The sequence below is a fragment of the Sceloporus occidentalis genome, unplaced genomic scaffold (assembly GCF_023333645.1).
Source record: "Sceloporus occidentalis isolate IW3139 unplaced genomic scaffold, rSceOcc1.0.p SCAF_60, whole genome shotgun sequence".
NCBI lineage: Eukaryota > Metazoa > Chordata > Lepidosauria > Squamata > Phrynosomatidae > Sceloporus > Sceloporus occidentalis.
Genome location: NW_028317040.1, coordinates 1,168,358 through 1,312,536, shown reverse-complemented (window position 1 = coordinate 1,312,536; position 144,179 = coordinate 1,168,358). Strand labels below are relative to the sequence as shown.

The following is a 144,179-nucleotide window of genomic DNA, read 5'->3' as shown; positions in this document are numbered from 1 at the left end:
AAACTTCTACATCCTGTAGTCACACGTGTATAATACCATATAGCTCATTGGCCCGGCTATTTGTGCTTGGCTGAGTATCATGGGAACCGCGGTCCACAGCTGGTGTGCCATAGGTTATTAATTACCAGCAACAGGAGATGATGATAATCACACCCTAACCCTGCATCACACCATACTTTAGTATACAAAAAAGGTGAATGTTGATTTATTATTCATTTTTATGATAGTAGGACTGTATCTTTCTTCTGCTGATGTCTGGCAGAAAATCAGAAGATGTGTTGATATGTTGAGGACATCGTTCTTGTTCATCTTTGTGTGTTTCTATACTGTTGACTAAAACTGTTTTTAACTCTCCCCTAATATTAATCTAAACTCATGTTTTCCTTATACATTGTAGGATCTCTTTAACTAAGATCTAATTTTGGGCTATTCTGTAATGAGCATGCAGTGAACACAAGGAAGCCAGGAGCTGCTCAGAAAATTTTGAAGTTTTTGGAGAGCTTCCTCCCTCTGCATTCACGAGTTTATAATGAAATTTGCAATTATTCCGGCAATGTGTCTTACATAAGCTACTGATCAATGGTTAATTATGCTGGGTCTGTTCCTCCAGAAAGTTGTAATAATTTCATACGCATTATTAAATGGCCCATCTAGCTTCCAAATCATACCACAGCGAAAACAGCTTGAGTGTCATTAGTTTATGTTAAGCAGAAACAATTTTCAATTTTGCACAAAGATCTTAGAAGTATCAATGCCGTTCCATGTCATTTTATCATAGCTGCCTCACAGTGACCTGCTATAAAATGAATATATTAAATTTGGAATTAAGTAAATTGCGACAAATAATATTTAATATTTAAAAAATTTCAGGTAATGATTGCACAAACTAATGATAGACTAGAGGATAGATTAAGAGTATTGAATAATACGTGATTTCAAGAAATATTGTTTTGACTTTTGTAAGTTGCAAACTATATTTTAGATATATCTCACTCTCAGGGGAAAGAGTTAACAGGATGATGTATCAGAGATTGGGGTCTTCGGCCTCAGTGACCCCACTTTAGAGCCGCCTCTGTAAGGAATGTTTTTGGGGCTTTTCTGCACAGGGTTGTATCTGTGCAGGGGTTAATTACATGCTTTTGATGACATATTCAGGAGCAGAGGCGGGCACATATTTGGAAAGAGTAGAAAGGACCCTGTATGTGTTCAGTGTGTGGGATCACATCCCACCCCAGGCAGCGTCTGTGCCCCTAGGGATGAACAGGGAGTGTCGTGGAAATAACAAGGCGATTGTGTGGCAATAAATCGCATCACAACATCATGGGTTCATTTTGAGACTAAACACTTCCCAGGCATTAACCCTTTGATTATTGGCAAATCAATGACTGCTTCATTGTAATGTAACCTTTTGAGCGGTATTGAGACCATACTGGAGGGTGAGGCCTCTTTTAACTGGGAAGATTTATATTAAAAAAATGGCGTTAAAATCATCGATACCTTGCGTTTTTCAAATGTCTCAGTTAAAGGAAGCCTCTGCTTAAGATGTATGTCAATTATGACCTGCATGATGCATCTTTGCCATATGATAACGCAAACATCTCACTAACTACATTATACCAAGCCATTATAGACCACAGGGTCTTTCCATATACTTCTGGATTAGAGCACTATTGACTGAGTTTCTAATTGATCAATATGTAATATTTGGATTAAAATAAGACATTCTATTTTGGCAGTTAGGGAGTTTGTAAAATTATTTTTTTTACTATATAACAAGCTTACTACTCCAGCAGTTGTGTAATAGCGATATAAGAAAGCATGTGTTTCAACTATTCGACTGCACAACTCTTTTTGAGGAGAAAAGAGGTTTGCGGTATGGGTGAGACACCAGTCTGCTTTTTTAAAATTATTGTATCAGTTTAACCCCTTTGTGACACTTTTAAAATATTTTTCTTTTTAAATATTTTTCATGAATGCCAAACACTGTTTCTCCCTCTCACTATAGTGTTACCCACTGGGCACATTAGACATTTCAGAAGGCTGAAATTTACGTGCAATTATGTTTCCGGCGGTGTCTAGACTTCTCTTCAGGCATTCTCTGTTAGTAACTGGAACACGTGCCAAGCTCACAGATCTGCGTTACAGCGGGTCAGTCCTCAGGAAGCTCGCAATGACCCCATAGGATGTACTATTACGTCCTCTGTCTTCTAGGGCATGTTTTATAAGATGTAATAGTATGTCCTGTGTCATGAAGGGGTTAAAGTATCATCGCAAATGAGACAAAAGTACATACAACTAAATGAGACAAAAGTACATATCTTTAAATCTCGCAGCTACTTGCTTATTCAATACACTGCTAAGCCTACTGACTCACATCATCTCAATAACCGATTACTTCAGTAAGTAGTTTATAAAATAAGCAGTCACTGGCTCTGTTTTGCCCCTTGCTGCAGCTAACAGACATACAGCCTTTTTACCATTAAGTGGACTTCAGCTACATATAGACTAGTTTTAAAAGACAAAATTAATTGTAGGCTTATCCTATAGCATTGTTGAATCCTAGCCATTACAGGATCATTTTGGTTCTTATAACTATTTTTAATTTAACTTCCTGTGCTGATATTGACCCCTAGAGACTTTGTATAATAGCAGCTGATTTATGACACTTGACTTGTTACCTTAAATAGCCAGTTTTAGTGTGTGAACTATTAGGCTTTTAGTGAAATTTAACTCTGTAGGACTCTTCAGGACGACTTTGTATACGTAAAGGCATTCTCAACATGTCCAGGCTCTAGGAACGTTATGACTGCCACCTGTTCTTTCAAGTTAAGTTAAAGTATATACCGTATTTGCTCGATTATAAGACGAGGTTTTTTTCAGAGCAAATGCTCTGAAAAATACCCCTCGTCTTCTAATCGGGGTCGTCTTCTAATCAGACCTCAAATAGAGTCTGATTAGGAGACTAAGATCCAGATCCCCCGCACCGCTGCAGGGGACCTGGATCCTCCTGGATCCTCCTGTCTCACCCCCCCCCCCATCATACACACTTACCGGTGCTTCCTGCTGTATTGCCGGGGCAGCGGGTTGACGTCTACGCGATCCGCGTAGACAACGTCCGCTGCAGCCGGAAGGAGGTGTGGCTAGCAGCGGGGGTTGTCTGCGTCCGTCGCGTAGACCTTCCCCGACTGTCAGAGATCTCTGATCTCTGACAGCCGGGGAAAGTATACGCGACGGACGCATACAAACCCCCGCTGCCAACTCCACCTCCTTCCGGCTGCAGCAGAAGGCGACGTCAACCCGCTGCCCCGGCTGGAAGCACCGGTAAGAGAGGGGAGAGGAGAGGAGAGGGGAGGAGAGGGGAGGGGAGGGGAGGGGGGGGGAGAGAGTGTGTGTGTGTGTGTGTTAGTTAAATGGGGGCATAGGGCATTTCTGGAGTGGCGTTAAGGGGGCATTTAATAGAGCACTCTGCCTCCTGAAATGCCTTATACCTCCCTATATGCCACTCTGCCCCATAATATGCCTTTTAACCCCCTAAATGCCAGAGTGGCATATAGGGGTATAAGGCATTTCTGGAGGCAGAGTGCTCTATACAATGCCTTTTAACTCCCTTAATGCCACTCTGCCTCCTGAAATGCCTTATACCTCCCTATATGCCACTCTGCCCCATAATATGCATTTTAACCCCCTAAATGCCAGAATGGGATATAGGGGTATAAGGCATTTCTGGAGGCAGAGTGGCATATAGGGGGTCAAAAGGCATACCATGGGGCACAGTGGCATATAGAGGGTTAAAAGGCATATCATGGGCCACAGTGCCATATTGGTGTGGCAAGCCTGGGGGCAGATGTGCGTAACTGGGGGACAGGCTGGAAAATACAAGAAATAAAAACAAAAAAAATATTTTTCTCAATCATAGCTTTTATTAAAAAAAATAGTTTACATGAATTAACATTTACTGGTAAAACTTTTTTCCTTTAGGGTCGTCTTATATTCAGGCTTTTTCTTTTTTCCTAAGTTAATATTCAGATTTTGGGGGGTCGTCTTATAATCAGGGTCGTCTTATAATCGAGCAAATACGGTATTTACACCAATATATTGGGGAGCACTGTTACAGTGGTTTATACCGACAAAATTCTGGCTTTCCTTAGCTAGCTTTGCAATGTCTGGCATCCATGTTTATTCTTCTATATGTCTAAGTAAGCACAAATCTGCCAGTATTTTGCAAATACTCAAGTTGCCTATAAGGGTAGAACATTCTTCTGAACATTGCAGGTATGTCTGGCAATACGTATGATGGTTGCTGGAAGCTGTGCCAGCATTCTGGCATCCTCCTTTGAGGACCAACGCCTTGGGTGTGTAGGTACCATTCGATAACCCATGCTAAATGGGAAAAAATGTTCTAGGAGTATTTGCACGTTCGTTTAAAATTGTTGAATAAAGTGTTATTTATATACGTTTAGCAGGTTAAAGTTTGCACAACACTCTTTTAATTTTCAGGCTATAATGAGCTGTCTGTGGCTTAAAGACAATAATGCTAGTTTCCGTTTCCTCCTATTCTGCTAGTACCTCCTGGGGGAGTATGTTCTGAGTACAGGGTGGTGAGCAGTCCTGGGAAATCGAGGAGTCACATTTACAGAAGAGGTGTATAAATGGCACTGAATTGAATTTAGCGTATGCCTCCCATTGTGATCTCTGATGTATTTGTTATATATCAAGAAAGTTGAAAGCTTCCAATTGCTTGATGGTATCCCTTAGTAGGCCTTTTCCAAAAAAAATTTAAAAAAAAAAATCTCTTTGAATTAATCTTGTTAAAAAACAACTTGTGAATCCCTCTACCATTTATAAAATATTGCGAGACATGTTGGGAGGTTCTGATGAATCTCTCGTCTCTTGCGTTTGCAAGGACACAAAACCACACTCTCTAACTTAACAAGGGCACTCCGCTACCATATGCATATTCTTCTGCTTTGCTGCAACAGATCAGCTCTCCCAGGTGTAGGAGTGTGAAGAAGAGAGGTGAGTCCCAACTGTATCCAAAACTATTACAGTGATAACATCCGGATTGTGCTTTTTTATTTCTTTAAACAGGTTTCTGGATACAAAATCTGTGTAGAAAAAGTCAGCTTTAAATTGGCCATCATGCCTAGATATTGTTTTGTGGGAAAAAATAAGCAGTGCTGGGTCGTCTTCTTATGCTTGCTTTTAGTCGCAGATGACAATGGTTTGCATATTCATGCACTCGCCCCCTAGTGATTTGGTTCAGAATATTAGCCTTGCTGTGACCTTGGCACACCAGCCTGCTAGGCAATCTAGTGCCATCAAAGAATGGGCATGTCATGCAGTATTTCACATAGACTCTCTTTGGTGCAAGAATGGCTGGATGACCTCATTGTGACAGCTTCAGAATTAATTAAAAAGACATGTTAATGGCCACTTCATCTTAATGTTACTTTAAGCTCTATATTATGTCACAGTAGTTAAGCATATAAATGTCACAGTAGTACTTTCATCAAAAGGATTGAAAATGTAATACATGTTACACAGAACTATGGGGTAGAACTATGGGGTGGATCAACAGTTGATGCACAGAATGGCTGACACCAAGTGGAATTATTTGGCTATCGCTCGGATCAGGGCAGATGCACTCGTGTAAAAGCTAAAATACTGGCTTGCGATCCTGTGCACTAAAGTCTAAAGCAACATTTTCTTCTTAGGAGCAGCAGTAGAGGGCCTCAAACATGATGGGTAAATCAGCACCTCCGTTCAGAATGAAAATTAAAACGAGACAAGAAGTTCTCGTTGATGTGGGACACTGATGGTGGACACGGCCAAACATATTAGCTGGTAGTGGAATAGATCAGCTGTTGCCTGCTTTATGAATGTGCTTCACCCTCTTGTTCCTTTTCTTTTGATCTAAAAACAACATTATGAATGTTCTCTGGTGTCTTGTTCCCTTGTTCTTTTCCAGGTGCTGATTTCTGACTGTTATCACATAAATTAGGTGTCCTTCACTATTCCCACAGCTGTATGCTTCCCACGCTACTCTGCAATGCTGTTTTTGTCATTAGTTCATATCTTGCAAATCCTTATTTCCTTCCAGTTACAAAATAATCTAAGCTAGGTTTAATAAACTAGGTTTTACAAATTTACACATTTTTCACATAAAAAGCAAAAAGATTATGCTTTGACTAGTACATATTTCTACAAGACATGACACCTTTCTGTTAAAACACTACAGGGGACGGTTGTTCTAGAAAAGAAATGGCTATGATTTTCAATACAGCCAAGAGATGTCCTGAACAGGAAGTTAATAGAATTGTAGATTAGTGAAGAGCAAAAATATTCTATACATTAATCTGCATATGTCAAGATTTAAAGAGCAGTGAGAAACCAAAGGTAGTTTTTCATTTCCTTTTGGAATTTTCAGGAAACCAGTTATATAGTTCTCTTGACATACACTCCGCTTTCTCGGCGACTGACAGCTGAAGGGATGCAGGCACCCTTGCTGATGATGTCAGTTAAGACCAGATGCCAACCAAATTATGTTCTCTCACTACTCCTGCAGTAAAAGATGCTCATTTTGACTCCCTAATGCAGATGTTGAACATTGTGTCACCCGCTGCAGGGACAGTTACTGGCTGTCGGTCAAGGCAGCTTGTAACGTCTAAGCTTTTCCTGCCCAACACTCCTAATATTTTCTACTCCGCGTTGTAGGTTTTCTTAGTGGCCGTGTCATCCTGTTGGTCTCATAGATGTGGAAAATATAGCCTAACTCAGTAGCAAATGTATTGCCATGATGCATACTGTTTATACACAAAGTGGCTGGCCTGTGGATCATCAGCTCATCAGGACGTGCTATTCCAATCTCTGATAATCGTACAATAACATCATCCCACCCCTTTTCCATTAACAGTTAAGCAGCCGTCACATTGATGTTTAATACAATTTCTCGCTGATAAGGTACAGAGGTACCTGGTACTATCACAGAGACCGACAGTACCCTGGAAGTGACAATGACTGGATCAGATGTAACAGAGGTTTCACTGAAGCTAAACCTTTCTTTCTAGAAAGTATTTTCTTCAGTTATATCTGAAATACAATTTGTCATCCTTCATAAGCTTTTGCCCAACAAAACACTTTCTGTGGATTGTCACTTGGATCTAACTGGTTAAGGTATCATCTGCCCTCTTTAGGGCCCTCATCAGGAAGAATACATCATCTAAATGATCCAAGTACCGATCATGCCAAACGCTCCCATATACATTTTTATTCTTGCTTAATTCTTCCATTGAGCTGGTCCATATGGGTTGTGAGAAGAAAATGTACCCAGCAACACCCACAGCTAGCCAATAGGCCATGTTACTGCATATTCCATACCTATGCCTGGCAAAGAGGGATGGTGCTGGCAAAAAAATTATTTGTATAGGGTCCTTTTTGCCAAGGAAGCCCTGCTGAGGATAATGGGTATTTTTTATTTATTTTTATTTTTTTACTAGCGAGCACTATAAAATAGAGCTAGTCTATTTAACCAGAGCAGCTTAGATTTCTTTGACAAAGAGCTTGGACCTTGGCATTTAATTTAAATAACATTTACAAACAATTGAGTTGGAATCTTGAGAGCAGGGCCCTCTTTGCCTAATGTATCAGTTTGTCAACCGTAGTTTTGTCATATGTATGTATTTATAATATGGACTTCATAGACAGTTTAACTACAAATTGTCACCTCCAAATAAATGCCTAGATTAGGTACATGAGAAGATGTATTATGAATATAGTAAATTATATAAAAGCCATCAAATTGCGTGTTTATGTCTTCGGTGCCATTGTTCCAATTACATGATTTATGCTACACTAGGTTGGCATCATCTCTTCTCTAGATCTTCCAAGGCTGATACTTTTAAAGAATTTAAAAGAAACCCTCCCTTTTTATGATGTGGTTTCTCTTCCTTACCCTAATTGTGGACTGGGGGATTTTTCTTCAGGGGATGTTCCCTTAAGTCAGACAGAGCTGGAAGGGAACGGGAAGGCGGGGGAGGGATGGCTGGATTTAGAAACTTCACATTCTTTATTTAACCCCCAAGAAAGTGGAACATGACTTTATTTTCCCTGAAATTAACCTTAGGCCCCATTCTAACTGGATGTCATCAGCAGACTTTTCCATTGTTAATGGTTACATTCATAATAAATTGTATTTGTTAGCATAGCACCACAATAATGTAAATTTCTAAGAACTGGAAACTGTTCCAATAGGTAATTGGTGGTGTAGTCACATAGATTATGTCAATGTATAGATATATATTTTTTTATAGTAATAAAGAGAGTGAGCTGGCCTTGCATTATGTATATGTAAATGAGTGAGATCATGGTTAAGGAAACCACATTATAAAAGGTCTGCTCAGTACTCTTAGTGATGGAAGCACACTGGGCTTGGCTCTTCATAGCCCATAGTGAATGAGTTTAAAGTTCCAGCGATGCCCGTATGGGTTAGCTGGATGGCATTGATGGTTGGGTGGAACGTTACAAGAATCCTTTTATGAGAAATGTGTGGACAAAAAAGCAAAACAGATTAATGGAATGATGTCCCGTTTTTTCTGTCTTTGTGTACGTGTTCATATCCGCAGCAATGCTTTCTAATACATTGATCACTATATAGTTTTATATGGATATCAGCACTTTTCCTGGTAGAGAACTATATGTGGCAGATTTTAGGAAGTGAAAAATCGATTTGATTTGTGTGGTTTTATTTTGTAGGTTAAGGGATTGTTTAAGGAAGAACATGTACATAATATGTGTATAATTTTTTAATCGCTGGGTAGGGTAAATAGCATGATGTTTCTGTATCTTATGCTCTCCTTATTTATGATCACATTCCAAGCCACTTGTTGCTCTGAATGACTAGCATGACATATAGCTCCACTCAGACCTGAAAAGGTATATTCAATGGCATATTGGGCAATTTTTTTAAAAACATGAGGCAGACTAAGGTTATCTTTAGTGTTTACATATTCTCTGGCATACTTTTTGGCATGTTTTGTCCAGAAGTGGCCTTTATGTTATAGTAGAAATGGCTGCCCTCTTAGAATCCTCCAAGGTGAGACCTATCTCCCTGTTGTAAATGCGAATTTGAGCTCTGTAATTACTCAGTTTGTGACTTACTAGGACTACAATCTAATCTGTGGTTCACAAGTACTTGGACATTTATTGGGTCAGGTAGGGTCTAGACATTATCCTAACTTGAGGTAAATCACTGTCAGTAGCACATTTCAGACTTTACTTTGTCTTGGGTGATTGATTGCAGTCTGTGAGCTGGGTGCAACCACACGTTGTGGAAATAGAGGACTTTGGCATTCCGTGGCCCAACGTGTTAAGCGTTATCTGTTAAGGATTTTAAAATGTGTGTTGCTTTTCGTGGCTGTTCATAGTCGGTGAAGCCATTTATAATTTGTTTGATTGCCATTGTGAACCTGTATGCTTGTCTAATACAAACAATGACGGAGCTTTTCAAATGCTGATAATGCTGATTCTTGAGTTTACTTCTAGATTGTGATCTTGTGAGCAGGGCCCTCATTACCTAATGTATGGTTTAACCTTAGTCTGCCAGTTCTAGTTGTTTCATACCCTTTGAATGTGTGAATTGTAAGAAGCACTGTATATACATGGCAGTATATAAATTGATCCCCGTAATGTCTTCATCTAATTGCCTTGGTGGCAAATACTTGAAAAAACTGCAAGGTTTCATTTCTGAGGGTGAGTGCAAGCTGCTCCTTCATCACAGTCGTACATGAGTAGAGGTGGAGGTCTGTCAGGCTACCAGCATAGACCTCTCCTCTACCGCTTCCTCTATAGACTGCATGCCACCTGCTGTTTGATAGCAGTGGGATATGATGATATGATGTCGACTAGATTGTAAGCTCGCAAGAGCAGGGCCCTCTTCTCCTTTGCACCAGTTTGTTATTATATGTGTTTCTAAATTGTTCTACTGACTGTAACAGCACTGCGGAATCTGCCGGCGCTTTATAAATAAATGTAATGTGTAATATTATACTCCTTGGCATACTGGAATCAGCACCAATGAGTAGACTGTAAAAGTCTCCATATATAACCATAATGTATATTTGGGAATTCTGGAATGCAGTGCATACTAATGTGCACCATTCATTGTGGGAAGACTTCTTTGGATTGGGTAGAACGTATGTGTGTGGGTAATCTCTGTAAAGTACCATTACAAAGAAGGGCAGTCTTCACAGTGGAAGAATTGCTGTAAAAGTCTCAAGTAGTCCCTGGAAAATATTTAGCAGTGGAAACTATTTGCCATTGTATGGAGGGGAGGGAGCGATAAACGTTCAATAAAAAGAGGGTCGCAACAGTTTTTTCTTCATAATGATAAGCAAGTGAACTGCCTGAGGACCTAATTTTCCTTTCCTGAGATGTGTATCTTAAAGTAGTTGCATTTTATAGTTTTCCATACCTATTTATTTTTTTTGGAAATAGATAATACTGTGGGCCCCAGGTATAAAATACACCTTTATTTTATCTTTGCAGACACAATTGTGAAATTATACAGTATTTTCACAAAGGGCTTTGTTCACCACAAAAATCATCCATAAACTTTTTGTACAGAAAAGAGTGCCTTTATATTAGTCATTGGAGGGTACGGAATTAATATGAACCATTTTTTTTATTCTTTAGTTTCTTTTTGTTTTTTAAATCTTTTGATTAAAAAAACGCACACACATTATCATATACCGTATTGGCTCGGATATAGGCTTCACCCTAAAAGGTGCTTTTTTAAAGAAAAAAAAATTCTTAGTAAAAAAAAAAAACCACTTAGTGGAACAGATATGCTGCCACTCTGCCCCCCGCGAGATATGCTGCCACTCTGCCCTCCCCAGACATGCTGCCACTCTGCCCCCCCGAGATATGTTGCCACTCTATCCCCCCTGAGATATGCACTCTGCCCCCGAGATATGCTGCCACTCTCCCCCCCTGAAATATGCTGCCACTCTGCCCCCAAGAGGTCCCCCCCCCTAGACTTACCGGTGCAGACTCCCCGGGGTCTTGCAGGGCCGGCGGGGGACAGCTACGCAGTATGCGTATTCCACTTCCGGTGCTGGCACTTCCGCCGTGGGAAGTGCCGGCAAGGAAGATTGTTAGCGTACATCGCGCAGACGTTCACCGGCAGCGGCGATGTGCGTAAACAGCCCCGCTGCCGGCACATCTGCACGATGTGCTTTAACAATCTCCCTTGCCGCGATTCGCTTAGACAACCTCCCATACCGGCACTCCCCCATTGAAAGTGCTGGCAGGGGAGGCTGTCTGAGCGCATCGGAGAGTAGGATGCAGGTCCCCTTCACCGCTGCGGGGGATCTGTATCCTAACCCTGCTGCCTGCCCGGCGCCCGGAACTGCATGTCCCGGGCGTCGGGCGCTAGACCCCGAATATAGGCTGCACCCCCACTTTAAAGACGTAAAGTGGGGGGGGAAGTGCAGCCTATATTCGAGCCAATACGGTGTATATTTTTTTAACGCAGGCATAATAATTTGATTTGAAACTTTTATATTAGTGTGTATATATATGTATATATAAAATCTCATGTTTATTTTGAAACTGAAGATGCATTTTGTTTCTGTTGCAGACGTCGAGGCTAAGAAAGCGTGTGATTGGCTGCGGGCGGCAGGATTTCCGCAGTATGCACAGCTGTATGAAGGTAACATTCTCTACCATTACTTTAACTTGAACTACCAAACTACCAAAGCAAGTTCCTAAGGATAAGCATGTGAAATGTGTATGTTTCCTGGAAAGAAATAGCACCTTAGGAGCAACTAAACCCTGAACATCTGTGAGTTAAAATTTCTGGTCGCTACTACTGTGCTGCCTGGAATAATGTAAAAATCTTACAAGGAGTAAGTACAATAGCCTCCAATGCCCAAATTATAATATGTTGTACATTCATTTAAGAGCTATGAATCCCTGAAATCATATTACCTAAGTGTAAAAAAGAAAATTATTGGTATAGCCAGGGCTCTTCATTCTGTGATTCTTAATTTTCAAAGACCCGGATAAATAGTGAAAAAATAAACCGTGTTCCTTTGGCATGTGCCACTGCTTATTTTTGCACTCATGCCACAGAATCCTTGCCCTGTTCTTCTCCTTTTCATTTAGAGGGTAAGAGTCTTGCCATTTCCTTTCTCAGATGTCTCTGCTGCCTGGTACTCGGAGAACCGAGCTTGTCTTGCTTAGTCTCAATATCCTTCAATCCAACAAACTCAGGAATCAAGGCTCCAAAACTCACACGGGGCTGAGAGGATGGGACTGTGCTCTAGAACAATAGCTGGAAGCATGGCATCATGGTGAAGTGTCAAGCCAACCATTGTCTGACCAAGTGACTTCCACTTCTTCCCCTCCCTAAAACGGCACGCAGTTAAACAAAGACGACAGCAACTGCTAACACTCAGTGCTCATAATCTTCTGAGGGGCAGTACCTTCCTCCCATCTATCCACAGAAAGATGAACAAACTGGGGCAGCTGCTGCAGTCGTCTTCCTGTTTACTAGTAACAGTCTTGTCTCTAGGCATGTTAAATTTATGGAATGCAGTGCTCAGGTGTGTTTTTCACCTGATGCAAACCTGTGACAATTCAAGCAGATGGTTTTATTTGTTTAAATAAGAGCTTACTTAACCTGCTTCTCTAATACCAGCAATTTGGATGATTGATACATAGTTACATAGTACATAAGCTTGAAAAAAGACCTAAGTCCATCAAGTTCAACCCTTCTACCTAACCTTCCTACTTCTGATCCAATTGATACAGTTTTGTTAACAGGGGTGAGCCTAGGGTTAGTGGCACCTGGATGCAGCATTTCTTTGGTGCCTTCTCCTCCCATAAATAAGTACTAAATACACGCACACTTGCTCTAATACTCTGTACAATTATACATACGATCTCCTTCTCACCATTAACCTTAGGCTCACCACTGACACATGCACACTAAACACCTTTACCTTCTTAAACGCCATACACTCACACACTCTTTCACTCACTCCAACACCATGCACTTACACATACATACAGACACACACACGCACACTCTCTTTTTCTGTCCCATCATCAGTGCAGTTTGCACAGCATCTTCCCCTTACCTCGAGTGGAGCCCTGTCATTACTGCAGCTAGCACTGCTGCAACCCTACTATGATGGGGTCATGTAATGTGTCACATGAGCACCTTGGTTACCCACAGCACCCACCTTAGTGTGCCCCTGAAGTGTTATAAAGTAAATTGCCACTTTTTTTTTTACTAAAATGGCTGCCCTAAACAGCCTTACCGATTACAGTAAGCGTGATGCTGGGCAGAAAATACGTTCAATAGAACGCCCTTCCTGCAAGGCAAATAAACGAGAGCGAGGGGCAGAGGTATAGAGAGGATTTTTATGAATCCTTCGATGCATTTGCATGCACAAAAAGGTGAACTATTCAGCTATCATGCATTGAAGTGCATATGCTGACATGTACTTTTACATTTGTCTCTAAAGAAGAGTTTGTATTTGTAAGATTACATACATTGTTTAAGCTCTCATGCAAGCAGGTGATTTAAATGTGCATTTACCTTAATTCATATAAAGGTTCATTAATCAGTCTTAATCCTCCCATTGCTATTTTCTTGCAGATTCACAATTTCCTGTGGACATTTCATGTGTGAAGCGAGATCACAGCTTCTTAGACCAGGATTCCCTCAAATCGCTGTGCAGGTACTGAAGGAGCCTCATGGTTCACATAGCACATTGCTTATGTCTGTAGAAAATGTTTTTTTTTACTGAATTGTACGTGTTTTTCCATCCTGCCAAGAACCACGCTACTTTTATGAAGATAAAATGCCATACTGCAGAGCCATCAGCTGTGCACATCATGAGTTTGATATTTTCTGTGAAATGTAGTAATAGCGGACACTATGTGCGGGGGTAGCTGGTGTGACAGATTCCTCTTTAGGCTGGAAAATTAGTGGGAGGTTTTCACAATTCTGCATGCGGTTATGGGAAGAAAAGCCACTTTGTGCCACTTGAGTATGAAAAGAAGTTTGTAAGGAGAAGGTAAAATTACCCTTTTTTAACCCCTTTTCTGTCTCTGAAGGCATGCATTAGTAAACTGATTCCTGAGTTTGAGGGGGTTAGTAGCTGGAGGCCATTGGCGACCGGTGTCTGCTGCTGGGAACTGCACAATATGTTCCATACAAGTCATTTATTGCCAGATTGTGAGCTGAGTGCACCCATTTGGCTCTAAGCGGCAGAAATCCAGCGTGTGCTCTTCAGTGGAAATAAAATGTCACTCCCAGGCACCATCAATGACTCATTCCAATGTTTTCCCCAGCTTTCGTCCCTCCAGATATTAATCCTGCCCCCCCCCCTTTGTCATATGTGTCTAAAATTAAAGCTTTTTAAAGGAAACCTTCAACATTGAAAACAAACTTGCAGTGATAGACTTGAATTCACACTAGACTAAAGATCTTACAGAAGCTTCAACAGAATGAGATCTGGAGTCCATTAACTCTTGTTCTCTTTTGTTCTTGCACCCATTGTTTTAATTGTTTAACTTCTATCACTTTATGGTTCTTTGGTCTTCTGCAGAATGTAGCAGTGGGTCTTTCAGTCCATCCGGTAACTGTGCCGCTCACGCTCTACTTGAATGTGAGTGGGGGACTGCTTGGGTGAGGATGACTTGGTTGTGGAAAAGTCAGTAGATGTTTGAGGGAGTGATCCAGTGAATGTTTGTTTTTTCTCTATGTAACACGATTGCAATATAAGTGTATTCAATAATTGTCTTCTGACCGCAATGATGGAATCATGACCTTTGTCATCTACTTCCAGTTCCTTTTCTGAATTTGGGCAGTTTAAATGGTGTTTACTTACTTTTGTTGAGCTTGTCATGCACTACGTTGCTGTCATATGGTAAGAAGCTGCTTATGTACTGAATCTGCCCGCACCCCTATATACCCAACACAGAAGGTACCCCATGCCCCGCCAATTCTTCCAGCACCGTTTCCAAGGGAGACAAAAGGTGTGATGGCTGCTCCCGCACAGAACAGCGTATTTTATTTGAAGGAAGTCACCATGGCGTGGGGCTGTCTGAGGAAAGCTGTTTAAATTCAGTCTGCTTTGAGATGTAGGGTGAAACTGGCTGTAATGATTACCTCTATATAGTTATTTACAAAATTCCCTCAATCTTCCTTATCTCGGGCTTTAACGATTCATCTCTTTCTCTCTCATCATAATTGTGGGTTTGTCTTTTGGGTGAACTCCAGGAAGTCAGTGTGTCTGAATAAGATGATATAGCTAGTGAGGGCCAGTGAAGTGTATATGCATAGTTTTATTACATAAATAATGTATAGATGAACCTTAGGGTAGGAGGTTCCTGCCATACAGAGCTTTTAGTCTAATATGTGCAGTCCACTGATCCCCCCCAGGGAGCATGAAAAGTAAACGCACTTATTCTTTTATTTAGTTTTCATCGTGCATTTACTTTATGCGTTATATAGCGTCCTCATATTCCGCAGCGCTGTATACTGGATTAACATGACAAAACAAGTAGTAAATGATTTTACAGGGGCGCCCTGCTCAAACGTAGTCTTTTGTTTAAGCAGATCATTTTTTATTTAGTAGATTTGCAAATATGTCCTTTTGATGCTGGATTTCCGACTTCAATGAAAAAGCTCATTCATTCATATTTGATGAGGATAAAATAAATCCAATGCAGCAACAGAATATGGTGACATTTAATGCAAATCCTCTTTGATTTCGGAACTAGGATTTCCTGCCTGCGATGAATGCTTGTTTAACCCATTCAATGCCTTATGAAAATTCATAAAAGCATAGCTACTTAATTGAAAGACTGCTGCCAAGTTATACTAAACGTTAAACGTCTCTATGGTTTTACTAATCCTAAAACCGGCTGAATGTCGGGACAGGTTGTTCTTGTAGATTTAACCCCCCGTTGCTGGTTAATACCTTGCATTTCTTCTATTAGCGAGAAGGGTAGCACATTACAGTGCCATGTTTTTCCATTGATTTTGGCAATACACTAGTTAATGCAGTTCCTTACTTTGTGCTCAGTCCCGATCAGACAGATAAAGAGAGGCGTGGAGCCAGCGCTATTAACGCAGAGTTGGTATCCAGGAAAATGTACAACTTGACCTCTGTTTCCCCTTGAATGACAGAAATACTTTTTTATGTGTATTTTAATATAATCTGTTTCCAACTTTTGTTTGCAGGCGGCTAATGACACTTAATTCATGTGCTCCTATGAAGCTGGATGTTCATTTTCAGAGAAAACGGGTGAGTGTTTGGGGAGAGATGTTAATTGTTTTTTTCTTTTCCATGAAATCATTTGTTCTTAAAAAAGAAAGTGCTCTTAGCATCGGCAAGCTGTTGCTTCTGAGGCGGCTATGTGTGTTTTCCACTGTATGGGTTAATCCTCTGGGTTAATCACTTACAGCATTTCCAATAAACTGCTGAATATGTAACATAGTAACCTACTCACATTTCTCAAAAGAATGTTTTCAACTTATGTTTTCAGCAACATTTACTAGCTTGTTCTTTTCTCTAAAAGGACCACATATTTAAAACAATGTGTATGGGCCGTTCTGGTTAGGTATAAAAGCCCAAGAAAAAATATCTAATTTCCAATTTACATAAGTTAATAAATACAAAATTAAATTATAGCTAAAATGTTTTCCCAGTTCTTCTGCATTGTGCGTGCACGGTGTATTCCACACCTTAAGGATGATCTTACACATTGTTGATACCTACTTTGGAGTCATGGACCATGTTTTGGCAACCACTTCCATACAGTTTCAATTTGCATGTCTTTTGTAGATATTTTGGGGTTTTTACCACCTGGCCCCAATTTAGATTCCAACGCAAGCAGTAGAAGTTGCGTTCTCTTCTTTCCTGTTTGTGTAGGGAGCGTGAGCTGGGAAATCTTCATAGGAGCAGCGATTGTGTTTAATGTCTTTTTTAAATACATACACCTTTTTGTTTTTATTGTGCTAAAATTTACTGGTGATAATATATATATATAGACCCCTTACTGTTTTGGAGGCAATATAACACCCTCCCATTAATTATTCTGTGTTGTTATTATTCACATTGTAGAATGAAGACTCTGATGAAGATGACCAGTGTGCAATTAGTGACCGCTGGGCATTCCAGAGAGACCAAGGCCGCTGGTCTCGTCTGGACTCTGTGGAACTCCTTTCTCCAACATTTGCAGGCCCACCTACCATAAAAAGCACATCTAGTCGTGACAGCATCTTGACAGACCTTAGCACTGAACTGGAGGCCACCTCCCTGCAGAGTGTTGAAGGTAGCAGGGGGCTCTTGGACATAGCTAGTACCCCACCCCAAGGAATGTCTTCATTGTCCAGTTCACCAGCTCCCACCAAGCCATGCAGGAGCCTCAGCGACCAATCACTTGCATTTTACAACCGGGGACAGAAAGAAAAGACCAAGAAAAAGAAAACCAAAGGCTTTCTGAAAAGGATGGAGTCACTCCGCAAGAGAGAGAAGGACAAAAAGAAAGTGGAATTGCCACTGCTTGTTACTAACAACACAGAAGTAGATGATTCAGGAAAGAACAATATAAGCTTTCCAAATGAGTGTGATGATGGTGACATTCCAGTATTCGAGAAGGACTTCCTTCACCCTGGGTATAGGACTAAATGTGCTTCTAGTGGTAGTCTTAGAAAGTCACATCCTAATAGCCCATGTAATGAGGTATACATGGAAGACTTTGAAGTGGGTGGAAAAAACAGCTTACGCCACAGATCCAGAAAAACATCAGATCACCTTGTTTGCATACCAGTTGACCACAAGCCTGGTACTTTCCCCAGGTCTCTTTCCATTGAAAGTTTATGTCCTGGAACCCGGGTTCCCCTGGAAAACTGGAAGATGGGGAGCAAATCCCTGGGACAGTCGGTGTGTAGTAGCATGGATTCCCACTGCCTGGAAGGAAGGCCAAGAAGAGGGTCTTTCAGTTCTTTGGGTAGCCGTTCCAGTATTTATGACAATGTTCCTTCTTCACTGGCAGGCAGTGGGGACCTACTAGAATTGGGAGGCCATGGGGACCTTTTTGAGCACTTGGATGATGTTCTTAATCATGTTCGGGGTCTCCAGAGGATGGTAGAGATGTGGTCACGAACTGTATGCCCAGAGCTCGACGAGGGCACAGACTCTGGGGGTGAACACATTGGCCATCTTAACTATGAAGAGAGATCTATGTCTGATGTGGGCACTTCTGCAAGTGACTTTGACAGCACTGGGAATTCGCTCAATGACACAGAGGAAACCGAGATGAGGGAGAGGAGGGATTCCGGGGTTGGGGCATCGCTAACAAGGCCGTGCAGGTTTGTTAGGAAATGTTGGTAATAAATGAATGCTTATTAAAGAAATGTATTAGTTGTCACATATTATACCAGTACATAAAGTACTTAATTGGAATCAAGTGGAATTTATTTAACACACTGTGCATCTTGTCTTTTTGGGTTAAATATACCCTATAGTGTAGTGGGACACACTAAACATGGAATTCAATAGGTCATAGCTGATAAAATGGAGCCAATGGTATAAAATGAACTACAACTGTACTACTAAATACATATGGAATAGAGAGAGAGAGAATATAATAGAAATGTTTTGTTTGCTTAAGGAATTGGCTGTAATGCAGAGAACCGCCTACATTTATTGGCTCCTCTAGGATGGTAGATTGAGGCAAGTTTTTGCAGACCCGAGTACAGCAAGCCATTGAAAATGACTTCTGTGGATAATCAAACTAATTGTGGTATCTAAAGTGAATGGCACCTCCTGTATTTCCACAGGCTTCGTTACATAAGATGAACATACATTCCTACTGACTAGAACAGGTCTATAGATCTAAAGAGTAGTTACATTGAAAAGCTTGTCCTTTTTTTACTCATTGCAATTGCTGGTGGTTTTATTAGGAATATGTTTTTATGCATTATATACTTTCAAATACTGTGAAATACACTTTTTGGTAGAAAATTAACACATTTAGTATTGGTATTTTGCATGCAAAGTGATTGAGCACCGCTTCACATTTAAAGGGTCCTCTGGGAATCTTCTCTTGCAGCAGTAGTGTGGTTATCTTATTGTTCTGAATATATTGATCTGTGAGCTAATAGGTTAATTAGGCTTTCTCGGGCACTGACACTCTCCCCCGCAGGAAGTTGCGCTGGCACAGCTTCCAGAACTCACACCGGCCAAGCCTTAGCTCTGCATCCCTGGAGATTAACAGACAGTCAGCGGCGCAGCTCAACCTCCTGCAGAAGCTGTCCCTGCTCCGACTCACAGCCATTATGGAGAAACACTCTGTGCCCAGCAAGCAAGGGTGGGCATGGTGAGTAGAAATGACTGCTCTATACCCAACCACAACTCATTGACAAGTCTCGTGAAAGTCATAGGATATGTCTGGCTTTTTGATTCCCATGTGCAGTGGAAATTCTCCTTTTGACCATTTCAGTTTCAGACTTCCCTTTGTGGGATTAATTTTTATATGCTGATTTGTATTATTATTATTATTATCATCTTTTTACTTATATAGCGCCAACAATTTACGCAGCGCTTCTTACAATACATATATTCACAGGGCATGACAAGACTAGAATTGACAGACTAAGACAAACCAAGGTCCTCTGTAAGTGATCTAAAATTGAAGACTCTCCTGAGTAGTTATTCACTGTCATTATGTGCGGTTTCCCGGCCGAGCTGGCGTCACCTTTTTGTTTTCTGTACCCCATACAGTGTCAGACCAGCACAGTCCTGCATTGCACATTAGGCAACACATCCCAAACAGCTGTGTGTATTTATGGTCTTGTTGGATTTAAGGACAAAAACTAAGCAAACAAAGTGAAATGCATAACAATGGACATATAAAACTTGAGAAAATAACATCATGCTTATCTTCTAATATGAAGAACTGTTAAAACCAAATAAGTAGTAGGTGTACAGGCTGTAAATATTCACTTTTACTTCTGTCACGGGCATGCTAGTCATTGAAGCCTAAATATCATATATTACCTGCTTTCCTGTTGTGTTCTTCAATCTCTGGTAGTGTAAACTATGGTATGTTTTTATAGCATCATATGTTGTGTTCCAACTTAGGAAAACAATTCAAAACAAAGCCCACTATAGTGTTGATTGCTATAAAAGTGGTAAACTAATGTAGCCATGTTATATTGAATGATTGAGTGCAGTTCATAAAGTTAAAAATGTTTAAAAAGATGCTTATTTAAGATTTTTTTTTTAAACTATAATTTAATATTTGAAGAAACAGTGACCTCTTGTGGCCAGATGTGCAAAAAGAACAACACATGGTTTTGGTACTTTCTAAAAAAAAAAATTAAACATCTATTTTTATTAACGTTCATGCACTTTTATTTTAACTTTCATTTCACTTCTGTGTTAAATGTTGCTCTTCTCCTTTGTGTTCTGGAACCCTTACAGGACGGTTCCTAAATTCATGAAGAGAAGTAAAGTTCCTGATTACAAAGGAAGAGCGGTGTTTGGGGTTCCCCCAATAATCAACGTGCAGAGGACTGGGCAGCCATTGCCGCAGAGCATCCAGCAGGCCATGCGCTATATTAGGAGCCAGTGTCTGGACCAGGTAATTGCAGTTTGGTCCGTATTTGTAACATTATTTCTCCAAACACAAAAGCCATAGCCAAAGTTGCTGGTTCATCATCTAGAACTGCTTGGAATGAGACAAATGTTACCAAGATTACCATACTAACTATTATTGAACTGTCACTTTTTGTTAGAGTTACAAGTTTGAAGAAGATCATTGAATATTTTAATTGAATAATAGTTGGTATGAACTTTTCAAATTCTTTTGTTTCCATTTATAATAACTTTGAAGTTACATAAAATATAAATTGATAATTCTACTGGTTCTAGAAAAAAAACTCTTAAGTGGGCAGAGATAGCCAGAAAGCAGCTAAGAGTTGGAGAAGGAGGTAGAATGTCTTGTTGTTCATGTCTACGTTCTTTCTTTTACTTACAGGTGGGAATCTTCAGGAAGTCCGGTGTGAAGTCTCGTATTCAGGTGCTGCGGCAGATGAATGAATCCTCTCCTGATCACGTCAGCTACACGGGACAGTCGGCGTATGACGTGGCAGATCTGTTGAAGCAGTATTTCAGAGACTTGCCTGAGCCCATCTTCACAAGCAAATTGACAGACACCTTCTTGCAAATTTACCAGTGTGAGCTTTCCATCTCTTCACCTTTAGCATGCGATATGTGGTGTCTTCTAGTCAGTGGGTTGGTGTTGGCCATAATAGAACATTTATATGTTCCTCTTTCTCCCCTGAAGTCCCTCTTTGTTGCTTATGAGTGTATCAGTGTTTCACGGCCTGAAAGTCTTAACAATATGTAAGTCAGTATCACGGAACAAACCACTTGAGGCAGAACAAGGGGGGGGTGCAAATCTGTTCTCCTCTAATAACACATATAGCTCAGCCAGCGCATTGGAAGACAGTCATTTGGGCCATTGTCAGCTGCTCCTTTTGTCCTATGGTAAAGGTGGCCCTGGCTTTTCCCCTTAAGCTATAATATATATTTCCTATGATTATGGATGCTAAATTGGCATCAAGTCACAAGTATAAGCCGGGGTTAAGTAATATTAGGAACATAAGCAAACGGTTTTTATGGTTATGTGTGGGTGATAAACACTAATAAAATAATACAGTGACTACTGAACAATATAATTTATATAATTTTCCCGTACTCTTTCCAGATGTACCCAAGGACCAGAGGCTGCGGGCAGTACAAGCTGCTATTCTGCTGATGCCTGATGAAAACAGAGAAGTCCTGCAGACCTTATTGTATTTCCTAAGTGACATTTCGTCCGCCCAAGAGAACCAAATGACACCTGGGAACTTGGCTGTGTGTCTTGCACCTTCTGTATTCCATCTCAATATTTCCAAGAAAGAGAGCACTTCCCCTAGGTATGCCTTTCTGCCACCGGGAAAGGGCGATTCCCTGTTGGTTCCAGTCATTTAATTAATGCTGCATTTTTGGTGTAATAGTAAAAATACCAGACATTTCTCTATGTAAAAATAAAAGAAATAAAAAAATAACACCATACACATTTGGGCTACAATCTATACATATATATTATTTTTAATGCAGGGTCCTGCAGAAGAGAGGAGCCTCTGGGAAGCCAGACCACAAGGACCTCAGTGAGAACATGGCAGCTACTCAGGGATTGCTACACATGATTACGGAGTGCAAAAAGCTATTTCAGGTGAGTGTAGAGACACACAGAATTCACATTTATCACATACACAATCTTTTATTTGTGTTGATTGTGTCTGAAAATCCAATGATGAGCATATTTGTCAGTATAAGAAAAATTAAACTGTCCACATGAAGGAATGAAAAACATCTCAATCATTCTTTCTGTTGCATTCTTATCATTTGCATGTCAACAATTAGATTCCACATGACATGATGCTACAGTCCCGGAATTCATATATATCCGCTGACGCTCAGCCTCTGTCCCTGGAGGAACTTTGTGGGGCATCTGAAGGTGAGGCCAGGGACTCCTCCTTCCTAGATAACAGCATCCAAGAACTTCTGCAGGACTCAGCAGAACGCTTCAAAAGTTGGGCATCCATGCCAGGTCCTGAAAACACTGAGTTGTCATGTAAAAAGGTGAGACTCCAGGACTTTTACTAGCGTGAATATTTTTTTCTTTCCTTGAAATCACCATGTCTTTAATAAAAAATAAAAAAAAAAACTTATTACTTACAAGGCTTATATAGAAATTCTTTATTAAGGTTAGATTTAAAAAATCCTTTTTTATGGATACTATAGGTTGGTGATGGAAATCCTATGCGCATGTGGAAGGTGTCAACAGAAGTAGAAGCTCCCCCAAGCTCTTTGTTGCATCGGGTTTTGCGAGAGCGCCATCTATGGGACGATGATCTCTTGCAGGGCAAAGTGGTAGAAACTCTGGAACAAAACATGGAGATCTTCCACTATGTGACAGACACCATGGCGCCTCACCCACGGAGACAGTTCCTAGTGCTAAGGTACATCTGATCTGTTTAACCGAGTCATTTATTTTTGAACAATGAATAATTACACAATCATACAAGAAGGTTATTAAGATGTTATAATATCTCCATATTGAACGTGCTAGTGTGCATCACATGTGTAACCATTTTCTTGCTCTGTAACACAAGTTTGTATTCTTGTCACACAACGTTTAGTATAATGTTCCCTTTCATCAGTAACAATCCCCATATGTTAGCACAGTATCCTTACAGCACAAAAATGGCAGGTTTTTATTTCATATTGTCTGCCTTACAGAAAATGGCGCACAGATCTTCCTAGAGGAGGATGTCTACTTGTTTCTACATCTTTGGATCATGCCACTGGCCAACCAGAGGAAGGAGTTCAGGCTGTAATCTTAAATTCACAGTATCTTATGGAGCCTTGTGGAATGGGACGTTCCAAGCTGACTTATATCTCCAGGACTGATCTCAGGTAACATTACCCAGGCTCTGCCTTTGGGTCCGCAGAATAATAATTACTGAGCTGAGAGATGTCAGCTGCCTGATTTACACAGAACACTTTTGTAGTTGTTTGTTACTAAGCCACCTATTTTTGTTCCTAGGGGACGATCTCCCGATTGGTACAACAAGGTATTTGGACATCTGTGCGCAATGGAAGTTGCCCGTATCCGGAACTCATTCCCACCTCTAAATCCATGTGGGCCTGAAACAAAGCTATGAGCGTGGGGAACTTTGTCTGCAGATTGTGTACTACCAGGAATTTTTCCTCTTTCATTGAAAAGCCTCACTGGAAATCTTCCAATGACCAGAATCTAGCACCCACAGATTCACAAACATAATACCCTATGGCTATGTGGCTTTACCGGTTCTGGCTTTGGGGATGGTTGAAATGGGTCAAATTGTAGATGTGGTGCTGGTTGCGCAGCGAACTCTACTGTGAGATGTTAAAGTTCTAAGAAACATGTGATAAATGCGACTGCCTTCCTGATTGGCAACATGTTACATAAGACAAAATTCTGCGTTGACATCCAATTCGCAAATTACATATATAAAACTTTGTCCTGCTTTTTTCATGATGGCATTAACAGTGATCAGTATTATCTATTTCTTTTTTTTGGGTTTTTTTTTTTTCCTTTTGCCAATGTGTTAATGGGAATCCCCCCCCCCAAACTATTGTATTGTATGTAGAGAATGGAATGTTATGTATGTTTCAGAAACGTGTGTGCGACGGTTTATGTAGTATTTTCATGTGACTGTTGTGAATGTACTTATCTGACCAGACGACCTTTGTAACAAAGATTAACAATTAGTGTGACTGGTTCCTGGCACGATACAATGCTACACCTGCCTGGACCAATTTCAGTCTCTTCTTTCTTAATGTAGTATTAACCCCTTAATGGTTCTCACATAAAGAAGGACTGGAAGCTTGTAAAGCATTAGTTTGCATTTTATTGATGGTCAGATGGACCCTCAAGATAAAGGAGCTTTTTTTGTGCCAATTCTAGTTGAGTTTTTCAGAGTTTGTGGGCCCTGATTGTTCCAGACCCATTCTATTTGTCCATCAACAGATAATTAGCAGCTGCAACCTTCGGGACCAATCCATTTTTTTGAATAGTTTACTAAATATGACTTTTTTGTGTTGAGTAGCCAGTCGTGCATTCTACTGTTTGAGTGCCCTTCTTTTAAACTAACTGTAGGGATGTGATGTGATGTTGTCCATCATACAGTAGCATTGGCACTAGAGGGGCTCCTGTTATCTTCTGACAACTGCCTCCTGCTTGCAGGGCAAGAAGGGCAGAGCTATAACTATCTGTGCCACTTTGGCACTACTACTGCCTTAGGCATATGTAACTGGACAGCTTCCTAGTGTCCCATGTGAATAGGAAGCATTCTGAATGCTAATTTCAGTGTCCTTTTTAGACATTTTAGCAAAAATATCTTTATGTATTTCCTTTTTCAGCATTGTATGTATGATTTTTATAAGTCAATGTGGGCCGGGATACTCACACTTTGATCTTTTAATAAAATGTATCGCCAACACTCGGTTTGTATAATGTGTGCGAAGACTGCCTTGGAGTTCGTTGCAAACTTTATATTTCAATCAGTTTCTGGGTGGACATTGTGATCTACAATCCAGTGGTATTCCACTCACTTGTAGGTAGAATGTATCGACTATGCTGGCTGATCACAGCTGCTTCTGTCTACAATACAATAAACCTAATGTGGAAGGGTGATTTGTTATATATTAATAATGTACAGATTAAATCATAATATATACTATTTTGTACTTTTCTGTCACCAGAGAACTGTGTGCAACACAGCATGTTATCAGTGTTTATATTTAAGGGATGTTTTCTAATATAATCCACCTTCATTGACCGGAGAAATAATAAAATACCCTCCAAAATATTTTCTGTTTTTGAATCTTGCTTTATTAAACTAAAAATTCTGTGTATGAACTTGCAGGAGAAGCATGTGTATGACTCCATTTGTCTGTTGCACTTCAAAGCAGGGCAGAATATTGTCTAAATGCAGTGTGAAAAAACTAAGTCTTTAAATTCTACGGTTTTACATATCAGGACATAACAATCATCTGTTCCTAAAAATTAGGTAAATACAACATCAGATGAACACCACATGACATTTTACACAGTGTCATGACTTATTGAAAAATAAAACCTAAATGGAGAAGCCATGTGTGAAAAAGTACACCTTATGATTCAAAAGCTTGTAGAACCACTTTTAGCAGCAATAACTTGAAGTAATTGCTTTCTGTACGAATCATTCTGGAGGAATTTTGGTCCGCTCTTCTTTATAACATTGCTTCAGTTCATTGAGGTTTGCGGTCATTTGTTCATGCACAGCTCTATTTAGATCTCACCACAGCATTTCAATTGGGTTAAGGTCTAGACTTTGATTTGGGCCAACACCTTGATTCTTTTCATTTTCAGCCATTCTGTTGTAGATTTGCTGGTGTGCTTGTCCTGTTGCATGACCCAATTTCTGCCATGCTTTAGCTGTCGGAAAGGTGGCTTTGGTATACTTTGGTATACAGAGGGGTTCGTGGTTGAAAATGACAGCAAGGTTCCCAGGTCCTGTGACTGCAGAACAAGCCCAAATCACCACCTCTCCACCACCATGCTTGACAGTTGATATGTTGGTGCTGATATGCTGTGTTTGGTTTCCTTTAAACGTTATGCATTATGGCGAAGCATCTCCACTTTGGTCTTATTTGTCCAAAGGACATTGTTCCAGAAGTCTTGTGTCTTGGTTTGTTCAGATGCAACTTTGCAAACCTAAGCCATTTTTAGAGAGAAGTTGTACTGTCAAGAACTTTAGTATTTAACATGCTGAGGTCTGTAGAATCTGAGATATAACTCTCTGAGCATTGCACAGTCTAACAGGGTAAATTTGCTGGAACGTCCACTGGGAAGACTGGCCACTATCTTGAATGTTTTCTACTTTTGAATAATCTTTCTCACTTTAGAAATTGTTTGTTTGGAATTGGCCTTATAACCTTTCCCAGATTGATGGGCAGCAGCAATTGCTTCTCTAAGATCATTGCTGATGTGTTTCCTCCTTAGCATTGTGTTAACATACACCTGAATGCTCCACCACCATCAAACTGCTAAAACTTTGTCTTTTATAAAGGTGGTCACACTTGCTGATGATGATAAATTATGAAGGACATTTTAATAACAGCACCTGTCTGCTACTTAGCATCTTAATTTCTATGGAAGCAAGTAAGGGTGTACTTGGTTTTTCACACATGGCTTCTCCGTGTTGGCTTTAGTTTTTTAAAAACATTATGACACAATGTAATATGGTATGCGTTGTTCATTTATCTGAGGTTATATTTAACTATTTTTTGGACAGATTATTTTCTAATTTGTAAAACCATAAAAATCTAAAAGGGTGTACTCACGACTGTACAACATATTGTGCCGGTCAGTTCATTAATACCTTCTTATAGCTCATACGGCCAAAGAGGGGCACTGTTTTAGGGGGTGTGACTGGCAAGCCTTTATTAAGACTTTTTATGTGACTTCATGACCACTGGTTGCCTTTTATGTAGCTGAGCAAGAATTGTGCATTATATTTATAGTATTTTATCCCAACTGTCCCGATTTGGGCAAGACAGTCCTGATTTTGGGACGGTGTCCCACCTATCCCTACCTCTGTCCCGCTTTGCAGGGGCCGAGGAAGGGTGAGGTGCGATCGGTACTCACCTCAGGTGCAGCTGCGGGGGGCGCACAGCGTGCAGGACTAGTTGAGAGATCACACTCTCCCTCAAGTCGCCCGATCAGCACCTGCAGCGTGCAGGACTATTTGAGAGATCACAATCTCCCTCAAGTCAGCCGACATTAGGGAGCGCAAGGTCTGTCACTTCAAACCTCGCTTTACTGCTCCCTAATCACTATGTGCTGGCAAATAACGGCGAACGCGGGAATATGACGTTGTACCCACACTCTCTGCATCAATAGCCATTGCGTTGTGGTGAGTGACAGACCTTGCGCTCCCACCACAGGATGGGGAGAAAGGGGTGTAAGGGCAGTGTATGTATATGTTTCTAAGCTCGTGTGTGTAAGAGCAGTATAGGTATCTGTAAGCTGGTGTGTATATGTGTGTGTTTTTATGAGCAGGTGTGTGTAAGTAAGGACAGTGTACATGTTTATGGGCAGGTGTGTGTAAAGGCAGTTTGTATGAACAGGTGTGTGTATAAAGGCAGTGTGTGTGTGTGTGTGTGTGTTTATGGGTAGGTGTGTGTAAGGGTCCTGAGAGGGAGGTAGAGGGTGGCTACAATTCCCATGACACCTGAGAATAATGGGAATTGTAGTTCACAGCTAGCATTTGCAGCTTTACTGTTGACTGCACTTCCCAGCTTCCCACTTCAGCTAGCATCATGGAAGCAGTATGTCTGGCTGAGCCTCATGTGAACTGTAGTCAACAGCAGGTGATGTGGCAGGTGTTGGTTGTGGATTACGACTCCGATGATGCCTAGTCATGGTGGACACCTGGCTGGTTGAGCATCATGGGAACTGTAATTCACAGCTAACATCTGCAGCTTTATCTACTGTTAACTGCAGTTCCCATGATGCTCAGCCAGCATCATGGAAGTAGTATGTCTGGGTGAGCCTCATGGGAATTCAATTCAATGTGTTGGTTATTTTTAATATGCATGACTGTGCTGACAAAAATGAAGTGTATTTTAAGAGCGCGACATTGTGAAGTGCAATTTGTTGTATTGGTGACTTCCGTGACAGCAATTAAAAAAATTGTTGGGGAGGTATGCATATTGCAGTGGCTCTCTATACTTTATACAAATTTACTCATTTCTATATTTTATTTTTTACATGTTTTTTTTGCGGCCTTGAGTATTATTGGAAACATCATTTGATCCTCATTTTGTTTATTTCTACTGCGCAACACTTTATAACACTGCATTTACCTTTCTTGTTTTCTTAGGTGGTATATCCAGTGTTTGCTGCATTTATTTTTTGGGAGTAGGCGCCTAAGTTACTTTATATTGTTCTATTATTTAGTACTTAATTTAAACATATCTTGTGTTTCATACAAATAATTGTGCTCAATCGCACCCATCAAACATTCTGAGCTCCTAGAAAGCAAAAAAAACATCAGGGGAAGAAAGTCTCTAAAGGATACTCGGGAGGTATGGTTTATTGAGCTTATGTTGAATAATAAAAAGTTAAAGGAGCTCTATGTTTTTGAATGACATGCACTATTTTATTCACTTATTAAACAATGCTGGGGCTGCCTGTGTGCCTTATTTAGGACAACGTGTATGTTTCTATAAAAGGGTTATTGGAAAGTACACAATTACAGGGAGAGTATGTGAACGATGCATAAGATAAACAGAAAATTTAAAACCACGTGACTAAGCTCTGTTTTACTTGTACCCTATGAACAAAAAGCATAAATAATAATCTTTGAAACCTGCAGTTTTGCGGTCCTTTAAGACAAACATGGATGCATTTGGCGAGGGGAAATCTCTCTGCATCAACTATTAATTATACAAGGGAAGGTCAGCCCTCCTTGCAGGAGAAGCTTACTCAGTTGGTTCCTTCACAATGCATAGATACACCAGGGTGTTAAGATGTATAACAGAAGGGTATATTTACTAACCTGAGAGTTTGCAGAAGACTTGAACAAGTGTGATAGCAATAGTAGTGAAGATGCCCCTAACACCCTTGTGTTCTCAAGTAAACATAGTCAACAACTTTGCAATTTTGTACAGTATGAAAATTATAGTCTTAATGAAACTCCATTCTCTGACAAAGTAACTTTGAATACCTTTCACATCTGTTACTGTAAAAAAAAAAAAACTTTTTGCTGGTTAAATAGGAAGGGTTAGTGTCGGCGCTTGCATATCCTTCACTTAAAGTGCCCCGAAACACCCAGAATGTAGGACGCTTAAATTGCTAATTTGTTTAAAAATTCCCATACCCATGTCGACAACATATGAAACCTGAAGTCTTCATATAAGGAACTATAAATATATTTACATGTCCTTTTTTATTTACAATTCTGTCTGGTTTTACTATCCAGTATACACAGCAAAGCATTGTTTATAGTCAATAAATCCTGATTTGACACTGAACAGCAGTAACGAGAGATCTCCTGTACAACCTCCATTCTTTTCACCACTGGAGAAGAAATTGCTTTATGAACTCGCTACAATATTTGTCAAAGTAGTGAAATTATTCTGTTACACCAAGCAATCACTATGCGTTGCAATTGCTGTTGTGCTTTTGGTTTATAGGGTGTGAAAATGTTTTTTTCTTTTCAACAGCTGTTACACACAGGCCTCCGTTGTCTGCAGCTGTTTCCCCATTTATCTTGGAATCCAGGCTAAAGAATGGCAAATAGTCATCATAGAAAACACTGCTGCAGGAATGACCTGGGTGATTGTAACTGTATTAAAAGGCGCATCCACCATTCTGCGCTGGCATTCTGATCACCGCAGCTCTTCCGTTATGGCAAACAATAGACTTACTGAAGGCACGGTATAACATGATGAGGGAGGTACAATTCGTCTTAATCCCGCTGGTATCTAGTGATTGATGCAGGAGCCGGCGTTGGTCCTTGTGGGAGGGTATCGGGCGACGGCAGCATCAAGCAGTGTTGATGTGAATGGACACCAATGTAAAACTCTTTCCAGACTCTTGTATATGGTTCCTTTTTCCCTGAAGACATTGTTTAAGTTTTTCTTGGAAGGATGAGGTCGTGAGCGTGTATAAAATGGGGTTTATAGCACTGTTGATAGGCAGGATAAAAATCACAATCCAGGATGTAATGGTGCCTGTGATGAAGAGCAGTGTATTGGTGATTGGGAAAAAAAGTTCTGCTTTGTTAATGGTAACGGAACAGAACCTAATATTTCTGACATTAATTTAATTGTGCATTTAGTTACGGTTTCAAGCCTTACATTAAAGGAACAATCTTTAACTTGAAAGAAAACAAGGGGAAGTGGACCATGAGTCAATAGGTCATAGTGAAGCAAGTGGGCTCATGAGGGCCAAAAAGACCAACCAGGACATCCGGGTAGCGGAATAAGAATCAAATTGATCCCTAGTGCAGTTCCTCATACTCTTGGCATACTCTACAGTATTTTCAGCCCACAGGTTAAGGTGGGGTTAAGTATATTTATATATTTATCTCAAACAAAACGAGTTTATGATAACATAACATTTTTAATGGATGCATTTCTTCTCATACTGTCAGAAATAGTGTATACATCCTGATTCTTCATCTGTAACATGTTGGAATCATGTAACGGTACTAAATAAGTGCCCCAGATTTTCATTTAAAAATCAGCTTATCCGTTATCTGTAGTATTGTTGACCGAGCCTGTACTTTGGAAGCTTTGAGACTCCTTTACCTTGCAGGTAACCTTGCTCTGAGGAGGCGTATAAGGCATATCCAAATTAGTTTTGTTAAACATTTTTTTGCTTTCTGTGGGGCTCGGGGCTTCTGCTAGATCGTTCTTCTACATGTTCTCTTACCTGGAATCTCAGCCTCTGTGAGGGAGACTGCCTTCAATAAAAAGATGGGGATCCAGCATAGGGCATCAGTGAAGACTATGAAGAAGAATCTCTTGGCAATAGTGACTTCACGTGAGAGGACGCTGCGCTCTGCTGTTTTAGCACCAGTCTTGTGTATAGAGCAGAACATGCTGCTGTACGAGAAGACAATGGTGATAAAAGCCAGAACGTTCAGACCTAGAACAGAGCAACAAAACAGACCATAATTCATTATCTGTGTTGATATTCATTAAACTTTTAGTGTACGCATCAACAATTCATTTAAAGGAACAGTAACGTATTTTTTATTGTTTTGCTTAGATGGTTGCATTAGGTGATTACTAACAATTTCCTAAAATATTCCCAGTTTCATCCAGAAAGCACCAGCATCCAACTGTGTTGTCCCATTCACGGTTCCTACTACTACATGTATGGTTTCTACAAGACCTGGAAGGCTGTAGATTGTAATGTTTTTCTAAGAATAGAACTTTTATTAATTCGAAAGTATAATACCAACTACATTTATAGAAATCAAGCGATCTGAATGTTGTCTTACTTTGTCTTACTTTTTGCCAGCAACAGCTAAAAAGCGACATCAAAGCACAAGTGGCACATTGCAACGTCTAATCAATAACTTATAGTTAAATGGTTCCTGAGTGCAAGTACATAAATCTTAAGGAACACTTCACTTCAACCCACTTGTGTAGGAGACCCATAAAATGCTCTATGATGCTTATGTATAAATATGTCATAAGTGCATAATGTGGTATATAAAATGGATCTACCAGACTTTATATGAACGTAATACTGTGAAGTAAGATTTGGTGGTTAATTGATGTTTTTGCAACACCTTTATCCATAATCCTCTAAAATCTAATACGTTCTTACTTATTTGTTAAATTGTTTTTGTTCCTTTAAACTCTTTCTATATTGGCATGGTTAAATGTTAAAAAAAAGTCCCAGGTTTTGGGGTACAAAATACCCTTGGTGAAGAAGGTGTTAAAATCTGATCTTGAACGGATGCTTGGTTTCATTATGTATTATAACCCACAGCACGACACTGGATTAATCTATTAATAAAGCAAAGCATATATCTATTTTTAAAGCTTCCTTCACAATAAATGATATACCGTACTGGCTCGGATTTAGGCCGCACCCGAATATAGTTAGGTGCTTTTTTAATGAAAAAAGTTTCTGCCCCCCCCCCGAGATATGCTGCCACTCTGTCCCCAAGATGTTCCCCCCCCCACCAGACTTACCGGTGCAGACTCCACGGGGTCTTGCGGGGCCGGCGGGGGACATCTACACATAACACGTATTCAACTTCCAGTGCCGGCACTTCCGCCATGGGAAGTACCGACAAGGAAGATTGTTCTCGCAGACGTTCACCGGCAGCGGCGATGCGAGCAGAAACAACCTCCGCTGCCGGCACGTCTGCAAGATGTGCTTTAAAATCTCCCTTGCCGGGACTCCCCCGTGGGAATTCCCGGCAAGGGAGATTGTTAAAGCACATCGTGCAGACGTGCCGGCAGCGGAGGCTGTTTACACGCTTCGCCGCTGCCGGTGAATGTCTGCACGATGCGCTTAGACAATCTCCCATGTCGGCACTCCCCCCGTGGGAAGTGCTGGCAGGGGAGGCTGTCTGAGCACATCCGAGAGTAGGATACAGGTCCCCTGCACCGCTGCGGGGGATCTGTATCCATGTCCCTGCCGTCGGGCGCTAGACCCCGAATATAGCCCGCACCCCCACTTTAAAGACTTAAAGTGGGGGGAAAAAGTGCGCCCTATATTCGAGCCAATACGGTAAATACAATTGCCCTATGTTTAAATATTGAACCAAAAAGAGAATGTTTATATTTGAAAAACAAATGATTAAGACTATTAAAAGACCAAATTGCCATGCTGATCACAATGGGCCAAGAATAAACCACTACATAGCGGAATTTTAAGTGAAAGCTATTATTGCGAGCAAGTTCTTATTGGTGGATTAAGTGGGAATGATGCATATCTGCTGCTGGAAAAATATCAGGGCTTTTTTTAAGCTACCAAAGCTGATGGCTATAAATTCCCTTTATTTTGTAGAATAGCAAAGCTAGATGTGTGCTGTACTGATTTCTATAAAACAGATGATGTTTATTTAATTTCATTCCAGATTAGTTTTAACCATTTGCCTACTTTTTTTTAGTACTTGTATGTTTTTTTACCATAAGTTGGTTTAATCAAGATTCCCATTTTCCATGTTTGTGTGCCCACATAAAATATACTATACTTTTTTGCAGGGCAAATTTTACATGGTTTCTACATGTCCATACCCAAAAATATGCTGATAGAGTAACCCCGTGCTCCAAACTTTTCTGTGCTGTCGGATTGCAGAGGAAAGCACACTCCATTCCTGCCATAGAAGTTTCCAAATTTGTCATAGCTCAAGAAGGGGATGACAGTGATGAGGAAGCCCAGTCCCCATATGGCAATCAGGGTGCACAAGGTTTGCCCACGTCCTGCTCGGAAGTGGCTAAACGGAAAGACAATGCACAAATATTTTTCCAGAGTCATATAGGTGAGCAGCATGACGGAAACCTCAGATGACAGCATTGCCATCGAGCCCACGAGCTTACACTCCCAGCTCTCCATCCATATCTGAGCATGTTTATTATACTCTCCCTGAAATTTTATATCAAAGGCTCCAAGACAGAAGAGGTAGAATCCCATTAGACAGTCTGCACCTGATGGAAAAAAATTAAAACAAAAAAACACGGTATCAGACTGATGGAAGACCATCGTGACCATAAAAATGCTTCCCTGGCCAAGAGTTCACTGCACATACGAAAAAATGAATGAAATGAAAATGAAAAAATACTCTTAAAATTGTGAACAGTTACCTTTTATAGTTTACATGAAATTGTATGCATTTTGAAAGGCAACACAAGCCCAAGTAACTACATGAAACTCACGGAAAGTCACCAATAAGCCCACATTTTATGAAACGTTGATGTTACAGAAATACATGCAAAGGCACGTATACATATATGTAAGGAATACATTGGTTATTTGCAAATCAATACACTTAAGCATGTCTATGACTCCTCAGTGTGACCATCCCAAACACAATATCATCATTAACAATAACATAACCGCCAACCTATAAAACAAGCAGTCTCTATGGTAGCTCTGCGACTCACACTCTGGGCTACTTAGGTCTCATCTGATAAGCCTGAACCACTCCCTGCTCACACTCCAGACAGGAAGTGAACATGGAACAAACCACTTGTGGCTGGGGGTGGTGGAATGTATGTCTTACTTAACTATGGTCTTACTTAACTTTTCTTGCAGCTTCTGTGATAACAACCCCCACACAGAGAGGCCTGCCATGTCGTTGTAAGACAATCACTGTGGAAAGGGACAGCTGCGGGTGGCTCTCCGAGGATGTTTGGGCCCTGGGTAGCTACTTTTTTTGTAAAAGATTCCACTTACAGCACAGAGATTTGATGGACATAGTGTGCTGGCAGTTTTCTGTGACAATGAAGGATCTCATGCAAATCACAAACAGGTTCCCAAAGCAGGTGACGCAAGCCATGACCCAGACAAAGACTCTGAGCAAGATGTTGGCAAGTAGATTCTCAAACGACGAGATCCCATCACTCTTGGGCTTGCAGCTCCGTACGTGAGGAGCATGACTGCAGTACTTGAACTTCTTGAAGTAACTGCAGGCAAAAGAAGAGAAGAACATATCTATATAATTAGCTGCATGGAAAGAAGAAAGGAACATATCTTTATAATATTAGCTGCAGGGAAAGAAGGGAGGGACATATCTCTATAATATTAAACAGACATTTAGGATTACAAATCAATAAAAAAGCAAAATGCACCTTAAGGGCGAACTGTAAGTGGTAATCTTGAAAGAGATTACCAGCAATAGAAGTGGCGGAAAAAGTTGTCAATGGTTGTGACATGTTCTTGCTTATAGTATCTCCTACACCTTCATACTTACATGTGAGACAAGTTAACCAGGCTAGAAAACATGCGGTTATGAATGTTTGGAATCTCCATATCTTCCATGGCTCTGTCAACAAGAAAATATATAAGCAATAACTACAAGATTTCTTCTACCATCGCTATCAAATATCTCCACAATTCCATCCATCTCAGAGCCATCACAATTTTACAATACTTATTTCATAGCTTTCAGAAAAATCTGTGTACTTCTACTAATATTAAAAAGATGACACCTTTATTGGCTGATGGAATTCAATTAGATTGCAAGCTTATAGGACTACTTAGGTCTCATATGATATCCAAGATATGAGAGTCTCTAAAGTTTGCTCTCTAATGCAATTGTGTTAGCCAATAAAGGTATCACCATTACCAAATTTGCTCTTTTTAAGTTACATGGATGTTTCTCTGAGGACTGACAGCTGATATTTGAGGTCTCCAAACATCAGTTTGAATTTTTTTAAAAGTTGGTCTGCTCCCATAGGAACGTGACTGCAGGGAAGCTATTGTATGTTGTTTTTTTTAAAGGGAAAGTCAGCAGAAAAAGCAGGTTGTACTTTAAACACCCCCGCAATATTTCAAAATAAAATTTTACTTGTCACACAGTTTCCCTTGGAATATTTTCAGATTTTCAGATCATAATTGTAGCTTTGCAAATATGTTGATTAATTTTTTTGTGACTTTTATATATATATATATAATATATAATCACATTAATTATTTAGATATTAACATTTTCATTTGTTTTTGTGGGGGGCAGCATTGTGAGCTGCATTGATAATGGGAAAGGGGTGGGGAGTAGTAGTATTGCTCATGTGTATGGTGTTGGATAGTGTTTGTATGTGTAAGTATATGGTGCTTGATTGTGTGTTTCTTAGTATTTGGTATATATATATGTGTGTGTGTGTCAACCTATGTGTTAGCGGGAGGGCTTGTATCAGCTTATTGTGTTGTAGTACCAGGGTTGAGCCTTAACATGTTAGTGAGGGGAAGAGGGGGGAGTAAGCAAGTGCGAGTTTGCATGCTAGTACATGTGTTCGTATTGGGGGGGTAAACACTGCACCCACGTGCCACTAACCCTAGGCTCGCTCCTGTATGCTTTCTGGATTTGTTAATGTTGAAAAAAACAATAAACATGTGTACGCATAAATAATACATATAGGATGTGCATTGATTTCTTGGTTTGTTATGTATCCCCTGAGTGTAGGCTGAATAGCGCTTTCATACAACATCTGTATGGCATGGAAAAGGAGAACACAATCCTGAATATAAGACAAGATCAAGGAATGATTATGGTTTCAGTATTACAGGAGATGGGCCAAACGATTCTTAACTGTCATACAATTCTGTGTTTCTATGACACAGTGGGGTGCCTGCAATTATATACTAGTTAACTGTCGGTATATTGAAGTCTATTCATCTCTAAAATTCAGTTAATATCACACATTGTGCTTTCATTATAAGAATATGCTGGGATTCCATGCTTCTATATCAAGCATTTCTATAGACAGAATATTTCCACAGTAATTATCCTGTAACATAGTGTAAGATATATGTCCCCCTGGGTTTCATATTGTTATCTTATTCAAGGTAATTCATGTGCAATGAATTTATAAAAGGATTTGTTAAAATGGAGGTGTTAATTTGTCATGAAAGGCAACATGTCACATGCATCACTAAGGTATTTGTGAGAGAGGAGAATTATCATAAATATGTAAAGGGGAACTTGAAGGTTCCTCAGGAGACAAAGAACATAGTATTTGTTGCAGATATGAACCATCTGGCCCATCTATTATGCCTATTTTTTCATGTTTTTATGTTGATATTATAGTATATATTAAACAAGGCTCTTACAAGGACTGCAGGTTCGTCAGGAGATCAAACTGATTTTGTGGAATGTGGCTCAATGGGTTGAAAGAGATGTTCCTGGAAAGGTAAACACAGTAAGCAAATTCTGTCATCTCCCAATCTTACAAACATATAAACAATAACCATAATAGTAATATGGTTATTAACATTCTGATTGTAACCATATTATGGGTAAGATTTAGAAATAAAAACTATTTTCGAGGAGGTATTTTTTTAGGTTAGGACTCATTTGAGACTATTCAACCATCATTTTAAGCAAACGTGAAACAAAAAAACACACAGTTACATTATTTTTGGAGTTATGGTAAAGTTATCCCATGTAGTCCTGGGACCATGTCTATACCCGGTAACACTCTGGGTTTCACTGTAAGTTTCTTCTTTCTCTGGGCATGGTATGAGCGTTTGGCTCACTTTTGCCCACTTACTAAAGGCTGTCTGGGTCCTGCTCCCTCAAGTGCAGCTAGCATACCACCTTGAATGGTTAGTCCCTTCCCAAAGTCACTGCACCAGATTGAGGAGAGTGCTGGATTGCTAACCCTGGAAAGTTCCCTGCAGGTAGTAGTTGTGATCTGTGCTTATAGCAGTCAGTATGTATACAGGTGTTGATGTATTTATGTGGGGATATCTCTCAATGAATGCACGTGTTAATGAATATTAAGCATGTATGTGTATGTGTGTTGAAGTATGTAAGGGCATTATGGCTTTGTGTGTTTATTATGTATATATTTATAGTTATACTGCCTCACGTATTTGGTTACGTGAGGACATTCAGTTAGCATATCAGGAGTATCAGAGTGTATGGTGGAAGGGGGGGGCAAGGGACAATGAAGGCACAAACAAGTTGTTTGGGGGCAATGATGGCACAGACCAGCTGTTGGGAGGCCCCGGGGAGAGCGTGCGAGAGAGAGAGAGTGAATGAAAATGAGAGTGAACTTTTTATTTTGTTTTCATCCGATTCTGGACTTGTTTTAGTGGCTTTGTGCAAATTGCTGAATTTACCAATTTACCAAAATTCAGTAAATTTTATTTGAATGCACAAGTCTAGTATGTATTATATATACATATAGTATATATAACTGCCCAGTTCCCGCTCACTTAAGGATTTCTAGGACTACACACGGCCTTACATGAAGCCATTCTCCAGAAGATGAAGAACTCTGAGTAGTTAACATGGGAAGTTCCCAAGTTTGAGTATAAGCCACTTATTTCATTCAGTGCTTTAGCAGAGTGAGAATCTGGCACTAGATCTAGAACTCTCTGAATTTTGCTTGAGGGCTCTAGAATTCACAGCTGTTAACAGCACCTTTAGGTCAATGTTTATTCAAGTAAAAGTGGTGTCCTGGCACCCCCTGACAACATTGCACCTATTCCTCTTTCAAGGTTCTCCGCACCCCTACATGTGGCTACAGTGATACAGAAAATGACGTTTTCATATTAAAAAAAGAAAGTGGTATTAAATGAATAAAATAGTCAATAAAAGAAAAAAGCAAATCTCTCCATTCTGGGCATATGTCTACCCTGACCACTAAGATATCCAGATCTACTACTAAGTGTAACACCCTCCACCTCACTTCTTTTGACAGCAGTAAATTGGAATGCATGGGATAATAGTTCTACATTCTTATCCATGTTCATTAATTAGAAGTGTTTAAACACAAGAAGATTCACGCGCCTTATCCCCTAGACAGTATTCATTTTTGCTCACAATGTGAAATGTGTCCGACTCTGTTGGAGCAGAACACTTACAGCTGTTGGAGGTCCTGCAGGTTCGTGAACAAGGAGGGTGGAAGCTCCTTAATCTGATTGACAGACAGATCTCTGATTGTATGAAAAACAGTAAATAGAAAATAAGTTGGGTCTGCAAATTATGTATTAAAATGCAATCATTCATGCTTATTTATATCTTGAGTACAAATGAAATTACTTTGTAGTATAATCACTGCCATTGTCGGACAAAATCTGGCCAATTTAGTTACAAAAAGTTTCAAGTTATGAAAATTAAAGACACTAAATAAAATGTGTTATAAGCTTTTAGCAACATGCACATTTTATATATCAGGAAGTCCAGCATTTTATGATATTTAATGGTCTGATGCCACTAGGTTTTATGTCCTTAAACGTGGTTGGTCAACTTCAAGGCTTCCAGTAATTTTGATAAAGGCTACTATCAATTGTGAAAGGATTGTACAGAAGAAATGACTCACAGATCCACCAGCTTGTTCATTTGGGATAAAGCTCCTGGTTGAATTTTTCGAATCTTGTTTCTGCGCAGGACCCTACGATAGAGTGAGTGTAAAAAACATATAGTTAAGTTTGCTTTTTTTGTACAAGGGAACACACAAAGACAGGAAAAACCTGGACGAATGACCCTTCATAATGCATAATGATGTCAGTTAGTTGAAATTGCAACGCTAATGCAAACGCTTCCTTTAGTGAAAGATTTCGGCTACTCCTGGGGTTTACTGAAGAGATGCATTGATGTTGTCAGCCCCCAGGACTCACTTATGTGTCATTAATGCTGAGTGCTGGAGTATAACACTACGTATTTCACTACGGCATTTTACTAGGCACATTTTGGATTATTTTTTTAGTACCTTTTATTACCTTTATTACTCCCTTTTAGTACCAATCCCTGCCAAAATGTGTGCTTGTAAATGCGTCTGGAGATCGAAGATAAGGAAGCAGGCCGGAGCAGATCTGGGCATGTGTGTTGTCATTAACTTTACACCTTCACTCACTAGATAACACTTTATTTTGAGGTGAAGATGCGGTAATGGGAGAATCTTATAAAGATTTTCATTTTATACACTTTTCACATGTTGGATGGTGTCTACATTGATTTTTCTGTTATGCTTTGTACCAGGATTTCTCTTTATACATAGCTATGTGTAATCATGAATTTGGAAGAATCTCTTACCTAGATTTCCTGAGGTTTAGAAAATGTAAAAAGGGAAACTATCAATGCGAGATCTTTTAATATCGTAGATACAAAGCAACATGTTTACCTTTATTTAGGCACTAAAGGGAACTTCACAAGGCAATACGGTTGTCTCAATGTGACATTTATGTTTGACAGGGACATAATTGTACATGTCATGGTCATGTCATGTACTCACAAGACCATGAGCTGGTCCTTTAGTACTCATGGTTCAAAGCCAAATAATTATCACTTCAGGTGTTCAATAGACATTTTTAATCTAACCCAACTGAAGAGCTAAATAGGATGGGATCTCACATCTAGGACCCGGTAAAATATATAGACAGCATCTTAAGCAGCTCATAAGGAATTATGATGATCGGTACATAAATCCGTTCAAGTCAACTTAGGCTAAATCAAAACGCATTGGAAAACAGTAAATTCATTCACATAGGAACTAAGTCTATTTAATATTATACTTGACAGGTATTTGAACCTCCCTGAGTCACTCACCTGAATAAACCCCATAGTATGACAAGCATAGTGCAGATATATATATATATACATATATATGTATATATATATATCAATTAACCATTCTTTTCTTGTTTTTATGATCGTACTGTTGAGCTTGGATAGGATTTGGAAATGGGACTGCAGAACAATCATAGTTCTGCTTCACTGGCTAAAAAGAAATTGCTACTTCAAAAGGCTCATACAATCTCTTATCTCAAAGCGGAAAAGCTTCCTGCATTGTGAGATTAGATTTATGCAGCTTGAATGTGATTATTTCTGTTCTTCTGATGACACTTAGTTTCGTTCTGCAACAATCATTTTTATTTTACAGAGACAGTGGTCTAATCAAAGTAAAATTATGTACCAACAAGAAAGTACCTATGTCCCTTTCAAAAACATAAACATGTTGAACATCAACAACCTCTTGATTTAATTGGATGAGAGAGAAGATCAGAGTCAAAGACTTCAAATTCTCTCTGTTACAGCTAGAACTGCCCCCACCCCAACAGACTTGATAAGGAGAGAAGGGCTCTAGACATTACCCTTAGTTGGTTACAATAAGGTCACCGTGGGTTAAAAACTAGGTCTGACCATTTAAAGTACTGTAGAGCAAACATTAAGAAGTTGCAGGTTACTAAATAAGATTTATTGGTATGTTTTGTACAATAGCACTCATCTTTGCCTGTAAGGGTCTTAAAAAAAAAGAGTTTTGAAGGGCAACCTTATAATATATTTATAGGGCAAACAGCATTTACAGTTGGACCCTTGGTCTGATACAAATGATACATTTTGACCCTAAAAGAGTCTAATGCACGTGAACACATTCACACAAATTGTGCCAGGCTGCTGCTATCAGATGATAATGTTTGATGTCATATAATCATAAAGCAATAAATAAAACACAAGCACCTACGGATACAAGCAAAAGCACCTTACACTTTTAATTAAATAAAAAGTGCTAATTATGTGGATACATCATTTTTCAGATTTAGCAAAACTTGGCCCATGCTGGTTGCACCAATGCAGCCCTTTAAGTCACAGATGTAAAAAGAACTTTATATAGAACTCTTCTAGTAAATGTGATGACCTGTAGACAAAGGGATGCCAAAGTCCTTTTCAATCAGTAATGGTTTCAACAAATGACCACTAGGGGGAGCCAGCTAGACGTACACAGAGCAAATTTCATTGCATGCAAAACCTTACAAATAAGAACCAACTGGCTGAGGTTTACATTTCATGGTCCACACAAGAAAGAACAATATTTCTGCAGGTAACATGGACCACAGAGACTGAAGCTACACTTATGGCAAATGTCAATACCTTAGCCTTATTCCTATCCAGGGATTGATTATCAATTCAATTACAAAGGAGATGTGATGGGTCAAACAAAACTGGCACTACACTTGAGTTAGCAAGTCACCACCGGGGGCCAAAAGGCAATAGCTCTCGCAACTTTTAAAATGGCAAAAGTTGGACATTTTTGTTTTTATAGAGCGACTACTGACACGTTATTAGCCAATCTCTTCCATAAATACAGTCCCTGCAGTTTATATACATTATTGCCAGTTTTATTTCTGTACAATATAGCAGTGCTCCTCAACCCTCTCCTTAAGGCACACCTAACAGTCCAGGATTTAGTTTTTTGTTTTTTTTTAAAAAGCGAAAGAGAGAGAAAGGGGCGCCGAGTGGTCTTCGCTTACCAAGCTGTCAGTACCCGCTCGACGCGCCTCTCTCTCTCCTCTGCAGCGAGTCTCCCTGTTCTCCCTGCACCGAGACCGAACAGGGAGACTCGCCGCAGGACTGCTGAAAGGTAAGTACAAGGGGGGGGGGGGGGCAGGGGGGGGGGCCCCAGGCGGCATTTTGCCTTGGGCCGGCCCTGTATAGACGTATGTATTATATACTTATATGGTTATACACATCTGCAAGGTATCTTTCAGAACTAAATAAGGTTATTGTTCTACTATGTAAGCGGATGTAAATGGATTCACCAGGCACACTTTGCAACATGGATTAGTGCCTTCCTAATCATTAAAGCCATTGTAACAAAAAGTAACTATAGTGATGTCATACTGTTAGGAAAATGATGGCACTAACTAACAAATCAGGTAACACAACTTTCCACCAACTATACTTACCAAGAACTAATATAAGAATTCATAACACTGATTGGAATAGTGGTCTCAGTAATACATAAGTTTAATAACCACATTTATAGAGAAGACAGGATACCTTTCATCTGCAATCCTTGCCAAGTCCCTTTAAGAAACTAAGTCAGCTTAGTTCAGCCCTACTGGATATCAAATGAGAGTTGTGACAATCAATGTTACTTGAAGAATATCTGTCATTAACTGAAATATATCTTTCATTTTCTGCACATTAAATAAACATATGGAATGGTGTTTGCATATTAAAGCATATAATATATATGTATTAGGTAAAAACCCACCTTGCATGTCCTTGAGATCTCAATAATTATTTTTTCCCTATGAAATGACTCTCCCTTTGGCAGCAGTAGATTGATTCTGGCAGTCTTTATAAGTAGAACGTCAGAAAAGGAAGCCAATGCTTTTGCCACAGATGTCAGCATCCATAGTCATATAGTTATTATTAAACCAAATATCCCCAAAATAATAATAATTGTTAAAAAAAAACAAGCTAAAAAGTATTTTTAAACTATTTTAGTTTTGCTAAAACCTGAAGTCTTCAGTCAAAGTTGATACCTTTTATTTGGCCAAAAAGATGCAAAGTTGGAGGATAATTAATTTGTTTCATTATCCTTGTCTTGGTTACGTAGCCTGGAGATATTTTTGTCAGATGTTACTATTTTATACTGAAGTATAATTATAAGCATTTCATGAGTGTCAAAGGCTTTTATTGACAATTACATTAAGTTTATGCAAAGTGTTGATATTGGCAGTGTTGACCCTTCTTTTTCAAGACCTCTGCAATCTGCCCTGGCATGCTGTCAATTAACTTCTGGGCCACATCCTGACTGATGGCAACCTATTCTTGCTTAATAAATGCTAGGAGTTTGTCAGAATTTGTTGGGGAGTTTTTTGTCCACTCGCCTCTGGATGTTCTCAGGATGATTTACTGTTGGCATGACACAGGACTGATGGTAGCGCTTACCTTGTCTTCTCCAGATAAGCTTTTGTCCAGATGCCCCAAACAATCAGAAAGGGGATCCGTCAGAGAAAATGACTTTACCCCAGCTCTCAGCAGTCCAATCCCTGTACCTTTTGCAGAATATCAGTCTGTGCCTGACGTGAGAGAAGTGGCTTTTTTGCAGGCCATCTTCCAAAAGTCTTCACCTCACTGTGCGTGCAGATGCACTCACACCTGCTTGCTACCATTTCTGAGCAAGCTCTGCACTGGTAGCGCCCCCATCTCGCAACTGAATCAACTTTGGGAGACGTCCTGGTGCTTGCTGGACTTTCTTACGCATTCTTTACTATAATTGAACCTCTCTCCTTGAAGATCCGATAAATGGTTGATTTAGGTGCAATCTTACTAACAGTAATATCCTTACATGTGAAGCCCTTTTTGTGCAAGGCAATGATGACATCACGTGTTTCCTTGCAGGTAATCATGGTTAACAGAGGAAGAACAATGATGTCAAGCTTCCTATCTGTTATTCTAACTCAATCGACATAACAGAGTGATCTCCAGCATTGTCCACGTCAACACTCTCCCCTGTGCTGAGAGAATCACTGACATGATGTCAGCTGGTCCTTTTGGGGCAGGGCTGAAATGCAGTGGAAATGTTTTTTTGGGATAAAGTTCATTTTCATGGCAAAGAGGGTATTTGCAATTGATTGCAATTCATCTGATAACTCTCTGATAACATTCTGGAGTATATGCAAATTACCATCATCTAAGCTGAGGCAGCAGACTTGGTGAAAACTAATATTTGTGTCATTCTCAAAACTTTTCTGACCATCACTAGAAGTAATTATTTAAAAAAACCCATAGTGACAAATATAATCGACTAGGTCAGATTGTTGCTAGTGCAAAACTTTGCACTAATAAACACTCTGATTAGTATGTTCTGGTAACTAATTGATTATTCTCATCTGAGTAAAGAAGAATGGAACAAACATAATGTTCAAACGTGAGCTATTAAGCACTTTCTGTGAACTGGGATTTGGAAAGTGGAAAAGCCAAGTGGCACATTCCGGGAATGCAGAAGAATGGAACTTTCACTTTGTTCTACCACAGGGAGCGCACAAAGTGGGTCAATTTGCTATCTTGCCTCTCATCAGCCACAATAAAACGAGCTGAATTCTGCAGTACCATTTTTAAATCATATTAAATCTTTTCCATTTCCACAGGGAGCTGTAGAGCACCAAAACAAAGCGAGTGGATAATTGTACGTATTATCAGTAATTTTCCCAAAGAACGTGAATGAACGCCTGGAACATTGGTGCATTGCGTAATCATAAACCAAATGCAAAAACGACCATGTAACCACGTAAAAGCTGGGCTATTTCTGTACAGATTTATTGGTAGATGTGCCTTTCATGTTTGTACTAGGCTAATGCTTGAATAATCTGCCACCTTTTGCCTTCAAAATGATAATTAATGTAATAAAGTGAAAATAAACTAATGCACATGCACAAGAACTTATTTCATGAGCTGACTTCGAGACACTTGAAATATTAACGCTTTAATAGCTTATCGAAAATATTTTATGCGGTTACTGCACAAATGTTTTGACCAAATGGCTCTAATACTGGTCCACATGGAAACCTTGAGTAGAGTCACCTGCATTAAAGCAGGGATATCAACCATAACATACTGGTAGCAAAAGCACCAATTGGGAGTCATACATCACAACAGTGTAGATTACACTGCCCCTTCAACATGAGACCCTGAAAGTGGGGCAAAAACCCTGAGATCCGTAGGTTCCATAGGTTCGACTCTATTGGTCACCTGCAGGGGCCTCCTCTGCCACAGGAGGCCCCTGCAGGCGAACAATAGGCTCACTCGATGACCCCTGCGATGCTGCGTAGATAATGGGAGCGGAAATCCGTAGGTTCGCCGTCAGGGGTTATCAATTGGATGATGCCAGAGGAGGCCCCTGCAGGTGACCAATAGGCTCACTCTCACGGCCCTTTAACCCCTGACGGTGCAACTTGGCCGGCAAAGACCACTGGTCTCCCTGCTCCGACAGTTAAAAGTCCGTACGAACGACCAATAAAGTCGCTTGTACAGACTTTTAACTGTTGGAGCAGGGAGACCAGTGGTCTCTGCCAGCCAAGTTGTGGCACCAGGATTTTAAAAGTCTGTACGAGCGACTCTATTGGTTGTCAGCAGGGGGCTCTTCTGCCATCATTAAAATCCTGGCGCCAAAGCTGCTGCATAGCCCATACCGCGTTAACCCCGCATTAACCCCTTCTACAAAAAACGGCAAACAAGGAAGAAAATTACAGATCACTTTAATACGTTTATTCTTTCTTTAAACCTCAACTACTGTGTTACTATGGCACCTGAAAGCATATAGAGTAATTAAAGTGAATATTATTCCTGTCTCGTACGTGCAGATCATTTATCTGGACACAAACCTGCGATACGTAAGAGTTGGTTCTATTCATCAGAGCTGCAAAGTATTACTATAATGTCACATCCTTTGATCCTTGTGGTGTATTAAAGCAAATTCAGATTTTTTCACATGGAAAATTGTTTTTTATGAGTCGGCACTCTAGTCTCAGAAAACGATACAATACAACCATCTGTTTTAATATCTGCTTTTTGTGTGTTTTGGTGTTGAAAGGGATGCCTGCTGCGAGTATTCAAGCAGGGAGTGTGTGCATAAGAGACCTCCATGACAGAATAATGCATTTCGAGCTGTGGTTATTTAGAGCGGTTCATGCACGTGATATCCATATGTGCAGGAGCAGCACTGGAACTGAATCAGACATTTATATTATGAACCATATTAAAAGAAATGCTTCCATTGAATGCAGATTGGAACACACAAAGAACTTGTATGAATATTCAAGTGTTTGTCCACAGGACAGGTTAAGGAAACTCCAATTCAATCTGATAACTCATTGGTAACTTTTTATTTGGAAGCTGGTTCTTCTTTTGGAGAACATTCACTTGCTTTGCAAATCCACAGTTTGATGTGCAATTGCCAGAATCATGTCGGGGAGCTTGGTTTCCGTCAGAAGCCTGAATTTTGAGATCTAATTATGTCCCTGTATAAACATTTTCTCAGTGTTTGAATGCAGGGAAGCAAAGCAGTGGCTCCACTGACAGTTTTACGGAGATGTAAAGCAGTTGTAAGGGTTGGTCCTTGGCTGTGGGAATTAACTGATACTGGATAACTCAAAGTTATTCTCTGTTTATTTGCAAGTGAATTCATACTAAAAAGAGAGGCACTTTATGGGGTCAAGATTACAGAAACAAAAGCCTTCACTGTGGTGGAACGGAAAATAGAGGGGACATTATGTATGATACAGACTGTTATAAACATTTGGCAATTAGTGTCCATATCTGCACCCACTTCATATCAGGAGCAAGTAAAACCTCAATATGAGCATCAATATACCCAGACCCATCTTTAATGACAATAGGGCCCTGGTAAAGCCCCTAGTAGGCTCCTCAACCCCAGTGGCACAGTCCGTTCTGATACTCAGGCAGCTCTATCAAAACATGAGTCTTATACTAAGGTGATACAGGTGACCAGGAACAGAATAAGACCGCATTTCCTATTATGGAACACGGATAGACATTGGCAGACATGTAAAGGCAACAGACTCTTTTTGGGGACCTCTCACCATTTCAAGTAATCTTTTATAACTAAATGCAGCATTAGAACACTTTTAGTACGGTTACAAACCCTCTTCAATAATCATGCAAAAGTTTACCTCATCCATATTTTGCCAGGAACACATAAATGTCACGTTACACAAAAGGAAGAACTGATACCTTGTTGTTATAGAAATCAAATTATTGTCTTGGATGTTTCTGTATTGTTTTTCTGTGTTTAAACTTTCAGGTGGAAGAATGGAATGACCGATCTCTTGAGTTTAGCATACTAGAGTGGGCAATTGATGTTTTGCCTAACTGTAACAGCACTCACCTATCAAGGCCAAACTGGTACCTGCAAATTTAGAGATGCAATAGCCAGAGCAATCAAGCTTGGATTAAAGTGCAAGCAAACCTAAAGAAAACAACTCTACCTTGCTTACATGCTAGGAACCCACCTCATTTCATGGATATTACAGCAGCAATCGCTCCATTCTACTGCTGCATAGTCAATTTGTGTTGATCTGAACATTAACAGTAACCCAGGGATTACTTAATCTCCAAACTGCTGTCATATTACAGCGGTGTTTACAATTTAACCGGGGGGTCTGTTCAAGAGAAGTTAAGATGAAAGCAGAGACATCCCATTTGACGTCAACCAGAATAACAAGAAAAGAAATAATAATAAAAAAAATAATAATGTTGGTCCCCATGACCACCCCTTATACTATTTATGCACCGTCATTTTCTAACTAGGCTTCCTTTCTTGGAAATCCAAAAAATGGCACCTATGGCTCTACCTTGCACTTTATGACTAATATATACAGTAATAATACTTTATGACATAATAAAAAGTGATTTACAAAACATGTCCTTTTCCTCACTAAACTACATGATATTTAACGTTCAGTAACTAAGTTATTACCTATAATGCCCAAGACCACAGAAAAAGGTAAATAAAATAATTCTGTTGAACAGAATATTAAGAGACTAGCATAAATCATTTTAAAATGTGCAGACCCCAAAATGAAACACAAACCAGTGCCTGCCTAAACTGGATTATGCTTTCTTTGCCTGTGTATCCTCCAAAGCATTCTAAGGTCCATGACCGAGGTGAGTTGGCTATTCTAAGTACACTAATTAAACATATTAATCACTCTATGACCCCTATGTCATTAATTCTTAATCCACCCACTTCACCTTTTCCCCTGGAATCCCCATCCCCCTTAATGATCTTCTCCTTTGCATCTCTTATATTCTAAAAGGAATACTGGTATTTATTCCTTATACTTTCCTTTTCTAAGCAAACTTTTTAAGGATTATAGTGTTGAAAATGAATGGAAAAATGAAGGCAGAATGTTATCTGACTCACTTTGCACTCTTTGAGAACACTTGCATATTACTTTTGTATACTAAATTCCGTTTTTCACAGAATAAATATGGCAACAATATAAAGAAGATAGTTTGGTCATAAAATACTTGAGAATGTCTTTGGAAAAATATGTTCCCTAAGCAGACCTTTAAAACTTGCGTCTTAAGAGACAACTTAGATTTAAATAGTCATCAATCATTTTTAATGGCACCACTAATTTTTCCATTAATACTAAAATGCAGATTTCTTTTCAGGCCATTGAACTTGTACATATGAGCTAAATACTATCATCTTTCTATGTATTATTTTAGACTACAATATGACTTTGCATTTACATTTTTTAATATATCTACACTATACATTGTAGTCATATTACATAGACTCTGTCATCAAGACATTGGTTCTGTCAAAGATGGGTATTACTAGAAATATTACAAATCCTTTTAATTTTCAATGAAGCACTTTCCATCCACTGATTGGCTTCTTCAAGCAGCCAATCAGTAGTGAGAGTTGCCAGACCACAGGGGAGGCGGACAGCTATTCATTTTTAAACCTTTTAAAGTGCTCATAAAGTACCATAATATAAGACAACTCACCCAAACTATGGATCCTAATGAAAGAAAGAAAACACTGAAACACCTAAATATAAAATTCAAAACCACTGCTTTTGCTTTTGTTGCTCTCATCCTCTCACTCCTTTACTCACACGGTCATTCATCTCTCAATGTCACAATGTCTCCCTACTTTTTCTGCGGATCACTTCCGTGTCTCCTTTTCCGCAGCTCTACTTCTTCTCTTACCTCTTCCTGTCCTTCTGGGGGGTTTTCCGTCCGCTTCTTCCCCATATCAGTTTCTTTGTCCAGGTACTTCCGTAAAAAGGGGGTAGCCTCTGTGCACACCCTATCCCCCAATTGGAAGAACAGAGGAGAGGGTAGAATGTTGCAAGCAGCCTGGCTGCCCAATAGATAGATTTGCCCCAATAAATCTACAATCCTAGGCCTAGTTGTTCTAAGCCAGAATATTCCACTGGTTTTGATCATACACTCAATGTAAAGGGAGAAAGGGGCTCTGAATAAAATGATTTCAAACTAGAATAGCCCTTAGAAAAAGAATCTGAACTTGTTCTACGTATTTTGAAATCTGTTTGTGTAAGACCAGCGTATATGGTGGAAGGAAGCGATACAGAGGACTAATAAAGCAAGATCACTATTTAGCTCACTTAGGGCTTTTTGCTGCCAAGATCTAAGCAGACTAGGTCACAGAGTTCAACAGATTTTAAAATACTTATAACATATGCATTCTTCAAGATCTCAAACAATAACACAAAATAAATTCTATTCAACAGAATGATGGTTATTTATAATTTCTCTCAAGAACCTTCCAAGTCACAGACATGAATATACAGTAGATATATTAACTTTCTGTGGAAGATACTTACAGAACAGTTATACATTCTTGAAACACAGATCTGCGGATTGTATGTATCCGATTGCCTTCCAGGTCCCTAAAAGTGAGAAACAAAGCTGAGCTGAGTTGCCCTTTAGTATAACCTGTGGCTAAACTGGAGCGCACAGGTCGCAGGAAGTTTATCAAAACTTATAGCACAGTTTCAGTTGAATCTATTAAAAAACACTAGGTGTTATATGTTGATAAAGTGTTAATAAAGTGACTCAAGTGCAAAGTCAGGAAAATGATCTTGATACAGTGATAAAACAACCAGTTTGTGTCATAATTATTTGTGTATACATGTCACCTTTTGATTTGTTCTAAAAATCACTCTTCCTGCCATCCAGTTAATTTGTTGTTCTGGAACTACTCACAAAAAACATAATGATGTACATAAAATCACAACCTAGTGGAGTGATGGCGAACGTTTTTAGGCCTGAGTGCCCATTTTTGTGCATCAAAACAAGTTGCAGACCTCAAAGTGCCAACACTGCATATTAAACATGGAGAGGACGTTTTTTCGGTACAAAATGACTATACACAACAGTATGCATCAATATAACATATTAATAGAAAGAGTTTATTTTAGGAAAGGCAGTGGGACCCAGGGGACATTTCAGAGGACTGTGGGAAACAAGAGATGCAAACTATTGAGCTTAAATAATAACAACAGAGAATTAAGTATTAGCTCTTTCCAATATCTGCGGTGGGAGCGGGAGGCGTCCGTCTTCCCGTGGTGCGCGCTTCACAGCTGAGCGCCGGAACAGCAATCACATTCCTATCATGCCCAGGCATATCCAGATTCCAGGATGTACTCGCAGACTTGGCATGATAGGAGTATGATTGCCCTATCTCACCCCTTCTCACTCCCTTCTGCCCTATCTACCCCTTCTCCCTCCCTTCTCCCCTATCTACCCCTTCTCACTCCCTTCTCCCTATCTACCCCCTTTCCCCTGTCTCACTCCCTTCTCCCTATCTACCCCCTCCTAACTATCTACCCTCTCCCTCTTTGAAGTTCACTTACCTTTCAGGAGTCCTGCGGTGGGGGTGTAAGGCCTCTGCCTCCCAGATCTGCCACTGTATGGAACAGTATAGAGTGATGGGAGTTATGATGTACTTTTAGAGCATAATTAGATCATGAAAAAGACATTGGAAATAGTACAGCATAACACCCATCACTCTCACACACTTACCAATCCACACATACTCATCCACACACATACTTATCCACACATATACACCAATCCACACATATATACCAAACCACACATATACACCAATCCACACATATACACCAATCCACACATATACACCAAACCACACATATATACCAATCCACACATATACACCAATCCACACATATACACTAATCCACACATATACACCAATCCACACATATATACTAATCCACACATATACACCAAACCACACATATACACCAAACCACACATATACACCAAACCACACATATACACCAATCCACACATATACACCAATCCACACATATACACCAAACCACACATATATACTAATCCACACATATACCAATCCACGCATATATACTAATCCACACATATACCCATCCACACATATATACTAATCCACACACATACCAATCCACTCTCACTTAATGCTTTCCTACCTTTCCTTTCTTCTTTCAGCTTCTTTTCCTCCTCTTCGCTCCTCTTCTTCAGTTCTTCTCTCTTCTTCCGGGTCAGAGGGCACGGACAGCGGTGGGCGCGGCTTCAGTGCTATGCGCCGGGATCTGACAACAAACCCCGGCGCACAGCAGCTGTTGCCGCGCGGATCACAAGGGAGCGGTATTAGTGATTGGAAGTTCGGATCATTAAAGTGAATCGGATCATTTCGATTCGTTCACTGAAATGATCCGATTCATGATCCGAATCTTCGGATCACTCAGTGTGACTCACAGGAGTTACTGTTTTCCAGTAACTCCGTGCAGGCACACTAATGATTGGCCCCGCCCCTTTCATTATGAATCCTCCCCCCTGCCTCCAGTGATGTCAATGAAGGCAGAGAGTCGTTCAAAGCTTCGGATCTTACAGGGATCCGGATCTTACAGTGATCCGGATCACTGTAAGATCCGGATCTTTTTAACGACTCTGCCTTCATTGGGATTCGAATCAGTCAGATAATATTACCATACTGTTATAAATAATACATTAATAATCACTGCCCCCAGGATTTACATTCCCCTTTACCTGCAACTGCACCTTAAGCTAACTTTATTAAATTAATTAAATTAACCCTCACCATTAAATTAACCCTAAACACCCCACCAACCATGTCTGCCCCTAAAATTAACCCTTAACACCCCATCAACCATGACTGCCCCTAAAATTAACCCTTAACACCCCATTAAGCATAACTGCCCCCAAATTAACCCTAAACACCCCATTAAGCATAACTGCCCCTAAATTAACACTAAAGACCCCATTAAGCATAACTGCCCCCAAATTAACCCTAAACACCTCATTAAGCATAACTGCCCCTAAATTAACACTAAAGACCCCATTAAGCATAACTGCCCCTAAATTAACCCTAAACACCCCATTAAGCATAACTGTCCCTAAATTAACACTAAAGACCCCATCAAACATACCAATTTATTAGATAATTTATCTGGAGTACATGCAATTAATTTAGGGGCAGTTATGGTTAATGGAGTATTTAGGGTTAATTTCAGGGGCCATTATGGTTAATGGGGTCTTTAGGGTTAATTTCAGGGGCTGTTATGGTTAATGGGATCTTTACGGTTAATTTCAGGGGGTTATGGTTGATGGGGTATAAGGGTTAATTTTATGCTGATGACTGAGGGTTAATTTAATTAATTTAATAAAGTTAACTGTAGGTGCACTTATAGGTAAAGGGGGGGCAAACTTAGGGGAATCCAAATCCTGGGGGCAGTATGAACATTATTAATGTATTTATTTATAAAAGTATGGTATCAGTAATATTCTCTGTAAGATTCGGATCCTTGTAAGATCCGGATCCCTGTAAGATTGGAATCATTTAAATCATTGAATCATTCGAGTCTTCGGATCATTTGAGTCTTCGGATCATTCGAATCATTGAACGAGTCTCTGACTCTATGAGTCATCGTTCCTCTGTGAATTAATGAGCTGTAACCTGACCCCAGAGTCTGTGTCTGAGTGCTCTGCAGATGACTCACAGCTCTAGGATCAGGTTACAGCTGAATGATTCACAGACAAATGAATCGTTCAGTCTACTGAACCGATTCATCCGGATCACTAAAAAGAACCGGATCAAATGAACGATTCGTTCATGATCCGGACATCACTAAGCGGTATCGGAGGTCTTTAACAGACCTCCGGCTCCCTTGAGTGATTTTAAGACGGGTTCAACCCAGCTTAAAATCACTCAAGGGAGCCAGAGATCTGTTAAAGACCTTCGATACCGCTCCCTTGCGAGTCTGCTCCTCCAGCGGCGGACATTACTGTCCGTCTCTGGAGGGGTGCCGGGTGCCGCAAGTTGGCACCCCCCTGATGAGCGGCGGCGTCGGACCCCGCGGCGGCGCCCCCTGGAGTGTGGCGCCCTGTGCGGTCGCACAAGTCGCACACCCCAAAGGCCGGCCCTGCGTGGGAGCCGACGCCGTGACTACAGAGACAGCTCGGCGTGCCAACAGCGGCACGCGTGCCACGCGTTCGCCATCACTGACCTAGTGTAATAAAATCAATAATCTGTGTGTGTGGAGAGTGTCTGGTCTCTCTTATAATCTAGTGTGAGAGAGCAGTGGTGCACTTAAATCTGATGCCCTAGCTGCCTCTCCTCTGTTGGCTGTAGTTTACACCATTATCCACGTAGAGCCTCCATAGTGTACCTGAGTTGGTTACAGATATGATCTCTGATCTCCCTATGTGACGCATAGAGGAGCCTGATGGCCCAACAAGGCCATCTTTCCCAGTTCTGCTGAGGAGGGGCTACACCACTGTAGATGTGCTGCCCTAAACCTAGTTGGCCTAGGCCAATATATACTGCTCCCTCATGTTTCTCTACAGCAAATATGTTAATGCTCAGAAAATAATTTAGATGCAATAGAGCTCACACAATATGTACTGTTATGTTAACGTTACATTCCCACGATAATTACTCACAGCCAGTTAAGATGAGGTATTTCTGTGCAGATGGAATTTTTGGGGATTTCACGAATTGAATTGTTTAGCATGTACCTGGAAATAAGTAACATTTTTATTGATAAGAATGCCACAGCAGCCATTGTATTTATAGGCATAGGGCTTCTTGGCATGGCACAGAACACTTACAGGAAGTATAGAGACTCCAGACCAGAGAACGACCCAGGAACAATTTTGGCTACTTTGTTATTATCTAAAATCCTAAAAGACAAAAAAAAGAGGATGAAGCAAATACATAAAAACATGTTATATATCTTTTTGATAATATATCGTCACTCATAATCTCCAATTTTTTTCTTAGACTTCTTTAGAATATGTGTAAATAATATATATATAAAATATAAAAAATGTATAAAACTTTGGGAGGAAAAAAACTTGAATACAAAATGTCAGAAGCAGGTAAAGTACCAAACATAAGATGACACATTTCTAAAGCACAATGGCCCTGTTTATAACCGATATACTATACCGGTAAGTGCATAAGGAGCATCTGTAACCATTGGCTCTATTTTTTTTTTGCTTTGCACCAGAATGGCAATCAATCTATAGTTTGGGATCAAAAACAATGACTCAGTAAAGTCATATCAACCAGAGGAAGGTTGGCAACATTCAATCCAAGTCCATCCAAGTAGCCAAAAACACATTCAGTAGATGCTCAATGTGCATTATTCAGACTTGTCAATTTACAGGCTGGGAATAATTGTTAATTGAACACAGAAAGGGTCTAGCCATGATGTAAATGTTTTCTAATGCCATGGCTCTTCTAGATTACCTAGAGGCTGTATGTAGAATAGCAAGTGAAACAAAAGAAAAAGTTCTAGGCAGTAAAATGTTTAAATCAGAGCACGCCAAGAGACAACTGCAACCTATTGTGGGCCCTCCCCTGATAGCACCTTTGTTTCGTATGTTTGTTTCATAGTGCCTTAGTGTAAAGAAAGCAGCCACATCCTCTAGAAACTGTTCACTTCTCCCCTAGACAATGCCCCCCTCCGTAGCCTGCACTTAGGCAGCTGCAATAACGTGTTATAGAATAGTTCACATGTTTGAACCTGATTTTGAGAGCTAGCCTGCAAGTTGCAAGAGAATCCAACGGTTCAGCAAACTTGTCTTGACTTAAACTTGTACACCTCCCCTAACATGTGTAATCTTCATAAATCATGAAAAAACAGCACATAAGCCTGTATCTATTATTAATGATATAAATACTAAGATGGTGACGTACCGTTTTATATACCAAGTCATGCTACACTACATTTCAGTTATTTAATGTGCTTCCAAGATTAACTAAATAAGATTATTTGTGTTTTTGTCAATCTGTGTACATAGATGATGCATAACAAACAGAGCAAGTAAAATAAATCTGAAAGATTAAAAAAAAATAACCAAATTTGACTGCTTTATTGATTTCCATATAACATACTTCTTAGCTTTCTTTCTGTGTTGCAAAGTGACATTAGTGTAAGATCACTCTAATAGTTAGGGAATAGACATATCTCTCTCTCTCTCTCTATATATATATATATATATCTATATCTATCTATATCTAGATATAGATATATATATATATACCGGTCAGCCATAGCATTATGACCACCTGCCTAATATTGTGTAGGTCCCCCCTTTGCCACCAAAACAGCCCTGACCCTTCAAGGCCTAGACCCCACTAGACCTCTGAAGGTAAGCAGTGGTATCTGGTACCAAAACGATAGCCGCAGATCCACTGAGTCCTGTAAGTTGCGAGGTGGGGCCTCCATGGATCGGACTTGTTTGTCTAGCACAGCACACAGATTCTTGATTAGATTGTGTGTGTGGGGGGGTGCCACATACACCTATTTGCCCCAGGTGCCAAATACTCTAGGTACGCCCCTGGTCCAAGTGCCAGCACAGCGAGTTTTAAAGCGGCCGTAAGACCGCCTCCGCAGGCCACTTAATTATTTTAAAGCAGCCAGCGTGCCTATTCCATGCCGCAGGGTCGGACTGGCGCACCAGGGTACCGGGGCCGGTCCGTGTGCCGGCAGACCAACATTCAAAGCGGCCACCAGCGCCTAATGAAATTAAAACGGCCAGCGTGTACGCACCGCTCCACACAATGGCCGTGCCTCAGCTCTTCGTCCCACTCCTTTTAAGATGTTGGACGAAGAGCTGAGGCACGGCCATTGGGTGTCTGTGTGGCAGACTGTCCTGGTGTGTGTGTGTGTGTTTGGGTGTTGGTGTGGCAGAGCCTGTCCTGGTGTGTGTGTTTGGGTGTCGGTGTGGCAGAGCCTGTCCTGGTGTGTGTGTTTGGGTGTTGGTGTGTCAGAGCCTGTCCTGGTGTGTGCGATTGGGTGTCAGTGCGGCAGAGCCTGTCCTGGTGTGTGTGTGTTTGGGTGTTGGTGTGGCAGAGCCTGTCCTGTGTGGGTGTTTGATCATCTGTTTCCTGGCACTTCATTTACAGTAGGAACTATTTCATTTTTACTTATCCAGAGATAAAACGCCCTCCTGAATATGTAGTGACTTCAGGGGACAAAATATTCAAGGCCCAGAAATCATTTAGTGGAAAAGTTAAAGTACTGTGGACGCCCCCCGCTGCTAAGGGCACCTCCTTCCGGCTGCAGTGGAAGTTGCCTACACGAATCGCGTAGACGTCTACCCGCTGCCCTGACTACACACCAGGGAGTCAGAAGAACCAGCAGCGGAGGTTACCAGACAGGAGGATCCAGGTCCCCTGCAGCGCTGCGGGGGATCTGGATCTTAGTCTCATAGTCAGACCTCTATTTTAATTCTTCAAAGTCTAGATTGAGGACCTCAGTCTTACAGCATTCATTAAAACCCAAAGCATTGTTAAGTCTGATCTTCATTCTTGGCATTTTAAAGTTGATAGGGGCATAATAAAATTTTCTAGGGGTGATCTGTGGACCTCCTGTTAAGAAAGGAATTATAATGGTCACTGCATTAAGACACCAGTGTCAAGATGTAAGCTTATACAAATACTCTAACTTAAATCAATACACACATTTTGGTTCGGTTTTCAACCTGATGTTGAGGTATAATATACACAGTTGTGGCCAAAAGTTTTGAGAATTACACAAATATTAATTTTCAAAAAGTCTGCTGCCTCAGTTTAGATGATGACAATTTGCATATACACCAGAATGTTATGAAGAGTGATCAGATGAATTGCAAGTCCCTCTTTGCCTTGAAAATGAATTTAATCCCCAAAAAATTATTTCCACTGCATTTCAGCCCTGCTCCAAAAGGACCAACTGACATCATGTCAGTGATTCTCTCATTAACACAAGTGAGAGACTGGAAGCTTTATAAGGAGAGTGGTGTTTGAAGTCATTGTTCTTCCTCTGTTAACCATGGTTACCTGCAAGGAAACACATGCTGTCATCATTGCTTTGCACAAAAGGGGCTTCCCAGGCAAGGATATTACTGTTAGTAAGATTGCACCTAAATCAACCATTTATCGGATCATCCAGAACTTTAAGGAGAGAGGTTTAATTGTTGTGAAGAATGCGTCAGGGCACTCAAAAAAGTCCAGCAATCGCCAGGACCATCTCCTAAAGTTGATTCAGCTGCGGGATGGGGGCGTCACCAGTGTAGAGCTTGCGCAGGAATAGCAGCGGGCAGGTGTGAGTGCATCTGCACGCACAGTAAGGTGAAGACTTTTGGAGGATGGCCTGGTGTCAAGAAGGGCAGCACAGAAGCCACTTCTCTCCAGGAAAAACATCTGGGACAGACTGCATATTCTGCAAAAGGGATTGGACTGCTGAGGACTGGGGTAAAGTCATTTTTTCTGATGAATCCCCTTTCCGATTGTTTGGGGCACAAGGTGAGCGCTACGTGGTGAGCCCTGTGTCATGCTAACAGTAAAGTATCCTGAGACCGTTCATGTGTGAGGTTGCTTCTCAGCCAAGGGAGTGGGCTCACTCACAATTGTGCCTGAACACAGCCATGAATAAAGAATGGTACCTACACATTCTTCAAGAGCAACTCCTCACAACCATCAAAGAACAGTTTGGTGAGTAACAATGCCCTTTCCAGCATGATGGAGCACCATGCCATAAGGCAAAACTGATAACTGATAAGTGGCTCGGGGAACAAAACATTGAAATTTTGGGTCCATAGCCAGGAAAATCCCCAGATCTTAATCCCATTGAGAACTTGTGGTCAATCCTCAAGAGGCCGGTGGACAAACAAAAACCCACAAATTCTGACAAACTACAATCATTGATTATGCAAGAATGGACTGCCATCAGAAGTTAATTGACAGCTTGTCGGGGCGGATTGCAGAGGTCTTGAAAAAGAAGGGTCAACACTGCAAATATTGACTCTTTGCATAAACTTAATGTAATTGTGAATAAAAGCATTTGACACTCATGAAATGCTTGTAATTATACTTCAGTATACCACAGTAACAACTGACAAAAATATCTAAAAATGCTAAAGCAGCAAACTTTGTGAAGAACAATACTTGTGTCAGTCTCAAAACTTTTGGCCACGACTGCAAAGGATGCAATAATAAATATATGTTCAAGCTTTATCGTTGGGTCAGTAAGGGTAACTGGGAGACTTACAACCATTCCAGAGAGTGAAGGTCTTTGAACACTCCGATCTTCAGCGATGTGATCCGATTGTGACTAAGAAACCTGAAAAATACAATTTATGTATATGACTTTGCAAACTAATATCTGTTGGGTTACAGATATTAACTTCATTAAGGAAATCCGCCAGTTCCTACACAAATCGTAGTACATTCATTTTCGACAAATAAGATAAAACACAGCATTTTCACCAGACATGGTCATTTAGCCAGGCCAGGTGGGCTACAAGCTGTCATCATTTGCCAAATTCAATAAGGTATGGTAATTAAAATTGTTAAAAATGTCTCAATAGCCGTGTTTTTCCACTTTGTAAACATTGTGGTTTATTTAAATGCTGTGCTCAATGGTTTCTCAGGCAAGTGAAAAGGACTGATGCAAATATTCCTGATACTAAGGTGTGGCATTCAGGCTGTGTTAAATGTCTCCCACTCTGTCTGATCATCAATCAGTGTGGTTTAATATACGGACAGAGGTTTATTTGCACTGCACAGTGCAATCCGCTAGCAGATATGTAGGTCAGTCTTTGATGGCCTGGGCACCATTGGATAGAGTCCAGCAGTAATTGATATATTTAAGATATATGCTGCTAAAGGCATTAAACTTGTTAGTAGACTTGTGCATTCGTCTTCGGGCGAACGTGAAAACGAACACGAAGAGTGCGTTTTCGTGTTCGTTCTGAAGACACGCCGAAGAGAAGACAGCGGCGGTAAAACGTAGGCGAAGACGAAGACACACACCACGAAGATCTTCGTGATCGTCTTCGTCTACCACTCTCCCCGGTCCCTTCCCCTTCTAACTTACCTTGGCATCGCGGCAGTTCACGGAAGTGGAATAAGTCGCTTGTACGGACATTTAACTCATAGAACAGGGAGACCAGGGGGATCTGCAGGACAAGTTACAGCACCAGGAGCCTAAAAGTCTGTACGAGCGACCTACAGAGTCGGTCGTACAGACTTTTAAAACCCTAATGCAGCAACTTACCCGGCAGATCCCACTGGTCTCCCTGTTCTATCAGTTAATAAATGATGGAACAGGGAGACCAGTGGTATCTGCCGGACATGTTACGGCACCAGGAGTTTAACAGTCTGTACGGGAGACCCTATTGGTCGCCAGCAGGGGGCTCGTCTGCCATCAACCATTGGCAGACGAGCCCCCTGCTGACAACCAATAGAGTTGCTCATACGGACATTTAAACTCCTGGCGCCAGAGCTGCTGCGGTACGCGTTAACCCCGTATTAACCCCTTAACCGGAAAAAAAACGAAGAAAAACCGAACACGAAGAATGTCCATGAATATTCGCCCAAAGAGAAGACAGGAACAGGTGAATATTCGCGGAATATGAAGATTTTTTTTTTCCCGAAGACGAGCACGAAGACGCACGCGAAGAGCCCCCTGGTGCCCAAGTCTACTTGTTAGTAAGACTACAAGAAAAAGGGAATCACTGTGGTGTTCCCCAGGAGTATTACATGTTTAGTAGGAGAAGATGGTAGCATTTATAACATATATGACGTATTTGAGAGCAAACATAAACTAAGCTTAGGGATACAAAATGGATTATTAGATGAGACAAAACACATTATTACATAGAGTAAACAACTGTAAACACAAATAATTGGACTGAAGACAAACAAAAGGAGGCTGCCTCAATAAATACTTCTGTTCCGTTTTTGCAAAGGAAGGTGAAGGAAAAAAAAAAAGAAAGAAGCTGCTGCAGTTTAATGGCAATAAATGTAATATAATACATTTCAAAATCCAAAGAGATAATATAGCATTTGGGGCACTGTTCTGTTAGTGACAGGACTTAAAGGTAAGCAGGGGAAAAAAATAAGCAGGGGGCTGAGTTGTATAGCTAGAGGCATTAGTAGCAGGGAAAAGGACAGTGATTAGGCTACTTTACATATCTCTGGTAAGACCTTGCCTAGAGTATTATGTACAATTCTGGAGACCTGTTCAGAAGAGGGCTACTAAAAGGGTGAACAGTTTGCTGGATAAAAATGATCAGGAAAGACTACAAGATCTTAATATACATAACTTGGAGGAGAGAAGAGAGAGGAGATGTGATAAACGAAACACACAAATACATAAAGTGCTTTAACAAAGTACAAAAGGGAAATTTATTTAAAAGGAGGAGAATGTTACAATAATAGGCCACAATCTCAAATTAGAGGGTTAGAGGCTTAGATGTAATGTGAGAAAGTTTTACCATCTTACTGAGATGGTGGTAAATATGTTAACCAGCCCCCAGCAGAGGCTATTACAGTTAGGGAACTTAAACATGCATGGGAGAGGCATACAGCTATCCTGCAAAACCAAGGACCGACTAAGGTTTGAGACTTTACATTAAAAAAATGGGCTGACTAAATGGTTCTTAAATTTCCCTTTTTTATTTTCTTGCCTGTTTCAGCTTTATCAACAGCGAATGGAAAGTGACTTCACTTACACAAAAAAGTTGTTCAGCTATCCTTAGCTAAATTAAGAATAGGAAATCATAATGAATGAGACAACCTTTATGACCTAAAAAGGATTAGAACTTCAATGGACAGCCACAAAAATTTACATTGGGTGCAAAGTATTTGCCCTGTCCAAGAGGCAAGGAACAGGAAAAACCGAGTTCTCCTCCTGCAGATGCCCAGGATAAAAAATATTTCTTCCTTTAAGCTTCTCCTCAAGTGAAATAGTCTATTTGTTACATTAACATGCTTTTAAAATTTTTCAGCATGTTTAGAATGTATTATACCGTGGTATTTTGGGTAACAATTTCCAGTTTCTGATTCCCACCCCAGTAAAATAAATATGCTATGAAGATTTAAGAGAGATAAAGAGGAGGTGAAAGAAAAAAAACCTATTAAGTATTAAGAGTTTAAATGTGGAGTTCACTCCAGTGATAAGACAGGCAATGGTATGACCCAATATATACCCAGAGACATGACTGGAGGCAGCTAATGGTTCTCTTTATGACGGAATTCAGTAAATTCAGTAAATCCTGCCAATCCAAACCATATTGCCTTGTACTCACAGTGTCTTGAGTCTAAAAAGGCCTGAAAAAGCCAAACGTGAGATGGAGCGAAGTTTGTTGCTCTGAAGAAAGCTGGAAAAAACATGAAATTAAAGAATCATCCACAGTGTTGCGAATGAATGAAATGCATTACTGTGTTGGTAGACAATAAAATGCCCCAAGCACTCACTATATTTATGTACTTACAGCTTCTCTAGATTCCAATATAAGTTGAATCCACCATCAGCTAGAAATCTGATTTTATTTTCCTTCAGATCCCTAAACAGAAAGTAACAAAAGAATAAAAAAGACTCCATATAGAAGCACGTTTATGAATTAAAATCACCCCTCCAACAGTACACAAATAAAAGCATTCAACTGCATGATTGGGTGCGACTGTTGTGCTTTAGACTTTATAATTCATTGATGTGATCTCCATCACTGATTTACTCTATACCTCTACTACACATTGGAAATAGAAAACAAAATTGCATATCTGATCCATATGCAAATGAAAAATGGCTGAGGTTTACACCCTACTTAATGTATTGTTAAGTAATAAAACATATTTTCATGTAAAGATTCACGGTTTTACAGAACACAGACATTGATTTGTAGGTGTACCTTTTTAAATAGTTGAGTAGTCAAGTAGTTCATTAAATATTACTTTGCTAATTTGATATTATATAAAAAATGCTTTAACATGATTCACAAAAAGAAAAACTATGTTGAGTATCCATCCACCTTTAGTATTTATTTGGGTCAAGCGTCATGCTTTCGCCTTTCACATATGAGATTCAATATGACAACCATGGAGCACATATAAATGGGGAGAAAAGAAACAACAATAATGGTGTAGTATGAACACACAGATGAAAAATAAAAAAGGGGGTGTAAGATCCACTCACAAACACGTTGGATGAAGCAAGCTCATCAGAGGTTCAGTCGAATATCAGCAGAATTTAATGGCTTCTAAAATCTATTAAAACAAGGAGATCAAAAATGGTGCAATATCATCACAGAACAAGAATAGGGAGGTCTGGATACACCTACAGTTGGAAGAGGCACAACTATACATAAATAGTGTGCAAAAACGCAATGTAAACCAAAATCAGTCCCAAATTCGTTGTTGTAGTGGTAAGGAAACTCTCTCTACGCGTTATTCTCACTGACTACACACATCAATCCACTTGACTTTTTCTCCTGAAGAAGCCAGCGGACTACTGGCGAAACGCGTAGAGAGAGTTTCCTTACCACTAGAACAACGAATTTGGGACTGATTTTGGTTTACATTGCGTTTTTGCACACTATTTATGTATAGTTGTGCCTCTTCCAACTGTAAGTGTATCCAGACCTCCCTATTCTTGTTCTGTGATGATATTGCACCATTTTTGGTCTCCTTGTTTTTATAGATTTTAGAAGCCATTAAATTCTGCTGATATTCGACTGAACCTCTGATGAGCTTGCTTTATCCAGCGTGTTTGTGAGTGGATCTTACACCCCCTTTTTTATTTTTCATCTGTGTGTTCATACTACACCATTATTGTTGTTTCTTTTCTCCCCATTTATATGCGCTCCATGGTTGTCATATTGTGTTGTTAAACATCCTGAGGAAGAGTGTTATTGGAAGCTGCTTTTTTGGGGGAGTATTTATTATTATTTATTATTACATTTTCACACGTGGAATTCGGGTTGTTTTTCTCCTATTTACATATGAGATTCAAGAAGCAGTTTACTATGAAAAGAACCATGTAATTTACTATTGAAACCAATAAACCTTACATTAAACCTTACAAGAAAATAATAAATGTATTAAAGGGACAGTTTAGCATCCATGACATCATTAAAGTACTCTAGGAGTAACCCTAACCTGATACTGAATTTGAAGCCATGTCTCCCTTTTGCGAAAGTACACAGAGAGGCCAGAATAATGCAGATATATTTGCTAAGAAAGAGAGTTGCAGAAACACCGTGAATCACCATGAAACACAGTGAATCTGTCTTCATTATTCTGGCCTCCGGGCAACTTCTGCAAAATGGCGGAGCTTCCCTGCACTTTCTCTATGCTATGTTTCAGGGTTCCACAGTGAAAGAATTAACCCCATTATTTGTTTTATGAGTTGTTTCAGCTTTATAGCAATTAGTATATTATATTAATTTTTATATTTATAAACTGGCCTCATTCATTTTGGCTTTGTTGTTAAAAAAACATTCATCAATAAATACACTTTGGCACTAAAAATAAAATAAAAGTTAAAAATCCTATTTATTGTATTTATAATTTCATACAGGCAGTTTCATCATTATATATAATTTGGTTTTGGTAGGAGGAATATGCTAATATTTACAGTGCCATTAACACGGTGTAGCCAATAAGGACCCTATTGCTGTTGTATAGTCTATTAGCATAGGATACCAATCTCATTGTTAAATGATGTCCTAGGTTAGGGCAAATATGTATGTGGTGTTTAATGGTACATATGATAGCAAACTGATTAATATAATAAAAGAAACATTAAAAGACTATTCAAAATGAATTATTTCCTTAATGATGTGTTTATACAGGGTTCCATATGGTCTGACATAAAATTGTTCATGTCGCGCACAACAAATTACATGGATTATAATAATAGCATTTACATAAAGTCATTCAGATAATAAATGCAGAGAAAAGATCTAAAAGCTTAAACTTTTACATTTTTGGCCGTAGTTTGGAAGAAGGCATTGTAAGAAAGGCTGCAAGCTGCATTTTCAGTGCAATTCTCCATTTGGCCACTGGGGTGTTTGTGGTAGGAAAACGGGTGTAACAGTCCAGTATAGACAGTCCCCTGCTTGAGAATTCTGCCCCTGTTTACCATTTGCCACCAGTATGGTCCCTTGAAAACATTAAGCCTGAAATAACATGTTCTTTTGATTTCAACGCATTTAAAAAGGCACTGTAATTAGAAAAAAACCCTACCAGCTTAATTTTATTCCATTTAATTCATAATTAGTAGTGTTAAGAGTGTAATAATAATTATTTTATGTCATGTTAATAATTCTGTATTTATCTCTGGCAAATTAATTATGTTTCCTCTATTGGTACATTTGTTTATCATTACAGTACTATAGTCTCTGCATGGCTCATTGATGCAGCTCTACGTGGTCATACCTGGGAATGGTCAGGGTTGACCCCTGTATCTTGTGTATTTACTCCTAATCTCTGGATATTAGGGTGAATGAGCAAAATGATAACAAGATGTATCTCAGTCCAAAGCTTGGATGCTGCATGCAAAAGAATGCCAGCAGTACCAAGGGACCAACAGTATCTGGGACATAATTCTTGTTGTCAGGATCTTCACAAAAAAAGGGGAAAGTTGGAAGCGTATATAAAGACAATTGGAAGACAAACGCACATTGACCTTGTTGGGGGTGTTCCCTGTGTATACATTGAAGCTGCAATGCAGAATTTAGCTGAATTCTCTATCCATACTGTAAATTACGAGCCTATGTCATTGATCAGGGACATGTCCATGACATCTAAAAAGCAACTGCAACAATGTAATTAGCATTTATTAAAATGTGCTAAACCTCTTGTTCACTTTCTCTATACATCAACCTCCACATGAATATACTTTTTTCTTCATATTTAGATGCCTTAGGGATATCAAGCCTAGTACATAACAGCTTTGATATTGTTGATTGCTTTGCGAACTATAATAGGGAGAAGGGACAGAAAACATTTGTTATAACACAGAGAAAATTCTGGCCAGAGGGACTTAAAGAATATATGATACTGTTATTCATCTCTGTCATTGTTTCAAATGATAATGTTGAATACTCAAGAATTAAACATGGATTCAATGTGTTCTTTAAATGTTTCTGATGAAATGTATGATACATCAGTCAATGTTTTGATATGTAATTCATTCACACAAGCAATGTCTTTGAATAGTAATGCATTTTATTCATATTTTTATATTTCTACGAAAGGATCACTTTTGCAGCCTAGCTTACTGATATCTTCAATATTTGTGTTTGTTTATTAGATTTATTTTTGTTCCAAACATAATCTCTGTAAATTGTACACATATCATATACATCTTAAATTCTGGATGAATTTTTGTAGTGGAACAACACCTTTAACATTTCAGGTTGTGTCTGGACATTGATTACGGGACACAGAGCTAAATGTGAGTGAAAACATTGTATACCCAACTTGAGTTCAGGTGGTTGTGTCTGTTCCTGTCCATGGTGCTAACAAATTGTACACAACCACAGAGATGGAAATACAGATTATGCAATGATGGGTAAGTGGACTTTAGTCACTTGGCTTGTGACTAGTTATCAAATCACATCCCATGTGTGAATCCTGCATTATAGATTTCTTCAACATTCATGGAGCTATAGCCTTTAAGTGTATTCAGAAGCTGGGCTCTGTGTGCGCAGGTGGCTGTTTGTGGGTTTCTTTAATGACTTTTTCAACAATGTTTCAGATTTAAAAAAAAAAAAAAAGTGATTATGATGAACAACCTCTAATTAGAAAACATGGAAGGAAATTAGTTATTCCTCAGGCTATTCTAATTTTAAAAAGCACTCACTTAATGTGATGTTTATCACAAGCAAGCAAAATCTCATGATAACTTGTCGTAGGCTGAACAGATTTTTCCATATAGGCTAACATGGCTGTATACATTTCTCATATTACTCCTAATAAATGAATCATGGTTTGTTTTGCCTTCCTCGTCTTTCCATGGAATTAATATGAAAATGTGCTCTTGTATTTTTTCAGTTCTGCTGTTTCAAAGAACCACCATCTTTCTGCTCCATCACACGGTACTGGTGCCTTACCCTAAGATGATGATAATAGCTCAGCCAGTAAAAGCTATAGGGTCCCATAGTACTGGTTTTTGGTTGCAGGAGATACATTTTACTGGGCCAAAACAGAAAATAAATGTAGAGGTGCATTAGCTTTCAGGACCTCCTGCTAGGCTGATAAGGTCCAGGAAGCCTGTTCCAACTTATCTGGCTTTAGTAGTAGGATTTAAAAGAAGTAGAAACTGATAGCCCCAAGAAATGAAGTATACTTACAGAATGGTCACGTTGGAAGACACAAAGGGCACTGAGCGCAGCTCCTGATTTGAACAGTTTATCATGCGTCGCCAACATGTGCAGTTTTCTGGGAAAACATCCAGTTCTGAAAAGGATTGAAAAATATGTTGGTTCATGGGAAAAAAAACAGCGAAAAATGTAGGTTAGAGACATATGTGTTCCCCTATTCCCCACAGCAACATTTTCAGTCAATATATGTATTTATTTGATAATGAATACGAAGACACACAACACAAAGAATCTTTTTCTTCGTTTACTAATCTCCCTGGTCCCTTCCCCATCTTGCCTACCTTATCTACACCGCATTGCAGGGGCCTCCTCTGGCATCAACCGTTATGCTGCGTAGATAACGGGAGTGGAAATTCGTAGGTTCGCCATCAGGAGTTAAAGATCTTTAACTCTTGGAGCGGGGAGACAGGCCAAGTTCCTGGTCGGGAGTTAAAGGGCCATGCAAGCGACTCTATTAGACTCACTCGCATGGCCCTTTAACTCCTGACGGCGCAACTTGGCCTGGGGAGACCATGTGACTATGGGACAGGACTTTACGATGACTATTTAAGTAGTCATGTGTCCTAATTACCTATTTATGTAAATTAAAATTTATTTTAATTTACAGCTATATTTTGTTATATTTTTATGTACGTTATTGTGTCCTTTAGGACTATAGATTGCTGCAGTACCCTCATTTTCACTAAAATTCCTGAGCTCCTAGAAAAAAGGGACCTCGCGGAAAGAAAGAAAAGCAGAGGGACCACTGGCAGTTATGCCTCTGCCCAGAAACAAGTTAAGATTATATCTACTTTCTGATAACTTTTGCATTGGTCTTGGATGCTAGATGACTTCAGATATTGTGCGCATAACTTCGTTTAATATATCATTTTAATGAAGTTATAATGGATTCTACAATTTCTTTTGTATAATTAAAGAAAAACATATGAGAGAGTTTTTAGACTATTTTTGATACCTGGAGTGATTCCATTTTTTTAATACCTCGTTTAATACTAGAAGATCACATAGTCTTGAAGACCATTTGGTTTCACTGGTACAGCTGTAAATAACATACAGTCACTGAATATACCAATTCCATATTCAATATTTTTGGGGGAAATACCGTATTTGCTCGATTATAAGACGACCCTGATTATAAGACGACCCCCCAAAATCTGAATATTAACTTAGGAAAAAAGAAAAAGCCTGAATATAAGACGACCCTAAAGGAAAAAAGTTTTACCAGTAAATGTTAATTCATGTAAACTATTTTTTTTAATAAAAGCTATGATTGAGAAAAATATTTTTTTTTGTTTTTATTTCCTTGTATTTTCCAACCTGTCCCCCAGTTATGCACATCTGCCCCCAGGCTTGCCACACCAATATGGCACTGTGGCCCATGATATGCCTTTTAACCCTCTATATGCCACTGTGCCCCATGGTATGCCTTTTGACCCCCTATATGCCACTCTGCCTCCAGAAATGCCTTATACCCCTATATCCCATTCTGGCATTTAGGGGGTTAAAATGCATATTATGGGGCAGAGTGGCATATAGGGAGGTATAAGGCATTTCAGGAGGCAGAGTGGCATTAAGGGAGTTAAAAGGCATTGTATAGAGCACTCTGCCTCCAGAAATGCCTTATACCCCTATATGCCACTCTGGCATTTAGGGGGTTAAAAGGCATATTATGGGGCAGAGTGGCATATAGGGAGGTATAAGGCATTTCAGGAGGCAGAGTGCTCTATTAAATGCCCCCTTAACGCCACTCCAGAAATGCCCTATGCCCCCATTTAACTAACACACACACACACTCTCTCTCCCCCTCCCCTCCCCTCCCCTCCCCTCTCCTCTCCTCTCCTCTCTCCCCTCTCAGCCCTCTCTTACCGGTGCTTCCAGCCGGGGCAGCGGGTTGACGTCGCCTTCTGCTGCAGCCGGAAGGAGGTGGAGTTGGCAGCGGGGGTTTGTATGCGTCCGTCGCGTATACTTTCCCCGGCTGTCAGAGATCAGAGATCTCTGACAGTCGGGGAAGGTCTACGCGACGGACGCAGACAACCCCCGCTGCTAGCCACACCTCCTTCCGGCTGCAGCGGACGTTGTCTACGCGGATCGCGTAGACGTCAACCCGCTGCCCCGGCAATACAGCAGGAAGCACCGGTAAGTGTGTATGATGGGGGGGGGGGGGTGAGACAGGAGGATCCAGGTCCCCTGCAGCGGTGCGGGGGATCTGGATCTTAGTCTCCTAATCAGACTCTATTTGAGGTCTGATTAGAAGACGACCCCGATTAGAAGACGAGGGGTATTTTTCAGAGCATTTGCTCTGAAAAAAACCTCGTCTTATAATCGAGCAAATACGGTAACTTTAAAAAAAAATATTTTCTCCCACATTTCTCTGCATTAAATGTCTAGTTTGGGGGGTTATTCACATTGAGGACATATGTTTGGGCATTATGGCATGATATGCAGTACATTAATGCCAAGTTGTTCCATACTCCCATATATTGTATAGTTCAGCAAAGTACTTTTTTCATATAATATTTGTTGGGTTTAGGTGAATGAGTGAATTTGACAATCTTTGTCAAGTAGTTAAAAGAATAGAATGCAGGTTAGATTTGGAGTGAACAAATATCATAGACCTATATGTTCTTGTGTTGTGAGTAGATTACAAAGTAAAGTTTAAACTCTAGTATATGATATGTTCAACTAGAAAATCAGAGGACTTATTATAAATGGGAAAAATAATTTGTCAATGGTCTTAAAATATTATTGTTTCAAAATGTTGTTGCCTTTTTTAAATACATAACACAAATGCTCTAGCTTTTTCATCCATTAGCGGAACCGTTACTGAGAACAAAGAAATGCACGCTTTTGTGTTTTTATACCTTTTGAGTGTTTTGTTCCATTCATTTCAGGGACACTGCTTGTATTAGGGTAATCTGAGGATTTTTTTGAATTAATGAAATTCTGACATAATTTGATTAGCAAGTTAAGGTGCAGTTATGAATACAATGAAAATCAATGTTTACCAGATCTAAATGGTTTTGTGCGAAGGGGGCTGTAAACAGCTCATTAAGGTTAAGGTTGCTTGTTAATAAACAATGTTGTGCTGGTTTTGGCAATAAGACAGTTTATATATATATATATATATATATATATATATATATATTTATTTATTTTTATGCGTAAAAGCTACAGACTAAAATTTAATATTACAGCATATCATGAAAAGATATCAGCAAGTTAACACACTTCAATGTGGGTTTTAGAAAAACAGTAAATATACTGGAACAAATTCAAGTGAACATGGGCAGTTGAATTAAGTTTCTGCCAAAATACCCTTTTTAAGTTTTATAAAACGTTTAAGAATCAAGAGCTCTTGGATCTATAAAATTATATAGTGTGTCACGGTGGCAGCGTCCACCTTTCATACTTAGCATTATCACACACTCTGTCAGCCTATCTCAGTGCAGATTTCACTTACCACATTTATGGGACTGTTCCTCTAGCATCGCACGGTTGCCACGCGAGCTCTGGATAGCATCAAACAGCTTGGGCCATCCGCTGTTATCCACTGTAAGACAGATAGACTCATTAACTCTCTTAAGAACTCAAGTTCTCAATGTTCTGTTCTTGTAGGCACAGAAAGACGCATTCGATTATTTTTCATTAACCACTCTAATGCCAAAGGGGCTACTTTTACAATACGATGTTCTTTTTTGAAATTCTTCTGTATTAACTACGTCCATGTGCTTGCTTTGCTGCCTTATTAACAATTTGCCAGCAGCAGTAAAAGTGCTATGCCGAGGTCATGTCCTTGAAGGCAATGAAGGCATTTTCTCTTGTTGATGAGAAGAAGGGGTGTATATGTTGCTTTACAGATATGATAAAAAAAAACCTGTTCCTTTAATGTAAAGTATTAGGCATTGACCTGCCCTTGCTGTGCCAGTAAAATATTATCCCACTACTTGCTGCTCTTACAAATGTATAGTTTGCAAATCTTTAGGAGGTTGATCATCAATAAATAAAATAGCTATTAATAAAAGCACAGAAAACAGGACAGGTTATGTATTATTGATTACAGATTATAGAGAAATGGAAATAGAGAAATAGACATCAATGTATTCCCCTTTTGTGATCAGGGACCATTCCAGACTATCCCTAATCTTTCGAGGTTACTATGGTAGTCTACACCTTGGGCTTTTGGGCCAAATATATACTGCGTCCCTTCCAAAGACATTAATTCTACTGTCTAAGTCCTAAATGGCTCAGGGTGAATTGGAACTAATCAATTGCCTCCCTCAAACTGCATGACTGATAATAGTCAATGATGGTGGAAGGGGGACAGAAGCACCAACTCATGGTCCATGCCTTATTTGTGCTAACCATCTATCCAGGAAAGCTTTGGAAACTGAAATTAAATGTGCAATTGGTTTTTAGGAACCAAGATCTATGTTCTTTTGACTCAGTGATATTAATTGTACTAACTGGCTGACCACGCTGGAAATCATGCCAATTAATAAATGTCTTGAACTGTGTCCATGAATCAAATGGTTGTAATATCGTTTCTTACAAAAGAATGTTTACCCTACAAAACCAAGAACATCTGACACACTTCCAGGCCAATGGCTTCTGAGCCCCTTATTATAAAATAAATTAACTGCAAGCAGTTTATCAACCTTTACTAACACTTAAACACTGCCAATAAAGGGAAGGGGCAAAGTTATTATTAGCATTAGAGCACTGAATATGGTTTTAAGTTTCAATGAAATTATGCTAATTTTACATCATTTAAATTCAAACAAAAGTGTTTCTTTTAAGATAGGTGTTTCTATGTGAAAGATGCCCCTGGTAGAGGTTGCTTGAGTGATGGGATCTAAACATGGATGAGGTAAGCATGAGTTTAAAATGAGCTTCTGACAAGGCCAAGGACCATGTAAGGTTTAACCTGTTATATCAGAAGGACTAAAGTAAAGGCTGTTGGCGACAAATGGTCAAACCTTCTACATCAACTGTAATATAATGTCAGCTGTTTTTCAGTTTTTTAATGATCCAATTGTACATTATCCTTATGTTTATTGTCATTGTATATACCATTATGCTGTGTACTACTTAACTTTCGAGCAACTCCCAATGCTATTCCCTGGTGCATGCCTTTAAATGTTACTCTATGTAAAAACCATGCGGACAGGAGACACAGATGACCACAGGCACAAGTCAATATGTCAAAAGATCAAGGGTTTTATCCACTAATCCCTTGGTTAGGGAAGTCAACTGCATCTTCGGTACAAACTGTGTCAGGAGCACAGACAACATAAATAAACAGACAAAATAAATGAATTTTTTTTATTTAGGTTCACATTTAAAATATGCAGGAAAGGCCATTGACACCGTTTTGCATACAAGACTGCTTTATAATAGGCTCTTGCTTAAAACACACGAGGTTAACTGTACCATGACTACCACATTTTTAATAAGGACTTAATCAAAGGATCCCAAGTATTATTTTGTCAGTACCCCTTTAATTTTTAGTTTTTCGGTTGATGAATGAGGTTGAAAACCTGCAAACTACAATGCATTCAAGCACCTCTTCCTGATCCTTACAAATTGCTGGAATTCTGCATCTGCAAGTCAAAGCGATTGCCGAAATATTCCCTCGTGTTCTCCTGAGTTGACTACTCAGGCGATGCACTTTTGGTGCTGTGATTCACAAACTTTTATGGTTTTTAAAACCACTTTGACAATGAGTTTGGCCACATCCTCTGACCTTGCCATCAGTAATGCAATAAATTAATAAGCATGCAAGTTTTAGACCATGCACAAAATAACACGATTTGATTTATAGTTTTATTAGTACAGAACTGTATCATTTATTATAACCTGAGAGTTTATGGCAGTCAAAAGACTAAATAGACCTAGCAAGATATTTTTTTTCCAAAATAAGCTAGCTCTTTAACTGTAATGCATATGGTAGCTGTTTGGTCCCTTTACATTTTTGTGGTGTCACCCATACGCATTAGTCCTTTACCCCACCCCCCACTATTTTCTGTACATGAGATGTATTTGGTCGAGCGCATCTCCATGTGCGTGATATACTGGTAGGGAATGCTGCATACAGTGACATTAAATTAAACACGCACAATGCTTTAAAGTGCAGTTTAAGACCATGAAGATGCTGGCTGCGGAGGGGGCGGCTGCAAGTACTGCCCTAGGTTGACCTAGGACAGCACAAAAGGTAAATGCGTTGCTGGCTGCGGGATGGAGTTATTTTAAGACCCCCATGTGCATGTACAAAAAATGTTCCCATTGATTTCAATGAGATTACCTTTCTGCCACTGAATGACAGGTTCAAACAGCCAATCAGCACCAATATTTGTTAGACCACAGAGGAGGACAGTGGCTGCAGTTTCCACATCAGTTTTATTTTTCTATTATTTTTTTCATTACTCACAGTATGCATTCTTCTTTAGAGGAGGTGCCAGGGACAGTAAACTGTACATTTAAGATCCTCTCTCCTCCTCCCATGGTTGCCTAGGGTAGGCAAACTCTGGCCCTCACCACATGGGATACTGAAACTGGATTATCTCTATGTCATTTCTTAGTGTCTGGCACATAAGTTACTGTGTCCTTTTATTATTTTGTTAATTACTGCAAGTACCCAACTGAGTTTATACTCTCCCAGGCCCTACCTCTTTCTGGCCATACATATCTTTACCTTCACAACCTTTCTGTGTATGACCTTGAAAGAGGCTTGTTCTATTAGTGTTGCTTGGACCAGTTTGGGAACTGCTTATCTTACTGTCCCACTCACCTGAAGGTGATGTAAGTAATATCTCAGATCTTGGGTTAACATCAAAATCTCAATATTACATTTTAATACCAGGTTTTAATGCAAACATTATGCGCTACAGCACTTTTATACTGCACATTCACATCAAGAAGATTCAAATTATCTTAAGTATTTGACCTCCCTTCAGTGTCAAACTTGATTTTATATGGCACAGTCCCAGAAAAATATGATTTACCTGCATATTTGGGTGTCTTCAGCTCTGTGGAATGCTGCTGAGAGTATGATTTCTCCTTTTAAAACCTTATGATTTAAATAGGACTGTTTAAACAGATAAGAATCATTCAGCCGATCTAGTCTGCCCAAGTTCAGAATACTTTCCTTAGTCCCTGGTGAAGCCTAGACTTTTGCCTATCCCCTTTATGCTTAAACGTATTCACTGTTATTAACATCCACCATTTCTCCTGTAATGCAATTCCATGCATCCACTACCCTCTTAATAAAGTAATATTTCCTGATATTAGTTTTTAACCTTTGCCTTCTAATTTAAGACTATGTCTTTTTGTTGTGGTAGTTTTCAATTTTTTTAAATATACTATCCTCCGTTATAGTGTTGATTTCCTTTTTCAATTTAAGTGTTTCTATCATATCTCACATGTCTCGTCTTTCTTCCAAGCTATACGTGTCAACCCCTTGATGACAATTGACGTGCCAGGCATGTCACGGAATTGCATCCTCTTAACATTAGAAGCTCAGAAGGTGTTGCTGCAATGCCTGGATATAAATTCAAAACAATCAGGGGAGCCGCGGGATCGCTTCTGAGAGCCTTCCTTCCTTGGCCCCCTTTCTTACTTTATAATTCCTTGGAATGAACCTCTTCATATTTAATAATTATTTAATATTTTGGCCCTCACTGGTGTCAATATGGACATTTCTTATGCTCAATGTGACAGGCTCTTGTGGTGTCCTATGGCTGGAGCCATCAATAGGAGCACAAAGGACAAACCAAAATTTAGGGACAAATACAGGCCAAAATTTAAGCAACAGAGGTCAAGCAGCAGAGACTAGTAGTGAACGGGTAATACACGCCAAAGTTGTAACTGGGAAGTCGACCACAGAGGAAACGGGAGCAGACAAGTACGCAGGTGACAGGAACCAAGTCAGGAAGGTAAGGTCAGGCCACAGGAGAAATTAGGGAAAAATAACATGCCAAGTTATACTGAGAAGTACTACAATACAACTGAGCACCTACAGTGAAGGAAAAAAATATTTGATTCCCTGCTGATTTTGTACGTCTATAATTTTAAAGGTAGGTTTATTTGAACAGTGAGAGACAGAATAACAACAAAAAAACAGAATAACGTATTTCAAATAAGTTATAAATTGATTTGCATTTTACATCTAAGTGAAATAAGTATTTGATCCCCTACCAATCAGCAAGATGTCTGGCTCCCAGGTGTGTTTTATACATGTAACAATTAAGGTCCTGGAGTGAGCTAGCCAGTCTCCAGACCTTAATGCCATAGAAAATCTGTGGGGGGAACTGAAGGTTCGAGTTGCCAAATGTCAGCCCCGACACCTTAATGACTTGGAGAGGACCTGCATAGAGGAGTGGGACCAAATACCTCCTGAGATATGTGCAAACCTGGTGGCCAACTACAAGAAGCATCTGAACTTTTAGATTGCCAACAAGGGTTTTCCATCAAGTACTAAGTCATATTTTGCAAAGGGGCCAAATACTTATTTCACAGTAAAACGCAAATCAATTCATGACTTATTTGAAATGCGTTATTCTGGATTTTTTGGTTGTTATTCTGTCTCTCACATTAAAATTATAGACTGATCATGTCTGTCAATGGGCAAATGTACAAAATATGCAGGGGATCAACTAATTTTTTTCTTCACTATATCTACAGATGTATAGGGGTTTTATAGAGAAAACCCAGCATCTGGACGTGAGGAGCCTGAATTGAGTAGCGGTGCCTTTAAGAGCCCACATGGGTTGGCGCGAGTTTAAGTCACATATGACAGCGAAGCATGAAGGAGGCTTTCCATGCTGCCGGACAGAGTGTTGGGGGAGGTAGGTATCGTTCCTGAAACTCATAACACAGCAAATCATCTTTTAAGGGACACTCCAGCAAATGACTTGTCATTTAACCTGCATGATAAGAACTTTCCAAGAAAAGATGTGTCATTTGTTGCTAGAGTTGCGAAGAAAGAGGTTGTGTTACAGCATTCGCTTATTACATAACCTTGTGACCTTAACAGATTACTTCAATCCCAATGTCAGTAAGTATTCCACAAAGTAAATTGGTTTCTCTATGCAGTTTGGGGCATCAGTCATGTGTGACAAGAACAGATGAAACATTTTGTGTATTTTAAAAAGCTAGGGCTAAAAGTGGAAGGTTTTGGTTTAGGATGCCCGGCCCAATTTGCTTTATTTTATTCTGTAGCTGGAGATATAAGATACCAGAGTCTACTGCAACAATAGAGATGAACTACATTTGAATTAAAGGTACCGCAGGAGACACTGTCAGAAGAGTTCATGCCGATTTCAGGGATTATTATTAGAGTTTCACAGAAGTCCAGATCCAAAAGACCATTTTGCTGTCAAGAAACCCGTTTTTAGTGCCAAGTGAGTTCTATGTTGGGATCAGATGATCTGGCTGTGCTAGTTACTGTTTATTATTTGTAAAAAGACGATGAAAATGGAAGATGATGATGGGTATTCCCATACACTATATATATATATTAAGCATTAAAAAGCCCATATTTTGTATGAGCGCACTCTGTTGAGTATTATGCATTTTTCAACCATCATGGAACATGTGAGCAGTTCAACAGATGTCCAGAGAGTAGATGAATTGAATTATAAGGTATAAAAAGTGGTGCATCTTGGCTGGGTGATGTCCTAGGCCTGACCCAGGAAGTACCCCAGTCTCCCCAGGCCCCACTTACCTCTGTGGCTGCTGTCCTCTATGCTAATCGCCAGGATATGACATCATATCTCAGGGCACTGCATTTTAAATATAAGCAGAGAAATCTAATATTATTATGGAGCCTGTGCAATCTTCACACAGTGCTCGATAAAATTGCTGGGCCAGTTAGAAGGGAGAGCTCTGATCTCCCCAGAGGGCCAATGAAGAAGAAGCACGCCAAAGAGCCAGATCGCCCAAACTGACTCTTCTTGCAAGAGAACCTTGGTGGAATTGGTCCTTTACATTGCATGGTGAAGTTTGTGACTTGGAGTGACTCAACTCACCTACAAAGTCATTGTTCAGTGACCAAACTTCAGGACAGAGTTACAGAATTCTGCTGTGCTGTTCAAAGAGCAAGTCACTCATATGTAATGTATACATGCTCACATTATTTTAAATGGTTTCTGTATTAAGGGTAAACCTCACCAATGGTTGCACACACACAAAATAAACTTTCAACTCACCACAGTTTTCCTCATCAGCTCCATTGGCGCAATCCTTGTGCCCATTACAGTGCAGGAGTTGAGGCAAACAAACTGTCAGATTGCCACATGGGAACTGCCCAAGGGGGCAAATACCACTGTCCAGATTAGATGGAAGCATCAGACACTCTGCAAAACAAGAGACAATTCATACATATGTCCATACTTCAGGACTGGCAAACATGCATTCCAACGGCTTATAAATTTTGATGCTGTCAACTAGCCAAGGGCTTTGTCTATGATAGCCTGTTGTTGATCTGTAAGTAACAGTGCTGTTTAACCCCTTAATGACAAAGCCCGTACATGTACGGGCTCAAAATGTATTGTTTTCAATGGGTTTAGGGACCGCCCATTGTCCTTAAGGGGTTAAACAAACTATCTATATGACTGACCCTGCTTCTTCAACCTAGACCCGACTTCCTGGTTTCACATGAAGAGGGAGAGGAGACCCAATACTAGACCAACATGCAGTTATTGGATTAAAGGTCTTAGTCACATTGACTGTGTGTGGGCACACCATATAACACCTAGACTTATGTGTCATGTGACTTTAATATTAAGTCAAATGTTAACTGAATCTATACATTTCAAGTGATATTGTGGAAGGCAAGCTAAGCTATAGTTTGTATTTTGTATATAAATTCATCATATATGATATTTAGCTTAGTGGATGTTCCTGAGGTATATTGCAAATGTAGAAATTAACAGTAGGTTCCCATAAACTCAGTCTATCAACATTATTGGCAAAATCCCTATTAGTTTTCATAATAATGTCTTTGTTTCTGTCTCACTAAAACCAATATTTAATGTTTCAACAAGTTCTCTCTGAACTGAAGGAAAGTCATGGATTTCCATGGAAAAGTGTTCCCAGCAAAGAACGACCACTCATTAAGGTATCTGCAGATATATATTGCTTGGAATGGATGATGAAAACAACTGTTCATTTAACATCCCAAAGTGCCACAGTTTCAAAATACAGCCATCATTTTAATAGCTATGCATCTGTTTGTACGCATTTTCCCATACATTACAGATTATAATACGATGACATTTGAAGTAAACCATATCTTATGTCCATTATGTCCAACATTCTTGCAGATTACTTAAGGATATAACCATCATAACAAGCACTATAATCCAAGGCTTCTTGCCATATTTACTACAGACTTTATCTCCCAAACAAATGTAAACGTTTTTCAAAAACCTCAATTTGTAAAATATAAACTGGGATGTCTTAACATGTGAGAAACCATATAAACACTCTCCTTACCTAAACTCATTCTTGCTACACAACTCATATGCACGTCTCCCCACACTTAAATTTCCCAGTTTAGAATTGCATTCTAGTAAGTGATAAAACAGGACATACTGAAATATTTACAGTATGGTTGGTTCTAGGTTGGTAGAAGGCTTAAGCAAATTGATATAGGTAGGGTTTCTATCACAAGGGACACATTTTGTTGTTGGACAAAGTACATATAACAATATGTCTGAAAAGTATATTGATTTAACATTTTTGATAACTCTGTAACTCTCGCAGTCTTCTCTCCTCTACCCTTTGAAGAGAACCCAATAGATCAATGCAAGCATTACCAGCTGACATCTTAGTGTACGTAATGCTGCCATTGCCCGCCAACAAGCAAAAATCATTAGTTAAAATAACAAATGTTGGCGCTAAAAGCCAGAATGTACATTATGATAATGAGAGGATTGTTATTATATATATTGGTAAACTTTCCAAATGTGGGCTGTAGAAGAGGACCTCCTTTTATTGCCATGGTTCACCAGAAATACATCCAGCACTTTCTTCATGGTCTACACAGTAAGTACGTTCCCGACCTGCACATGAATACATCTAAATTACCAATAGATACATTACTAAATAAATAAATATTGAAGGATAACCTATGCCGGATTGAGACCATCCAGGGCCCCTAGGTACACATACATGCAGCCTCATTTCTAATCCAGCCACGAGCCCAGTGTGTCTCTTAGATAATCCACCACTGATGATAACCAAGTTTATTATGTATAAAACAAACAGAATACATAAAAGTAATAATCAGGCTTCAATAATTAAAAAAAACATACAAAAAATAAACATAACAAGAATAACAATATGAAGCGACACGTGAAAACATAGACATTCCCTTTTCTAGATGCTCATATAAATACAGCAAACAGTTAAAACTGTTTTTGTTTAAACAGTGGAAGTTATTCTGTCATGTTTATTTTGCTAAGACTTTAAATAGCCTGAGGAATATAAATCAGTTTACAAAAATTCTGTTTTTGACATTGTGTTGACACCCATAAAACTGTTCAAAGCAGGCTCCGAATGAATTTATGTCCATGTGAACTTGTTTGTACTTCTGTTGATAGATTTTACTGGAATTAAATCAAAGTTTTTTGTTATTTTTTTAATAACTTCATAGTTGCTAACATCTCAAAGTTTTGTGCCGGGGCACTTAACAGATACTGAACAGACACCCTAACCTTAACAAAGTCACTGTATGTAGTCACACCCTTCCTGGTAATCCACATCTTCTTTGCTCATGCAAGGCTGCCAGTTGTTCCAGGGAGTTGTGAGATTGGTTCCATCACATGATCAGCGTGGGATAAATGCCAATGTTAGGATTGTCAAGACCAAGTTGGGACATCAATTTTACCATATTTGACTGTTTTGTTGCAGTTAAGCAGACTGTAGCTAGGTATAGGACTTTACTAAGACCTTAGCAAATTGATATTGATAGGTATTTGTGTAACTTAGAAAGGCATTTAGAAGAAGAATGGTTTTTGTTGTTTCCCATTAGTGTGACCTTTAAGGCTGCAGATCACTGCGATATACATTCCGAACAGCTAGAGAAGAGGGGTATCAGGAGAGGAAAAAGTAGGGCTTAGGTTCTTAAGAGGGACATTTAAGAGGTATAAATTAATAAAATACAAACCTTCTGTAGGCTGACAAACAACCCGAGCATGTCCTGCTTTTAAAATACAAAGTGTACAGAATCTAATTGGCAAGTATTTTGGTGCAGTGATTTATAATGTGCCACCAACCCACCCCTACAATGGTTCTCCACAGAGATTCTGTGGGGAAGCAAAAAAGTATAACTCCCAACCCCACACATCTGATCATAATTCTCCAAAGCCTTGTAAGTACCCAACCAGGCCTTTGTTCAATCTAGCATCCACAACCATTATTTGAGGTTAAGTTAGAGTGCTAAAACTCAAACCATGCATTGTCAACAACCATTAACACCAGTCAAGGTTGAGGCGTTCAATTGAATCAAACCCTTTGAATCCAGGAGTAGCTATGATGGCGTAAGTTAACATAATTATTCAGACCCATCACTGTTTATATTGAAAAGAAAATGGCACATTCAACACAAACTCTGTATAAAAAGTATAAGTAAAGTTGGGACTAAATAAGTGAGATTATTGTGAAATATTAATTATCATTCCATGATTCCACCAAGTGCACAATTTTAATGAAACTCAACAAACATTTATAAGGCGTTCCACTTAAAGATAAGTTTATATCACATGTTCGTACTTCTGAATTAAGTATAGTAACAGGGAACAGTACAACATTTAAGCGCAAGGTTAATAATTTTTTTGAAAGGTTTATTGATCCTAGAATCCTTCCCTGTAGCTAATCTGAGGGTATCTAAAAATATCCCTTGTTAAGCCGAGTATAGGTTAGAAAGAAAAAAAAAGATGTAACAAGTAGTTTTCTTACATAAAAATCAATAAACAAAAAAGGAAGAAAAATCCACTCTCTTCAGGTAAGTAGTAAAACAATTTAAATAAAGAATGTGTAAGTACATCACGTAGACTGCTACAAAGCGCTGTGTGTCATATGTCCTGTAGGTAGCCCGGTAAAATTGAAGACTCGGTAGCATGCCATATAGAAGAAAACCTTTATTGTCTAGGATGGAGAGTGGACAGAAAATAAGCATAGGGTTGTCTTCTGTTCAACAAAATTCAACCTAGTCAGTATGGGACAGGAAGAGCCTAACTTTAAATTTGGCAGTCAGGACTGATATGTCCCTGTACTAAGGGGTCATGCATTATGGTTAGATATTAACATACTGTAAACAAAAGTTACCCTCTTTGGTCATCTCGAAATGTTTGGAGGTATACGTTACAGGGGACATGATTATCCAACACTTAATATGGTGGAAGGGGAGGTAGATATTTAATCTATAAAATAAATGTAATTCTTGCAATAAGCATTTCATATAAATCAGACTCATATTTCACACTTTTTATTACTATATTACCTGACTTTATTATATACTTAAAAGTACAATGTAGAAATATTTGATGCTGAACGGCCTTCCCTTCCCACTTTTTTGTCTAGTTCTTTTAGTTGGTGTTAAGTACCGGTAAATGGACTTTCACATGCCTGAGTATAAGGTTATAAATATTGCCATATTAAAGAAAATGGAAGAAGTTGAAAATTTTTATTAGGTCAGCAAAGAAATAGATGAAAAGTTGCATAACCTTTTGGGACTTCAGAGTTCTCTTCCAGTATCAAATCCATTCCATGCTATTTTAATGTATTTTGCCCATAATTCTGTCACTTAAACTCCCTGGATTAGCTAAATGTAGAGCCTGAGACCGAATATCTCTATCAATGAAACCTTTTCATCTCTTGGTGCATAGTTTAGCTTTAAAACTTTGTGTGAATAAAGTATCTGAATCTTCCAGGCAGAAAATAGCTTCGTTACTTATTAATAACCGGGCCAATCTAATTACATGAACATCAAGGCATGAAATGAATGGTATTAACTTGTACTGAGGGTTTTACAATAAAGGGTAATCATGGGGAACTTAAATGCATTAGCTATTTTGCTCTCTTCTAAATATGACAGGAATAAAGTAAGCAAATGGAACTAAATGGAAATACCTTTGTAATATACTTAGAAAATTAAACAGAGGGGATAATTAACAATAGAGAGCAGCATTATTCAGAAGGAATAAAATCAACATGGAAGAAAAGGAGAAAAGCTTGCAGATTTAAGGTAACTGTAAGGAAAGCTATACTTGGTCCATCACGCCATTCTAAGTGCAAATGGTAACTCACCATGTTGTAGACTCATGAATGGACTTATCAGTAGGGCTAGTGCACACTCACACACTCCCAAGATATTTTTCTTTTGGCTAGATTCAAAACAAAATGGGGAGATGGGGGCATTGCAGGAAAAAAATCTTTAAATATTTTTATGAGACTTGCAAAAGTCTCTGGCAGTGTTTGGAAGGTTCCCTCATGGGAAGGGTTGATTTAGACTATATATTTTCCAGCCAAGTTAGCCCTTAGAAATGAAAGGAATTAAGGAATGCCAAAGACTGAACAACTGGCTAAAATAGCCCTAAAATATTATGGAAATAAAGTATGCATTGCTGTATATTAACCTGATTATGTAATTTATAAAATACACAATAAATGTTAAATGTTAGATTTACAGATGATAGAACAGATGTTCCTGCTTTATGAATTATGTATTACCAATCTGAAACATGGTCATGAACATCTTCAGACAAAGATTGTGATGCAGCTGTTTACATCAGTGAGTTTGAGTGCTAATGTTTGTCCTTTTCACCACCATATGGACAGGATACTGTTAAGCAAAACAGGACCCCTATGCACTGTCCCATAACTTTTGTTGTATTTCCATATATCCTGAGCAGCTTTGGGAGGAAGAGGTAGGATGAGAGGTCAAACTGTAATAACATAATTTATATAAAAACATTTAGGTTTTCCAAACACGGACCGGAAAAGGACTTGTGGATGCCAATTGGACAACTGTCATTAGCTCATAAATTTACTAATAAAAGGGACACTACAACCATGCAAAATCTCATTTGCCTGTCTTCCACTTATTTGCCATGCAGAAGGAATGCTTACTTCTAGACAGCTCCAGCCCTGTCTTGGCTAATGTTTTGGGCCTGCGCTAAAAAACCTTTTGTAGATTTCAATAGTAGAGCTTTTCTGTCACTGATCGGCTGCAAGAAGCAGCCAGTACCAGGAAACATCGGACCACTGGAGTGTCCCTTTAATTCTTGTACATCTTCAGCTTGTACAGCCTAATGCTTGATTTAGTTAACGTGTTTACTTCCAACAGCTAAATTCTTAATTCTCACATAAATGGCCAAAACATGCTGAGACTATGGTGCTTGTGCCACTGTCATATGGATTTTTATACTGTTTATGTTCTTAATAGTCCTAATGAGTCAGCAGGAAAAGGGCTCTTGATTAGTTTATATGAGCCTAGAACAGGAATGATGTCAACCTCAAATGTGGAACAGGATAGTGTCGTAAATTATCCACTTTGGACTCAATCCCACTAGAATAGGGATTTTATGGAGATGCACTTGATTTTCTTGAGCTTCCTGAAAAATAAATTCCTTTCAATCTTAACGCCAGGTTTCCTGTCCCTATCCATTTATCATAAATATGTATGCTGGCTCTTCTAGGAAAACTGGCCACCAAAAGATACGAATTTGGATGGGTGTTTCACAGCTTAACTGCCTTATTGTAAAAATCTTTGAATCATATATAAAATCTAACTTTATTAGGCTGTCCATTTATTTTGAAAATGTTTTTTTATATTAAATTAGGTAAATAAAACAATCTTTTTTGTAAATGCCTTACTCATCTACATAACAGCTATCAATAGTCCAAAGTCATAAGAAGTATTGGTAAAGACAATGTCTCTAAAGCACACTGAATAAATGAAAATGATCCACTATGACTACACATGATGTGATCATGGAGTCCCTAACCTAGTAGGACTTTGTGTACCCGTCTATCCTTAACAACACATCCTCTGGCTTTATAAAATTGTTCAATGGACCAAAAGTGGCTGATTTCACTTATCATAACAATCATACTTATATAGCATGTTCTATCCTGGTGACTCAGAGCCAAATCTTATCTGTTCCCGTGTATCACTGTTAATGTGTGTGCTCTGCAACTCCAAAACAAGAGCTTTTTACTTACCATGGAAGTGTGTGTGTGCAGTGTGTTCATTGGTTTGTGAAATGTGTTCTAATAATTGTGTGTCCATTATACTGCAAAGTACAATATGTTTGTGATCTAGAAATGATAAAAATAACTGTATGCCTTGAAAGATAGCAAATGTACTGTAAAGTGGTAGCAATATTAGTATATATATTATACTTTGTGTAATGTGTATTCTATTGAATATGAAAACCTATAATAATATCTAAACTTCTTCATGTGCCACAGGTGATCTATAGATATTCTTTATTCCTCCTATATACTCAAAGTTCATTAGAATGGAGCAATATTTTTATTGTTTATTATTGCTGCTAGTGAGAAAAAAACTTGCCTAATTTAATTCTTTCTCATCGTATAGTAAGTTTTTTTAATCTAATGTAGCCTTTGAAAGTCCCTGACTAAAGAAGAATGCATATTAAAGTTCACAATGAGACGATGTAGCCCTCCTCCAACATGGACCGACATTTGTTGTCACTGATTGGCTGCTTGAAGCAAACAGAGATGGCTGAACAAAATCCCCCCATGCATTTGTAAAATGGAAACAACAAAAATCTGAAGGGGCAACACAGCTATCACATGCATTAAAGCGCATACTAGATTTGTGCAAATAAACCAAAAACGTTTCGGACAAATTTTTTGTTTTGTGTTTGATCGATTTGTTTTTGTATAATTAATTTTATTTCTCCAATCGGGAGGAGAGGGTGTGTCTGAAAGTGCTGCCATTTTAGGGAATTTGCCGGGAGGCCAGGATAACGAAGACAGATTCGCCAAGTAAGAGAAGCGTTTCTGTACCTCAGTTTCTTAGCAAATCAGCATTATTCTGGCCTCTCTGTGCATTTCTGCAAAAGGGTGGAGACAGCCACTCAGCAAATTGGGGTAGTTGGTGTGCCCGGAAGCCCCACTGTGCACAGTTGTCCATGGAGAAGCAGCCAAAGAAAGAAGACTTTTTGGAGCAATGGACGAGTGCACGGGAAGGAGACTGTGACAAGGAAGGGGCCAGCAGCGAAGGCAGGGAGACATTCAGAGGTGGCATGGGAGATTGTGAATGAGAGTGAGAGAGAACGTGAATGAGAGAGTGGGTGAGAGTGTAAGAGAGCATGTGAGTGAAAACCAACAAAATTCTGAGCTCTTTTCTTCCTTTCGGTTTGTTTCATTGGGCATCCCTCCTCATTCTCGGAGATTCGTACGAATTGACAAATGTTCGCTAAAACGTCATACTTTATCGGAATGAACAAGTCTAGTGCATACAATGGCTGTAGTATCCCTTCAAATGTGGAGGTAGATGGCACTAAAAGTATAGAGAGATAGGACAGGCAGCAGTATGTATTATTTATTTCACAGACCTTTCCATCAGTATTACTAAAGCTGGAGATACATTGCAAGAATCCCTATGAGCAAACAATGCCCTCATAACCCTCACAAAACCTTCCACAGTAGGTATACTTCAAAAGCTAGTAAAGTTAATCATATAAAACTTACAGTTTACTATACCACCAATCACTTGTTGCTGCATGCTTTCTCTTGCCAAAAGTACGAGAACTGGTAGTGTCCATACATAGTCGGATCCTTGTTTCCAACAGTGAGCATCTGACAGCGCATTATGTACACTGCAAGCGGTGCTTTATTAAATAATATCACTTCTCTTCTGAAAAAGCCATCGACCGAGAAAATGTGCCACATCAACTTGGGCACTTCAAAAGGTGGTTTAAACAGCAGGGTGCATTTACAAAACCTGAGCATACAGGACAGTTGGACATTTCAACAGCTAAGAATTTATTATGCCAGGCCATCTCATCTATACTTGTTGGGGATAAAAAAATGTAATAAAAATGTCATTATGTCCTAAACAGAAGCAGAAGACACCAATGAGTAACCCTGATTAGCATAAACCGAAAGACAAGTTTGAGTATTTGTTTTTGCCCCTGACACATCTTTTCTCCAATATACCTGTTATTTGTTCCTAGTAGAAATTTCCTGAGCATGCATAGGCAGGGCATACTGGAGACTGGTCCTAAAGCTCCCTCCTCCAAATAGTTCCCTTTATGTGTTTGGACCTCGGAAGGAGGAACACAATTAAGGAGATCTCCTTACAACCCGCCATAAATTGTACAGAATAACATGTTCCATCTCACTCCATCTCACTTGCATTGCTTGCCGACTTCTGAGTGTTATCATAAGGTGAGAAAACAAAAATGGGGGCTGAGGCTCAAAATATCTTTACTGAGTATACTAACTGTAGACTTTTCATTACACACTGTGCTAGGAGGAGCGCGGGGGGTAATCCTTTTGTTTTGGCTACCCTTCGGGCCTTACACAATGCTCACCGTACCTTTCGCCTCACGACATATCCCTCGCCGCAGACTCCCCTTCGTCATAATCCTGACTTTCCCCCTGGTATGTCTGGAGGTGTTTTTTTGTTGGCGACTTCTGCTGATTCCCCGACGATTGGGTCCTACATGGGTGGCTCCGAGCTCCTCCCTATGTCTGCTCTTTTTGGCACTGCCGCTCCGATGCCGCTTCAGACCCTTCAGTATCTGCAGTTGCGGGGCTACATTCGATCCATCCCACAGCGACATAATCTGGTCAGGGGGCCCACCTCTTTTGAATCGTTGCATCTGCGAGATGTCCTCCCGTCCCATGGTGTTTCTGTGTTGTATCGGGTCCTTGTCCATCACACGGATGATCCCTTGCCCCCCTATGTGGGTAAGTGGGAACGGGCATTGAATGTGTCATTGTCTAGGGCTGAATGGGAGAAGATCTTTGTGCTGACGCATGGGTGTTCCATTAGCACTAAAACCCAGGAGATGTCATACAAACTTCTCTAATTGTGGTATCGCACGCCTTCGCGTCTGCACGCTATATTTCCTGACTGCCCCGATGTCTGTTGGAGGTGTGGGTCGCAGGGTGGGTTCGTCCTCCATATTTGGTGGGACTGTCCCCTTATTGTCCCATTTTGGAAAGCCGTACATGCCACTTTACACCATTTCACTGATTTTCCTCCTCCTTTTCATCCTGTTAATTGTTTGCTGCATCACACTTCTCTGTCAATATCGGCTTATAAGAAATCGGTGGTTCGGCATTTGTTAAATGAGGCCAAAGCTTTAATTCCCCTGCACTGGGGTTCGCCGACTCCGCCATCGCTGCAAGAATGGGTCGGGAGAGTGGAAAATGTACGCCATCTAGAGGATTTGGTGGCTAGGTCTACTAACCGGGTTGATAAGCATGAGCGTCTCTGGTTCTATTGGTCACGCTTCTTAACTGACCCTGCGACACAGGCCCTGAGGTGTTAGGATGTGTGGGAGATTTGTGTTCCTACTGCCGATATTTTCTGTGCCTTACTTTACCCTGCTGCGACAGGTGTTTACTGTTCACTGTATGTTTTCTGTGTACCCTCCCATCCTTATGTCCCCCCTCCCCCCCTTTTTTTTCCTTTTTCTTTGTTCACCTTCCCTTATCTTGTGTGTACTTCTATCTTATGAAACAATAAAAATTTTGATTTAAAAAAAAAATAAAAAAATAACTAGATACTTCAAGAAATTTGGGCAAATCTGGCCGTCAGCAGCATTTGATAACTGAACTGTATAACCTTCATGTAACAAGAGAAAACTTTCCTTTTTGCTTTACTATTATTATTCCTTTTATTTGAAGTTTCAAAGTATCTTTCAGTAACTGTGCAAGGCTTTAGGCACCATTTACTCATATAATAACGTTTCAATCTGGATGGCAAGACAGCAGGATAGCTGAACAAATCATAAGATTATATACCAATAACTGCAGGCGGCTTTCAAAATACCTGCAAAGAGCCAGTCCTTCTAGGAATGTATTATTTTCCTAATTAGATGACTGTAAATCCGCTCTGAACAAAGGTGAGCTGAAGCATGCAAAAATACCCCAAACAAATAATATAAAAAAACCTTGAGAATGACAATGAGTTCTAGAACATAGAAATGTCTGTCTATATATTTTATTATTCTTAAATGTTCCCCATATTTACATGCCCTAAGAACAGCCAGCTGGGAAACAGGGAGCAAAAGAGCCCAGCAATGTGCAGCAGGGCCAGCGTACCATTACAAGTTAAGGAGATCAATTAAAGAGATCTCCTTACAACCAGCCATAAATGGTACAGACTTACACTCCATCTCACTTGCATTGCTTGCCGACTTCTGAGTGTTATGACAAGATGAGAACACAAAAAAGGGGGCTGAGGCTCAAAATGTCTTTACTGAGTATACTAACTATAGACTTTTCATTACACACTGCGAAGCATTTAGGTGGCCAGACACTGGCTTGGTTGAGCCTCCACATTTAACACTAGACACTGTGGGATGCTACCTCATTAAAAAGGAGCTATATTTAGCCCATCGTTTCTCATTTGTTTATTTTACAATTGCAAATGTTATACCGCCCCCCCCACTTTGTTTGAAATTATCTTATGTCAATTTATTATTTACCATGCATTTCTGATCCTGTATTTTCTGGTATCTCTCTATGCTGTCTAACCATTAAATACTGTCCTCATCTTGTTCCTCATGTTACAATCTGGTTCTACGGTACTTACAGGTGTTTATATTCCATAATCCAGTTGATACATGATCATGCTTGCATTATAGCAGCCAACTAGAATCTGGCCTTCTTCCAAACGCAGGAGTCAAACTAGAGTTTTAAGGGCTCATAAATCAAAAGCTTATTGTGACTCATCTTTAACAAAAGTAATAAAACACAATTAAGGGTGGTAGTCAATGGAGTATATTTGGAGCAAGGTCTTGATACCAGTGGGGTACCTGAGGGATTTGTACTTGGACCCATTCTCTTTAATATTTTTATTAGCGATATTCATACCTGCGAAATCTTCGGGTTTGACCCAGAGATTGCCGGGTGAGCACTGCTCCTCTGGGTCAAGACTCGAATCCTCCGGGTCGCGGGAGTGGGGTCTTGACACCACCGCCAGCGGGACTGCCCACCAACATCAGTGTGCAGTCCTGGCCGCGTCCCACAAGGGAAGGCTCCGGCTAGCCGGAGCTCAGAAGTTCCCAGGTATGGCGATATTGCAAAAGTTTTTGTTAGTTAGGCATGTCTTTTTGCTGATGACACAAACATTTGCAACAGATTTGATGTTCCTGGAGGCATAAGCCGAATAGCAAATTATTTAGTTAAACTGGAAAAATGGTCAGAGCTGTGGCAACTGGCATTTAATGTGGATAAATCCAAAGTAATGCATCTAGGACATAAAAACCCAAGGGCAGAGAATAGAATATTTTATACTGTCCTAAAGGGATTATCTCAGAGGATTTAAAGGTAGACCTTTACCTCTAATCAGTGGCGACTCTAGAAACAATATATAGGGGGGCACACAAGATACCACAGTCAAACCGAGGGGGCATTAATAATTTCCACCATTAAATCATACCACTGAAAAAACACACACTATATATATATATATATATAAAACTAATGTGCTATGGAATTATACTTTTGTTATTGGACAATACAATACTTGATCATTCAACATGGGAAGCCTGAAGCCACAATTTAGTAAGACTAATCCTTGAAATCCTTTAAACACCACAATACCTTAACTTTTGCACTAAATGATTTCAGGGCCTAATATTAGATCCTGCTGCTGATACATATATATTAGCCCCTGCTGCCCATATATAGTAATATTAGCCCCATTTGCCGTTATATATTAATATTAGTCCCTGCTGCCGATATATAAATATATATATATAAATATTAGACCCTGCTGCCGATAGCAGGTATAGATCAACACATTAACACACAAACCCAGCTTTGCATGTATAGATCAATTGAAATTCACTTGTGATCTCAGCACTGAAGGTATATATCAAATAAACAGAATCAGACATACAAATCCTGTATTTGCAGGTATACAATAATAATATATGAAACGTAGCATTGCAGGTATAGATCAAATAAATACATGGAAACAGCATTGCAGGTTTTAATCAACTGAAGACAAGACATACAATCAACAAGACATACAAACCCTGTATTTGCAGGTATACATAAATAATGTATGGAAACATAGCATAGCAGATATGGATCTACAGAAGAACACACAAACCCAGCTTTGCAGGTATAGATCAATTGGAATTCACATAAAAACACGGCAGTAAAGGTATATTTAAAACCCCCTAAATTACAGGCATAGATCACAGGTTGCACACCCCAAAGCCAGCCCTGGCATCCACACTGTCCACATAGAACCTGACCAGCACCCAGATAACACACATAAGATTTGCCATCTTTGTGCAAATAGACCAGCACAAGTCAACTTTGTCCCCAAACAGTCCGGCCTGTGCCATCTTTGTCCCATATACACTCTGCCTGTGCCATCTTGGTCCCCAAGGCTCAAACATCCTGCTAGTGCCATCTTTGCCCTTGCACAATTATACATCTATGATACACACAAACACATTAACTCATGCTCTCCCTCATTCAGACAATTCATCCACATATTAACTCATGCTCTCCCTCATTCAGACAATTCATCCACATATTAACTCATGCTCTCCCTCATTCAGACAATTCATCCACATATTAACTCATGCTCTCCCTCATTCAGACAATGCATCCATTTTAAGAAACTACACCCCTTGGAGCTTCAAATGAGGGGCTACATGTATTTCTAGGACAAAAGTTGAGTGCACAAATAATGATGGAATATGTCGCTTTGGCTAGAAAATATGTTTTTTCTAACCATAGCGACATGTTCATTTGTGTCTTTCACATTTCAGGTTTGTACTAGAAACACATGAAGCCCCTCATTTGATGCGCCAAGGGGTGTAGTTTTTGCAAATGTGTACTTTTGTGCCATAATTTAACTTCCTACGTGAGCAGTAATGCCACGTCAAGGCTTCAACCCTAATTACTGATCATTCACACGCCTTTGATATCTCCATTCACTCGCAGAAGCACACATCATACTTTCCATACATTCACTCACAGAAGCACACACCATTCTTTCCCCTTACAATCCCAAAGAAATGATGGTAAAGGGAGAAAAAAAAAATCACTTTTACAGCAAAAATAAGTTTTTCAGTAAAAATGCAAGGCGCTCCAGGGATGAGATGGTTACTCACGTACCACACAGGCTAAATGGCTGATTTTAATAATATTTGCAGTACATCAGGATTTAAAAAATTGCCTCCCTCTAACGTTGGCTAAATGTAACCCCATGATCAAAGGGATCATAGGATTAAAAATTAGTATCAGCCATTTTTAAAAAGGGAATGTGACTTTTTATTAGACTTGGGCACCAGGGGGCTCTTCGTGTTCGTCTTCGTGCTCGTCTTCGGGGAAAAAAAAATGTTCGTATTCCGCGAATATTCGCCCGTTCCTGTCTTCTCTTCGGGCGAATATTCGTGGACATTCTTCGTGCTCGTTTGATCTTCGTTTCCCTCCCGGTTGCCTAGCAGGAGTTAATACGGGGTTAACAACAGATCGGAGCAGCAGCAGCTGCCGTGAAGGTACGTGTGTGCAACTCTATTGGTCTTTCGGCAGGGGGGTGGTCTGGCATCAACGAGTGAATTGCAGAACGCACTTCATTCGTTGATGGCAGGCGAGCCCCCTGCCGAAACGACCAATAGAGTTGCACACACGTACCGAGGTGTACTGTACACAAAATGACCTAGACAAATGCTCCAAGGAACTTGGCCTCCTTTTTATCATACACAGTCACACATCCATAGATGTTTAATAAAAGAATAGGGATTATTTTACATTTTTAAATTGATTTTGGACCACTTGTAATACATGCCTAACATTTGCTACCTATTTACAATGGCATACTTTGCAACCACCCAACTTTTACTGGACAGGACTGGAAAAAAGCAGGACTGTCCACCAAAATCTTGGGTGTGTTGGCCGGTATGCGGATGGAAAAATGAACTAAAAAATAGCTTAGGGTTAATGTACGGTTATGTTTAAGATTAGTCGCAGTGCACTGGTTTGGTTAAAGATGTATTATGTCTAAATAATAATTTAATTTTAATTTTAATGGGTTTTTTAAAAAAAAATTAGGGGTTTATTTAAATGTATTTTAAAGTTAGATTTATTATTTAGTACTTTATTATATTTATTTAATGTTTATACTAGTGCTACCTACCGAGCTATACCTACCTATGTGTATTTGCATACCTAGTTTAGCTAAATTAGATGGGACAGGACTGGAAAAAAGCAGGACTGTCCCTGAAAAAGTTGGGTCTGTTGGCAGGTATGTGGATGGAAAAATGTTATAGGATGAAGTGTGAGTTATAGTGTTAATGCTAGTGAGTGTAGAAGTGAAGGCCAGGACAAATAACAAGAGGAAAGGTCATTGGGATTTGTGCATTGTACGTGAGTGTGTTATGTGTTATGTCACTGTGTTATATGTGTTATTGTGTGTGTTATGTTTGGTTGGTTGTGTATCGGAAGGAAAATAATGAAATGGAAATGGAAAAGGAAATGGAAAAGGCGAATGAGTGGGCAATTGGCGACCCACTCACCTGTTTAACCCCAGGGCAAAGCACCCAAACACTGTCAGTCTTAGACGTTTGGCAGCAGACTTCCAGAGCTCAGACACAAGGCCCTAGCATAAGCTGGCTACTCCGGCGGAGGTAGCAGGCGTTGCCGCACCGCAAACAGACGCAGCCAGGGGGAGAAACTGCCCTTACCATTAGGGACATTTTGGGCATGACTCTAGCCAGGAAGCGAACTGGCAGAGAAGAGAGGCTGGCACCACCAGCAGCAGCAGCAGCAGCATTGGAAAAGGCGAATGAGTGGGCAATTGGCGACCCGCTCACCTGTTTCACCCCAGGGCAAAGCACCCAAACACTGTCAGTCTTAGACGTTTGGCAGCAGACTTCCAGAGCTCAGACACTAGGCCCTAGCGTAAGCTGGCCACTCTGGCAGAGGTAGCAGGCGTTGCCACAACGCAGACAGAGGCAGCCGGGGGGAGAAACTGCCCTTACCATTAGGGACATTTGAGGCATGACTCTAGCCAGGAAGCAAACTGGCAGAGAAGAGACGCTGGCACCACCACCAGCAGCAGCAGCAGCATTGGGAAAGGCGAATGAGTGGGCAATTGGCGACCCGCTCACCTGTTTCACCCCAGGGCAAAGCATCCAAACAACTGTCAGTCCAAGACGTTTGTCAGCGGACTTCCAGAGCTCAGACACAAGGCCCTAGCGTAAGCTGGCCACTCCGGCGGAGGTAGCAGGCGTTGCCACACCGCAAACAGAGGCAGCCAGGGGGGAGAAACTACCCTTACCATTAGGGACATTTTGGGCATGACTCTAGCCAGGAAGCGAACTGGCATTGATGAGACGCTGGCACCACCACCAGCAGCAGCAGCATTGGGAAAGGCGAATGAGTGGGCAATTGGCGACCCACTCACCTGTTTCACCCCAGGGCAAAGCATCCAAAGAACTGTCAGTCCTAGACGTTTGGCAGCGGACTTCCAGAGCTCAGACACAAGGCCCTAGCGTAAGCTGGCTACACCGGCGGAGGTAGCAGGCGTTGCCACACCGCAAACAGAGGCAGCCAGGGGGGAGAAACTACCCTTACCATTAGGGACATTTTGGGCATGACTCTAGCCAGGAAGTAAACTGGCAGAAAAGAGACGCTGGCACCACCACCACCACCAACAGCATTGAAAAATGGAAAAGGCGAATGAGTGGGCAATTGGCGACCCACTCACCTGTTCCACTCCAGAGCAAAGCATCCAAACACTGTCAGTCCTTGGTGTTTGGGAGCGGACTTCCAGAACTCAGACACAAGGCCCTAGCGTAAGCTGGCTACACCGGCGGAGGTAGCAGGCATTGCCACACCGCAAACAGACGCAGCCAGGGGGGAGAAACTGCCCTTACCATTAGGGACATTTGAGGCATGACACTAGCCAGGAAGCGAACTGGCAGAGAAGAGACGCTGGCACCACCACCAGCAGCAGCATTGGAAAAGGCGAATGAGTGGGCAATTGGCGACCTGCTCACCTGTTTCACCCCAGGGCAAAGCACCCAAACACTGTCAGTCTTAGACGTTTGGCAGCAGACTTCCAGAGCTCAGACACTAGGCCCTAGCATAAGCTGGCTACTCCGGCGGAGGTAGCAGGCGTTGCCACACCGCAAACAGAGGCAGCCAGCGGGGAGAAACTGTCCTTACAATTAGGGACATTTGAGGCATGACACTAGCCAGGAAGTGAACTGGCAGAGAAGAGACGCTGGCACCACCAGCAGCAGCAGCAGAATTGGGAAAGGCGAATGAGTGGGCAATTGGCGACCCGCTCACCTGTTTCACCCCAGAGCAAAGCATCTAAACACTGTCAGCCCTTGGCGTTTGGGAGCGGACTTACAGAACTCAGACACTAGGCCCTTGCGTAAATTGGCTACACTGGCGGAAGTAGCAGGCATTGCCACACCGCAAACACGTGCAACCAGGGGGAGAAATTACCTTGAACATTTTGGACATTTGAGGCATGACACTAGCCAGGAAGCGAACTGGCAGGGAAGAGACGCTGGCACCACCACCAGCAGCAGAATTGGGAAAGGCGAATGAGTGGGCAATTGACGACCCGCTCACCTGTTTCACCCCAGGGCAAAGCATTTGAACACTGTCAGTCCTTGGCGTTTGGGAGCGGACTTACAGAACTCAGACACTAGGCCCTAGCGTAAATAAGGCTACACCGGCGGAGGTAGCAGGCATTGCCACACCGCAGCAAGTGCAACCAGGGGGAGAAACTACCCTTTCCATTAGGGACATTTGAGGCATGATCTCCGCCAGGAAGCGAACTGGCAAAAGATGCTGGCACCACCACCAGCAGCAGCGTTGGAAAAGGAAAAAGGTGAATGAGTGGGCAATTGACGACCCGCTCACCTGTTTCACCCCAGGGCAAAGCATGAAAGTCTGTCAGTCCATGGCGTTTGGGAGCAGACTTCCAGAACTCAGACACTAGGCCCTAGCGTAAATTGGCTACACCGGCGGAGGTAGAAGATGTTGCCACACCACAAACACGTGCAACCAGGGGGAGAAACTACCTTAAACATTAGAGAGAAAAAAAAATTAACTTTCCAAGCTAAGAGCTGGGTAACCCAACTTGGGCAGATTGAATTTAAGAAAGGCAATCTGCTCCATCAGATGAGGTGCCATGCGCTGTGGACTCATAGAAAACACGCGCTCACTTTGAACAGTGGTTGGCGGACATGATAGAAGCTGCTGCGCAACCCATGAGAGTGCATGCCACACACTCTTCTTTTCATCCCAGTAGCTAAGAGGATCAACATTAGGCGCAGAAGGAACTTCACAGAGGTAAAGTTTGACCATTTCAGCAGCACTACTCTCCTTTCTGCTGCTAGCTCTGTCAGATGGTCCAACTATACTCCCAAGTGCCTCTTCCCAAAACGCAGCTGCTCCACTCAGCTGTGTTGTGCTGCTTGTGGCACTGCTGCTGATGCTGCTGCTAGGAGTAGCAGACCACATCATCTCTTCCTCCTCCTGCACCTCTCCCTCCTCGGACAGCATTCCCATTTTACGCTGCCAGTCACGCACCTTGTTGACCAATTGCTCCCTGTAGCTACTGAGAACATTACATTTCAAAGCTAGCTTTCCCTTAATTCTTGGATCGCAAAGGCACGCTAGCATCATTTCGGGACTCTCTTCCATGCGTTTGCGAAGGTGTACTTTTAGCAGATCCTTCAGCTTCCTGACTATGGCTGCTACGTCAGGATGTAGAGTGCCACCTTGAACAGCCTCACGGTTTTCAAGGAACACATCCATCTTGCTGCCTAGATGGGAGAACACTGGGATTACCTGGGCCAGACTGGCAGTGTTTGAGCTTAAATTTTCTGTGGCATCCCTGAATGGTTTAAGGACTGCCACTAGCTGGGCGATCACTGTCCAATCCTCCCTAATCAATGGAGATGTAATCCCAATATTGTGCTCTGAGGCAAGATTATGGATTGCCCTCTGCTGCTCCAAAATCCTCTCCAGCATGTGTAACGTGGAGTTCCACAGTGTACTGACATCCTGACGTAGGCAGTGTACGGGAAGACCTGACCTCTCTTGCTCTTCCCTCAAAAGTTGGCTAGCCTTAACACTATGGTGAAAGTGCCCAGCGATCTTTCTGCAGCGGGACAGAACTACTGCTACCACATTAGTTCCTTCTGACATTGCTGCCTTCACTACAAGATGGATGATGTGGGCTGCACAGCGCACACCAACAATATGACCATCTCGCAGCACTTTCACCATATTGGCACCTCCGTCAGTTACCACAAAACCAACTTCAACATTGGTGCCCGCCTCTGCTCCCACCCAAAGGCTAAACATTTTCCTCATTGCATGCAGAATATTTTGGGAAGTGTGCTTTTCATCCATCACTTCTGCATGGAGAAGGAAAGATCGGTAGCCTGCTGCAGCAGCTTCCTTAGACACACCGGGCTGCCACCAGTGTGCTGTCAAAGAAAGAAAGGCATGCTGGCCGCTAGGTGCACTCCACAAATCTGTAGTGAAATGAACAGACTGACCAGCAGCCTTGGAAAGCTCCTCTTTCACTGCTGCAACACAGGACCGATACAATGAGGGGACAATGTTCCTGCTGAAAGTGGAACGTGACGGAACTGTATATTGTGGAGCCACAGCCGCCATCAATTGTTTGAAAGGCTCCCCTTCGATCATAGAGAAGGATGCCCCTCCAACAGCAATGAACTGACCAATGCTGCTGCTGCTATTGGCTCAGAAGAAGCAGCTGTTGGGGTTTTTCCACAGCCACCAGCTATGCTGCCTGCACTAAGTTTTACTTCTGCATCTTTCCCCAATAGCAGAGCGTTGTGTTGAGTGCTGAGGTGATGCTTCATGCTAGCACTGGTAAAATGGCCAGACACTTTCCCTCTGCTTATTAGCTTCCCACAATGTTTGCACTTTCCATAGCGCCCTTCTTCAACATTTTGAAAGTGCTCCCAAATTGGGGCGCACATAGCCTTGGAGTGTGCCTTGGGTGCTGCTCCTACTGCTCGGGGTGGATGAACAGAGGCAGAACTAGTGGTGGTGGGACTGGTGGTAACAGTACTGGCCATAGTGGGACTGCTAATTGCTTTAGCTTTAGATTTCCTAGGTTTTGCTGCTGCTGGTGGTGGTGATGTTGATGATCTTAGCGGAGAAGGTGGAGGCTCAGGGGAAAATTGTGCACTAGTCATTTGGACACTGCTCCCTGAGGAATCTGATTCCTGACCACTCATCTCCTCTACTTCCTCTGGCTCATAGTCTAGTTCTTCATTAGCCAGATCGAATGGAATTCCTGCTAGGCTGGAGCTAAGACTGATATCGTCGTGAGACTCGTGACTAGTAGTAGTGCGAGCAGGAAGAACAGACTCTGCACTTGGCCTCTCATTCTCAGGCTCCTCTGCTACCTCGCTAGGTGGAGTTCCACTATGTGTAGCCCTCTCTCTAACTGTCTTTACAAAAATGTTGTAAGGACTTGGTGGCTTGCTAGAGGTACTAGGAGGACATGGCGTGGCGGTACCAGTGGGAACAGTAGGCGCAGCACTAGTGGTGGTAGAGGCGGTAGAGGTGGGGGTGGTGGTGGTGGTGGTTTTCCCTACAAAGGAATGAGATCGCTTTGGTTTGGGACCCCTCTGAGTCTTGCTGCTAATTTGGCTCTGCTTGGTACCTTGCATGCTGCTCGTGGATGGGGAAGATGCTGCTTGGGGCAAAAGGCACTTCTTTTTACTCACTGGGCTAGTAGAAGTACTAGTTGTGCTACCCTTTAACTTTGAACGTAGTTCTGGTGCTTTAGGCTTTCCGTAAAAAACCATAGAGCTTGTGGGCCTAGCCGCACTACTACTGCCTGCTTTTGGTGCCTTTCCTTTACTTGATGATCCTTCAAGCAATGCTTCCCCAAATGATAAGCGAGAGCTTGGCCTACTAGACTGACGCAAAGGCTGCATCTTAGAGCTGGTGGTGGTGCTGGTGGTGGTAGATGGAGCTTGTCCCTCCTTAGTCCCAAAAGGAGGATCCATTTCAAAAGGGGGGGATAAAAAATTAGACTTTGAAATTACACGGGCCTAAGAGCCTATCCTACTACTATGCTAAACCTAAAGCTATATGAGTATTCTAGTCTAAATCTAGGCAGACGCTCTCAAGCCCACTAAGCTAAAGTGAGGTTAAGTTATATATAATATTATATTATTAATAGATTAGAATTACTTATATTAGGGATTATAGACTATAGTTTATGAATTAGAAAGAATTACTTATATATATTATAGATTATGAATTAGAATTTATATTATATTATATAATATATTATAGATTAAGAAGATTAAAGATTAGAATTATTTTAGTACTACAGCTATTAGCTTGAAGCTTTGCTTAGTACAGTTGTTGTCGTCACACAGTCAATTTTTCTTGAAAAGAAATTAGAAATAAAATAAAATGTCACAGCAAAACAGTTAGCTTCACTGCTTGCTGAAACACACAGCACTTATGCGGCTGCACTCACTAGCCCAACAAGTTCACTTCACTGATGGACTGAGGTGAGCAAAACAAATGAAATAAAATGAAAGATTATTAATTAAGAAAAATTGACTTGGTCTCTTGCTGTTGCTAAAACAAAGCACAAACTATAGAGTTGCAGCACCAGTACTAATAAGATTAGCTGAACTATACGCTAGTAGTAATTAATTAATATTATTACTTTTATTTATAGCTAATTTAACTATTAAGATAAGAATTATAGAATTATTGATATTAATTAATGATTTTAGATTAGACACTAGTAGATGTCTTGAATGTCTACAGTACACTCTACACTAGTATACTATTACTAACTATAGTATATATAACTGACAAATATATATATAATTTTATAATGTATTCAATTATTAATTATTAATATTACTGATTTTAGATTAGACACTAGTAGATGTCTTGAATGTCTACAGTACACTCTACACTAGTATACTATAGTATATAATATATTTATATGACTGACAAATATATATATATATATATATTATATAATGTACTATTAAATTATTATATATTCTATTAAATTATTATTTATAAATTCTATTTAATTTATTTAAGCAGGACAGGCAGTAGGCACTAGTGCAGGGAAAGGGCACCCCAGTGCCACTGAGGCACTGGGTGCACTGTCAACTCAACAGCACTATACACTACAGTTGATGACAAATTAAATTAAAAAAATATTAAATTAATCAAATTATTATTATTAAATATATTAATTAAGTAGAACTGAAGTGAGGAAGAGTACACTGTGAGAAATGCCAGGCTAAGGCTTACCAGTCTCACACAGAACAGAACAATCTCTCTCTGTAACGCTCGGATGCAGCACAGCAGTGTTGCCAAAGCAGTCACAGCGAAAAATGAATGGATCTCTCAGGCAAGCTCTGGTCTTATAAAGGCGCCTTCAGAATTCAAAAAACAGCAGCACAGGCATTGGACGAGACCTTTAGCGTGACGTCACAAGAGTGAGCTGATTGGACAGACAAGGATCAGCTCACTCCTGTTTGAAATTTTGGCGGCTGCGCGCCAAAAACGAAGACGATCACGTCTTCTCCTACGTTTTGCCGGCACTGTATTCTCTTCGGCGTGTCTTCGGAACGAACAAAAAAACGGCCTCTTCGTGCTCGTTTTCATGTTCGCCCGAAGATGAATGCGCAAGTCTACTTTTTATAGCTATATGATCATTTGGCTACCACAGTGATCATTTAGCTAGAATACTTAAACTTTTTTTGTTTGTTTTTTTTTTTAAAGTTAAACTACTTTATGTTTAAATAATTAAATTTGGGGGTCTGTAGACAATTTTTATCTATTTTTATCTGCCTTTAGAGACCCCCAAATCATTTTTACATTTTTATTTTTTTAACTTAATATTTTTTTATTCTTTTTTTTACAATCTATATACCGTTGGAAAGGTGAGGCGATTACCTTTCCAATGGTATATATGTTGGGGGTCAATTGTCAGTTTTAATAAAGTTGCGCGGTGACGTCATCGCGCGAGACGTCCCCGGGCGGACGATGCGGACCGGGTGGAGATGGAGGTCCACAGACCTCCATCAAGGTATTTTAGTGCTAATGATGGCACCATGCCGTTGTTAGCAGTCAAGGGGTTAAAGTCCCATTGCGGGACTGTCCTGGGTGGTTCCAAATTCGGCGGGGGGGCAACAGGGGGGGCAAGGAATAACCTAGAGGGGGCAATTGCCCCCCCTTGCCCCCCTGTAGTGACGCCACTGCCTCTAATGCAATAGATCAGCAGGTAATGCTAGCAGAATGCTTGGTTGTATAGCGAGAGGTATTAACAGTAGAAAGAGGGAAGTGCTCATGCCCTTGTACAGATCACTGGTGAGACCTCACTTGGAGTATTGTGTACAGTACTGGAGATCGTATCTCCAGAAAGATATAGATATGCTGGAGAAAGTTCAGTGAAGGGCTACTAAAATGGTTTATGGATTGCAGGATAAAACTTACCAGGAAAGGATAAAGGATCTTAACATACATAGCCTGGAAGAAAGACGTGACGGGGGGGTGGGGGGGGAGTCAACATGATAAAGGAAGATAGTTTATTTAAAAGAATAAATACTACCACAACATGAGGACATAGTCTTAGGCTAGATGGGCAAAGGTTTAAAAATAATATCAGGAAATGTTACTTTAATGAAAGGTGGATGCGTGGAATAGCTTCCCAGCAGAAGTGATATCGTTTAACACAGTTAAAGAGTTTAAGCAAGCATGGGATAGGCATAAGGCTAAGCTAGATTTGAGATAAGGCCAGGGCCTAAGGAATGTATTCAGAGGATGGGCGGACTAGATGGGCTGAATGGCACTTATCTGCTGTCACTTTCTATGTTGTTATATAAGATATCAATTATACAAAAACTAAGGAATTTAATTGTGACAGCCCATCAGTTTATCCCTTATGTTATTTTGGCCCCATACCTGTTTTCCTGTGTTGCACCCCATCCCTGTGGTTTTCCCTAGGATTAAAGGATCACAGACCCTGTATGCCCCTAATGTTGATCGGATCCCACCTTTCCACCTGCCTGGCACCTTACTGGGACCTAGCCGAAAATTCATCGAACCACGATAATGCCCGCCGAAAATTGGAACAGCGCCGCTACGGACGCCCTTTGCCCCACCATGTTGGGGTTTACCCAGCCATGGCTATAGAACTCTGGCCCGGCTACTGGGCAGACTGTTCCTAGGGATGTTTCCAACACTGTCGCTCAGGGTCCCCCGGGGCTCTCCATTGGTGCCGGGCTGTCTGGTGGTTGATGGGATTATACCTTTAATTCTGTCATGTTTGCTGTATATTTACTTGTGCAGTCCTCAATAAAGAGAGTTCTGTTTTACCCCTGCACTCGGCTAGTGCTTGGGGGAATAAGAAGGGTTAATCCCTTTGAGCAATTAAACTCAAAGGGAATAATTCCTTAAAATATAGATTGTAGACAGATATAGATTGTGTTTAATGTGAGACTCATGTTAAGATGGAAGTTGCCAAAGCCTATGGGAAATAAAAAAAAAAAAAATCACAGCAGGCTTACTTAAAGTGGCCCTGTCATCCGCAAAAAAAGTTGATATTAACCAAGAGTGCTTTTTGAGTCAAGAATAGTTTTTCCCCCTTTTGACATAAAATTTTGTTTTTGTCTTCTTCTGGATTAACAGACATGGGTACTCAAAAACCCATGTTTTTCAACCTATGTAACATAAAAAACAATGTAGTATGTTGACAGAGTTCCACATGTCTATTGTACGCATTAGAACATTCTCAGGGAGGAGGACAATTGCATGCTGGAATATATAATATTCACAGCAAATCAGACAGGAAATGTAAATGTAAACCGCCATAAAACTGTGATAAAAATGTTAATAAATAAGCAGTTTTTAAGGCTATGCGGCTGAAATGACTTCATGAGCTATTAATGACTATTTACATATCAAGGCCAAGGTATTTTATTCACACAAATATTTATAAATATTTACTGCTGTCTACACACACATTAATGTGAGGTTTTTGCCATTTCTCAATACTTTATACACTCAAACAACAAATATTCAAAGCTCCTTGAAAGAGGGACCTTGAGCTATAAAAGATGATCAATCAGATATTTTTCTTGATATAGTGGCTCATGCGCAAGTGCAGGTATCCAACACTGCTGCCTAACAAAAGTGAGCAAACTCAAGGAGCTGTGGATCTAAGTGAAATATCTATTGACAGAAGGACGGGGATCAGTGACAATGCACATTATATCATGCAGTTCAGTACACTAAACAAACTGTCGTAATGGTATTTTTAGATAAAAAACAATATATTACCGTATTTGCTCAATTATAAGACGAGGTTTTTCCCAGAGCAAATGCTCTGAAAAATAACCCTCGTCTTATAAATCAGACCTCAAATAGGTCTGACTATGAGACTAAGATCCAGATCCCCGCAGCGATGCAGGGGACCTGGATCCTCCTGTGTTATGCCCCCCCCCTCAATTTACCCGAGCTTCTGAGCCCCCGGTGCTTAGTCTGGGCAGCATATAGAGCTCTACGCGATTCACGTAGAGCGGAAGTTGTCTACGCGAATCGCATAGAGCTGCCCGGACTAAGAAGCACCGGTAAGTTTGGAGGAGGGAGGGAGTGTTAAATGGGGGGCCATAAGGCATTTCTGGAGGCAGATCTCTGTGAAATGCCTTTTAACCCCCTTAATGCCACTCTGCCTCCAGAAATGCCTTTTAACCCTCTATACGGCGTATCATGGGGCACAGTGGCATTTAGAGGGTTAAAAGGCATATCATGGGGCACAGTGGCATATATGGGGTATAAGGCATTTCTGGGGCAGAGTGGCAAGCCTGGGGGCAGATGTGCATAACTGGGGGGGCAGGTTGAAAAAAAAAAAAGGAAATAAAAACAAAATATTTTTCTCAATCGTAGCTTTTATTAACAAACAATTGTTCACATAGCTTACATGAATTAACATTTACTGGTAAAACTTTTTTCCTATAGGGTCGTCTCATATTCAGGCTTTTTCTTTTTTTCATAAATTAATATTCAGATTTTGGGGGGTCGTCTTATAATCAGGGTCCTCTTATAATCGGGCAAATACGGTAATGCATTATGTTTATAACACCCGGAGCAGTGATTTTTTTCCACAACTAAATTGCTATTCCTCCTTGCCAAGTTATTTATCTCAGTTTTAGACTACTGGTATAGTTTTGCGGCAGCATCCTTGTTCAGGCAGCCTATGTAACAACGGGGAGAAGAAGAGAACCAAACACCAACCCATGAAATCAATTTAGTATACTAGTTCAGCCATCTTTAACAAAACAACTGCTTATTAACAAACAAAAAGTAATATAAGCAATGATATTGCTAGATCCTCTATTTTGCAGGAAATATCTGGATATGATTTTTTACTGTCTCTATATAAATAAAAAGTTTTTATTTTTTAAACCTGTTCAAGATATTTTTTATATTAAAGTAATTAACAGTAAAAGCAATGAACCCCAAACATATGAAATTATAATAAATTATGTTCAAGTGCCACAACAGGGAGTGAGTATTATGCAAGCAAATGCCTTCTTTGCTTCAATTGCATCATAAAGAAACACATGAACCTCTTTGTATCTTAAGCTTTTGATTTTTGATATGATGAAGGCTTATTTCTGCTCCCAGGAAAAAGAAAAGCTGACTCCTTGTGCTTCTGAATAACAAAATATCAGTCTTTCGCTGCCCACATGACATGGAATGGATTATTGCTTCGCTTCTTAACTGTAAAATCCCACAGCTTAACTCATGTGCCAATAAATCCCAGTGGAGTATTTGTTTTTTGTGTAACACTATCTGCTCGAATCTATACTAGCCTGCAATGAGCATCTTCAAACTGTATAATAAAACATTAACATCCAGACAAAAAAGGCCTTCATAAATTTAGTTCCTGGGCAATGCAACTCCATTAACGAAAAAAAGTGTAAAATAGTCCAAAAGAAATTTGCAAGAGCAAATAGATTTTTCATATGTAGTCAGAACTAGAGCTGTCTGTGACCAGTTCCACTTCATTTACTGATTTATCATATGCAGTTGTGTGAAAAAGAAATTTGAATTCTATGGTTTCACATATCAGGTTATAATAACAATCATCTGTTGCTTAGCTGGTCTAAAAATTAGGTAAATACAATCTCAGATAACAACATATGTTATATTACACCGTGTCATGATTTATTCAATAAAAATAAAGCCAAAATGGAGAAGCTATGTGTGAAAACTAAGTACACCTCCATAGCATTTCAATTGGTTTGAGGTCTAGTTTGACTGGGTCATTGCAACACCCTGATTCTTTTATTTTTCAGCTATTCTGTTGTAGATTTGCTTGTGTGCTTGGAATCATTGTCCTGTTGCATGACCCAATTTTGGCAAAGCTTTAGCTGTCTGACAGATGGCCTCAAATTTGACTCTGGAATACTTGGGTATACAGAGGAGTTCATGGTCAACTCAATGACTGCAAGGTTCCCAGGTCCTGTGGCTGCAAAACAGGCCCAAATCATCACCTCTCAACCACCGTGCTTGACAGTTGGTATGAGGTGTGCTGATGTTCTGTGGTTGGTTTTCACCAAATGTGGCCCTGTGCATTATTGTCAAACATCTCCATTTTGGTATTGTCTGTCCAAAGGACATTATTCCAGAAGTCTTGTAGTTTGTTCAGATGCAACTTTGCGAACCTAAGCCATGCTGCCATGTTCTTTTTTGAGAGAAGAGGCTTTCTCCAGGCAACCCTTCTGAACAAATCATGCATGTTGAGTCTTTTTATAACTTTAACATTTAACATGCTAACTACAAAGTTCCACAGTGGAGATTGGAGTATCTGTCCATAGTACCACTTTTAGCCATACACTCCACAGAGATGGGCTTTACAGAAGAGTGGCCAGAAAAAAAGACATCGCTTAAAGAGCCAAAAGGCATGTGGGAGTCTCCCCAACCATATGGAAGAACTCTGGTCAGATAAGAATAAAATTGAGCTTTTTGGCCATCAAGGAAAATGCTTTGTCTGGTGCAAACCCAACATCTCTTATTACCCTAAGAACACCATCCCCACGGTGAAACATGATGGTGGCAGCATCATGCTGTGGGGATCTGGATTGAAGGAATGATGGATGTGCTAAATTCTTGAGGGAAACCTGTTTCAGTCTTCCAAAGATTTGAGACTGGAACGGAGATTCACCTACCAGCAGGACAATGACTAAGCAAACTGCTAAAGCAGTTTAAGAGGCTTAAAAGGAAATATTGAAATGTCTTGGAATGGCCTAGTCAAAGCCCAGACCTCAATCCAATTGAGAATCTGAAGTATGAATTAAAGATTGCTGTACACCAGGGGAGCCAATCCAACTTGAAGGAACTAAAGCAGTTTTGCCTTGAAGAATGGGCAAAAGTCCCAGTGGCTAGATATGCCATGCTTATAGAGATGTACCCCAAGAGACTTGCAGCTGTAAATAGTGTAAATGGTTATGTACACTCAAGTTTTCTGGTTTTTGTTTTTTTTTACATATTTCTTGTTTGTTTTGAATAAAAAAAATATTTTGCCTTCAAAGTGGTAGGCATGTTGTGTAAATTAAATTATGTAAACCCCAACAAATCAATTTTTATTCCAGGTTGTAATGCAACAAAATAGGAAAAATGCAGAGTGAGGTGAATTCTTGTATGCAGGGGAATCAGTCCCTTGGTAAACACCTTTTTAGTGGCGCCCAGTTATTTGCCACTTAGATGGAAAGGGGCACAAAGATGGAAAATGGCCTGTGCCACTCGATCTATAGCACACTCTATCTGTGCTATATCAAATCAATAAATAATAATCCCAGAAACAAATGGAACAGCCTTTGAGCAGGTGTGAATACATTGAGGGAATTCAAACATGCATGGCATAGGCAAAATGCTATCCTACATAAAACAACCGAAAAAAGGTTTAACAGGAAAAAAAATGGTGATGTTCATACACATTGCAGTTTTATTCAAAAAAGGCTTAAAAACTATTTATGATGACCAAGCAAGCCATCTGATGTCGGATATTGACCTCTGAATTTTTTATTGTTATGTTTATGGATGTATATTTTAACATAAATAATTAGAAATAATTTCTGAATTAGCATCAGCATGCCATTTTAGATGTGCACCCAAACGATCTAGTATGACTCCTGCTGCTGATCTGTAAGACCTACAGTGCAAGTTCTACATGCGGAGACAATTTTTCATTCAGATATTAAATAAATATTCCAATCTAAAATTCTCCCTTAAACACCCTTTTGTCATTGAACAGATTAAAATGGTGTGATTCATTCAGCTTAGAGCAAAGACATTTTCCTTCACGTCCTAGTAAATATCCTGCACCTCAAATGGTGTTGTTTGAACTTCCCACAGATAAATCACATATGTTTTTCCACTGGGTTTAATCAGCTCTGTTAGTAAATCCTGAGTCCATTAGTCCTACAAACTCATCCCAATGAGAAAATTGTATGAATGTGAGAGCTAAGATTTATATCTGTGTAAGGATATTTTGCATCCCCTGCTTTGGCTTAATAGGGTTAGCAGCCGGAATGAAGCCCACGGGGGCCAGAATGAACTAGGACGGGCCCTGACAGAGCGCTGAGCAGGTCTAGACCAAGGTGCAAATTATGGAATTTAGTGGAGGAGCTTTGGTAGGAGGATATTTAAGGATGGTGGGGTGGTGTGGCTGCATTAGTCACAGCCGTGGGCAGTACCTTGCCAGGTATCCAAGGGGTTAATGTTCATTGGTGGTCATGACTGGTGGGAGGTTCCTTGCAGGGAGTGGTTCTTGGAACCTCAGGCCAGGCTTGGGGCATCCACGTATGTCCCCTCCCAAAATTGGTGTGTGGTACCTGGTTAACTTGGCAAGCTTGGTTGGTTTCGGTGAAGTCATTGTCTCTGTAAACGTATCTATGTGTATTATTTCAGGTTTTACGGGACAATGACCGTGTTAAATAAAATGTCTGTGGCCTTTTCATCCCATATTGTGTGTTGGTCTTTTGCTTAATTGGGTAACTGAGCCTGGCCCGTGGGTCGAAGCTACATCAGTCACGATAATACGCACACTGATGTAATATGCTGCATGGACTGGTAACAGTGACATGTCTGGCAATTGTAACATTGAGAACTTTGAGCTTGTTAGCCAAAATATGGTCAGAAACCAAACAAATGTGAGAAATTGTGTAATTAAGAAACTACTGAAAGCAAGATAAACGTGTCTCAGGAAGGCAACCCTCATATAGTTCTAAATATTACTAAGCGCGCCACTATGTCAAAGTACCCCAGGTTTGGCCAGTCCTATTTAATTTGTCATGGCTATATTAGTAACCAAGGAGCTGAAGCAGTGGAACTGCATTGCATTTCAACCCACATGAGACTCTTCAGGCATAAATATTGGGGATTCTGTCACACTATATGGCCATCTATTGCTCAGCGTGACCCTATGTCAAAGTAGGATACAGGTGGGAGCGCTACGGATTAGAACTCCACACCAGTATCCTATTTGATATGTATTTCTATGTGTAGAGGAACCACATTTTTGGTGTTTTTTGGAGCTGCTTCTCTTTTTTCACCTTGACAATCTTTTTCTCCCTTATTTTACATTTGACTACATCAAAGTACCCTAAGTCAAGTCCTATTTTCCATGGCTATATTGCTTACCAAGAAGCTGAATCAGTGGGACTGCTTTGCATTTTAACCTAAAAGAGATTCTAAAGCAAATTAAAGACTTTTGTGTTTTAGTTAATGATTGTGTTTGTCTTCGTATTCCACAAATATTCGCTTGTTCCCGTGTTCTTTCAGGCAAATATTTGTGTGCGTTCTTTGTGTTTGTTTTTTCTCTTCGTGTTCTGCTGGTTTTCTAGCAGAGTTAATACAGGGTTAATGCAGCAGCTTTGGCACCAGGATTTTAATGGTCTGTAAGAGTGACTCTATTGGTTGCCGACAGGGGGCTTGTCTAGCATCAACCAATGAAGAGCAGCTGCCCTTCATTCATTCGTGCCAGAGGAGCCCCCTGCCGGCAACCAATAGAGTTTCTCTTATGGACCTTTAAAACCTTTAAAATTTATATCCTGGCATCAAAGCCATTGGTTCCCCAGGCCAAGTTGCTCAGAGCAGTTGTTGGCCTGGGAGGAACTGCCATTTGAGATACCCTACCTGTATAATTGCTCCAAGGGCAAAATATCTTAATCTGGCCTAGGCAATCTATTAGGATTGTAACCCATATTTTGTTCCTCTAAGGGCAACTAAAGGGCCATGGTGACGCTTACATACTTTACATCTTTTTAAAGACCTGTACTCTGACAGCACTAAACTCTCATTTAAGGAGCCTTAGGACCATAACTGAAGAGCTTCTGGTATGCTCTTTGCATCTCCTTCCCAAGAACACAGCTTTGATGGGTAGATTTAAACAGAAAAGACAGCCCAAGCTACATTATAGGTATTTCTAGAAATATCTGCCTGGTGGAGAGCAATTCCTTAACATATGAATAAAACTAGAATGTAATCAGGCTATCATAACAGTGTTCATAAAGAAGATGTCCATGTTCTGTTCACTATACGCTGTAAAAAAGAACAAAACTAAGTATTTGGTATAGCTCGGGGATAGATAACACTATGACTCATTACAAAGCAGAGAACATGCACAAGTCAAAGCATGACCTATTACCTTGAATTGATTTGGAAAAAAAATGCCAATGGAATGGTAATTAGAGAAATGGCATTAAAACCACTAAGCAATTCTTAATATTAACTGCCCATAGCTGTATATGATTAACCTGGGACTCATTTATTATAACTCTACAAATTAATTGGAATAATGCAAAGATACAATTTGTTTGCTCTTTCATTAACCCAGCTTTTTCATTAGCCCAGTGATTAAAGACGTACTCTATTAGATTGATGGCAGATTAGTGACACTGGTACTTTTTAAATGTAACTGGGGTCCTAGGAATGTTTTGTTGGAGGCCCTTTATCTAACCCAATATAAGCTCTTCAGATAATTTAAATTGTGTGGCTTGGTCTCATATTTAGTTATATTTAGTTTAGAGGTTTCCATTTTTTAAATGCATATTTGTCTCCTTCTTTGGCCTTCCAGTGATCCTCATAGCAAACATGTGTCCATGAGAGTTGCCTATACCCCGTGGCAAATATGGCTTCAGATACTGACATAATAAGCTAATAAAATGGCTTCCAACAATGCCAACACTTCTTGACTCTTCCTTTAACGACTTCAGTCCTCTATGGACATACCAGTACGTCCAAAAAACGCATCCCAAGAATCCCCTATGGACATACCGGTACATCCTGCCCTTCTTGCAGCGGCAGGGACACATCCCTGCCGCTACATGGGAGATCAGGCTGTTTGACAGCCTGGACTCCCCCCCCTGACAGCAGAAGCCAGCATCGCTGGCTTTCTGCTGCCCAATCTTATGTAACAGCTTCCGGCAGGAAAGCCGGAAAACTGTTACATTTTTAAATGCCCGATCACGAGATTGGGCATTCCCCTCCGGGGTCGCGTCACTGCTGACGTCACCTGGAAGGTCATCGGAGGACAGGCTATACCCTGCATGGTCTGTCCGGACCCTGCTTGGATATCCGATCGATCCGATGAGGCACAGACACTGTGATCTCTATGCAAGTCTGTGGGGACTACACACCGCTGCCCCGACTACACACCAGGGAGTCAAAACCACCAGCAGCGGCGGTTACCAGACAGGAGGATACAGGTCCCCTGTAGCGCTGCGGGGATCTGGATCTTAGTCTCATAGTCAGACGACCCCGATTATAAGGCGAGGGGTATTTTTCATTTGCTCTGAAAAAAACCTTGTCTTATAATCGAGCAAATACGGTATATAGTTTACATGGGTACACTATTCACAGGAAAGGAGACTAATCGCTGAACCGACATACCTCAAAAATGGCAAAATTGCTCCGGCCTTTGGAGACCAAAAACCCCTGGGACTGAAGGGGTTAAGGTGCTGTTTGCCTTAGAAAGGGCATTAATTGAACTCCCCAGCATGCAAAGCAAATAAACATTAACATATCTGCCTTTTATCCTTTTTTCTGAAGAATTAGTCACATGAATACAATAGAGTTTTTGAAACTTTTTGAGTTTCTATCTGTGCCTGCTTTGATGTCACAAGACAATTAAGTGTTCCTGGGAAAAAGTATGAATTATGAGGCATAATTTTACATTAATCTCAAGGGTGCCATCTACATAGGAGATACATAACTGGCAAAGTGGGCTTAGATGGCCAGCTATGTATTTCTTGCATACAGAGCCGGTCTTAGGTGTTCAGGCGCTCTGCGCGGACTACTTCTCTTGCGCCTCCCTCGACAAAAAAGAAAGGGACAAAATCTAGTTTTAATTAGAGATTATTTATGTGCAAGTGCAAACAAGCACAATAATATATAACTGGAAACACTGGTAACAATAATGTACCTTAAATACATGAAATATAGGAAAAAGCACAGCTAACAGTGCAATCTTTGTAACAAAAACATTTTCCCTTTAAATATTGAAAAAATTTGACCCTAGGCAATATTTTCCTTTGTACTCCCTCCAAGCACCCTAGCATGTAACCACTCCCTCTGCTCCCACACCAAAAAAAAATATTTTCCACACTGACTGCAGATTATGGGAAGACTGTGAGAGTTAGTGCAATCTTCCCTCCTTCTGACTCTACTGTGAAAAGTCCTCTCTCCCGTACTCTTCCCCAGAGTCCTTTTGTCCCCTCGTTCACTAAGCCACACCTCTCTTTTCCTTCCTCCCTATAGTTCAGGTATAGATCAAATAAACAACACATGTAAAGAACACTTGCATGTATAGCATTGCAGGTATAGTGCAACAGATTAACACACAAACCCAGCTTTGCAGGTATAGATCAACTAGGGATCACATGCAAACTCAGCACTGGAGGTAAATAAGACCTACAAACCCTGTATTTGCAGGTTTACATAAATAATGTATGGAAACATAGCATTGCAGATATAGATTAACAAAATAACACACAAATCCGGCTTTGCAGGTATAAATCAACTCAAAATCGCATTTAAACTCAGCATTTAACGGTATAGATTAAAAAAAAAAGATCGATTTTGGCTTATGTTGTTGAACTTGGTTTTAGCACTACAAATTAAAGTTACATTTGTGGGGGTCAAGATTTTTTTTTTAAATAGTGTTTTAAAAAATGTCATGGTGATGCACAGTTGGGGGTGTATAACTGCAGTAGGAAAAGGGTAGTGACAGATACATACAGGTGTTTACAATACCTGCATCATAATGGATCAAAAAGTATAAATGCTTGGAAACATTGACCCTGAAGCTTTAATGTCTTTAAAAAAAAATTCTCTAAAAAATTTGTGTCTCATAAAAAAAGCATATGGTTTACTATCCGAGTTACCCAGCTAGATCAGAATTTCAGGAACATCTCTGTCCTCTAAGGTATTCATTGTGTTTTCACAGTAGGGTCTTTGTGATCTTGGGAGCCTGGAGAGATTGTCATTATAATATTACACATCATTACCTCTACCGATAACTGAAGCATGCTCTAAAACAGTTATTATTGTGGGTCACATACAAAAAGGATATAAAGAGCAGAGCAACAATTTAATGAACTTAGAAACAAAGAAATGAGATAAATCCACATAAGTTCCCCATCCCAAGTAGAATATGCAGGTGCCACTAGGCATACCTTCTTCTAGGTTTATTTAAATCCACCTTTAAAGAGGGGCCAAAAGTTAAAGTGGCAATGGCTATAGTCCCAGCAGAGATTACTTAAATTATCAACCACAAAGCATAGGGGCAGGGAACAAGGTTCTAATTCTCTTTGGACAAATCAGCTGAAGTTAACTGGTCAGTCAAATTAAGGGCTATCAGACCACAATCACATGCTTACCCTCATAAAACAACTCACAGTTGCAGTTACAGGCAATAGCATGCAAGATCAATGTGAATGCATCTTTGCCTGCCCCCCCCCTAGGCCCCTTCCCATCATTGAGCGGGTGGGGTAAAGATAAAAGAAAATCTCTTTTGGAGGGGCACAGATCGCATCAATTGCCCACCCTCCATCCTTTAAACGAAAAAATACCCTACCTACTACCCGTAAGTCCATCTGGTGGACTTTATGGAGGTCCATCCAAGCAACCTTTGGGTGCCATGAGGTTATAAAAAAGTGTCCCACTCGGTGAGACAGTGAGAGGGGTCACCCAATGAAAAATAAAAATAAAAAAGGGCTGCTGAAAAAAAACCTGAAAAATAAGAAGAGTAAAATAATCCATCTTCACCCAGTGGCAAAATTGGTACTGGTTAAATGGGAGCGTGCGTATTCACAGTACGTTACAGCAATGGCTCACAGTGTTACATCACCATTGACTTTAATGGGCCTGTCACAGGGTCAGGCTAACAGGCTATTATTTTCATGTTAAATTAGCCGGGTCATGGAGCGTTTTTGTGTTCAGTTTGTGATACCATGACCCGATTTATTGTGTATTCGGCCCATAGACTGATGTGGCTGCAGCTCCAGCCTTCAAAGAGACGATCCGATAATCTGGCTGGGGCTCTTAATCAGCCAGCACAGCCCTGTCTGCCCAGACGGCACCCGCACTACAGGGGGGATAACACAGGTGGGGGAACCCATTGTATTCTGTAATCCCCTCACCTGATACATCCCCTGTATACCGATGGGATTTGTGATGGGATGTGGCTGATGAGATTGGGGGCTGGGTTTTGTGTTCATTGAATTAAGGATCTATATAAATTTGGTTTGTTGTGCAATAAAGAGTTCTTCTTCTGGTTTTACTCAGAATGGTGGTCTGACTGACCTGTGGATAGCTGAGTGCTATCCGTATGAGGGACCGACTGGTGATTCCTCAGCCCTCAAACAGGGGTACCCAGCCTCGGGTACGGTGACCCTGTAACAGGGCCCCATTCAACTTTTTTTCTTTTCTTTCATTTGTGGATGACCCATTTCCATGGGCCCTTAAAAAGCTAAGTGACTCTTTTTATTAACAAAATGCATGCCACTGAATTATTCTGGGATATGTGTTGCCAATGCATGATGAGTCTTTTAGAAAAAGGGAACTTTTCTGAGCTAAGACATTCTTTTTCCCATATAGAGAAAGACTAGCTAAAACAATGTTCTGATAAGAGCATTCTTGTTGGGAAACTCTTTCCCTGAGGATATGATGGCCTCAACAATTTGTTGAACTTGTCAATTTCAAGGGACAAGCAATAAATTATAAGACATACGCATATACATATATGTCTATGTAAAACTTCCTTTTTTGGTATGTATGTATGTTTGTATATATTTACATTTACATTCATAGAGGCAGTTACATGGAGACATAAAAATGTCTGTGAACCCATAAAAGTTTAACATACTTCAAGCATAAAATAAAGTTATCAGATTTTTATCAGATTCTAATATTTTAAAAGGAGCTTTTCCTGTAACTGTAGTTCAGCATTATGGTTTTGAGGAATTTCAAACCATCCCTCAACAAAGAACTGCTCTGTGATATTTTAAGGTTCCTGGAATGGGCAGATTCGTATCTAGACATCCATTTAAAAACAGTTTTAATGTAGACCATTTTAAACTGAGAATTCTTCTCTAACAATTTTGTTGCACATCTGAATTTGTGATTAGGATCTTTTTCTTATTTCAGCTTTATTTCACATGGTTGGACAAGATATTGTTCTGAATCTTCACAAGCCTTGCCTGGACAGGCAGCAAATGCATCAGGACAGCCCTGAGATACAGTATAAGAATCCTACCACTATGCTCAATGATTAGAATTACAAACTTTTGCAAGTGTGGATGATACTTTTTGTCTCATTCAGACTACAAATGTATACTTGTGCGAGATCTTTCTTAAACTTCATATGAGCAGCTGTTTAAAAATCAGTACTTTTCTCCACCCTTTACTTCTATGTATTCAATACAATTTACACAAGCCAATATAAGAACAGTGGGTAGATGCTTGGATTGGTGCATGGCCATGGTAGCATTTCAAATGTGTTTAATGCAATGGTAGTATGGAACACTTAAATTGGTTGGCTGGAGAAGGGTTGGATAGACTGGACTAAGGTGGAAATTGAGTGATGGGGTAGAAAGGAAGATAGAGTACATAGTTAGCACAGACCTATGTAACTATGTAGTCTCTCCCCTGGCTACCGCTATGTCGCAAAGTAAACACCTAACACTTCCAAAGTCCCTAATAATATTGCACCCCCTATACCTCCACTCATTTATAAAAACTCTACCCACTAACTTTACATTTTAGCATGATTTACATCTCTTCTTTACAATCATCGCCTCTCAAATATCCAGGACTTATCCCCGCTACATTTACCCTGTGGAATTCCTTACCAGATTCACCCAGATTCCTCCAAACATTTTCCAGTTTTAAATGCTCTTGGGAAATACATACATTTGGATGTTTAAAATGTATAAATCCACAACTCACTATCTTCCACTACTCCCTAAGGGTTCTCCACATGCAACCAGATCTTCATTGTCCATGCCTTTTTGCTTTCTCTTACACTGTATGCTCCCAACAAACAGGGTCCTCAACATCTTAATAACAACCTTCCTTATAATGACCCTTCCTATACTGGTGCTTTAAACATATCTAATATGCATATCTTGGATCTCTGGGTGAAGTACTGCTTCTCCAGTTTTCCGAGTCGAGACGAGAATCCTCCGGGTCGTGGGAGCGGGGTCTTGACATGCCCCAATCCCTGTCCATTTCCCCTTTAAATGGGGGTGTTTCCAGCGGAAAAACCTACTAATATGAGCAGGAACGCCCCGACGTCAGCGGGGACGCCCACCAACGTCAGTGGACAGTCCTGGCCGCGTCACGCTAGGTAGCCGGAGCTAAGAAGTTCCCAGGTATGCTAATAAGGGTTTATTTATTAATGCACTTCTGGTATGTACAGATGAAATGAAACATTAATAGAGTTAGGATGTATTTTTGAAAAGTCAACTGGGATCTCCTTGTAGGAGAAACTAGCTAGGGTTCCACCTCTCATTACACATGGGCAAGTTAAGTTGAAATGCTTCATCTCACCTCTATCATTATAATAATAATAATAATATCTGCAGCTTACTTGATAGAACCAGCTTAAGCCAAGAGCTGCGAGACTGGTGAGTAAAAACTCCATAGTGCATTTTTCCCCAAATACTTCACTTTCTAAACTTTTCACATATGAGCTGGAGCATTAGTCCATAGATATGTACATTTCAATGGAATACATAGTAGGCCGAGGTGGCTTACCATGCGTATCATCTGTGGTGGCAATCCTCCCTATCAGCATTGACAGAAAATTAAAGTCTGTAGCGTAGTGGCGTTGCTCCTGATCTATCCTTGTTTATTAGAATGGATCCTTGCATGAAACCAGCATTTTAGTGTTGCTGACTTTTACCAAGGTAATGTTTATATAGAGAAAGACTGCTAGATTTGGGCAGCTAATCTGTTGTTAAAGCAGCTTCACATAATGCAGAAACAGTTGTCTTGATCTCTGCTTACATGACTCCTGATGCTCAAAGGGTTAAAGGATTTTAGCGATATAAGAGCCTTATATTTATCGACCTTTGGCTTGAAAATAGTGCTTATATAGGGTATGATTAGGGCTCAAAATTCTGAATACACGTTCCGGAAGCATTGTAATTACAAATACTTTCTTTTAGTACTAAATTGTGAGCACATTTACAGAAATGTCCCGTAATTTATGAAAAATAATGCTTCAAATTTCTTTAACTGCAAGGAATTTAAGTGTTTAATCAAAGGATGACATTACCTTTAGAAACCTTGTAGTGGGGCATAATGGTAGAACAACTTAAATTTTGATCACGACATACAGGAATTGGGCAGTTTCTTTATTGCAGATATATGTCTGTATATGTTTTCGATCCCACGATTACAAAGTAGGAGGAAATTCCACACAGTCAGCCCTGTTCTCTTGGGAGCGATAGGAATAAATGGGTCTGCATGTAAATCATGCATATTCTGATAGTAACAATGATTATTGTAACCCCTTTGCCGCAGAGTAAAAGCTGAAAAGGAAATGTATTTTAGATCCTGGCAGCGAAGAAAGTGTTTTTTAAGTGTACTCAGTAAGCTTGGTGTATGGCAATCGTGAGTACAGGTGCTGAAATGTGCTACATTTAAGAGAGGCTGTGTGTATGAATATAGTATTCTAGGTAAATAGAAATGGTTACCCTAAACAAAATTATATTAATCTATTGAGAAAGAAGACAAATATAAAAGGTATTTATTTGTAGCTTTAAAAATGTTTAATAACATTATCTGTTTCATGTGCTTGGAGTAAAACATTTTCTAGAAAGTACCTGACCTCCACGTGCTAACTGTTCTTTTTGTTTTAGAAATGTTTAAATATTTCAACTTGATTTAAAAATTATGGAGAAATTACACAAAATATGCCCTACTTGTACATTATTGTAATTTGCTCCACAGCGCGCATTGTATTTTTAAAATATTTTCTCAAAAGGTCAGCCCTACAAACAGCTTTTTATGCTAGAACAATTAATGTTCCTCCTTCAGCATGCTGTTAATGTCTTTCCAATAAGGGTTTAATTAAGGTGATATAATCCTGACCCCAGCACTTAATCAAAGTGATTGAGTGTATTGTACATTTTAAGTAAGACTGGCCAGGATGAAAATTACATTTTAATTCAGTCCCTTTCTTCACCCCCTGCCTGATGATGCCTGACTCTGGCACAGTGATATGTCCTATAATGTGTGTGTTTGAAGCTTAAGGAAAAATAGCTCATACAGAAAGCAGAGATATGCAGCATATTATCTGCAAGTTGTGGATTGGATCCAGTGCCTGGAAGAAAGAGATGGCTGTACACAAAGCTTCAGACAGAATCTGTTAATAAAAGCGACAGAAGGAATCAACAACGTGGATATCCAGCCATGATGTGACCACTGACAAGGTTTGATGTGGCAGCTAGGTCACAAAGGCATGGGATGACAGACTAATTTGGAAGATGCCTGCTACAAGAGATAGTGATGGCATAAAGAGAATGAATAGAATCTGTAGCATCAGGACAAAGTGTTAAAGGGATAGAACGGCAATCCATATGTGAAGAGGAAAAAAGGAAGTTGATACGCTGGATCACTGACTTCAAATAAAGAGTAAATGAGACAAGAAGCTTGGAAAGGCATTGGGTTCAACTCACTGAAGAGAATGGAGAATGTACATACTTGTGAAAGCCTTTCGAAATGACAAATGCTGGCAGACCACAAGGCTGAAACAAGAACTGTGTGAAGAGAAACAGGGAGGTAGTCAATAAGATGAGCTCCATATTCTCAATGTAGCAAAATACTTCGGTATAAAGATACAAACAAATCAGGCAGTGACCCAGCAATAAAGTAGATGAGTTGGAAGCAGATCGGTCAGCCTGGACCCTTTCTTTCTGCTTGTACTATTACTAGAGGGTCACGTTATGTTACCCAACTGCCTAACACCTCCTCAATTGGGCCAGTCTATATCAGACTGGCACTGTTTGAACAAATTGGACCAGCACAGGTACCTTTGCCAAACCTTTCAAACTGGACACAATAAATCCAGATTAGCTAAAATAGAAAGGTATCACCATCTCTCAGAGTTCCATTGGTCTAAATTTCTCAACTGCTGTCAGGATTTGGCCCAGCCCTGCAAACTGCCAGGAGTGGCCGCCCCATTGAGAGGTCTGCCTGGAGTTGAACTCCTCTCCACAGCTTGCTGTTTTGTTTACTTGTGTGTCTGTATTTTATGTATCTTTGTCCTCTTTCCCTTGTACACCTGAGGATCTCATCTCCCCATGTCCTGGGATATCCTATCCTTGTTTAAAGGAGAAGCGTATGAGGATCTTGGCTCCTCACGCCATCCCCTGTGTCTTTCTTGCCTTGTTCCCTGTCCTTTGTGTCATCCTGTACCATGTATGTCTTTTGTCTGGTTATGTTTATAATCTGTGTTCTGTGTATTTATGTCCAGCTGTGTTGGTTATGCTATATCCATGCCTTCCTTACCTGAAGCCTATGTCATTAACACACCTGATCTTACCAAAAGGCTTTATATCTCTGCCTCTCAGTAACAGAGGTGTGAGTTCATTTAGTTACTTTGGACCTGTCTCTTGGATTTACCCTTTCTCCAGCCTTACCTTACCTTTTTGACCTGGACTGCCGATTGGATTTATTCCTTTTGCTTGCTACCTGTCCCAGATCCTTTTGGATTCTTACCTGGACTATTCTAACTCAATTCTGTACTCAACAGCAACATGTATACTTGATATGCCTCTTACTCTGCTACTTATGGTGAGATGTATCTGCTTTGCTTAACATACCTATATTCAAACATTCAGCTTTTGTCTCATTTGTGAAGTGTGTGTCTATCACTGTCTATCACTGTGTGCGTTCTTACACTCCTGCGCTCTGGACTCCAACATCCAGTAAGGGCTGAGATATGATGAGCCTGACAACTGCTCATTGACGAGTCAGTGCTGTCCCAAGAAGGAACTGGGTTTGTTCAAACAAAAAAAACCCATCTATGTATTTTGCCAATGGTTTGGTGATTATGGGACTCTGTCTCTTCCATGCTTTTGATGAGGATTTGCAGAGTTAGACACCTGTAATACTCAGGGCTGTAGGAAGGGCACAACTGCAAGGGGGCGCACAGCCGCCCGATCAGCAGCTGCAGCCTACAGGACTGGTTGGGGTGATCACGGATTTCCCTAACCAGCTCAACAGGGCCCCGTGGTGAATACCATTGCTGCCAGCAATGTGATTCACCATGAAGACCCTAAAAAACAGTAGCAATTCTATAGGGGAGAGGGCAGTGGAAAGGCCACCTCCCCTGGGCCGGTCTTCAGGGGACCGCTGTGGCAGTGGCACGATTGTGCTCTCCGCAACCAGTCCTGCTCATCAGGCGCACCCGTGGGCAGTGCACTCCCAGGCACCATCAGCGCTGGTCTGAGGAGGAGGTTTCTGATGAGCAGGGCTGGTTGGGGATATCATAATCCCCCTTTAACTGACTTAACATTAGGGAGCGCGAGGTCTGTCAATTCAGACCTCGGCTTCCGTTCTCCCTAATGACCACACACCAGCAAATATAATAGCCGGTGCATAGTGATGAGGGAGAACTAAAGCAGAGGCCTGGAGTGACAGACCTCGCTCTCCCACCACAGGATGTAAGATAGATGGAAGATAGAAGATGATGGAAGATGAGAAAAGTAAGAGATGGGGAGAAAGGGCTGTGTATATGTGTGTGTGTAAGCGCTGTGTATACATGTGTATGGGCAGTGTGTGTGTGTAAGTGTGTGTGCATGGGCAGTGTGTGTGCATGGGCAGTGTAGGTATTTGTGTGTTTGTAAGCTGGTGTGTGTGTAAAGGCAGGGGAATGTGAGGGCAGTGTATGTGTATACACATGTGCATGGACAGGCTTGTGTAAGGGCAGTATATGCGCAGGTGTGTGTTTATGGGCAGTCGTAAGGGCAGTGTATGCGTGTTAATGGGCAGGTGTGTGTGAAGGCAGCGTGTATGTGTGTTGTAAGGGCAGTGTATGTGTATACACTGGGGGGAACAATTTTCCATTCTTTTTTTTTTTGTTTGTTTGGGTTTTTGTTTTATATATTTATATTTATTTAAATTTTCAAACAGTTTGACACAAATATAAAGTACATCGGTAGGGTATTACAATGTCAGTTCTTTCTTGCCAACAAAGAAGTATATAATCTTAAATGAATTTAAACGCTTATTCAAAACAAAACAAAATGTCCAGTCCTTATTCGTTACTATATTTAGTACTACAATAGATTGTATATTTGTTTAAGGACTTTTTGAGCAAACAGACACTATATTTCTAACCCCACCGAATAAGAGAAAAACAGCAGAAAAGTAAGTTACAGGATATTTAATATAAGCTGTAAGTGTAGCAGCCAAATATCAGTCACAAATACCACATATGTCATTCATACGTCAGTCATACTTGGGAGGAGATGAGAGACATATGGGGGCTAGCTGTTGGTCATAGATTGAGTCGTAATAAATTGTCCGCCCAGGGGTATAATAAGTGATAAAGAGAGGAAAAAAAATAGGTAAGTAAATAAATAAATTAATTATATATATGTATAGAAAGAGAAGTAAGAACATTAATCCTCATATAGAATCTCTAACATTCTAAGAGTCAATATCACAAAACTGTTTCCAGGGTCGCCAGATGTTTTCAAATTTGGCAAGTTTATTAATTTTGATATAATATCCTCTTTCCATTAGGTTCTGATGGTTAATTTGATTAATAACTAATCTCCAGTTAAATAGACCTGCTTGTCTCCAATGCCTAGCTATGCATATCTTTGCGGCCATAAGGACATGCGTAATTAAGATTCTATGATTTAGACAAAAATTCTCAACACCTGTGAATCTAGTTGTTCCTGGCAGTGGAAAAGTGATCCGAGTAATTGCGAAAAATTGTTTCTTAAGTTTAACAGTTGCGGGCACTCCCACCAAATATGGGCAAAGGTGCCCGTATGAGAAAGGCAACGCCAGCATCTATTTGAATGTGCAGTGCTGATTTTATTGAGTCTAGTTGGAACCAGGTACCATCTATAGGTTATCTTAATGTAAGTCTCTATTAGGTTTATTGAGTGGACGAACTTTTTTGTATAGACAAAGGCCTGACGCCATTGGTCCAAGGAGAAGTTAATACCTAGGTCACTTTCCCACTTCAGGATCGGTGGATCTTTCTCATCTTTTTGCAAAGATAGTAAAAGTATAGATGAGCTTGAGATTGGTTTCTTATTTTTATGTGTTGTTAACCAATGTTCTAATTCAGGGTTCCTATCAATGCCTACCTGGTTAATAAGGTTCTTCATCCTCAAAAAAGAGAATAGTTCAGATGGTGGTAAGGTAAAAGATTTACATAACTGGGGAAAGGGTATAATGGTGTTTTGATCTAACAAATTACCAATACAGGAAATGCCGCATCCTTGCCATCTGGTCAAGTCTATATCTCTGATAAAGAATCGAATAGCCTCGATAGGGGTGGAGGGCATAAGAGTTCTCTTTATTCCCATAGTTCGTTTTAGTTTAGAAAGTGTTTTAAGTGTATCATAAATTATGGGATTCAAGACTTTTATGTTTTTCAATCTAAGTGTATCCGCCCAGAAGAGAGAGTATAATTCACCAAGTCCAATGTCTAATTCCTCTATATATAGCCATTTTGGGGAGTTATTGGATTTTTTATCCCAAGCCAGGTAGAGGGTCAGCATTGTAGCTTCATGGAGTTTGTTGATACTAGGATAAGATATTCCCCCTCTATTTGGTTTTTTAGTTAAGATATTATATGTAATTCTTGGTCTTTTCTGCTGCCAAATGAATTGGTCCATAATTTGCTGAATCTGTTTCAAGATAGGCGGGTGAACTCTTAAAGGAATTGTTCTAAAAAAATAGAGGCTTTTGGGGATTAAATATCCATTTATTAGGTGGATTCAGCCAAGCCAAGAAATTTCTAAGTTTTTCCACCTTAAAAGCTGTACTTTTATTTTGTCGATTAGTTTTTTATAGTTGAAATTAATAAGTAGAGGGAGCTCTTTTGTAATATTAATTCCGAGGTAATCTATAATGTGAGAATTCCAGTCAAGTGAACACAAGGACCCAAGCTTAGTTATTTCGTCTTGCGTAAAGCAGATCGTAATAACCTGCGTTTTACCAAGGTTGATTTTGTAATTAGAAATTGAACTATATTTATCTATCGCTTTAAAGAGTGCGGGAAGAGAAGAAGTTAAGTTCGTCACTGAAAAAATTACGTCATCTGTGTAAAGAGAGATCTTGAATGACTCTGAAATAATTTGTATACCAAATATATCAGGCGATTGTCTCAATAACTCCGCAAAAGGCTCTATGGTAAGAATATAAAGTAACGGGGCTAGTGGGCATCCTTGGCGGGTTCCATTTTTGATGGGGAACCAATTTGAATCCAATAGATGACCGACCACCTTGGCAGTTGGGTTGGTATAAAGGTTCATAACGTAATTCTTAAATGTTCTCTCAAAACCGTAGTTTGTTAGCACCGCATCAAGGTATCTCCAGTTCACCCGGTCAAACGCCTTTTCGGCGTTGAGCGCCAAAAAAGCTGATTTTTTGTGATTCCACAAATCCTGTCTGATCCTTATTGATAATATTTGGTACCACTTGTTTTAGTCTCTGCGCTAAGTAGATCTTAATGTCTAAATTAATTAAGGAAATAGGCCTATAGTTAAGTGTAGAGCTTGGGTCCTTGCCTTCCTTGAGTATTGGAGTTATCGCCGCTTGGAAAAGTTCTACTGGTGGTTGCACCGTTAGCGAGAAAGAGGAAAATACTCGCAGTAATAGCGGGGCAATCGTTTGCTGAAGCGATGTATAAAAAAGAGAAGAAAATCCGTCTGGGCCGGGAGCTTTTCCTAATTTAATTTCTTTTATTGACCTCTTAATTTCTAATAATGAAATAGGTTGATTTAGAGATTGTGATTGTGAGGCCGAGATCTTTGAGAGATTTAATTTCTGTAAAAATTTGTTTAGTTCCAAGACCGAGTGTGGAGGCTCGGGGAGGTTATATAAAGTTTTGTAATAATTAGCGAATATATAGTTTCAGCTTTATATTTGGCTTTAAGTTTATTAGATAATATTTTCCCTACCCTGTTGCTAGAATAATACCATTTCTGGCGAAGTTGTAAGAGCATCCAACAATTTTCCATTCTTGCCTCGGGTGCTACGGCTCTGGTACTACTTGAACCAAGCCCTGGTAGTGAGTTGGCCACATGATGGAGTGTGATAAAGTTTTTCTTCTTACTTTACTGACCATGTATTACCAGAGTCAATCCCAGAGGGTTTCTCCTACTATTGCAGAAAGTTTGTCTCCATAATACAAAGCTACTGCGGTAAAAAGAGTTTCCCAACTGCAACGTTTAGGGAATAATACCTTGTTATTTTATATAAGGACATTTTAGTAGCTTAAAAATGTAAACGCCAGCGAAATAACATAAGCGTTTTCACTTTAGCTCCGTCTTTTCAACCACTTACTTTTGGGAAATCTACATTTTAGTGAAACGTTCCTGTGTTTTACAGCCTCTCACATTGGATAAGCATACCTAAAACACTATCATTTTAGTGGAAAGCAATCCCTTCTAGTTTTCCGTAGACACCGTATTTCAACAGCTTCCCAGAATCTAAAAGTTGAAAATACAGCAAAGACTTCAGGCAAGCTTCCTTGTGAAAATAATGAAATGGTGCTTACGAGATATGTATATTCTGTAATGTGTACTTTCCACATGATACCCAATATCCTCCACAGGCATGGCATGGTGAGAGAGAAAAAGGGCTTGATGTTGTCATACAAGCAAAAAAGTAATTAACACTTGAATAAATTTGAACATGAAAAACGGATGTATGCATAGCTCTTAAAATATTTACAGATCCAAACAAAGAGCCCTGAGTATTGTGATGATATTATCGTAGCTAGATGGAGTAATTTGTGAATGACTGATTTTTAAAGTATAGTATACAGCCATAACTTGCAATCTGACACTAGCAGCCAGAAGTGAAATGCTGTTATATTAACAGTGTGCACTTTTGTAGCAGTACATGACCAAAGCTGAATTCTGGTGACACATGGACAAAACAGCGTTGGAATACCAGAGGTTTGTTGCACATCAGTAGCCTAATTGAGAAACTAATCACTTGCATGATAGCACCATAGTTTTTCACATCAATGACACTATGAAACTTGGCAATAAAGAAATTATATATTTAAAGCATATACAGTTAGTTCCATAAAGAATTGGATAGCGTCACAATTTTCATAATTTCATTCACCCCACAAGGCCGGGACGACCACGGATGACAACTGTAGTGGATGATCCCAAAATTATTTCCTTGCTGAAGAAAAAAAAATTCACAAGATCTAGCCATGTCAAGAACACTCTCTAGTAGGTAGGCTTATCATTGTCAAAGTCTCCAATCAAGAAAAGACTTCATGAAAATAAATAGAGGGCTTCCCACAAAGTGCAAACCACTGGTAAGCCTCAGGAATAGGATAGCGCTTCACAAGATGGACAATGACCCAAAACATACTGCAAAAGCAATCAAAGAGCTGTTCAAGGCAAATAAGTTTAATATTCTTCACTGGCCAGGTCGGTCACCTCTTTAAAACAACCGAAGATGCATTTCACTGGTCAAAGACAAAACTAAAGGCAGAAGGACCCGCAAACAAGCAGCAACTTAAGACAGCTGCATTAAAACCCTGGCGAAACATCCCTAGGGAGGAAACCCATTAAGTACAAAGGATTTTAAACCAAATATTAAAAAGGATAATTTTGCTTTTGATTATGTAAGATTGTCCAATTACTTTTGAGCCCCTGGAAATGGGGGGACCTTTTTTGAAAACTGCTGCAATTTCTAAATGTCAGACCCGGCGGGGACCACCTACCTCGCTGCGGGGTCCTTCCGCCCGGACCACGATCCCCGTCGGCCGGCCTCCTCGCGACATGGCCGCACGGTCCCAGGACCGTGCGCCACGCCGAGTCTCGGGTCCCGCGTCGCGGGAACCGTCAGGCAGGAGGTCTACTCTTGCCCGCGGACCTCCCGATCACGGAGTGCCGCACACGCGCCGCGCTCTCGGAGAGGAGGGGGCGGGGCTTAGCCCCGTGATGCAACCTCCCTCTCCACAGCCACCAGAGGGAGGGGGAGGAGATAGACACGGCTCTGTCTACCTCCCCTCAGGTGTAGCACTTAGGGTGGGAGGGGATCAGGTGACAGGGGTGGATACTCATTACCTGCCCCTATATAATCCCCACAAGCCTCTGCACCAATGCTTCTTTGTTAAGCTTCCTCATAGCGTATGACCTCCCTGTATTCTTTGCATCCCTGGTAGCTTGACTATTTGGCTTTCGTCCCACGTTTATGCTGTCTGCTGCCTGCCTTGACCTTTGGACCGTGACCCCGACTCTGCTATTGGATTTGCCCCTCTTTGTACTGCGTACTGGACTTTGTGTAGTGGTGCCTGCGCCACGCTCCGCACCCCCCCACCTGACAAAACAAAGAAGCCAATATGGAGCCTGCAGGCGCTGCTGATGCGCTCCACACCCTGACCCAGCAGATTGCAGCTATGGCCCAAAACATGATGGACCTACAGGAGAATCAACTCCTGCTCCGCCAACAGTTCCAAGTCGTCCAAGGGGCCATACCCCAACCGCCTCCAGTAGGTGTTCTTCCTGGACCCATCGGGGAACCAGTGGTGGAAGGGGCTGGGGCCCACCCTGAACCCCCTGTTCGTTTGCCTGCTGTCTTTGACGGAGACCGCACCAAGTACCAGGCGTTCGTGACCTCGTGTGAACTGTTGTTTGCGTTGAAGCCCCGCACGTACGCTACGGACTTTGTCAAGGTGCGTTCGGCGATCTCCCTCCTGTCCGATGGACCCATGATCTGGGCCCATCACCTGTTGCTCACGCAACACCCAGCCTTAGAGACTTGGGTACTGTTCCGCCAGGCCATGGACGGCTTATATGCAGACCCCCACAGAAGGGGGACTGCTGAGAACCTCCTCCATGACCTCAGGCAAGGACGCAAGCCGGTGGAGGACTACATTTCCGAGTTCCGGAGTCTGGCCACAGAGACACAGTGGAATGAACCCGCACTGCTTCATCAGTTCCGGCTCGGGTTGGCGGAGTCCCTCAAGGACGAATTAGCCCGGGTAGACCCCCCCGGCCACTCTGGAGGCCATGATCCACGCCGTCACTCAATTGGATCGCCGTCTCCGGGAACGTCGAGTCTAGCGGGGTCCTCAACCTCTCTCTCGTCCTGGCTTCACCAACCGTCCTCTGACGGCGACTCCGGGTCCTTCCTCTTCTGATGCCGTTGAACCCATGCAAATCGGCGTGGCAAGAGGACCCCTGTCGACAACGGAAAGAACCAAACGGAGGAACGAGAACCTGTGTCTGTATTGTGGGAAGCCAGGGCACCTGGTTCGTGTATGCCCCCTAGCACCACCTCGAGGTAAGGCCACGTCTTTGCGTACCTCTCTATGTCTCAACGGTGCGGCCTCTCACCTCTCCCTTCCGGTGTTGTTGCAGTGGGGCAATAAGTCCGTACCCCTACGCGCCATCCTGGATTCCGGGGCCAGCGAAAGCTTTCTGGACACTGACCTAGCGCACCGCCTACACACCCCCACACGTCTCCGGGACCAATCCCTCGAAGTACGACTGGTGGACGGGAGACCGATATCATCCGGACCGGTTACCACCGAGACCGTCCCTCTTCGCCTTACCGTCGGAACGGCACATCACGAGACAATGGTCCTCAACCTTGTACACACCCCCACGTACCCTCTCATCCTGGGTCTTCCCTGGCTCTGTAAACACGATCCAGCAATAAAGTGGTCGTCAGGAAAAGTCACGTTTGGTTCGGCCTTTTGTGTGCAACACTGTATCGCGGGTGCTACGCTCTCTCTTCTCGAGTCTTCGTCGCCTCCTTCTGCTGGGGCTCCTACGCTACCAGCCCAATACCGGTGTTTTGCCTCCGTTTTCGACCCTAAGGAAGCCGAACGTCTTCCACCACACAGACCTTATGACTGTCCGATAGACCTCCTCCCGGGGGCCCCCATACCGTTCGGTCGTATCTTTCCCCTCTCGGAACCCGAACTCAGGACCCTCAAGGAGTACATCGAGGACAACCTGCGGAAAGGCTTCATCCGACCTTCCACTTCCCCAGCCGGCGCCGGGATCTTCTTCATCGGGAAAAAAGACGGTGGACTTCGACCTTGCGTCGATTACAGGGAATTGAACCACATAACCATAAAAAACAAGTACCCCCTGCCGTTAATTCCCGAACTCATGGACCTCCTTCGGGGGGCGCAAGTGTACTCCAAGATTGATCTCCTTGGTGCCTACAACCTGGTTCGCATCCGGAAAGGGGACGAATGGAAGACGGCTTTTCGTACCCGATACGGACATTACGAGTACAGGGTCATGCCGTTTGGTCTCTGTAATTCACCAGCCACGTTTCAACGGTTCCTGAACGACATTTTCCGGGACGTGCTGGACTCATGTGTTGTGGTCTACTTGGACGACATCCTCGTCTACTCATCCTCCCTCACAGAACACCGAAAGCATATGGCACTAGTACTGACTCGGTGTGAGGTTCGCCTTACCAGAAGGAATCCGATGTGCAGGACTGGAACACACTTGCTCAGAAACAGAACACACGCAAGGGGCCTGGTGAGGGTAACAGGGCACTTGGTAGTGTAACTGTAAGCACGAGTGGTCAGAGGGAAGCCGTTTAGCAGACCAGGGTCAGGAAGCCAGAGGTACACGTAGTCGGTATGGATAGCCGGGGTCAGGATGCCAGAGGTACACGTAGTAGCAGGGAGAGCCAGGGTCAGGAAACCAGAGAAACACAGGAAGCCGTTTAGCAGACCAGGGTCGGATACCGGGAGAACAAGAACAAGGTAAATATATATGGAATACGGGAGGAGCTCACGAAATACGGACAGGACCAGTATAACTGAGCACTGATGATACTGTGCTCGAAGTTTAAATAGCCCGGGGGGGCGTTCCCCGACGTCCGGGACGTGATCGCGTCCTGCGTCGCCATAGCGACGCAGCGGAATCCAGCCGGCGGTCAGCTTCATAAATATTCATGAAGCGGCCGCGTGTGCGAGCGGCTGCTTCAAGTTCCAGTGTGCGGTGCTGGCGTTTCAGCCGGGGAAGAGAAGAAGACGGCCGGGAGCTGATTAAGGTAGGTGCCTTACAGGATCCCCCCGCAAGACGCGACCTCCGGGGGCGAGGATGACCTGGCTTGAGAGGATGCAGTTTATGAAACTTTTGAACACATACGGGAGCGTGAACTTGACTTGCAGGTTCCCAGGTCCTTTCTTCTGGGCTATATCCCTTCCATTGAATAAGGTATTCTAGATGCCCTCGATGGATCCTGGAATCTACCACTTTTTGTACCACGTATTTTTCAACTCCGTCGATGACCACTGGGGCAGGAGGAGGAGGTACCCGGTCAGGAAAGGGATTGGCCACCCAGGGTTTGACCAGCGACACATGGAAAACCGGATGAATCCAACAGGTAGAGGGAAGTTTCAATTGCACTGTCACTGGGTTGATGATTTTCGTGATGCTGTATGGGCCAATGTACTTAGGTCCCAGTTTCTTAGAAGGGATCTGTAAGCGCAAGTGACTTGTGGACAGCCAGACTTTGTCGCCGCAGTGGTAAGTAGGGGGACTGGAACGATGGCGATCTGCATATAATTTGTAGGCCTTTCTAGCCTTGATTAAATTTTGTTTCAGGACTTGAAATTGTCTTGTTAGCACGGTGACTCGATCCAAAATCCCAGAAATCGTGGGTTCGGTAGGCAAACCTGGAATCATGATAGGGTGGTAACCATAGTTTGCGAAGAATGGAGACATCTTTATAGATCGCTGTTTTTGATTGTTGTAGGTGAATTCTGCGGAAGGGAGGAATTGGAGCCAATCATTCTGAAGGTGCGTGGTGTAACATCTTAAATAATGCTCTAATATTTGATTTAGACGTTCGGTCTGACCGTTGGTTTGCGGATGAAAGGCCGTGGACAATGTGGGACGGATGTGCAGCTTGCGGCAGAACACCTTCCAGAAACGAGACGTGAATTGTACTCCACGGTCTGAAGTGATGGTCTGTGGTAATCCATGGAGTCGGAACACTGTATCCAGGAACAAGGTGGCTGTAGTGGAAGCGGAAGGAATGCCAATGGTGGGAATAAAGTGTGCCATTTTGGTGAATCTATCGATCACCACCATGATTGTGTCGTGCTTCTTGGAGGGTGGTAGATCGACAATAAAGTCCATCGAGATTTCGGACCAAGGAACCGAAGGAGTGGGTAATGGGCGGAGAAGGCCCATTGGTTTTCTACGTAGGGTCTTGGTACGGGCGCAGGTGGTACATGAACGGACAAACGAGGTCACATCTTGGTCTAGCAAAGGCCACCAGAATTGGCGTCGAACGAGGTCTGTGGTCTTCTTAATGCCCCCATGTCCGGAGAGGAGAGAATCATGGCATGCTTGAAGAACCTTTAAACGAGCCGGGGTTGGTAAAAATATCTTATCACGGTAGTATAGTAGGTTTCGGGTACGACGAACAGGAGGATTAGTTCTCGGGACTACGGCTCTGCGGGATAAGGAGCGAATAAAGTCCATGAGAGATGGTTGGCGTGTGAGGAAGAGACTGGAAGGAAGAATAGTATCCGGTTGAGTCTCGGGACAACTTGATACAGTAGGTAACCGAGACAAGGCGTCTGCTTTGGTATTGCGGGATCCAGGGCGATACGTGATATGTAGATTAAATCTCGTGAAGAAGAGAGCCCACCGAGCCTGCCTAGGGCATAGACGCCGTGCGGAGCGAAGATACTCCAGGTTCCGGTGGTCGGTATATACCGTTACTGGATGTTGAGTCCCTTCAAGCAGGTGACGCCAGGTGTCCAGAGCCTGTTTGATGGCCAGTAGTTCTCTGTCCCCCACACTATAGTTCATCTCGGCCGGGGTGAGTTTACGCGAGTAATAGGCCACAGGATGCAAATTTTGTTTCTCCCCATGTCTTTGGGACAGGACTGCTCCTACCGCTAGATCCGAAGCATCCACCTCCAAATGGAACGGTTCCGCCACCATAGGTTGAACAAGGATGGGAGCGGTGGTAAAGTGTTGTTTGAGAGCGTTGAACGCATTCTGTGCCTCCGGTGTCCAGGCAAAACGGGAGTATTGACGAGTCAACCTGGTGATGGGTGCAATAACGTGGGAGAAGTTTCGAATAAATTTGCGATAGTAGTTCGCAAAGCCAATAAAACGTTGGACCCCTTTTTTATCAGAAGGTACTGGCCACTCCAAGATAGCTGACACCTTTTTAGGATCCATCTGCAGGTTTCCAGGCGTAATGATGAATCCCAGGAATTCTACCTGATCAGCTTCAAATTGGCATTTCTCCAGCTTAGCATAAAGGTGATGTGTGCGTAGACGTTCGAGAACCATTTTGACTTGGTCACGGTGATCAGACAGGTTTGATGAGAATATGAGAATATCGTCCAGATAGACCACCATAAAGACATCCAGATAGTCCCGAAAGACGTCATTTAAAAAATGTTGAAAGGTAGCAGGGGCATTGCAGAGCCCGAAGGGCATTACAAGATATTCAAAATGTCCATATCGACTTCGGAAGGCGGTCTTCCACTCGTCTCCCTTACGTATGCGGACCAAATTATAAGCCCCTCGGAGATCAATTTTGGAAAAGATCCGCGCAGTTTTGAGTCGATCCAGGAGTTCAGGAATGAGAGGTAACGGATATCTGTTTTTAATGGTGATCTTGTTTAGTTCCCGATAATCTACACATGGTCGCAGACTCCCATCTTTCTTTTCTACAAAAAAGATTCCTGCGCCTGCTGGAGAAGTGGAAGGTCGGATGAACCCTTTAGCTATATTTTCTTGGATATAGTCCTTAAGGTGCTGTAATTCAGGTTCTGATAATGGGAATATCCTGCCGAATGGAATGGGAGCGCCAGGGAGGAGATCAATGGGACAGTCGTAAGTCCTTTGTGGAGGAAGTGTGTCAGCTCCCTTCTTGTCGAAAACATCACTGAACCCTGCATATTGTTTAGGAATACGTGGATCAGGAGAAGGAGGCGAACAATCCGGAAGCAATAAAAGTGTAGGGTGGTCTGTCAGGCAATGATTGCGGCAAAACAGAGATTGGAAGGAGAGGGTCCCCTTGGACCAATCAATCGTAGGATTATGTAGTCTTAGCCAGGGTAGGCCAAGAATTACTGGAAAAATGGGTGACGGAATAAGGTCAAAGTTCAAGTATTCCGTATGATTATTCCCCAATAGAGCATGAAGTAGTGATGTTTCGTGTGTAACGGGTCCAGTAGACAGGGGAGACCCGTCGACCACTTGTATGTGTATAGGAGCTGGCTTGATTAAAGTTGGTATACGCAGCTGCTTGGCAAAGTCCTGATCCATGAAGCAACTGCTGGCTCCAGAGTCAACGATAGCAGAAACGGTGGTAGAATTATTGGTCCACTGTAAAAACAAGGAGATGTGCAGGTGAGGAGAACCGTCCTTAGGGAAGGAACTTAGGCAAACTTTATCATGTGCGGGCTTACCCTTGGGAGGGCGTCGCGGACAGGTAGATATCAGATGTCCTGGTTCACCACAGTATAGACACAGATTGTTCCTCCGACGACGGGCCTTCTCGGCTTCTGATAGTGGGCCACGTGCCAATTCGATCTGCATAGGTTCTTCCGGAGGGGGCATGATGGCTGGAAACTGGAGAGGAGGACCGGTAGGAACCGTAGGAGCGGTATGAACCGTAGGAGGGAAGTGGCGTCTCGGGGTAGGAACGGCTGAAGCTGCGCGTTCCAGGCGTCTTTCCCGAAATCTGCGGTCAAGCTGTATAACCAGGTGCATGAGGTCTTCTAAGGAATCAGGAATGCCCACGCGAGCCAGTTCGTCCTTCAATCCCTCGGCCAGGCCCAGACGGAACTGATCTAACAGTGCTGGTTCGTTCCACTTGCTTTCCATAGCCAAGCTTCGGAATTCGGTCACATATTCCTCCACTGGTGTCTTCCCTTGACGTAAGGCACGTATGGCGGCATGAGCAGAGGTAGTGCGAAAAGGATCGTCAAATAAAGTGTCCATAGCGTGACTGAACTCGGCCCATGAGTTCAGGACTGGATTGTTGGTATGTAGTAAATGGTGAGCCCAGGTCTGTGGTTCCCCTGATAGTAAGGAAATCACGGTTCGTACCTTCACATGATCAGAGGCATAGGTTCTGGGTTGGAGAGAGAACAGGAGTTGGCAGGACGTTATGAAGGTACGGTAACTGGCTCTGTCTCCTGAGAAGCGCTCAGGAAGAATAGCCCTGGGTTCAGGAGTAGCAGCGGCAGCAAAGGCCCTCCGTTGGTGGAAGCGGAGCGGGAGCAGGAGATGGTTCCCCAGGGCCAGGAGGGTTGGTTTGAAGTTCATGGAGCTGGTGCTGCATATGCGCATGGCTGGCTTGGAGGTCCTGGAAGGAACGAGTCAGTGCAGTAATCTGTCCAGCGATGGCTGCAAGAGCATCCGAAATTCCTGCGGATTCCGATGTGCAGGACTGGAACACACTTGCTCAGAAACAGAACACACGCAAGGGGCCTGGTGAGGGTAACAGGGCACTTGGTAGTGTAACTGTAAGCACGAGTGGTCAGAGGGAAGCCGTTTAGCAGACCAGGGTCAGGAAGCCAGAGGTACACGTAGTCGGTATGGATAGCCGGGGTCAGGATGCCAGAGGTACACGTAGTAGCAGGGAGAGCCAGGGTCAGGAAACCAGAGAAACACAGGAAGCCGTTTAGCAGACCAGGGTCGGACACTGGGAGAACAAGAACAAGGTAAATATATATGGACTATGGGAGGAGCTCACGAAATACGGACAGGACCAGTATAACTGAGCACTGATGATACTGTGCTCGAGGTTTAAATAGCCCGGGGGGGGGCGTTCCCCGACGTCCGGGACGTGATCGCGTCCTGCGTCGCCATAGTCGGAGGTGCCTTACACTCGGCTCCACCAGAACCATCTATATGCCAAGCTGTCCAAGTGCACCTTCGAAACCACCAGGGTGGAGTTCCTGGGGTTCATAATCACCCCTGGGAAGATAGAGATGGACCCAAGGAAGGTGTTGGCGATCCAGCAATGGCCTATCCCGAACTCTGTCAAGGCAGTCCAAAGGTTCATCGGTTTCGCCAACTTCTACCGGCGGTTCATCAAGGGGTTCTCTCGCCTGGTCCTCCCCATCACCAGTCTGACCAAGAAACACACCACGTTTCGGTGGACACCACCCGCACAAAAGGCATTCGACATGCTGAAACAGCAGTTCACCACAGCCCCCATCCTCGTACTCCCTGACCCGCTGAAGGCCTACTGGTTGGAGGTAGATGCATCGGAATCCGCTGTGGGGGCCGTTCTCTCACAGCGCCACGGAGCACAAGACCTACTTAATCCGGTCTCCTACTTCTCCAAACGACTTTCCCCAGCCGAGAGTCACTACACCGTGGGGGACCGGGAACTCCTGGCCATTAAGATGGCCTTGGAGGAGTGGCGGCACCTGCTGGAGGAAGCACAGAACCCCATCACAGTATTCACCGATCATCGCAACTTGGAATACCTTCGTACAGCCAAGAGACTCTGCCCTCGGCAAGCCAGATGGGAGTTGTTTTTTACGCGCTTTCAACTCCATATCACCTACAGACCCGGGACCAAGAACGCCAAGGCCGACGCCTTATCCAGGTTATACGACCCCGTGGAGGAACCCGTCTCATCACAAGACGGTATCCTGCAGTCCGCACACTTCCTGGGCGTACAGACGTCCCTCATGGAGGACCTCCGCAGACACAGCCGAACCCTACGCTCCGAACCAGAGACAGCGACTTGCAGGGCCTCTCAGGGCCTATTCCTGAAAGATGGGTTGGTGTATGTACCCCTCCCGGCGAGACATACAGTACTCCACGCGGTCCATGACCTTCCTTCCTCCGGTCATGGAGGACACCGACAGACCCGGGACCTCGCCCAAAGATACTTCTGGTGGCCGACTATGTCGAAGGACATCGAGCAGTACGTCCACTCATGCGCTGTGTGCGCCCGATCCAAGAAACCCACCACCAAAACAGCCGGCCTCCTGCAACCCCTCGCCATCCCCGAGCAACCATGGCAAGACATCACAGTTGATTTCATCGTGGACCTACCACCCTCACAAGGCCACAACACGGTCATGGTGGTGGTGGATCGTCTCACAAAGATGGCACATTTCGTCCCCACCACTGCGTTACCCACCGCGGCCAAGACGGCCGACCTGTTTTTGCAATCCATCTACAGACTGCATGGGACTCCCCACACCGTGTTGTCGGACCGCGGTACCCAGTTCACGTCCCGATTCTGGAAGGCGTTCTGTAAGGGACTGGGGATCCGTCGCTGTTTGTCCTCCGCCTATCACCCCCGGCCAGACTGAACGGGTGAACCAAATCCTGGAGCAATACTTACGCTGCTACGTCTCGCATCTCCAAGACGATTGGTTCTCCTTGTTGCCACTGGCGAAGTTCTCGTACAACAACCACCTACAACGGTCCATAGGGATGTCCCCCTTCAAAGCGGTTTATGGGTACAACCCGTCCTTTCTCTTCGACCTCCCATCCACCGAGGGGGTCCCTCCAGCCCGGGACCGTATCCAGCGCCTACAACAAACCGTCCCAGTCCTCAGAGCCGCGCTGCAAAAAGCCCAAGCACAACACAAGAAACAGTTCGACAAGCACCACCGGCCACATGCCCCTCTTCAAGTGGGCGACAAGGTGTGGCTCTCCTCCAAATACATACCCACGCGGACACCCTCCAAGAAATTGGGTCCCACCTATCTAGGACCCTTCCTCGTCACCGCTTTGATCGGTCAAGCGGCAGTCCGGCTCCAGCTCCCTGCCTCCTGGGGTCTTCATCCCACGTTCCACGTATCCTTGGTGAAGAAATGGGTCCCTCCCAGGGACGCCTGTGGAAGCACCCCTCCTCCTCCTCCGGTCCTGGTGGACGACGACAATGAATATGAGGTGGAAAGCATCCTGGACTCACGCATTCGCAGGGGTCGTTTCGAGTACCTCGTACTTTGGAAGGGATTCGGCCCGGAGGAACGGTCCTGGGAACCCCTGGCCAACGTTCACGCCCCTGCTAAGATCCGATCCTTCCATCGCACCCATCCGGGTCGTCCCGTTCCCCGTCGCGCCCGGGGGTCGCTCGTACGGGGGGGGGGGTATGTCAGACCCGGCGGGGACCACCTACCTCGCTGCGGGGTCCTTCCGCCCGGACCACGATCCCCGTCGGCCGGCCTCCTCGCGACATGGCCGCACGGTCCTGGGACCGTCGCGGGAACCGTCAGGCAGGAGGTCTACTCCTGCCCGCGGACCTCCCGATCACGGCGCGGCCCTGCCTCGTGGCAGGCCGCGCTCCCGGCCTCGCGGTCTGCATGCACGGAGTGCCGCACACGCGCTGCGCTCTCGGAGAGGAGGGGGCGGGGCTTAGCCCCGTGATGCAACCTCCCTCTCCACAGCCACCAGAGGGAGGGGGAGGAGATAGACACGGCTCTGTCTACCTCCCCTCAGGTGTAGCACTTAGGGTGGGAGGGGATCAGGTGACAGGGGTGGATACTCATTACCTGCCCCTATATAATCCACACAAGCCTCTGCACCAATGCTTCTTTGTTAAGCTTCCTCATAGCGTATGACCTCCCTGTATTCTTTGCATCCCTGGTAGCTTGACTATTTGGCTTTCGTCCCACGTTTATGCTGTCTGCTGCCTGCCTTGACCTTTGGACCGTGACCCCGACTCTGCTTTTGGATTTGCCCCTCTTTGTACTGCGTACTGGACTTTGTGTAGTGGTGCCTGCGCCACGCTCCGCACCCCCCCACCTGACACTAAACCATTCATGATGTACTGTAAATACCCGCAAATAAAAACTTAGTCTGAACTTCAACCACCTCTTGATGGACCTCACGATTTCGCTTCCCTTCTGGAAAGAATATGTTTCTGGTTTGTATTTCAATACAATCTACATGTAAACATTTACCACTTCTCAGCTTCTTGTAATTTACATACAACACTAATACATCTCTCCTTCTCCTAATACAAAGGTACGATGATCATACACCTTTCATCTCCTAATCTGCTAAACTGATATATATTTCACGAATAACATACAGCAACCATTCAGAAATACAGCCGACTTATTCCTGATGTATAACCACAACTCATGCATATTTATAAATCATCTCTAATGTACATATATGATGAACATCTGTTAATTTCCTATTGTTTACATTGCATCACAATCACTTCTGACTTATTTTTTACCTACTAATATACTAAATATAACAAGCCTCAGACTTGAGAAAAAAACAACAAATTATGGAAGAATAATAATAATAATTATAATAATAAAAGAATGACTCAAACATCATTCAAGAGCAGTGCACTACAAACCTGCTATCTCCAAATGTATTTCCAATTGGGAAACAAGTTATATGAAGTAGTTGGGATACCTGCCAACATTTTATCTGTACATTTCTTTTTTTAGTGTATATCTTAAATGTTGAGAGACACTTATCGATCACAGTTTAAAGGGATTTTCTGGTTGTGACTTCATACATTTTAATGCACACACACCATTTCCCAGGAATTTACTCCTGTTCATTTTACAGCATGCAACCAGACGCATGTGTTCATTTTACAGCATGCAAGCAGGCGCATGTGTTCATTTTACAGCATGCAAGCAGGCGCATGTGTTCATTTTACAGCATGCAAGCAGGCGCATGTGTTCATTTTACAGCATGCAAGCAGGCGCATCAGTTCATTTTACAGCATGCAACCAGGCGCATGTGTTCATTTTACAGCATGCAAGCAGGAGCATCTGTTCATTTTACAGCATGCAACCAGGCGCATGTGTTCATTTTTTAACACTTCTAATACTTGTGGCCATCCCACAACTCGTCATACTTAATGAACATGTGAAATGAGCTGGCATGCATCAGTGGAAGAAGGCAGGACACAAGTATACAAAACCTGTTTACATGTTGTAAAGTATTTATGAGACAGAGAACTGTTGTGTTCCTTGCACACATAGCAAACACATATACATACATATTTAGAAGGCAATTAAAATTCTTGTACCTATGTAGCCCTAATCACTACAGTTTCATTGCTGGCAAATAACATTTAAGCTTTCTTCTATTGGATGGATCTTGTAATCAAGATGGTTCTTAAATTCACATCAATAACGCTAGGCCTCTCTATACATTGGAAGGATATAGCCATACCTGGGAACTCTCCCAAGTCTAAGAGGCTTTGCCTCAATCTCAGGGTCTAAGTGTGAAGGGGAGAGTCTCGGGGGTTACACAGACTGACTCCTTCCTATTCTGTAATGCTGAGATCATATCTAAGACATCAGTATGTGATAGTTGCTATCTACTTGATTTAACTTATCTTTAAATAGTGACAAGACAAGGTTCCCATTAGGACTGGTATTAGAGCCATTTTGTAAATACATTTGGCAAGTCACTCCTTTGAAACTTCACAATAGACTTTCAAAGGGTTAAAAAGTTTTCATTTAGAAAGTTTGCATGTTTGGATATAGCCCTTGTCTCCTACTGAAAAGACAGAAGACGCATACACCCTCACCTTCATCTGCTGACACAGACATTAGTGAAGCCTACATCTGATCACATTTTTGACAGGTTCAAATACAGATCTCTGTTTTTTGACATTCTTTTGTGAAGCCGTGAAATCACAGTCCCAAAAGTTGTTACTCCGAACACTTTAGAAGGGCCCCAGCTTTGATCTTATATCAATAAACAATTCCATACAATAAAGCAAGATACTGACATATAGAATGTTGCAGACATTTATTTATTTCTGTTTATTAACCATTTTATGTTATCCTCTTACTCTTCCAGGCTCCAAATATAATTTCTCTCTATTTCATCCCCACCATTCAGGATTTAGAAGTACAAGGTCTATGGAAACATGCTCATCAGTAACATCCAAAGCTACAAATCTCTACCAGACAGATACAATAAACAGCTTTGTCCTCTATAATCCTTCTTAGACTGATCATTTTGGTGTGATTCAGTGGCACTAAAAAGAGCAATAATGGACTTCGGGAACTGCACACTTAACCCATCAACAGCCTGAACAATAATTAAGTAACAATTCGGTATTTAAAGTATTAATAAAAATAACATCAATATATATATTTTTTAATGCAGCAGACACAATCACAGCACAGAACATCTATTTCAGAAATTAAGAAAACAGCCATTCACATTGAGTAGCAATAATACTAATTATATGTATGGATATTGCAGTTTATAACTATTGCACATGATAAAAGATAAAATAATTGCTAGAAAAGGTAAATTAGACTTCAGAAGTCACTTTTTTGCTGAAAAAGGAAAAGAAATCCAAACTGGGAATCTACCACATTCATATAATTGTGTCATAAATCTGAAAGGTGTATTGAATGACTTAATGATATCGGTACTTTTGTATTCCTACATAAATCTAGCGACAGGGAAATGGGGGCTCTAGATCTAGAATGGTTATCATGGCAAACAGGCCCACATTTCTCTAAGGGGAACGTCGGTGATGACACAGTGCTAGGGGGAACTAATAGTTGCTACAAATTCAATTTCAATGGAAACCTCTCATTTTCAATGCCATTTAGGTGACAATTCTTAAAGCCACAACATTCGGTGTTATACAAAATGAAAGTGTAAGGGAGACAACATCAATTTTAGTACATAAAAGTTGTATTATGTTTGGGGGTACCAAAAAGTTATAACGAGAGTGGTGAACAAGATATAAATCTGGATCTGACTTAATTAAACCCGTTTTCCTTATAATTACTCTTTAGTGCACATTTTCTAGAGCTCTATAGTAAAGGCAGACTGAGCGTGCACTATAAAAGACTATGTTATGTAGATTAGTATAACAGGTATTTAGGCACAGCTTGTCATTCAGTGTTACGGGGTCTAAAACATATTAGTCTTGTGCAGATACGTGTGTTTTCTCGCCGACAGTATAAATACTTTCAGAGGGTAGGGAAAAGACTCCACGTTTTGTACACTGTCCAACTTTCTCCAGTTATTGGAACACCCTGGGGGTTAGCAGACTGGATCTCCAGTATGAAAAACACATGCAAACTGTTGAAGGGAAAGGTCAGACAGGTTTCAATTTATACCCTAGCATACACAATACTACATTTTGGTGCAAGTCGTGCCTTTCCATGTTAACAGCAATCAATGTCTTTCCCAGGAAGCTGCAGACTTGTGTTGCAACATTGAATAAATCATGATGTTATGTTACTATTTCCACATTTTCAATAAATGCTGCAATTGTCGTGTATTTTTTTTTTTATTCCATATTCAAGGGAATAGACAACACAGAACATTGAATAGATTACGTCTGGTAGAGTAAACACGATTTGACCATCAAATTCGTTATCTGATGTCAATCTTCTATTTCATGGCTGTCACTTTTCATAATCTACCCAAGAGGTAAATCTAGCTTTCACTTATGAGAAGAGAGGTTTCATTATGACACAGAGGATTTTTATCAGTCCCTACTAATAAAGCATGAGAATATTCGAATTTCAGTCGGGAAACACAGTGCATCGTGATATTTATGGGAAAGTTAATGCATAAATGAGGCATTGTACTGCCTACCCCTCTGGCTGTGAATGACTTTATCACTGTGCCGTTTACACACAATAGGTGACACAATACCTTTATTTTATTTATACATGGTTACATACGTGAAAATAGCAGGAAATATGAGATACATCAACAGTTGCTAAAAATAATGGACTTCTCTATTGCTCTATTTGAAACACTAATATTTTACAAAACCAAAAGTGGCTTTTCATATATTCTACCATCGCAAGACATAAAGGGTTAAGGGAATTTTAACAATTATTTTGTGTTAAAAATTGTGACCTCACAAAGAAGAGATGAACATGTTTACGCGCAAAAGGTAATTCTGGTGTCTTTACATTTATCAGACTTGCTATATGTAACAAATGAAATGAACGTGAAGTTGAGGTCAGGCATTGAAGTGTGAGAACTGCATTAAGGATACCATTATCAACCTGTGACTCTCCTAGTGCTGGTTTATAGACATATAAAGCATGCTTCCCTACAGATTGACAGCTGTGATTAGGTCCAAGACCATTGATAATAAGCAGCTAATTGTGATGTCTCCTCAACTGCACACTCACTGGTAGATGATATATGAAGGGACACATTCAGACACGAGTGGAACTGTTATAAAAGTAAAAAAAAATTATATTCCTGTGGTATACAGGAATGTGAGGACACTTGCCTCTTAAGTCTGAAGCACTTTATTTTTAGAGTTTTTGTAGAATGAGTATATAGACTGCATTAAACCTGATATTTATTCCTGTTATCAGTGGGCAAAACGTAGAACACTCTGTAAATGATAGCTGGGGTAAGCCGGCTACGATGGGGAATTTTTCAAAGTTTGAAATGATCAATGTTACGCATTTGCTTTCTAAACTCTCCCCAACAAAAACAGACGGAAAAGGCAGGACGTAACCTCCTTCTAAGTATCTATAGCAAAATGGCTCTTTGCCCAGAGAATCTACCCTGGAGAATCCTGCAGCATTTTTCAAAGCAAACCAATAAATTGCAAGGGATGCACATGCCTCTTAGAGATAAAGAGTTAACACTCCTTTCCCTCCTGAAAATAAACTTGTCAAGTACCAATGATTTCAAGTCAGTCACATTCTGAGATGTCAAAATGGAATTTTGATACACAAATAAGCACTTTTTCCATTTAACAAAAAAACTGTTTATTTTGCCCTCAATTCTTCAAGTATCGCTCATTTACTACCTGACTTTTTATCCATAATGATCTTGTATAAAATAACAGGGCACAATATGACATAATAATAGAAGCACAGCTGATTTTTCGTATATATACACTCATTTTCAGATATTATGTAAATCATTAGTAGAAAATAGTGACTTTCACGCTTGCAGCACTTAAATCTTGTTATATCAGCATAACAAAGGCAAAAGTATATTTTATATAAAACCAAAACATTAAGTAACTTTCAACAAAGATCCTATTGTACGGTATTCTTCATTTGTGTACATATCTGTAACAACAGACTCTGATCACATTGTGATTGTTAATTTCTGGAGCTAACCCAACTGCTGACACTTCAGCTGATGCCCACATATTTCTGACCTGGCCCCATAGTTTGGTAATGTAGATCATTCCAAGTCAGACATGGTCTACACAAGCAATTCCATTTCTACATAGCATACAGAGAGTTATTTTGAGAAATATTAGACTTCCAGATAAAATAAACCTTACCTGTAGTGGAGAAGAGCAAGGTAGCGAGAGAGAGTAGGAGAAGCATCCTTGTTCCTATGTGCTTTGCTAGAGGCTGAACTCCAGGATTGTATGTAAAAGGCAGAGGGAAGGAGGGGGAGTGGTGAGTGGCTTTAAACAGTCCTCTGCCAGACTCATATCTTCCAGCACTATACAGTGTGTAGGATAAAAGGGCTATGTATTCACTCAACACTTGTGTATTACAACATATTGACTGTATATTGAAATAGCTACTCTTTTCTATATTCAATTGTGGGCTTATTTTATCGATCACAGGTAATGGATACAATCTTGGTATAGATTCTGCTGTAAACTACTTCAGTAGCACAAAAATCAACAATATTGATGACAACAGATATTTTGAAGGGCTTACCTGAAAGCATTGGTAGAAGAGGATAGCACTTATAAATGGAGCTATCACAATTTTGGAGCCTTTATGTCTCTAACTCCATTTCCAGAAATGCCCAAAAGGAAAATGTTTCGCTAAGATGATTCCTAGAAACTTATTTCACTAATTTAACGTTTTACACAATGTTTAACATGTAAAACTATACATAATAAATGATCAGGCAAAAAACTTCATCAGTTTAAGTTAATAGCTGATTGCTTAGGCAGGGATAGCCCTATCTTTGGCTATGTATTTGGTTGTCACATGGGAATTATGTAGAATACTTATTGATTCAATAACATGACCTTTTAGATTTTCATTCAATAGAATAGAAACATTTGTTTCCCGATCCAAAACAGTTCCCTCCTATAATGCTCATCTGTTGGATCATTATCCTCACTCACATTCCACATCACACACTGACATTGCGTTACATGACCCCACCACATTCCTGCCTCTGCAAGTGGACCGGCCCTTTTTGAAGGATTTTGGACAGCCCCTGACTTCAGAACACTGCAACAATTATGTCACATATCTCGGAAATGGGGCATCTGACATCAGTGGAAAATAGTACTTCCCCATTCGGACCAAAGTCCAGCTGGTAGAGGAGACACTAGAGAGCTGTTAAGATGGACACGGAGGGAACAGGATGTGAGAACCTACGTTTTCCAGGTCACTGTTTCACTTAACGCAAATCACATATTATTATTATGTACCCTAATGACTGCATAACTATGCCATCAACGGGTGAAAACCAAAAGGTGAATGTTCCCCTTTAGGGTTCATGTTATAGTTCCATGACTTTGTTTTGCATAAAGAGATTGTAGAATCCATTATTGGTAAAGCATGGATTTGTATAAGAGGGAACTAGGGGATGGATTTGTTCTCTAAAAAGAAATTCATTGCTAACCATGAATTTCTATTTTTGGTTTCTGTAAAGTTTTGATACTTTAAATTCTCGATCGGTCTAAAAGGACTTTAAGGACGCCTACAGCCTTACACGTTAACGCCCTTCCTCCCATATTCCTTTAGCTCACCTTTCCTTGTCCCTCTCCAAGATTTTAAACTCAGGCCCTCCTAACCTGTTGTTCATGTAAGTTAAATTGTTATGTTATATACTACTTATGTCCTGTCTACCCATTGCACAGCATCACGGAATACGATGGTGCTATATAAAATAAATAATAATAATGACAGCCATCTTCTGTTTAATTGAACCATACCAAAAAAGAATCTTATTTTGTGATCAAATCACACATTTCTTCGATATTGCACAGGCATTTTAGTTCTCCTTTTTATCTTTTTCAATATAATGCTGCTGTTAATGGGTACAGAACAAGGGAGCAAGTAAACAAATGGGGAGGGTCCTTGTGAAGCTACACTGAGGTAAGACTCATGTACTACAAGTACAAACATAATGCATGAGCAATGGCCCTTTCACCAAGATATGTTTATTGTGCATGCGCCTTGGCTGTGGTGGATGTCTGATGGAAAATTGATCAGCATAGCTGACCAGAGGGACAAAATCCACACCTTTTTATGCACTCAATAGAGTATAAGTACACTAAATATTACATCCAAAATCAAGTGCTTTAACACATATGACGCTAAGTTCTGTCAAGTCTGGGTCTAAATAAGAACCAATTATATGATCATTTTGAGTGTAAAAATTACTGTAAAAATAAAACAAACGCATTGTAACATTTCACCACAATAATACAAATTAATAAACATGATGTACTGTTCTCAAAAGAACAGATCCTACAAAACTCTAACCTAGCCAATTTGGAATAAGTAACGGAAATACATCCCTCCTGGATATCTCCAGGTTTCTCACTACAAGCTCATAAAACAAAATAGTGGCATTTGTAAAGGTTATACAAACTGCAAAGGGGAAAAAAAAAATATATAGAGAGATATATATATATATTGAAATGAGTATGGTGTGTGCCATGGATCAAAGAAATTACCTCCAGACAGATGTTGTTCAGGTATATTTCACGAAATCAACTGTAGCTGTAACATAACAGACCACACAAATAATAGTTTACATATATATGTAAAGCACTTACTTAAATATCTACAATAAACCTGTTGTTGCCTTCCCCTGATAAGCACTTTAATGGATGGATCAGTCCCATTCCTCTGCTCCAAGTTAAATACCCAAAGACATGCAGAGTGCAAAAATATAAATCCAGAGGTTACAAGGGTGGGTAGTTCTGATTTGGGGCTAAGCTTCTCCCTTGGAGACAGAGAACTAATTGGAGGTCATAGTCTGCACTGCTTTGGCAAACTGGGTGGAAGGGTCAGCAGTACTCATGAACGACCATATCGATAAAAAAAAAAGTATACCCTTGGAGGCGATTGTCACCCCTAAAATGTCTTATATTTCCATAATGCAATGTTAGGCATTCTATGTAATGCCTAAGAAATTGTCTATAGATCATTAATTCGATACAATACTTTGTAAGTTTGTAATGGTTTAAGGGTACTAACTAATAGACATTCATGTAAGGTCCTTAATCATAAACTCAGTAAGAACATTTTGGTAATTAGGTATATAAACGTATTTCAGTGCAAATTTTTAAAAGTGGTGGTGTTACCATAACGATGGACAGAATGCTTCTGATGATTGGACCATTCTGTTGGTTGCTATGGTAGAGATAATAGCACATTCGCAAT

General features: G+C 41.0%; 2 protein-coding genes across 2 annotated transcripts; one reads left to right on the top strand and one right to left on the bottom strand.

The window, feature by feature from the left end:
• The first annotated feature begins 9,683 nt into the window (after window positions 1-9,683).
• Window positions 9,684-23,800, top strand: LOC149287455 (stAR-related lipid transfer protein 13-like). The gene is made up of 14 exons (XM_089492817.1): window positions 9,684-9,747; window positions 11,636-11,707; window positions 13,664-13,745; window positions 16,259-16,328; window positions 17,142-18,391; window positions 19,228-19,401; window positions 20,508-20,667; window positions 21,064-21,262; window positions 21,796-22,006; window positions 22,191-22,305; window positions 22,497-22,715; window positions 22,878-23,095; window positions 23,376-23,552; window positions 23,683-23,800. Exons 1-14 carry the CDS (start codon window positions 9,684-9,686, stop codon window positions 23,798-23,800), a joined length of 3,129 nt encoding a protein of 1,042 aa, XP_089348943.1.
• Window positions 23,801-30,213: 6,413 nt separating this feature from the next.
• Window positions 30,214-86,760, bottom strand: LOC149287454 (relaxin receptor 1-like). The gene is made up of 18 exons (XM_089492816.1): window positions 86,418-86,760; window positions 77,047-77,193; window positions 70,302-70,391; window positions 66,812-66,917; window positions 61,949-62,020; window positions 61,763-61,834; window positions 58,720-58,791; window positions 54,290-54,361; window positions 54,122-54,196; window positions 49,978-50,043; window positions 39,186-39,257; window positions 38,728-38,799; window positions 36,967-37,038; window positions 35,111-35,182; window positions 34,594-34,823; window positions 33,435-33,845; window positions 31,105-31,320; window positions 30,214-30,401 (listed from the first exon to the last, which is right to left on the bottom strand). The coding sequence occupies exons 1-18, from the start codon at window positions 86,758-86,760 to the stop codon at window positions 30,214-30,216; spliced, it is 2,448 nt and encodes an 815-aa protein (XP_089348942.1).
• Between the last annotated feature and the right edge of the window lie 57,419 nt (window positions 86,761-144,179).

What these genes read in the sequence shown, in the direction of transcription:
- LOC149287455 (XM_089492817.1), top strand. Translation starts at nt 9,684, where the DNA reads ATGTCTTCATCTAATTGCCTTGGTGGCAAATACTTGAAAAAACTGCAA. An exon ending in CTTCTTGCAAATTTACCAGT is followed by an intron (nt 21,263 to 21,795) that starts GTGAGCTTTCCA and finishes TACTCTTTCCAG; the next exon opens with ATGTACCCAAGGACCAGAGG. An exon ending in CTGAGTTGTCATGTAAAAAG is followed by an intron (nt 22,716 to 22,877) that starts GTGAGACTCCAG and finishes TGGATACTATAG; the next exon opens with GTTGGTGATGGAAATCCTAT.
- LOC149287454 (XM_089492816.1), bottom strand. Translation starts at nt 86,760, where the DNA reads ATGGACAAGGACCCGATACAACACAGAAACACCATGGGACGGGAGGAC. An exon ending in CTTCACTCTCTGGAATGGTT is followed by an intron (nt 54,362 to 58,719) that starts GTAAGTCTCCCA and finishes TTTGTCTTTTAG; the next exon opens with GATTTTAGATAATAACAAAG. An exon ending in CTGCAGGACCTCCAACAGCT is followed by an intron (nt 37,039 to 38,727) that starts GTAAGTGTTCTG and finishes TTACCTTTCCAG; the next exon opens with GAACATCTCTTTCAACCCAT.